This window comes from Vipera ursinii (genome assembly GCF_947247035.1).
Source record: "Vipera ursinii genome assembly, chromosome: 1".
NCBI classification, from domain to species: domain Eukaryota; kingdom Metazoa; phylum Chordata; class Lepidosauria; order Squamata; family Viperidae; genus Vipera; species Vipera ursinii.
This window is the reverse complement of record NC_139512.1, coordinates 86,656,420-86,800,598: the sequence shown is the minus strand read 5'-3', so window position 1 is coordinate 86,800,598 and position 144,179 is coordinate 86,656,420. Positions and strand designations below refer to the sequence as shown.

The following is a 144,179-nucleotide window of genomic DNA, read 5'->3' as shown; positions in this document are numbered from 1 at the left end:
TTCAAAATATTACAGCAACTTTTGGGGGCAATAATTAGCACATAAAAGAAATGTCCTTACTCTCTTTCCTCAGTACTGTACTGTTAATAATATTTAATAAAAATAGTACTGTGCAGTTATTTTATTATCTACTATATGTAATAATAATAATAATGAAGTTGGAAGGGATCTTGGAGATCATCTAGTCCAACCCCCTGCTCAGGCAGGGAACCTTATACCATTTCAGACAAACGGCTGTCCAGTCTCTTCTTAAAAACTTCCAGTGTTGGAGCATTCACAGCTTCAGGAGGCAGGTTGTTCCACTGATTAATTGTTCTAATTGTAAGAAAATTTCTCCTTAGTTCTAGGTTGCTTCTCTCTTTGGTTAGTTTCCATGTAGAGCATGGGTGTCAAACTCACCACGTCACGTGACATGTCACAAGGTATCACGACTGTTTTTGCATTGCCGGCAATGGGGTGGGCACGGCTTTGGTATGATGAAACCGGCCCGCAGGCCGGCAGTTTGACACCCCTGATGTAGAGTCTTAGTAAGGTATATCGTATTTTTAAAAAATAATATATGAAATTTATTTTGTGAGATTTGGGTGACTATGGCTTGCTATCTAATCTGTAATTTTCCTTGAACATGAACACTGTGAAATTTGCTGCTGAATGGAATTCTGCAAAAGCAAGATACAAGTAAAAAAAATAACAAAATAGCAATTTCCTTTTGCTCCAGACAGCTACATTTCTTTTCACTCTATCAAGTACTGCAGCATACCTAACCAGGCCAAATACAGAATTGGGATATGATTTTCCACAGCAATGATAAATTTGGCTAATACTAATCATGTTAGACTTACTTTTTTTTTAATGTCTTGGCATCTTGCGTGAACCCTGAATTGGCAAATTCAGTAACCATATTGAATGTTTTGTGTGAACAAAGCCACAAAGAAACAACTTATCATTTTCATCTTCTGTTTTGGAAAAAAAACTGTTAATCATTTTGTGTGCCCTATTAATTCTTCAGAAATCTGAGTAATGGCGTGGTAAAGGTACTTGGAAAAGAGCTGTCTTGTGGCAAAGCCATGGCAAATTTTATCCTGTAACCCTATAATGTTAAGCCACATCTTTTTCCTCTCTTGGAAGCTGAAGTCTTAAAACCAAAGAAACATACATGTTGAGGTCACAACTCTACCTAGATATTACAGGAAAAATTCATTACATGGTGAAGACTGTAGTGAGCACTATATCCACTCCAATAGCAAATGAAAGTCAAGAGTGGTTTCCCGTTGATGAAAACCACTTCTACTTGTACAAAGTGAGTCATCCAATTTTTGTTGCCAGTTTGAATTAAAGGAATGTTTTGGTTCTATTCCTGGGAGAAGATTGATTAGGATCAACAATGAGACATTTCAGTATCATGTAACTGTTCGACAATAAGTAACTTCGGTACTTTTTAAAGTACCATGACACAGCCAAGTCTTGCCAGAGGTCAACAATCTCACCCTGAGATTTTGCAGAATGTTATATGAGAATGACAACATCCTGTAAGATTTGATATTAGCAAATCGGTGTAAGATTTGCTGCTTATTTAGATCACTTTAATGTTTAAAATTTAAATTTGATATTTCACAGACATAATTTGAGGATATCATGGGATCCTTGATACCCATGAGTGATATGCCACTAAACTATGCCCATATATATGATACAGAGGGCTAAAGAAGAGAACCTGATTTTTGCCTACTGTTGTTCAGATACAAGTACTTCCACTAGTACAAATGATATTTATAAAGGCATACAATGAGACTGTATCAGCCAATATATCATCTTATTAGGAAGAGAAGAAGAACTACTAAAACAACCAAGACAATCAAGCCAACATTACTCAGTACCATTGAAACACCATGATTGCTGAGTTGCTTCCTGTACCAAATACGTAATAATAAATTACTTAGTGCAGGTTCGCATCCCACCAGGCTCAAGGTTGACTCAGCCTTCCATCCTTCCGAGGTAGGTAAAATGAGGACCCAGATTGTTGGGGGCAATTAAGCTGACTTTGTAATAATGCCGCTTGGGGGGGTGTGTGAAAGCCCTAACAAGCAGGCATATACATAGAATGAAGGCTACTGCTAAGTTTGTAAAGCCGCCCTGAGTCTTCGGAGAAGGGTGGGATATAAATGGAATTAAAATTAAATTAAAAATTAAAATTAAAATTAAACTATGCAGTTCAACGCAGTTTAAATCACTGAAATATCTACGGAAAAAGATGGAGGTTCATAAAATTAATTGAACAAAAAATTATACAGGCACAAACTAATTTTTTTGCACCTTTTCTATAATCTTTCACAATCTGCCATGGCCATATAGTGACCTCACTACGATGTGGCACATGAGACTGCATCAGTCACATCAAGTTATGCCCTGCTGCGACAGTATGACATAACCAAGTGCAAATAAGGACAATGGGAACAAACCTCTGAGGCAGAAAAAGTGCGGTCTTTCTTTTTCTCTTACAGTCTCTTTGTATTACAGTTTTCAGTTTTGTGACTACATCAACACCCCTGAAGATTAATCTCAGGCCATGCATGAGCAGAAATAGGAAGTAGTTCACAGACAAGCTTCAAGGCTCTCTCCTTATATCCTTCCACAGCAAAGAAATAAACGTAGTTGCAAAAACTCCTTTAAAACTTTCATTACCAATAGAGAATGAGAAGAAAATTCTAATTTTCAAAGAAAACTTTCTTCTTCTATCAAAACACAACAATGTAATGCCACAGTTCTCTTAATTAGTATTAGATTTTTATATTACTATCATCAGCTTAAAATATTTGTGAAGATCCAATAGCTTTTTCTGTTTTATCCATATCCAAACATGTGGAGCAATGAGGGGGGGGGGAAACATTGTCCCAAGATCAAAAGCTGAACTTGAAGGATAAATCAGAATTCCAAACTATCTTTCCCAATTAAATATGACACTCAACCTGCTATATCATGTTTATTTTAAATATGGTTTTAATATGAAAACCTTAAGACTAGAAAAATCCTGCAAACATCTAAAGATTAAACATAAATTATCTATACACTGAACAAGATTGATAGAAATTTCACTGTTACAATATGCCTACACGATCCTTATTATAGTGACTGAATGCTTTCATGTAGTACACCCATAAGTGCCAGGTAATTTTGCTTAGACTCACAGCTGATCCTTGCCTGGAGCTAAGCACTGAAGACCCAATACAGGTGGTACAAAACAACATGAAACCAGCTCCCTAGTCACTCCTTGGCTGATAATATCCTAATCCAGCTACTGAGATACTTAGGGAAGTTAAGCATGCAATTAGATTTTTGCAGGAGCAAGAGCTGGTAATTATACTAGCAAACACTGCCTATTACACCCAAGCTGCATAACACCTTTTCCCTGTATAGAGAAGGCTGCATACAAGGTCTCACTTTCTGGGTCTAGGCCTAGAATCTTAACCAACCGCTAATACAGGGATCCCCTGAAGCATGAAACCAGCCACAGAAATTATACTCCAAACTATTTCTGACTGGAATTCTAATTCCAATGCTAAGACAGAAACAAAATGCACATCATTCCAACATAAATTGTGTCGAGAAAAGATGTAGATTTTACACTCAGTTTTTTATGAAGTACAAAACCCAGCATGAAAACGAGGGATGGAAGGAGACAGATTTTTTTAAGCATGGATGTTTTAAAGCAGGAATGGAGTGGAGTGGATCGATTTCAGTCTTGGGTGATCTATTCCATCATCAACACCAACGTCCCAGAATCCCTGTATTTATGTATTTATATCGTAGGAAGCAAGAACTGCATACAAGATTTCTTAACAGCTGAAATACAAAACCAGCCTGCAATGGCTGCTCCTGGTTATGTATCCTTGCTGTGTTAAGAATTTTAGAACATAAAGACCCAGTTGGATCAGATTGAGCTCACATTTGGCCAGTATTCTTTACAAGGGTCCCAGCATCCACCAGGTACAGTACTAAGAGATCCACAGTAACAACGAAAGACTACATTTTACTTCCTGCTCAGCAGCAATTCCCCGCCCCCCCCCAGAACCATTATTTAGCGGAATGTATTCAAAAAGATGTATTCAGGCTTCCTTACTGACTGTGCCGCAAATGCAAATTCTGTCTCAATTTACAGGATCGAGTATCAGTTAAAGGGTTGCGGTGTTCTCCTCGCACATTCAAAACTGGCAAGCAAACTTTGAAAAAGACCCGGCATCGATGGCTTCAGCAGCTACTTGCAGATCCGATTTCCCAGCATTAAGACCCGTTTTCCATTTGCGCTCATTTACCTCTCGTCTCCACGAGGCCCTGATCTCCCCTTCACCTTGGACCGGAAGGCAAAAAAAAACAAACCTGAAAGAGTTCACGGTTTAAAAACAAACAAACCAACAAAAAAAGGAAGAAACACCACCCAAACCGCGGAGGGCAAGGAGGAGAGGATGCCTCTGCAATCGCTGCTGCTGCTGCTGTTAATGATGCACCGTTCGGTCTGCTGGCGTGAAGCACCCGACACCTCCCGAGCGGCCGCCCGCACCATCTATTCTCGTCAGCTTTGGCTGGCTGACGAGTCTCAATGGGAAGCTCCGCTCAGCTGGTCCTCCCAGGCGAGGCGGCTGCTGATGCCCTTTTCACGCAGGGAGCAGCAGCAGCAGCCCCAGCTGAGGAATAGCAGGCAGCCGGGAACGGCGTCTACCTCTCCTCCCGCCCGCCCGCCCGCCTCCTCCTCCTCCTCTTCTCCCTCCCTCTCGCCTCCTCCTCCTCCTCCTCCTCCTCCTCCTCCTCTTCTCCCTCCCTCTCGCCTCCTCCTCCTCCTCCTCTTCTCCCTCCCTCTCGCCTCCTCCTCCTCCTCCTCCTCTTCTCCCTCTCGCCTCCTCCTCCTCCTCCTCCTCCTCCTCTTCTCCCTCCCTCTCGCCTCCTCCTCCTCCTCGTCCTCCTCCTCCTCTTCTCCCTCCCTCTCGCCTCCTCCTCCTCCTCCTCCTCTCGCCTCCTCCTCCTCCTCCTCCTCCTCTTCTCCCTCTCGCCTCCTCCTCCTCCTCCTCCTCCTCTTCTCCCTCCCTCTCACCTCCTCCTCCTCCTCCTCCTCTTCTCCCTCTCGCCTCCTCCTCCTCCTCCTCTTCTCCCTCCCTCTCGCCTCCTCCTCCTCGTCGTCCTCCTCCTCTTCTCCCTCCCTCTCGCCTCCTCCTCTCGCCTCCTCCTCCTCCTCCTCCTCCTCTTCTCCCTCTCGCCTCCTCCTCCTCCTCCTCCTCCTCCTCTTCTCCCTCCCTCTCGCCTCCTCCTCCTCCTCGTCCTCCTCCTCTTCTCCCTCCCTCTCGCCTCCTCCTCCTCCTCCTCCTCCTCCTCCTCCTCCTCCTCCTCTTCTTCTCCCGCCCTCCTCGAGCGCACGACTGCAAGCACCCGGGTCCCTTCGGGGCCCTTGGGGCTACTTCAGCCTCAGCGCCCTTTGCCTTCCCTCCTTCGCCAGGTGAGGGAAAGCCGCAGCCCTCTCCCCAGCCTCTCCCCCAGCCCGGCGCTTTTATCTCCCCGCGGGATAGAGAGGGCGCCCCGGGAGAGCCGCCCAGAGCAGGTCTTCGAGCGTCAACTCTTGCCCCGCGCTCTCGGGGCCGCCGACCAGCCGCGCCTCAAGGAGCGCGCCGGCAGCCTTTCCTCTCTCTCTCTCTCCCCTCCCCCGACTCCGCTCTTTTCTTTGCCGGCCAGCCAAGGCTCCAAAACTTTCCGCCTTCTTCCGCCAAAGCAGGGGTCTTCAAACTTGGCCCTTTTATGACTTGTGGACTTCAACTCCCAGAATTCCTCAGCCAGGTATGCTGACTGAGGAATTCTGGGAGTTGAAGTCCACAAGTCATAAAAGGGCCAAGTTTGAAGAGCCCTGAGCCAAAGCCTCTTTCTGACTCCGCAACTCGGGCGGCTGCAAGCGGCGTCTCACCTGCCCTTCCGGGCGCGCGCCCCTCCAGAGCGGCAGCCGGTCCCGCTTTGACCTGCCGCTGCGCCTTGAGCACCCCAGGGCTCTCCATAACCCCGGGGTCGCGGAGGGACGCCGTCCTTGAATCCCAGCTACCCGAGGAGGAGGGGGGGCGGGGGAGAAGGGCGCGGGGGGGGGCGGCTCTTCCAGAACTGAGGCTGCTCTTGGCTCTTCCCGGTTGCCTTAGCAACCGGCCAGCCAACCAGCCCAACCCTCCGGGCGCGCACGTGCCCGCGACGGCGGCCAATCGTGCTGGGGTCGCGCGCGCCCCCCCCCCCTCTGCGGAGCTTCGAAGGAGTAGTCCCTTTCCAAGTGTGGGACTGGGGGTGGGGGGTTGGGCCTCGAGCGCCGGCTGGCCTCGAGGGTGGGGGAGAAGTAGAGAGTTTGGGGCAGAGTTCGAACGGTTACGCGTGTCGGCCTCGGGGAAGAGACAAGGCGGCGGGAAAAGAAAGTTGCTCTTTCCCGGGAAGCTCGGATCGTCAGAATCCGGATTCCTGCTACTAATCCGGATCGTCAGAATCCTCGGATTCCTGCTACTAATAATAAACCTTTATTGTCAAAGTACAACATGTGTACATTGAGATTAGCTGAGCCTCCCCCCCTGCTCTCTCCCCCCCCCAACACACAGTGACAACAAACCCTCCATCCTACCACACCATGTGAACCAACTACACCACACACCGGCCTCCCAAGTCAATTCTGCATAAGTTCACAGAGATTATATCCCGTTCAAAAGCCTAACAGCCCACGGATAAAAGCTGTTTTTCAGCCTGTTGGTACGGCTGGCTATACTCCTATATCTCCTACCGGATGGTAGGAGAGTAAAGAGATACCGTCCAGGCCGCAGGGGTCTTCAAACTTGGCCCTTTTATGACTTGTGGACTTCAACTCCCAGAATTCCTCAGTCAGCATACCTGGATGAGGAATTCTGGGAGTTGAAGTCCACAAGTCATAAAAGGGCCAAGTTTGAAGACCCTTGGTCCAGGGTGTGAGTCATCCCTGCTAATAAAAAAAAGCAGGAAAAAGGGGGGGAAAGTTTGACGGCGTTCTGGGAAAGCTAACGAGCGCAACGACCTCGCTGTGGCTTTTGTCCACAGTCACCTGTTAAAGGGTGGTTAGGATGACGCTGCACGGACGAACGAAAAAAAAGGGTTTGCATGAAATATGAGGAGCCTGAGAAGAAGAGGAGTATCCTCCTGCACGGGCAGCGATCTCTTTCTGCAGAAGGGGAAGGGGAAAACGTGCTTGACCCGACCTTCTTACACGAAACCCGGGGTAGCCAATCCGGACCCAAACTGCAGTAAGCCGTCGGGAAGCTACCGCGGAGTTACAGCGCCCCTCTGTGGAATGAAAATCTACTATGGTACAAAGAGAAAGGAATTAAAAGACCCGGTCCAGTCGAAATTAACTCCTGTTTACCTTGGTGTAAACCTTGGTGTGGTCTTGGTAGCAGTAGAGAAGTCGTTTTCCACCCTCTTCTTTCTTCCAGGAGTTTTTTTTCCCCGACCCCTCTCCCTTCCCCCGCAGCCTACAGTCCTTAGATTGACAAGTCACTTTTCCATACAAGTACCAATTAGACACAACTCAGCTTGTCTTTATTTTTGCCCTTGAATTTTCTTGAATCATGTCCAATTCTCGGAGATTGCCTGGACTAGTCCCGGCAGTCTATTTGGCAAAGTTTTTCAGAAGTGGTTTGCCATCGCTTCCTCCTTCCAAGTCACTGACAGAAAGTGACTGGCCCAAAGTCACCTAAATAGGCTTTATGCCCAGGATGGGACCAGAATGTAGCCTTTCCTTTCTAACCAGATAAACTATAAAACACCAAACTGGCTTATCTTGTTTAGGTGCATACAATATTACTTGGGTGTTACCCCACAAAGGAAGTTCAAACCTGATTGTTGATTATTCTGCTGTTCCTGGAGATATTGTGGCTTAGTCTAGCTAGCTGTTCATTGACACTTGTGGCTGACCCATTAGAAAATTAAGTCATCTATGAAAATCGGGAAACTTTCTGTGTGACATTCTTTCAGGTATATTTCCCATCACAAGATTAATTGAATTGCAGAATAGGAAGGAATTATATGCATGCCCTCGGTAACCAATCCCTTGAAAACAAAATACAGCACCTTAGGCTTGTTATCCAATATGGCCACTATTTGTAATTTTATCAACCTCAGCACCCTGTAGTAGCTAGAGTATTGAGCCTGTGCCCAGAAAACCAAATTAATTAAAATAAAATCTGTTAAGCAAATCACTGAGCTCAGCTTGCTCCCAACATTAATATACAAATAAAAAAAATAGTCCATGTAAACCAGCCAGAACTCTTTGGAAGATATAGGAAGAAATTAGAATTATTGTTAAATACTACTGGAAGCAGAGAGGCAAGCCATAAAAAACTGTGGACATTGTTAAAGAAGGTTTGATGTAGAGCCAGTTTGGTGTAGTGGTTGAGGTGCTGGTCTAGAAACCAGGAGACTATGCGTCTCTAACCTAGCCGTAGGCATGAAAAATCTGGTGGCTGACTTTGGGCCAGTCACTCTGTCTCAGCCCAACTCATCTCATAGAGTTGTTGTGGGGAAAATAGAAGAAGGAAGGAGTGTTGGTATAATTACCACCTTGAGTTGTATATGAAAAGCAAATCCTGGACTGCTTCACAGTTGGCTGTTGTGCTGTTTAAAACAATATTGCTGTTTGGAGGATGTGTAGAGCAAGGCTTTTCAACCAGTGGTAAGGGTACCACCTGTGGTACATTGGCAGCTGGCAGGTGGTACGTGACCATCCTAGAAAAGTGGTAGCAGGGGAGGGGAATGAGCTGAATGGATGGCAGCACCACACAAGCCTGAGCGAGAGATGGCTGGAGCTGCAGCGCTGTCAGGGGTCAGCAGAAGCACCAGGATCAGCGCCAGGCTCCACCTGATCCCGGTGCTTCTGCTGAGCCCTGAAGAAGCACCGATCAGCTGGAATGTTGCAGCATCTCCAGGGTCTTGTGATTTACATTCAGATGCTTGGCAACTGATTCATATTTATGACGGTCACAGTGTCCCAGGGTCATGTGAAGTGACCAAAACCTGCTGCAACCATCCATCAGATGGGGGGGAATAAAAACCAAGCACCCCACCCCCGTTGCCAATCCTCAACAGAAATGCTCACAACAATGAAAACCTCGGACAGGAGGAAGAGCACTGCCGGGTGGGCAGGCAGGTGTCTTGCTCGGTTGTGGCTTGGGTGGCATTTTTTCAGTGCCATTGTAACTTCAAACAGTCACTAAGCGAACTGTTGTAAGTCAAGGACTACCTGTACTTCATCACTTCCCCCCCCCCTTTTTTTGGGTCATCATGTTTTTGACACCTTCCTAAGTGACTGGTGGTACTTGGATATTGCCATATCCTAAAAGTGGTACAATGAGTGATAAGGTTGAAAAGCCCTGGTGTAGAGTAATGTTAGAGAATAATCTACCTTTCCATTTTCTATTATAGTATATTTAGAAAGAAGTTATACATGGCCACAGGAAGAGTGAAACAAGACCAAATTGCCCTCTGTTTGTCAGGTTCAGGCTAGCATCAAGTGCAAAGTTTGATTAGATGGCCTTCAAGACCACTCTAATTCTAAGATTCTAGAGATATGCTTCACTCTGCAAGGCATTGTGTTAAATCTAATTAAAATGTGTTCCATGATATCTAAGAAACAGCACATATGCTCTTCTCAAAACACAGGACATAGAAGTATAACCTTGAAATACTGTGTATACAGAATTTAATCCTATTTTAAACAGTTCCCCAGCGAGAGAGTGAGTATTCCCTTTTGTTCCTTTGCTTCTTACCTAATAATTGAATTATATATCCACAGTTTCTCCGAGATTCCCTGAATTCAGACGAAAAATGGAATAGAATGAAAGGCAATAATTGACCACATCCAGAAGATCAGTCCATGCCATATATCACTATGCCCAAGATGCCACTGAGATGAGGTTCCTGAAGCGAGGGAACAATTTGCCTACAATGCCAATCAAACTGCTTAATTACAGGTAGTTCTCAACTTACAACCATAATTGGGATTGTAATTTACATTGCTAAGCAAGGTGGTTGTTAATTGAGTCACACTCGATTTTACGACCTTTTCTGCTAAAATTATTAAGTGAATCACTGTTGTTAAATGAATCATGTGATCATCCAGCAAATCCGCTTCCCCCATTAGCTTTGCCTGTCGGAAGCCAGCTGGGAAGGTTGCAAATGGTATTCACATGTCCTCAGGGCCTGCAGCCATTGTAAATACATGCCAATTGCTAAGCGCCCACATTTTGATTACATGACTGTGGGGAAGTTGTGATGGTCGTGGGAGGACCAGTCGCAAATCACTTTTTTCAGTGCCATTTTAGCTTTGAACAGTCATTATTTTAATTTTTGTATTTCATGGTTTTAACTGCCCTGTATACCGCCCTGAGTCCTACGGGAATAGGGCGGTATACAAATTCAATAAATAAAAATAAAATAAATAAATTACATGAACAGTTGTAAGTGGAAGTCTACCTGTATAAGTATTTTATGCAGCAACCATGTGATACATCAGGGCTCCTCAACCTAGGCAACTTTAAGACTTGTGGACTTCAACTCCCAGAATTCTGAGAGTCCAAGTCCACAAGTCTTAAAGTTGCCAAAATTCTTACCATTTTCAACAGCTGTCTTTCTGATTATCTTTTTTGATAAGAGTTGAGGTTTCATGTTTCCGTTCTTTCATGCCCCTGAGATTTTCTCACTACCATTCTTGCTCAAAGAGGCCAACATATAATGTACTCCAACAACCATTTAGAAATCAACAAAATATTTTTATTTCCCCACTTCTTTCAAGCAAAAACCTGCCTCTGGCAGCAAAAATAATTGAACTGAATTTCTCTTCTGTAGATGAGGAACTTTATCTGTGGGGGGGCGTGTTTGTGTGTAAGAAAGCTCTGCAGACAAATACGCACAAACCTGTATGACCTCTGAAAGCATGTCCTACACTTGTGTAGCCCTCAGAGAACAAAAGATTTCTCTTTTTTGATATAGTGGCTAAAGTTATATTCAGACTTGATATAATTCAATCCCACCAGCTGAATGGGACATCTGGGGCCAACCATTAACTATCAGAATGCCACCATGTATCATAACGTATATTATGAACATAAAATGGAAGCAAAAAAAGAAATAAAATCTCCATTACTGAGTTCTATGAAGGAAGCATAATTTGCAAATGTTACAAATTACTTTGGAAGGAAGTCTGCTCAAAAGCGCAAACAGATATCTTATTCCAGAGATGTGTGGATGTTTTAATGCATGCAATTCTGCTTATTAATACATTGTTTGCTTTAAAGGTTAAGCATTAAGGCACTCCATTACAGATCAATAATGGGTAATGTAACTCCATTAGCCCTTGCTGACATCTCCAGTTAGTCAGATTGGATTGGGTTTACAGATGTTAACTTCTACCATTTTAACACATGATTTTTAGAACAAATTCCTTTGGAGTCTTCTTAATTTAGAAGTGTGAGGATATAATAATCAACATCTTGGTTGCTGAATCGACAATTTTACAAACTAATAGCTGTTGTGATTTGTGTGAAATCATATCTTTGGTTATAGACTTCTCTTCCCAAATGTGAAACAGGTTTTTTGTCAAAATTAAGCTGATAAAAGAATAACAAGGCTACATACAAGGTGTTTCTTCTCATCTGTAGCTTCACCAGGCAAATCATCCCTGAGCATCAGAGCGGAAAAGAAGGAAATGACAGCAAGAATATGTCATTGTGCTAGACCTTTTTCAAATTGCTTTGGGTGATAAAATTAACATGGACTGAGAAAGAGAAATAACACTGCATTTTACCCATGCCTGCCCATTCTTCAAAGCTGGAGCTATGTCTCTAGCCGTGGAAGCAGCGAACATCACATTGAAATTCCTATTGCAGCAGAAACCACGTAGCTGTACTGAGGGTTACTACTGGGAAATGTCTGTACACAAGTTCCCACCAACACTGTCATCTTTAGTAGTCTAGCTCTTAGAAGGGTTCTGCCTTGTTATTGTTCTGTACCAGCCTGCTACCGGCCCTGCAGAAAAAGCAGGGACAACCCCTTTACAAGCTGCAAGAGGCTGGAATAAAGCCTGCCAAATTTATTAACATAAAACAGACACCAACCATGAAACAGGAGCTATGAAACAGGAACTATTCAAGCAGTTGCCTTCAGCAAACCAGCCCTCCCACACATTCCCCTTTTATACAGTTCAGGGCGTGGCTTCTCTCTGCCTCCTTCCGAGGTGCCCCATTGCCTTCCTCTGTTTACTCCTGATTGACTGCCTCCTGCGTCGGGCGTCCTTGAACAGGGCCAGCTGTGGGTCATCTTCATCCACGCTGTCAGGCTCACACAGCTGGGTCTCCGTTGTGACCAGGTGGGAGGGGCCTGGCTGAGGGCTCTGCGGAGCCTCAAGGCCATCATCAGCAAGCTCTTCAACACCCCCCTCCTCCTCCTCTGAGTCGTCCGACCCAACTGCCGAACCCACAGGCTGACCCTGAATCACAACAGTTATCTACAATTCAACTGCACCAGCAAGGCTTTTTACCTGTGCATTTCATCCATCTCAGTCTAGCTCAGATATGGTTGATGTGTCTTCTGATATGCCCGCCATCATACCACCCAAAACATTCTGGGAAGAACATCTCCCTTCCCAGCAGTCTGTGGCACTCACTAACACTAGCAAGAAAAACTGGATGTTTTAATTCTCTCCCCCCACTTAATATAACTTCATTGTCAGAGGGTACAATTCACAGGAGAAACAATGGAAAGGATGGGGAATCCCATTTTGTGGAAGACAACTCTGCTCTCTTCTCGTCCTCTGTTCCACGTGCCCTTAGGATGCATCTCTCTCCTCTTCCTCACTTCCTCCATATACTGCATAGATCAAAAACAAAACCACCATGAAAGTATCATGCCTACTCTTGCTCCCACTTCATGCAATGGTAGGAATGATCTTCATTCACAGTGACTGCTGCTGCTTTTTTTTCCCCTGTCTTGTGGCTATCTCTACAGAAGCACATACAAGAATGGACAGCAGGAAGCCGATACACTGGTGTTGAAAGGAGCTAATGGGAGATTGGAACACTCCACTGACCTCATCAATGCAAAAGGCTTTGCTAAAGCACCGCCCACCAAACAAATAGATAGAGTTGTGTTGGCAGAAGAAAGAAAGCACCACTTCTACATTGGTTCAGATAAATTCCAAATAAGCTGCCTGGGCTTTGACTTGGAGATGCAAAAAAAGGATACAGCACATGCTAGTAGGCCACTTTCAGACTAAAAGTAGGAGATGTGTATATGACTAGCATTGCTAAACGCATCTCTCAAACACTGTCTTAACTGATCGATTGCTTTAGTGCTTTTATTGTATGTTGCTATGAGAGGAGTAACAAAGTTTAGAAATAAATCAATTAAACAATATCTAACACAGATCTTATGTAAATCAATTATAAAACTGTCTCAAATGTTACAAAATTAACATTTGTGAAGTAATTCTAGCAGTCCACAAAAATTTGCATGCAATGGGATGTTTAGCTTTCTGTTTTCCCAATCTGCTGGTATATAAATTCCATGTGGTGCAAAGTCAGATGGAGAGTGCTGAAAGTCATAGTAGTCTGTAAGGATACAGCTGAGTTTTTGAGTAATGAAGGCAATTCAGTGAACTTCCTGCCCTTGTCATCGTTGTCATCATTGAATCTGACCTTTTTCAAATAAAATCTGATATATGGAGAAAGATAAAATTAGAATATAAGTCGAAACCTAATTAATCTGAAGGTGACAAGAACTGGCCTGCTAATACTCCAGGTGTTTTTGCTTTGTTTTGTTTTAATATGCGACCAAGTATTAAATAAACATCATAATTAGCAAAGTCATTTAAGACTCCATATATTATCTGAAGAATTTGAATCATTTAACTTGGGACAAGTTCTCCTTTGATCTTCAGACTCTGTAAGCCAGCATTTCCTGAGGGGTTTACTGAGACTTTTTAGGTCAGTCTGAGAGTTCTCTCCCCCGGCCCCACACCCCAAGAGCTATCGTAGCTGCAGAACATAAAAGTTATAAACTAAAACAGTTTGACAGACAATATATTATCAGATAGCCAGATTCAGATTTGGGCAAGATTTTGCCACAATGCCTACTAAAATTACATTAGATCAAAAGGTTATAACTTCCAGACTCAGCTAGGAGATAGATACAGTATATTGTACGTTTAACAGCATTTGGACTTTAAAAAAAATCTTAACTTTGAATGAAAGGCTTCACTCTGCTGTATACCTGAATCTTTTGTTGTTGGGAACTGTGAAGAAAAAAGGTCTCCTGATAGTCAACATTGAAAGGAGGGTTTGCTGGGGATGTGCATCACCCAAGAGGAAAGTCTAAAATGGAAGCAACTTATTTCAGAAAAATTTGGACTACTGCTGAAATTAGGTGGGGGTTTTTTTTCTTCTCAAGTAGTCCAAACAAAACAGTCTTGGAACAAGTGGTGTGGGGAGCTATTCATTTTGGCTTTTACGCCCAATCTGAATCATTGTTGAATTTGCCAAAGGCTAGATCTATATAAGGGGCGCGGTGGCTCAGTGGGTTAGGACGCTAAGCTTGTGGATCAGAAGGTTGGCAGTTTGGCGGGTCAAATCCCGAGTGCCGCGTAGCAGAGTGAGTGCCTGTTACTTGTCCCAGCTTCTGCCAACCTAGCAGTTTGAAAACACGTAAAAATGCAAGTAGAAAAATAGGGACCACTACGGTGGGAAGGTAACAGCGTTCTGTGCGCCTTTGGTGTCTAGTCATGCCAGCCACATGACCACGGAGACATCCTCGGATAAGCGCTGGCTCTTCAGCTTTGAAACGGAGATGAGCACCGGCCCCTAGAGTCAGAAACGACTAGCACGCATGTGCGGGGGAACCTTTACCTTTACCTTTAGATCTATATAAAATGAAAATAGGATGACTATCCTCAATCTCTTCCTCTCTCTATGATCAAGCTCTGAATTGTGTTGTCTCTTTTCTCCCTCCCCCCCTCACCCAGTCCACTTAGAATGTGATTCCTCCTTCCTGGGAAACTGCTGCATTACTGTAGTTCATCACACTAATTCTCTCTTCCTAGATACAATCTATTGTAGAGAGGAAGAGATGGCTTGCACTTGCTTTCTTCTGGGAAGTTTTTTTTCAGCTACCTCATTTAATCTACACCTGGAATTTCCTTGTGGTCTTCCATCCAGTCACATGCTGCTCAAGGTTCATAAGTGTTCATCTCTATTGTGACTTTATGGAAATAAAGCCCCCTTATTTGACCTCCTTTTCTTTCTTTTTTGATCCTTTTCTCTCTGCCTCACTTGAACTCTCTAGAAACAAAATTCCCAAAATTGCTAGCCAGCACAAAGGATTCTCACTCTGTACATGAAAGAGTGGGGGTTGGTTATTAGGGAGGGCTTTAGAAGCACAATGATCTGCTTTCTGAGTGCTGGAATGAAAAAATGGATCTTAGGCCATATTGTGCTAATCTGGTTATTTTGACCAGGCTCTGCTTTGCTTTGGCTGCAGTTCACACAACAAGATGAATTAAAAACTATAGTTCCTAAATCTCAGTGTCTGGCTTCACACAATGTATTAAGCCAAAAGCAAATGAATCCCTTTATAGTTTAGCACAATGTTTCTGAGCCCAGCCAAGAGGGAGGATGATCCAGACACCCAATTTTCTTGAGTGATCTGTACACTAGGTTTTGAGATGCTTTCCCACTCTGTTTCAGCATGCACTCACATGTCCAAACTTTCTTCAACTGGAGGAACACATGTTCAGGATTCTCAAGATAGGAGGCACAAGCCTAACAGTACCAGTATAGATACTGTACTCTAGTCTAGAGGAGGACAGAGATGGCCTTTGAAAAGATAGAGACAATTAGTGAAACATGGACTTAGCCAGTGGTGGGATTCAGCTGGTTCGCACCACTTCAGCAGAACCGATAGCTATTTTTTTGTTGCCCAGGCCCAAAATGGACTTCCGGAAACAGCATCCACACAGAGAACCAGTTGTTCACATATTTAAATCCCATCACTGGACTTAGCCCAGGAAAACAAATAATGCATGAGAAAGAAACTCAAAATGCCCCCTCCCCTTGTTATAAGAGGGAGGGAGGCTAAACACTGTCTTTCAGGATTCACTTAGTATAGTGTACATCAAGGGAAATCTATCATTTCTTATGAACTGTTTCCTGATCTGACTCACTTCAAGGGCTGATTTCAATCTTGGATGGACAGTATTTCCCATTCCTTCCCATGTATACCAAATGGAATAATATTTATTTCTCATGCTTTCTTGTTTGCCTGAGCTATGCTCATGTTTTACTATATGTATGATATGTAAAACATGAGCTTATTTTATCCCATATATTCTCCAAGGTCATCTCTATGCTCGTCTATATCAACTCTTCACATATCCGCTGAATCCTCTGGTTTACTTCTTTTTAACACTGCATCATTTCCTTTTCCTGGGTCCTGGCAATCTCTCTCTCTCTCTCTCTCTCTGTGTGTGTGTGTGTGTGTGTGTGTGTGTGTGTGTGTGTGTGTGTGTGTTTCTCATTGATGAATGTATTGCTAGCAGGCTCCACTTTTTATGTTTACAGATTTTAAATAGACTCAAAATCCAGAAACAAAGGCTTTTCTAAGGTCCTGTTCTGTACCAGCCTGCTACCGGCCCTGCAGAAAAGGCAGGGACAACCCCTTTACAAGAAGGCAAGAGGCTGGAACTAAGCCTGCCAAATTTATTAACATAAAACAGCAAACAGAGCAAAGAGAGCAAACACGAACCATGAAACAGGAGCTATTCAAACGGTTGCCTTCAGCAAACCAGCCCTCCCACGCATTCCCCTTTTAAACAGTTCAGGGCGTGGCTTCTCTCTGCCTCCTTCCGAGGTGCCCCATTACCTTCCTCTGTTTACTCCTGATTGACTGCCTCCTGCGTCGGGCGTCCTTGAACAGGGCCAGCTGTGGGTCATCTTCATCCACGCTGTCAGGCTCACACAGCTGGGTCTGCGTCATGACCAGATGGGAGGGGCCTAGCTGAGGGCTCTGTGGAGCCTCAATATTATTCTCAGCAAGCTCTCCAACACCCCCCTCCTCCACCTCTGAATCGTCCGACCCATCTGCCGAACCCACAGGCTGACCCTGAATCACAAGAGGTCCTTATGTGAATCCAAGTAATAAATCGCTTAATAAAACTTGTTTAAAAAAATTGAAATTGGCTTATTGTTAGCTGCGAAGTCGTGTCCGACTCATCGCGACCCTATGGACAACGTTCCTCTAGGCCTTCCTGTCCTCTACCAACTTCTGGAGTCCATTTAAGCTCACGCCTACTGCTTCAGTGACTCCATCCAGCCACCTCATTCTCTGTCGTCCCTTTCTTCTCTTGCCCTCAATCTTTCCCAGCATTAGGCTCTTCTCCAGTGAGTCCTTCCTTCTCATAAGGTGGCCAAACTTCAGGATCTGGCCTTCTAAAGAGCAGTCAGGTTTGATCTCCTTTAGGACTGACCGGTTTGATCGCCTTGCAGTCCAAGGGACTCGCAGGAGTCTTCTCCAGCACCAGAGTTCAAAGGCCTCAATTTTTTGGTGCTCAGCCTTTCTTACGGCTCAGCTTTCACAGCCATACATTGCAACTGGGAAAGCCATAGCCTTGACTGTGCACACTTTTGTTAGCAGGGTGATATCTCTGCTTTTTAGTGTGCTGTCTAGATTTGCCATTCTACATGCTGTTTGTGGGTCTCCCTATTCTAAGAAATAAATAATAATGGAATAACAGAGTTAGAAGGGACCTTGAAGGAGGAGACCCTTATACCATTCTAGACAAGTAGCTATCCAGTCTCTTTTTAAAAGCCTCAGTGATGGAGCACCTGCAACTTCTGAAGGCAAGCTGTTCCAGTGGTTATTCTCAATGTTAGGAAATTTCTCCTTAGTTCTAGTGCTTAGTGCTTCTCTTCTTGATTAGTTTCCATTCATTGTTTCTTGTCCTGCTTTCTGGTGCTTTGGAAAATAGGTTGACCCCTTCTTCAGTGTTCCAATATTTAAGGGGAAGCCCCTCAAATATTGGAACACTGCTATCATGTCACTCCTAGTCCTTCTTTGCACTAGATTAGACATACCCAATTCTTGCAACCGTTTTTCATATATTTTAGTTTCCAGCCCCTTAATCATCTTTGTTCCCCTTTTCTGCACTCTTTGCAGAGTCTCAATATCTTTTTTATAATATGGTACCCAGAACTGAATGCAGTATTCTGTTTTGGTCACCATATTATAAAAAATATGTCGAGACTCTGGAAAGTACTTTAGAAGGATTTTAAATGGTGATGGAAAAAAACTGTAGAAAATCTGTTCTGGAAGAGAAGCTATCTTCATCTCTGGGCATTTTTATTTTTATTTTTTTGGTCATAACTTCATTCAACTCTCTGATCTCCTTTCATAAAATTCTCAAAAGTGAATTAAATACCATCTCTTCTACCATTATCTCGGTCCATTGGGTAATAATTCTCCCTCGAGTTGTGGAGATTGCACTACTATATGCTCTTGGGCTCTCGGTCACAGTGGGCTGCCCTCCTAATAGGCTTCTGTGTTTCTATCAGGAAAAGAACATGGAAAGGAAAGAGAATATATTCTATAGTCTCAGCATCAAAGCCCCAAAGCCTCAGACCAGGGAAATCAGCTGGAGGAAATAGGGATAATGGTTCCCACAATTTACTGGATCAAATGGAAAGGATAAGTGGTTTCTACTTGCATTTTCAGTCTTCAAAAATCCAGCATTCAAATATTATTACTGGCATTTTTGAGGACTAATGGAATTGCGCCAGGGTGATTATTGTTCTATTGTAGCAGGTTCACCCCAAACCAAAATATGTTGACTCTTCGCAAGAATGAGATTAGAATTTTTTTCATAGTAAGAGAAAGAACTAATCTGACCATGCTTCTTTTGTTTTGTTGTTTTACAAAATGAATTTTGGCAAGCAAAATATTCTCTAGGCATTTTTCCCATTAGGATCATGATTGAATGGTATGCATAAAAGAGTGGATTATTATTATTATTATTATTATTATTATTATTATTATTATTATTATTATGCAAAGAATTAATTACCCCCAGACATCGGATAGGAGTGAGGTATAATTCTGTAAGCGAATATTGTTTGTGCCAGTGGCATTATGTCTTCAAGAAGTAAGACATTGCTGCCTGATATCAGAAGCCATAAAATAAGTTAAAAATGAGGAAAATTCCAGCCCTTCTGAGTTTTTCCTCCTTCACTGCAAACAGCATTAATGTTTCCCTTTGAAGTTCCATTTGTCACAGTTCCACTTAGCTGTTTAGTCACACTTGCACTTTTTTTTGTCAACTTCAGGACTAAAATATGCACTCCTGTATCTGTGCTTTATCACATTTTTTCATATGTAATTAGGCCTCTCTGGATGCACAGGGATTTTTTTTCAGTATCAGAAGTCAAATTTATATAAAACAGAAGTAATGGCTTTCTTGTGATGGGTCCTCCTCTTTGGCCTTACCTTTCCCAAATCAAATGGTGCAAAATGATATTTTAATCAATATTTACACCCTACGCTCAAAATTTGTAGGTATGAACCAAGGATTTTTCTGCATTTCACTTCTCTTTGGCTTGTATTCTTTGGGTAAAACAGCTTCAGGAATTTGGTTTTCAGCCCTTTCCCTATATTGGCCAGAGTGGTGGTAAACTATTCTCTCCTAGTCGCTGTTGACCCAGATTCAAATTGCTAGATTACTGTATATTATTATGGCTGGTCACGTAGTCAGCTGCATGAGGGTGAAGGTTTGTTCTCCAAGACTGAGGGATGGTTTCCAAACGTTTCGTTACCAGGCTAGGTAACATCTTCAGCGGTGTTTAGTGGATGTTTGTGTCCATGTTCTACTTACTAGGGCAATTCGTAAATAAACCTCCCTTGCTTATCAATGACAGACACTCACAGATTCAAAACTTTAATATACACATTAGACAACTACAACATTACACTACTTTTCAACATAATCGCCATTCAAATTAAGGCACTTATCATAACATCTTACAAGGTTTGAAATTCCTTAGTAGTAGTCGCTCAGCACCAAATCTGGGCTATGGGGGGGGGTTGTGATCAAAAACATCCCAACAGAACTGTTACAAAAGTTCTTGGGTGCATCTTGTGGTGTGCAGGTGAGCATTATTGTGAACCAACACCAAACTGGAACTCAGCATGCCCCAACGCTTGTTACAGATGCCTCATCTGAATTTTCGTAACGTTTCAAAGTAGACTTCTGAACTGATGGTCGAACCATGCTCCATGAACTTCACTAGCAGTACTCCTTTGGCATCTTCACATTTGGTAGGATTTTCTATGGCACCATTTCAATGTGGTGCTGGTTCACGATAATGCTCACCTGCACACCATTAGACACACCCAAGAACTTTTGAAGCAGTTCCGTTGGGATGTTTTTGATCACACAAACCCATAGCCCAGATTTGGTGCTGAGTGATTAGTACTACGGAATTTCTGACCTTGTAAGACTTTACGGCAAGTGCCTCAATTTGAGTGGCGATTATGTTGAAAAGTAATGTAATGTTGTAGTTTTCTAATGTGTATAATAAAAGTTCTGTATCTGCGAGTGTCTGTCATTGATAACCAAATGGAGGTTTATTTCCAAATTGCCCTCGTATATAAGGACTTCAAGTGTGGGAGTGTCAAGTGAGGGTCTTGTGATAGGCCAGGTGTCAGTCATCAGAGAGAGGCTTGTGATGGGGAGGTACTTCAGGTCAGAGTCACTGGAGGGTATGAATTAGGTCAGGAGTGAGTCATTAGTGAGAGGCTGGTAATGGGTCTTGTGATGGGGAGATTATGTCAGGTCAGGATCATTGGAAGGTGAACTGTGAAGAGTGCAAGTTGCATGCACCAAGTTGTCCCATTCCGCAACACAAAATGGCCATTGCAGGTAGAGAGAGAAGAGGGAACAGGATGTGTGTCCCCTGCCAGAACATGTACCAGCCAACTGCTACAGAGCAGAGGAAGTGGAGTAGGGCCAGTTGAAGTGACCGTGGAGTGGAGGTGGTGGATGTTGCAACTCCTATAACTTTGGGGACTGGTCATAAGTCTCTTTGTTTGTATGGGTATTGAAAGTCCAGAACTATTTGTAGGCATACAAATGAATGTTCCATATACATTTTACAATTACAGTATTTTAAAATCCATGCAGTACAGTATAAAGCTATAAAATTAGCACAGTGTTTTTGTTTGTTTGTTTTTAAAAAAAAGACTTGAGAAAATCAATTATCTTGACTTGGCACAAGACAATTTCCATATACAGTACACATCACAATGTGTTTTCTTTGCCATCTGTTCCTCGGAGTACAAAACAATAGAAAAACATTTTAATTCTTACATGAGAAGGAACACACTTTTAAGAAACATAGAAACATAGCTATAGTTTGGGCTTTCTTCCAGTGCCTTTGTTTGAATTTTAATTTATCTCCCTCCTTGGTGCTATTCTGTAAGCAACTTAATTTCTCTGTCTTGTATTAGTTTTTCTAACTTACTTCCTTCCTCCCTTCCTTCCTTCCTCCCTCCCTCCCTCCCTTTATTTCCAGTTGGTTTTCTGTCTTTCTTTTGATTTTTACTCTGTTAAAACCAGCAACTGTTATTACTGAATACTTTAACTTTACATTATTTGAGGAACATTAATTCAAAATATCAGGCAAGTTATAGTATATTAGTAGGGCCGACTGTATTTGTCTATATTGAAGTAGACTACTAAGCAGAAACACAACACTTCTTTCTCCTAAATTAAATTGTTTTGGCTATAATAGGATTTGTATCTGCCAGTAACTACAAATTACAGCAAGAATATCTATTTCAAAAGCTGTAGTTGATTACAAAAGATAAGATGGATACGAAGAGAAAACATTCAGCTCACTTCAGATGCACCTAGGGAAATAATACCGAAAGTGACAAACCCAATAGATTGCCATTGAGAATAGTAAGCAGCATCAATTATTAAGTACAATCCAGCAGTTAAGGTTCTCTTTGCTATGCATGAACATAGTACCGTACTTGAAGTGAGTTGTTGGCAAAAGTATCACTTTTGATTATTTTTTTTAGATTAAAAGAAATTAAGCTGGTGGGTTTGATGATGTCTCTCTCACCTCTGAAAGAGCAATTTTATTTAAGAGTCTGATAGCATTTTTTCTAACAAATTTTATTACAAACCTTAAACCTTTGTGATAATCTGCAGCAGATTATCAAACAGCACAATCCATCTTTGGAATTATCATCAAGGCTTTTATATATTTTGTTGACAAACTTTATATTTATGGGATTATCTGACATTAGAATTATATAAGAGTAACATTTCATGCCTCAGATAATGAGGGTTCTCCGATCCAGGAAAACAGTCCATAAAGAGACGGCAGTGGCTAAGTGATGCCAGATTATCAAAAGATTCATACTCCAGGCTGCAAATAGTTACTCTAAGTCACTACAACTTTTTCTTGGCCAGTTAATAGTTTTTCATTCTAGGATTATAGACAAGGTAACAGATTACTGCCTATCCAGCTAGTTCTTATTCACTAGCCAGTTTTTCCCAGCCTGGTGGTCTCCAGATGTGTTGGGGCTAAAAATCTAATTATCTTTAGCCTGTATGGACATTGGTGAAGAAGAATGTTTATAGGTCAGTACACAGCAAGTGTTGTGTAGTGAGTTCTTTGGAGGCAGTAAGTGAGACGAGAGGTTGCAAACAGAAACATTGCTTTATTGACGCAAACAGGAACAGAACTGAAACAGAGGCTTCTGTGCAGCTACTTATATGGTTGGCCACTAGGCGGCGGCCAATAGGTTGAAAGGAACCCAGCCCCAAATCATCCAGTGATCTTCTTGGAGACAGCAAGTCTGGCTTAGTCACTGACCATTACACAGACACAACCATTGAGCAACCTGAAGCAGCATTCAAACAGACCCGTGAACGTTCAAATAAAATCCCAATACATTACAGAAAGGATGACTAGGAAAGAGTACTGCTTGCTTCTCCTCACCACCATCCCTGAATGTCTGGGCAAAATTCTGCCTGTATTTGCCCACCTATTGTACAAAGCAAGAACAAGCTTCTCCACTTATTCAAAATTAGAAGTTTTGCATCTTTTTTTCCCCCAACCAAATGTTCACTTTCCACTTTCACAAATCTAGATCCACTCTCACTTTTATCATGAAAAAATGTTTGTATGATGTAATTGAAGTCTTGAAGCAAAACCATGTGTCACAATTTCATTTTCTTCATTAGATACTAGAGTTAAGCACAAAGCCTATATACTGAATCCTAGAGTTCCTTGTCTGCATGCAGATGTTTCATTACCCGATTAGATAACATCATCAGTGCTGCTAAGTGTGGGGTTTGCTCCCTGGTTTTATACAGTAGATTGCCCTGCCACTCTTGGTGGAGGTGTTGGTGTTTCTCATTGGTAGTCCCTTGATTAGGAAATTGTTTTCTGGTTAATTATTTGTCTGGTGTTATTACTTGCTTATCTGGATGGTGGCTGCTGAAGAGATGTATTCTGGTCTTTTTGTTTCCTTCTTGGCTTTCTTATTGTCGCTTTTGAATGTTAAATGTGGTTTACCTGTGTCTATTGAGGACTGAGTTATCTGAATGCCAACCTTCAAAGAATTCCCTAGTGTTTTTGGATTTAGCTTGGTTAGGATGCTCACAGTTGCCCGGCTGATACTATGATCGTGGGTATGTCCATGTGTTGTAAGATTAAGGAGTTTTCATCATGTCTTCTGACTGCTAGTTGGTGTCTATATATGGAGTCTGCTATTCGTTCTGCCTGTCTGTTCTACACAGTGGCTGTTACAGTCCTTACACTGTACATTGCAGATTTCTTCCTGAGCCACTGGATGCTTTGACTTATTAAGATGTGTTGGAGAACTTTAGCTGATTTGTGTGCTATGGTGCTGCCATGTGGTTGCAACAATCTGTTGGTTGTTTCTGAGATGCTTTGATTGTATGGAAGTCTTATCCTTTTCATAGTTTGTACTGGGTTGAGTGGACAGGCACTTTTAGATAAAGTTGCATGGGTAACCATTTTATTGGAAGATGGTGTATAGCAGTCAGTCTCCTTTTTCTGGTGTTCTGGTTTGCTGAAGTGTGTTTGTGCTGTTGGAATAATGTTCTTACTCCGTTCCTCTTTTGGGAGAGTGGGTTGTTACTTAGGTACTGGAACACTTGGTTAGTATGGGTTGTTTTTCAATATGGTTGCTTTGCAAAGATAGATTCATATAATTAAAATGGTGTTGGCAATTCATTTTTGTTAATCTGGGTTATCTATTCTTGAAGAATTAGAAAAATGTAAATATCCTAGGACTAAATATTGTTCAACAAAAAGGCTCGAATATATTGAGAAATATTGTATAAAAATTATATATTTTTCAGTGCATAGCACCCAACAGACATATAAGAAGAATTATATTACAGAATAATAGGCTAGAATGAATTTTTAACATTCTACCATTATAAAGAGCAATGTTATTCCTTCCAAAGTGAAATGATTTATGTTATTAATATTAAATTTAATATGAAAAGATCCCTGTACTATCTATAAATGCTAACCAACTTTTAGAGTTATTGGATATAAAATGGCTAAATTATAATGCATAAAGTATTTTGGCTCAAACTACTATAGGCCTTTGTTTCTGAACCTTTTTCCCCCCTTATAAAAACATTCCTTTAAGTTATTTCTCCAGGGTGTGAAATGTCTTCAAGAAATCAAATATTTCACACATAAGTTGAAATGGTTCCTTATTATCCCTTATCACTTCTTCAGTTTTGTCAGTATGTTATATTTTATACAAAATGCTAAAGTGGTAACTGGGATGCTTCCAGACAGATGACTACAGTACCAATCAAATAACATTTCATTCTGTCTTTCCTTTTTAACATTTTTCACTGGTAATAATAATGATTGGAAGCATTGGAAGAAAATAAAGAAAGGAAAATTACAATGTCAGAGCTACCTACAAAATTCCCTAAAAGTCCTGCTGCAATTTTATTATGATTGTTGAGGCAAGATAATCATTGAGTAAAAACCCCAAACTGACCATCACTGCAGTCTACGAGCCTAAGAAAATAGCCAGGCAATACTGATTCACCTCTTTTGATATCTTAGCTGTAGCATAAAAGGAGATGTGTCAAAGCAGGTAAAGACAGGGATGTAACACAAGACATGCTTAAAGATCCTCACCCTAGACAAAAAGAGTTGGTGGTAATTCTGCCACTTTCTTTCTATTGCTGTCCAGATTTGGGGGCGGCGGGGGGGGGACATTCGATACAGCAAGGGCAATTCAAGACACTCCACTGCTGGAGGGCAATGACAAGATGTTTCTCTTATTCCTGGTGCAGAACTGATTTGGATTGCCAGATGAAACTTCCTTCAAGTATTTTTCCATCTTCCCACCAACATTGCCTGTGCCAGTAATCAGACATCCTGACGATCTTCTAAAGCAGATCCTTAATGATAGACAGGATCTCATTTAACAAAGGCAGCCAACATGGCTATAGTTACAGATATGCCATTCCAAATTGTTCAGAGAGTTATAAAGAAGACTTGTGCTTTTCTTTTGAACTGTGCTCAAGAAAAAAAAAAAGCTGCCAGTGCAGTTTAATGAAACATAACTAAGTGCCAGAAAAGTGTTCAAGTATCAGCTCAGCAAGAATTTGTGCGCCAGTGAAATAAAAGGCAATAATTTCTGACAATAGCCATACAGATCATAATCAGCAGTTCCTCTTCTTTTCTGGTACTCAAAATACTGTTTTTCTCAGTGAATTTCCTCAAAATAACCTGTTAGATACTGGGTTCGTTGCATTGATTGACAAGACAAGGCGAGTGAGTTCAGCAAAGATCATTGTTTATTTGGTTGCAGGAACTGAACTGAGAAAAAAGGGCTGCGAATGCAGCAATTTATACCCTGGCCTCTAGGTGGCAGCCAATAGGTTTAAAGCAACCTACTGCCACCCTAGAGGCAGCCAGTGGTGGTGCTGGAGACGGGTTGTCTGAGGAGCTGGGAGCTGTTAGCCAGAATCCCTGCTTGAGCAACCTTCCAGCAACTAACCCCATGTGATATTCCTTTAGCAAGACAAAGCCCAATACAGAGCCTTGGTGGAGCAGTGGGCTAATGCCTCCTTAAGTAACACCAGCTGCCTGCAATTAGTGCAGGTTCGCATCCCACCAGGCTCAAGGTTGACTCAGCCTTCCATCCTTCCGAGGTAGGTAAAATGAGGACCCAGATTGTTGGGGGCAATAAGCTGACTTTGTAAAAATGCTGCTTGGGGGGGCCCGAAAGCCCTAATAAGCAGGTATATACATAGAATAAAGGCTATTGCTAAGCACATTGTGCTTTAGATTGTAAGCCGCCCTGAGTCTTCGGAGAAGGGTGGGATATAAATGGGATTAAAAAAAAACAAAACATTACACCCCTCCCCCGTAGAATGAACACATATTATAACAACAAAGAGAATGATTACAGAAATTACAAGTTTTACAGAGGTACAACAGTAACGTGCAATGTACACATTTTTCTATACTAGCTAATACAGAGACTCTCTTGGCTAGCAGCACATTAATGATACATACAACATTATAGCTCAGTTATTTCAGAACAAAATCTTGTAGATATGCAGGAGGCTTGCGAACCCTTGTGGATTGCCTGGGAGAGTCAGGCACTCCCTGGCCTACCAGATTGCCTGCCAGCCTGGGTAGACCAGGGTCCACAAGTTCAAGCGAGTCAGGCTGACTCAGAATTCTTTGGCTGGCCCTTTCAGGTCGGCCCACCCCAGAGTCCAATTGCTCTGCCAAGTTAGCACAGCGGCTGTAGTGTTCTGGTTGGCTTTTTCCATCAGGGGCCCCATGTTGCACTCCTGGGCTTTTCCTCTCTATAGCCACCTCCCCGTTGCTCTGACTGCTTGGGACCTCAGAGCCTATGGATTGATCGGCCTGGCTGCCGGTTTGCGGTCCGTGGATGGGACCTGGGATGAAGACCTCGCTTTGTGGCCATTCTGGAAAACACTTTCTAAGCTGATCGATATGGTGATGGACGACTCGCCCACCCTCTAGGCCCACTTCGTAAGAGAGAGGGCCCAATGTTTTGGTGATTTTCCCTGGCACCCACAAGTTCCCATGCCCGTAGTTCCTGGCCCACACCCCGTCACCCACTTGCAACCCCCTCAGGGGTTTTGGGTGAGAGGCCTCAGCTGCCACCCGGTCTGGGTGCAACCTGTCCAGTTTCATGATTAGTCACCTCCCCCAGCGCAGCTCTGCTGGGCTCTTTCCCGTTGCCGTCCATGGCATGGAATGTTGGCAGAGCAAAAAGTCAGCCAGTCTATGTTGCCAGTCACCGGTCACTATGCATTTCAATGATTCTTTCATGGTGTGAACCATTCATTCGGCTTGACCATTACTAGATGGGTGAAATGGAGCCAATGTCGCATGCCTAGTGAGGTTTGCCCTCAGAAAAGCCTGAAATTCTGCTGCAGTAAATTGGGCCCCGTTATCGGACACTACGACATCCAGTAGCCTGTGCATTGCAAAGAGTTTCCTAAGCACCTGGATGGTCCTAGCAGTAGTCATATTTGTGATTGGTATACCTTCCAGCCATTTACAGTGGCTGTCGACCACAATAAGAAAAAGCTGTCCCTGAAAGGGCCCAGCAAAGTCTATATGAATACTTGACCAGGGTGTGTGTGTCTCCTCCCACCTGTGGACTGGCGCATGCGGCATTTCAGGCCTAGATTGCTGGCACGTGTAACACCCATGAACTTGGGCCTCAATGGCTTTATCTAATCCTGGCCACCATAAATAGCTTCATGCCAAAACTTTCATGCGAACAATACCCAGATGACCTTCATGAAGCAATCGCAATACCCTGTCCCTTAATGAGGTGGGAACAATGACCCTGTTCCCCCAAAGAATACAACCCTTATGAGCTAAGAGCTCATGTCTCCTTGTGAAGTAGCTCTGGAACTCAGGACCCAGGCTTTTCTCTAGCCACCCCATGTGGACCCAAGATAGCACTCAGTTTAGAGTCTTGTCTGCTGCTGTTTCTGCGGCTATGTCCCCTGCGTGGAGGGGGAACTCTGGCAAGTCCTGAATGGACAAAACACGGACCGCTGGGGCCGGATCTGGCTCTATTTGAGGCAGAGGAAGCCTGCTCAGGCCATCTGCATGGCCCATATCCTTGCCGGGTTTGTGAATTAGCTTAAAGCTGTAAGCCGATAAAAAAACAGACCATCTTACCATTCTAGGAGATAAGATGGGTGTCTGTCTGTCTGTAGTGAATAACTCCAATAGCAGTTTATGGTCTGTGAAGACCGTGAAGTCCCTGCCATATAAGTAGTCATGGAATTTTTTTTACTCCAGCTACTATGGCCAATGCCTCCTTGTCAATTTGTGCGTAATTACGCTCTGCGGAGGACAGTATCCTGGAATAAAAGGCAATCAGAACTTGAGTTCCATCATTCTCCAAGTGAATTAGGACAGCCCCCACCCCGTATGGGGATACGCCACACACTAGGCATACCGGCATTGATTCCTTGAAATGAGTGATCGTGGAACTGACTGACAGAAGAGCCTTCAGTTCCTGAAAACATTTTTCTTGAACACTAGTCCACTTCCACGCAGTATTTTTGTCCAAGAGCTGGTGTAACGGCTCTGTCACTGCAGCCTTGTTAGGAAGGAACGCATGGTAAAAATTTATGAGGCCTAGGAATGCCTGAAGCTCTCCCTTCGTTTTGGGGCTGGGTGCCATCTGAATGGCTTTAACCTTTGACTCAGCAGGGTGGATGCCATTGGCACCTATACGGAACCCCAAGAACTCAGTTGAGGGGACTCTAATACTACACTTATTCTTTTTAAGCTTGAGGCCTGCTTCACACAGCCTTTGAAGGATGGCTCTGAGCCTCCTTGCTAGTACCTCAGTGAACTCACTGGAGATGATCATGTCATCAAAATAGGGGCAAACCCCCAGAATGACCTTAAGCGTCCGCTCCATGATGCCTTGAAAAATGCCAGGGGCTATGCTGACCCCAAAATGCAGGCGTTTCACTAAAAACACCCCCCTGTGGGTCACAATTGTCTGTGCTGCAGCTGTGGCCTCATCAACAGGAAGTTGTTGGTAGGCGTGAGCCAAATCTAATTTTGCAAAAATTGTACCCCCTTGCAAGGACGCCAGGATGTGGCTTACTACTGGTACCAGGTATGCGTGCTGTTTGAGTGCACGATTAATTGTGCATTTGTAATCAGCACAGATTCTGACCTCCCCATTGGGCTTTAGTGGTGTTACGATTGGGGTCTCCCACTCACCCCATCTACTGGCTGCAGTACTCCCTGTTCTACAAGTTTATCTAACTCAGCATCTATTTTGTGTTTAAGAGCAAATGGCACTCAATGAGGTTTAATCCTGACTGGCATTACAGTAGGATCTAGTTTAAATGTTATTGGTGGGCCTGTGTACGTCCCCAGGGCTGAGTCAAACATTTCTGCGAATTCCTCGCATACTGTCGCTAGACTCGCGACTTGCATCTGGTTGATTCCAATTACTTGGATGCCTAGTGCATCAAACCAGTCGAGCCTGATCAGGCTCATTCGCTGACCCCCTACTACGACAACGTCCAGGTGCCCAGAAAACCCCTTAAATTTAACAGCTAGTGTGGCCTCATCCTTGACTGTGACTCTGGCATTCTGGAAATCAGTTAGTATAATGTCAGATGGCCTCAGCTTTGCCCATCTCTTGCTGCGGTTGCAGACGAAATTAAATGTCTCAAGTGAAATAATGGATACGGCAGAGCCCATGTCCAGCTCCATCTTGCAGGCGACCCTTGCAGCTCCACCTGAAGTTTAAACTTCAGCTTAATAGGGCAGCGAGCTCCCATGCGGCAAATGCTTCTGCGGCTGGAGCAAAACCCTATGCTATAATGTCCCGGGGCCCCGGTACCTCTCCTAGTCAGGATGTCCAACTGGGGATTCAATGGCCAGTCCCTCTGGCGACCTCTGCAGATGGACGCGATGTGGCCAGTCTTTCCACAGGCCCAGCATGAGCTGTCTGGAACCTACAGTCCATGCATTGGTGGCGGTCACCATACCCTGGGCAACTAAGGAAGGGATCTGCCTTGTAAGTCGCCCCTTGTTGCTTGTCACTGTGACACTGTTGGTCATTGTGACTTTGTAGCTTGTCAACTTCTGTGTTGACTTCGGGGTCTTCTACGTGTTTGGCGTCCTCGTGGTGGACGGCTTCCTCATGCTGTGCTGTTTTGGTGGGCCACATGGCTCGTACAGCCCTGCCGGCAGCTTCGTCTGCCACCATCTCTTTCAGCGCATCTGGAAACGACAGACTCTTTGGCGAAGAGTTTTTGCTGTAACTCTCGATTCCAGAGACCGCAGACAAGCCGGTCTTGTAGCCTCTCCTCCATGTCGGAGAACTGGCACAGGCGTGCTGCCTGCCTCAACGCTGTAATGAATTCAGATGCTGTTTCACCTGGTTGCTGAACTCTCTGTTCAAATGCATGGCACCAAGCGATTACCGATAGCTTGGGCTGGAAGTGGTTTCCGAGCCTTTTCTTCAAGTCCGTGAGCTTTACTGACTTCAATGGCGTTGGCACAAACAAGTTCTCCAGGATGTCAAACGTGGCTGGGCTGCACATACAGAGGAGCGTAGCGGCCTTCAGACCATCCTCGGCAACTTGATTCATGCGTAGATAGTTCTCAAACCTGGATAGATACAAAGACCATCTTTCCGGGTGAGCTATGTCAAATTCTTCCAGCTTTCTGACCTTTGCTATTTCTGCTGGTCTTCACGGCTGGGGCTCGTTGTCTTCTTGTCCTGCTTCTCCGTTGCCCAGGGACAGTTCCTCTGGGCGCGTGGTCGCTAGCGTGGCTGTGCTAGACCGACCATAGGGGGGAATTGCTTTTCCCGCCAGGCGAGTTCTGCCTCTCCCCTAGTGACTCTTCAGCTCAGTTGGAGGAGCAGGATCCCATCCTCGTCGCCAGTGTTAGATACTGGGTTTTTTGCATTGATTGACGAGACGAGTGAGTTCAGCAAAGATCATTGTTTATTTGTTTGCAGGAACTGAACTGAGAAACCGGGCTGCAAATGCAGCAATTTATACCCTGGCCTCTAGGCGGCGGCCAATAGGTTTAAAGCAACCTATTGCTGCTTGTGCAACCTTCCAGCAATTAACCCCACATGATATTCCTTTAGCAAGACAAAGCCCAATACATTACATAACCCACAATGGAGAACTGGGGTCATGGAATCAACGATCTAAAAGGAAGATGTTTTGGAGTCTTTTGATTGGGTTTGGAGAATAATGCCAGAAATCAAAGTTAAATATTTATTCTCCGTGCTGCATAACCCAACTAACATTATATTCACTTAATGCTTGCTTCATCAATTAATGCCACTTTCAAATTATCCTCCACCATTCTTCTATATATATATATATTTATGCCTTTGAGTCAGTCTCCTGACTATTCCCTGCAATTTTCTTGACAAGATTTCAGAATTGGTTTGCCATTGCGTCCTTCCTAGGGCTGAAAGAGAGTGACCAGTCCATGATCACCCAGTTGGCTTTGTGCCTTAGGAAGAATTAGAACTCACAGTCTCTGGTTTTCTAGCTTGTTTCTAGCCAGCTAGTAGTCTAGAAACACCCATTAAAGAATTCCAGTGGTTTGGCACTGAACTATTGGATGTAAATAAAAATTGAACAGCAGAATATTTTAAGTTTGCGTCAATGAGACCAATCTGTTATTAAAATTAGCTCATTATACATTTGTGCAGCCATTAATTCCATTGACAGAATTACATAGCAGTTAGGCACCAAGAAGCAGTCATTTCCCAAATACATGAGTGAAATGAACTTCAGGAAGGCTCAGTGGTGGGATTCAGCATGTTCGCACCACTGTGGCAGAACCGGTAGCTAATTTTTTGTTGCCCAGGCCCAGAATGGACTTCTGGAAGCAGCACCCACACAGAGAACTGGTTGTTCACATATTTGAATCCCATCACTGGGAAGGTTGATTCCATCATTAAACTTTACAGGAGAGTGACCCAACATCTGAGAGTGGTGGAAGTTTTATCTGATTGTATTGAAAATCTGAATACTGTATTTATTTTGAAAACTACTGCATGAATTCAGTACACACACAAAAATCCATTACTATGCTTAAAGAGGCATCATCATCAGTTCAGAATGCATATGTTATAATTATAACTCTAAATATTAAAAAAAAAAGCTGTAACCTGACTTGGGTTTTAGCCTCCCCCTTTCCCAATTTTCTCTAGGCAAAATTTAAAGATAGCTAGGGAGAAGCAGGATTCAGAGATTTTGAAGTTAGTGTTCTGTACCAGCCTGCTACCGGCCCTGCAGAAAAGGCAGGGACAACCCCTTTTATAAGAAAGCAAGAGGCTGGAATTACGCCTGCCAAATTTATTGCTACAAAAACAAATAGAACAAGACACAAACCAAGAAACAGGAGCTTTTCAAGCGGTTGCCTTCAGCAAACCAGCCCTCCCACGCATTCCCCCTTAAATACAGTTCAGGGCGTGGCTTCTCTCTGCCTCCTTCTGAGGAGCCCCATTGCCTTCCTCTGTTTACTCCTGATTGACTGCCTCCTGCGTCGGGCGTCCTTGAACAGGGCCAGCTGTGGGTCATCTTCATCCACGCTGTCAGGCTCACACAGCTGGGTCTGCGTCGTGACCAGATGAGAGGGGCCTGGCTGAGGACTCTCATCAAGCTCTTCAACACCCCCCTCCTCCTCCTCCTCTGAGTCATCCGACCCAACTGCCGAACCCACAGGCTGACCCTGAATCACAACAGTTAGTTGCATTTAAAATGGTATGACAAGTTGCTGTTTTAAAGTAACATATATAAATGTGGTTGCTTTATCTTTGGATTCACAGATACCCTCTTTGGCTGGTTGCATATAGCGGAAGAGTGAAAGTATCAAAAAAGAGTTGGATGAGAAAGATTGTTGAGCCTATTAACCTGAGAAGTCTCTTGGAAATAATCTAACAGCAGGGAGTAGGAAATCTTTTTTTAAAAAAATAATCAGTGAAGCAAAAAAAAAAACACCTCTTGACCAAGCTATTTCCATTTAAACAAAGACCCAACTGAAGGGGAGGAGAGAGAAAGAGAAAGAGAAAAAGAAACAGTTTGTCTTTAATGTTAATATTCTTCTGATCTTTTCAGAGTTGTATTTTTAATGCCATCTTTTTTCCCCATTGCTCTAAGAAATTCCTATCATGAAAGGAGCTGATCTGATTTAGATTTTCATTCCTGCAAACAGTATCCGATAATGTACTTTCAGCCCCATAAACCTTCACGATTAAAATTGGTTCATTGTAATGTTTTATGCACCACTGTTTCCTACTCCATCTAATTTCATCTAATGTACAGCAAGAAACACATTTTTATATTCTTGAAATTGTCCCAATAGCCTCACCTGCTTACAAAATGCTGCTCACATTATGTGGCAGTCCTAATGGTCTCTCATGTTATTCAAACTCCTATAAAATCTTTGTTCTCTCATTGTCTTGAAACACAATCCAAGCACACACTGGATTTATAGAGAATCCAGTCCCTGATGCCTTCAAGCCTTCAGAGACAGGCATTCATTGATACAAAAAGAAGCCCTGTTCCCAGTGTGCCGGCTGGTATATATGTCTGGCAGACCTGAACTTCCTAATAATATTGTTATATATTGGATTAAAGTGAACTGTTGCAGCCGATACCATCAGGTGGCGCTGTACCGAAACTGCTGTAGCAAGGATCAGCTTTCGGCGGAAAATCTGAGGTTTGAAGGTGTACCTGGCCAGGTATATAAGGGGCACAGGTAAACCCGATTTCCCAGTACAGTTTCTACCACCAATAAAGAGCTGCATGCTGTACTCCTCTGCCTGGCGTTGTTCCTGCGTTCCAGAACCCAGTACACAATAGTGGCGACAAAGGTGGGATCCTGCATCACCGGAGGAGCTGAAAGTCACTAGGGGACGGCATCACTCACTGGAGGAAAGAGGCATCTTTCCCCCCCCCTCCACCTTTCGAAGACCGGCTAGTCACCACACTAGTGGCCACATCCGTGAAGCAGGACTCAAGGACGCCCGATGCAGAGATGGCGAAGATCGGCCAGCCCCGAGAGTTCGACATCCGACACCCTGAATGTTGGGAATCGCACCTGGGACAGGTTGAACTCTACCTATGAGCCAACCAGATTGCAGAAGACAGTCTGAAAACAGAGACCCTGCTCTGCATCAGCGGGTCTGCCATCTACAATCTGGCCATAGGCCTGTGCTCACTGGCTACCCTCGAGAGCATCTCTTACCGCGACCTCGTTGAGAAGCTGAACAGACACTTCAAGCCCCAAATGTCCAAGCTGGCCTGGCGGTTCCAGTTCACCCAACGGGTTCAGTAACCGGGTAAATCGGCGGCGGATTTCATTGGGGCCTTGCAGCAGGCCACCCGCCTCTGCAAGTTCTCCAACCTAGACAGGAGGCTGCGCGACAGGCTCGGTATGAATGGCTGCTGGAATTGGTTATGTATAGTTTAATGAAAAAGGATGCGGTAGCGTAGTGGGTTAGGACGCTGAGCTTGTCGATCAGAAGGTCAGCAGTTTGGCGGGTCGAATCCCAAGTGCCGCATAACAGAGTGAGCGCCTGTTACTCGTCCCAGCTTCTGCCAACTTAGCAGTTCGAAAGCACGTAAAAAATGCAAGTAGAAAAATAGGGACCACTACGGTGGGAAGGTAACAGCGTTCCGTGCGCCTTTGGTGTCTAGTCATGCCAGCCACATGACCATGGAGACATCCTCGGACAAGCGCTGGCTCTTCGGCTTTGAAACGGAGATGAGCACCGGTCCCTAAAGTTGGAAATGACTAGCACGCATGTGTGGGGAAACCTTTACGTTTACCTTTACCTTTAGTTTAATGAAGAGAAGGACTAGGGGTGACATGATAGCAGTGTTCCAATATCTCAGGAGCTGCCACAAAGAAGAGGGAGTCAAGCTATTCTCCAAAGCACCTGAAGGCAGGACAAGAAGAAGCAACGGATGGAAACTAATCAAGGAGAGAAGCAACCTAGAACTAAGGAGAAACTTTCTGACAGTTAGAACAATTAACCAGTGGAACAACCTGCCTCCAGAAGCTGTGAATTCTCCAACACTGGAAGTTTTTTAAGAAGAGTTAGGACATCCATTTGTCTGAAATGGTATAGGGTTTCCTGCCTGAGCAGGGGGTTGGACCAGATGACCTCCAAGGTCCCTTCCAACTTTACTATTATTATGACTTTCTGGAGGTCATTCCCTGTCTAAAAATGGACACAAATTGAGGTGCAAACATCTCATGTTCATGGTTGCCATCCACTCAATCAGTAAAAGCTACAAGTCCAGGAAAATCCAGTTGCAGAGTAGTCCCAAATGGAGAAATGTTACCTTGTCCAGGACAACAGATGGAGAATTTCCAAAACCAGGGGATCCAAAAATCTTCTCAGTAGGCACAAATACAATTGCACACTAAATAATTCAGAGAATACATATCCATAGAACCTAAAACCAGGAGGGTGTTCCTCTAGATAGATATTAAGGATAAATATGATCCCAAAGGTTAATGTTCTGAGATAGCTCTAAGTGCATGGAAATAGGTGCTTTGAACAAAAGTGCCTCTTCATACATAACTGCAGTGTCACTAACATAAAGCTTTAATCTTTTCACCTGTTCTTATGCCCTATTATAAAACTGGTGTCAAGTGGGAAAATGCAAGTAGATGAATCTTCACTGACTTGGAAAATATTCAGCTTCTTCTGTGTAAAAGTGTAACAGCAGAAGTTTTATTGTCAACGATCTTATCCAATCCATCAGTTTGTTGCTACTTTGACAGCCTTTTAAGGAAATGGATTGTGAAATGAGATCTCACTTTTAATAAACTAGGAGTGCATTTTCCTATCCAAAATGCAGTTTCAGTACTCGCAGAAAAGAAAGAGGAAAGTGCCATGGGCAAAATTGGTTGCTTCTTTAACTTCCTTTATTTTGTCACAGAACTGCCTTAAAGGTGATTAACATACCACTTGTTGAAATCGGTAACCTGGCTACTGCTAGCACTCATTGGGGCCTTTAAAACCAGCCTTCCCAATGCACTTCAAGAATGTTGGACTGCCATGTTGGCTAGGAATATTGGGAACAGAAATCCAGCACAACCCAGTGGAGGAGGCCTGGTTTAAAGATAATACTATCAGGGTTCTAGCTAACAAAATTAGAGATTTAAGGAATCAAAAGTGGCATGTTCCTCACTGGCTTTGCTAGATACAAATTAGAAAACCAGTTGAATTATAAACTACTGTAGGAGGTTTTTCGTTTCTTAAAGCACCTGAAGACAGGACAAGAAACAATGCTGCTCAAGCAGGGGGCTGGACTAGAAGACCTCTAATGTCCCTTCCAGCTCTATTCTATTCTATTCTATTCTATTCTATTCTATTCTATTCTATTCTATTCTATTCTATTCTATTCTATTCTATTCTCAATGGATAGAAACTAATCAAGAGGAGAAGCAACCTAGAAATAAGGAGAAATATCCTAACAATGAGAACAATCAACCAGAGGAATGGTTTGCCTTCAGAAGTTGTGGATGCTCTGTTACTGGAGGCTTTTAAGAACAGATTAGACAACGACTTGTTGGAAATGGCATAGGGTCTCCTGCATTAATGTGGGGGTGGGGGGTGGGGGGTTAGACTAGAAGACCTGCAAGGTCCCTTCCAGCTCTATCATTCTGTTATTCTTAACAGGGAGAATATATCTTGTATACGATCGTTTGCTTTCCTCTACCCCAATACTTTTTGTAGCATGGATCTTTATTTTTAAGTTGCCAATGATCACCCAACACAGAAATGTAGAGATTCAAGACTGAAATGAGTTTTGGAAACTTCACTCCTCTCCTCTCTTTTTAAGATTTACACAGTCAGTTCTTTAAAAACATCCAAAGTCAAAACAGGAATAATCTACCCAAAACTCCCCAGATATGGTGTCCTCCAAATGTGTTGTATGACTACAAAAAATATACTACTCAGCATAACAGCAAAAATTCAGGGATCTCTCATACCAATTAAGAGGCCACTAGATGCTAACAGGCTGGTCTTCGGAAAAACATCCAAGCAAGCGCATTCTTTTTTAAAAAAATCTTATTTCTAAGTTTATTTGCAATATTTTGGTTTTCTATGCTTTGCTTTTATTGTGTATATTGTCCAGAATCACGATAAGTGGTGATCAGCAGCTATACAAATATGATAAATAAATAAATAAAATCTATATTATTTCAGCAATATTGTATTTTATGTGCTAATATGTAAGGATTCTGAAACTATCTATTATTGACTTGAATATGGTCAGTTGATAACTGAGAAAAGACATATCAGAATGGCTGCTACATTTGATCTAGTGGGATCAGAATCACAACAAAGGTTTTAGCTTCCTTTTTACTTCCCTTAGCTTATGTTAAGAAGCTTTTGTTTCTCTTTGAATGCACCTTACTTCAATCCAAAATACAAATATTTCCAACCGCCATATTTCCTCTAAGTAATCTTGCTGAAAAGCTCATTTTGGAAATGCTATTTTTTCCCCTGCTGCTATGTTATAAATAGAGATTAATTTCTTGGCAACAAATCTTAACTGAAGATAGTGGCCCCATGTATTTTGCTACTTCTGCTTTTCAAATTACATTATTGATCCTAAATAGAAAACCAGCTGTTTCTCCCTCTGTAATTTTAAAATAAAAGATTAGATTATTATTGACTCTGAACAAGTGTTTATCTTGTTCTGCCACTGCCTGATTGCCAGACAAAATGATTTGGAAAGAGCGGGAGGATTTTCAGTAAACATTGCATAAGCTGTGTGATTATCTCCAAAGTGATAGGCTGCCAGTTTTAATTTACCATCAAACATTTTCCTTAGCTTTGCTCAGTTTGAACTTCAACAACTCAATAAGTTATTGAATAATAAGATAGAGATTAAAAGTTCTTTTACAAGATATCTGATCTTCAACAATAACATTTCCAGATCCAATCCTGGTTTTACTGAAACCAGTAGCAGAATGAACTCATTTAAAATCCAGCTCTCATTCTTTCCAAACATTAAAGTATATCTAAAAATCTGACAGCAGTCTACTTCCTAACTCTACTGACTGATCCATTATTTTGTTTTCTTAACTAATCATGATAGTTCAGATGCTTTGGGTAAAATACAAAAGGAGGGGTTCGCCACAGTCAAGAATCTGCCTTTTCAACAGTTCTGGAGAAAGGTAGGAACTCCAAGAGGTATGCTTACAAATACAGGTAGTCTTCAACTTATGATAGTTCATTTAGTGACCATTCAAAGTTACAGCACCACCAAAAACAAGTGACTTACAACTGTTTTCCACACTTACGACCTGTGCAACATCCCCCTGGTCACATGATCAAAATTTGGATGCTTGGCAACTGTCACATATTTGTGACAATTGCAGTGTCCTGGGATCACATGCGCCCCTTTTGCAACCTTCTGACAAGCAAAGTCAATGGGGAAGCCAGATTCCCTTAACGTGTTACTAATTTAACAACTGTAGTGATTCACTTAACAACGGTGGCAGGAAAGATCATAACATGGGGCAAAATTCACTTAACTGTTGGGAGCCCTGCTCTACTGCTTGGAGTGTATCAAGCACCATTGTTACATGTGTGAATTCCCAGCCATGCAAAAGAGTCACATTACATTGTAAAGAAATGGACATTGTGACAGAATTGGTTCAGGGCAGAAAAACGTGACACATGAATCACTGGTAGAACCTTCACATAAAACTCAGTCTGATGAAAAAAAAGGTTGTGAAACTGATGACCAAGGAAAGTGAAAGTTTTTTGTTATTTCAAGCAGATGTTTCCAATAATAACCGATGCCATGATCAAGAAAGGCATTTTTGTTGGTCCACAGATGAGATACATCTAGGATGTCAAACTGGCAGCCTGTGGGCCAGATGAATCACACACAGGCCACGCCCACCCCAGCTCCGTAAAGGGGAAAAATGTTGGGATACGTCACGATTGGCCACGTGACGCGATCGAGTTTGACACCCGTGAGATATGCCATCAATGACAAGCGGATTGAAGATCTGCCAGTGGGCAATCACCTGGAAAGCATGCAAGGATGTCACTGAAAATTTTCTTGGCAACTACAGAGCATCAAACTCCATTCAGCTGACTGACAAACGTCTTATAGCACACAAGACCATGAAGTGCAACATGTCACTGAAGATTCATTTTCTGCTTTCACATTTTGTAACATATACTTCTGTTAAGCTGTGAGTTGAGATTTCTTAGAAGGCAGTTCTTCATTCCAGGTAATGTATCCAGAGCAGAAGGCCAATGAAGAGATTCAGCTGCAGGATTTGGAACAATTCCCAAATAAAGCAGATGCTGATCCAACATTTCTGAGCTTAGCCAAACCCATATATTCTAAATGGAATCAGGCACTTGTCAGGGTCTGGCTTCAAGGATGAGATTGCTGGCAATTTGATTTAAAGCCTTGTACAAAAGACTTTTGAACAGTTTCAAGTGATGCTTAGGAGTCCCAATTGTAGCTCAGGGTTGAGCTGCGGAATCCTTAGTGTTCTCAGAGCTTGGCTGTTTGCTTGCAGACATTTTATTACCCAATAAGTAACATCATCAGTGCTTAGAGGACTCCGTGATAATACATTGTGATGTGTCTCAATTGTTACTATTCTGAGAGTTCAAAGCCTATTAACATGATATATATGTATTCTATATAGTAATGTTTATCTTTTTTCCTAATACTTGCACACTACTTAGGGCAGCTCACAGCTAGTGCATTCAGTTAAAAAATATAATAAAGGCAGATGCTTTTAATAAAACACACCCTTTTGTCTTTTAGCGCAGCAAAAACCTGCCAAAATAAAAATGTCTTTACTAACTAATGAAGGAGAATATTTGTAGCTCAGGTTTGGAAAGAGGGGTCTTTACTAACCAGCTGAAGCTGAACTAAGAGGGATTCATCCATATTTCAAAAGGCAAAACTGGCACTGTTCTAAAAAGTGGGAGCAATAAACCTTCACAATTGATTTGTGAAAAGGCATCTCTGGATAGAAGCTATTAAGAACCCCAAAGATAATACTTCAGGCTTTCAATCAAGTCCAACAGTAAACCAGCAACCAATATCAACATTGCATACAAAACGTATAGAACAATTAATTGTCATTTGCTGCCTTCTGGACTTGTTGAAGCTTCCAATGGCTCTCAGAAATATCCACATAGTGGATGCTTTGCCTCCTCTTATTCTTGATCTGGCTGATTTCCAATCTTATTATTATAATGTTAAGTCTTACTGATTCAGACACTATGAAAGCTATCGGTCAAAGAGCTGCTAAAACATCCAAGATCATAACAGAAAGGACTTTTCTTACAAAAATTTAAGTTATATTTGCATTTTCCCTTCTGCTGTTTCTCACTTCTACAAAAAGAGACAAAATGATGTTTCCCAAGAAGCCTAGATTTTGTTTAATAGAACAAAAATCACCCGGGGTTTTGCTCTTTTCAAGTTTAAGATCATAATCTGAGTAGACATTGCTAACTGACAATCATGACAACTAAGTATATTAGTGGGATATGCTCTCAGATTTCCCAAGGGTGACTGGGACAGTGAGAAGCTCAGTGATTAACATATTGTATGAAGTAATTTCATGCTCATAGGAGATCTATTGGGCAGGTTTATGAACCAAGTTATTTATGATCAGATATGAACTGCTGTGTTCCAGACTGGGATTCCAGGAAGAAGTATACCTGACTGCTTCTTCAAAGAGATCATGCCTGAGCATGGAATGTTATCTAATCCAGATTCTGGTTAGCTTTTATCTGTATCCAAGGCTCTAAAGTTTTAACACTCCCAGCCAGCATTCAGTTTTTCTTCTAAGAAGCTGCTCTTTGGGTCTGTGGAATACTTTTATGTTCCACAGGGAATGAAAGCAGGATTCGCATTAGAAAGAACAATGCTTCTCTTCAAGGCTTTTCAGCAGCAGATGTTGCTGTGTAAACTACTTCAAATGAAATTTGAGCCTAAGCAGGGCAAGCCCTTGCTTCTTTCTTATTTAGTTGTGCCCACAACTGCTATGCACTAGTGTTCACAACTCATGATTCAGCGAGTAACTCACTATGCACTATCAAAAACGTGGACCACTGCTAAATCTGGCAGGCCTGTAATATGTCTTCTGGGCCTCATTACTAATACTGTATGTCCACATTCCTGTACACCTGATAACAATTTTGCTGGGCATTTCCCTGCCCTGTACCAGGAGATGATATGGAATCAAACTTTAATGCAAATAAAGACCAAGGGAGCAGGTGAAGTGCTGAGCTGCTCTAAGCTGGGAACCGGGAAGAAGCTTGAAGCTTGAATATCACTATTCTCTCAACCATCTCAGGATAAGGAATATAAGAGATATACAGCATTTGGATGTTGCTGGATCAGTTGCAAAGTCTCAATCACAAAGAAACCACCAGTAAGGTAATAAGATCTGTTTGGCCCCAATCAAGTATAAATGCCTGCTAAAATTTCATAGTTTTGTTCCATTCCTGTTAATCTTCTTCCTTCCCTGGTTATGTCTGTCTTATTATTTAGACCATTTATTTAGCCAAGGGAGGCTAATACAAAAAGAATAAAGCAGTTGTTCCATTTGTCTCTCCCTTTGTTGCTATGAAATGCTTTGGGCAGAAATATTCCTTTGAAAAATAGAGCCCTGCCAGTATGTGAAGCATACCAAGGTATACCACCATAACTGTGCTTGCATTCAGATCCGTTTAACTGAGTACAGGGCTGACTACATGATGCAACGATATAATGCAGAATAGCCTTCTATGTACTGTAGCAAAAATTAATGTGCTAAAGTCAAGTGCTAAAGTCAAGAGCTAAAGTCAAGCAGTCTTGATAGTCAACAGGAAGAAGGTTCTCCTTTTTTTGATATATGGTGTTCCAGAAAGGCAACATATCCCCTTTCCTTAAGTTTCACAATGAAATCCTAGTTTTTATTTGCAAAGATGCATTGTGCTGTTTGCAGAGCAAATGGCCCTTGAAAAGATGTCAGCATGATGACTGACACAATCTATTATACTTCGTACTGTGTACATAGTATGTCGAGTGTCTCTCCGCCCCTTGTCATTTTTATGGACATCTCTCTATTCTAGTTAAACCAATGTTGGTGCCTTTAAGGGGAAACTGTAGTAATCTTCTCAGAATGCAATATACCCAATTGACAAGCCTGGGGAAAAGGCTAGATGTAAATTTATACTAAGAGGGATGTGGTGGCTCAGTGGGTTAGGACACTGAGCTTGTCGATCAGATGGTCGGCAGTTTGGCGGGTCGAATCCTGAGTGCCGCATAACAGAAGTGAGCGCCTGTTACTCGTCCCAGCTTCTGCCAACCTAGCAGTTCAAAAGCATGTAAAAATGCAAGTAGAAAAATAGGGACCACTACGGTGGGAAGGTAACAGTGTTCCGTGCGCCTTTGGCATCTAGTCATGCCGACCACATGACCACAGAGACGTCCTCAGATAAGCGCTGGCTCTTTGGCTTTGAAACGGAGATGAGCACCGGTCCCTAGAGTCAGAAATGACTAGCACGCATGTGCGGGGGAAACTTTACCTTTACCTTTTTAAATTTATACTGAAAGAGAGATATAACCATAATTTTTCAGCTGCTGAAGTTTTTCTACTACAGAAGCATTAAAAGAATGTTTTTCTTTTTTGCATGGCAGTACAATCCTAATGCCGTTACTTTTTGGGTAACCAGTATTATCTAAATGCAGAGAAAGAATAAGAAATAGTTAAGTTAAAGAAATTAAAGGTGTGAGATAAAAAGTAAATTAATTATAAATAAATCTAATTTATAGGTAGTCCTTGACTTATGACCACAATTGCTAAGCAATGCAGTTGTTAAGTGAATTGTGGCTGGTTTTTATGACCTTTTTGCCATGGTTGCTAAGAAATAATTGCAGTTAAGTAAATCATGTGGCCATTAAGTGAATCCATTTTTCCCCATTGACTACACTTGTTGGAAGATAGCTGGAAAGTTGCACATTTTATTTATTTTATTTATTTTAATTCCATTTATATCCCGCCCTTCTCCGAAGACTCAGGGCGGCTTACAAGCTTAGCAGTAGCCTTCATTCTATGTATATGCCTGCTTGTTAGGGCTTTCACACACACACCCAAGCGGCATTATTACAAAGTCAGCTTAATTGCCCCCAACAATCTGGGTCCTCATTTTACCTACCTCGGAAGGATGGAAGGCTGAGTCAACCTTGAGCCTGGTGGGATGCGAACCTGCATTAATTGCAGGCAGCTGGTGTTACTTAAGGAGGCATCAGCCCACTGCTCCACTGCTCCACCAAGGCTCTTGGTAATGGCAATCACATGACCTCGGGACAGTGCAGCTATCCTGAATACAAGTTGGTTGCCAAGCGTCCAAATTTTCATCATATGATCATGGGGGTTATAAGTCACATTTTTAAATGATGCTGTAACTTCAAATAGTCACTAAACCAATGGTTGTTAAATCAAGGAATACCTATACTTAATTTGTATTGATTACTCGTTTTTATAGGCATTCACATCACCCATTCATTCTTGACTCTACCCATGTTTTATCGCACATAACTTCTTAACTATCTCATTCTCATTGAGTTTAGCTTAATTTTTTTTTATTGAAAAGTTTTAAGATACAATTTTCCTTTAAAAAACCCCCCTTCCCCCTCCCTCCTCCCCCCCTACCTCCCCCCCTCCCCCCCTCCCTCCTCCCCCCCCTCCCTCCCCCCCTCCCCCCCTCCCCCCCACCACTTCCCAGAGCTAAATACAAGGTATATATAAAAAAAAGCAAACATAAACAACCATATACTAACAACTATAAATTCTAAAATCCATCACTCTCTAGCTTATATAGGATAAAACAAACCTTAGCAATATTAAATATATATAAAAAACTAAAATAAAAAAAGAAACACTCTCTAGCTTATATAGGATAAAACAAACCTTAATAGTATTAAATATATATTAAAAACAAAAAAAAGGAAAAAAAAACCCCAAGATAGAAAGAGAAAAAGAAAAAGAAAAAAAAGGAAAAAAGAGTTATTCAAATACTACATAATACTTCCCAACCCTATACTTATCCTAAATAGACTCCATCCATTTTGTCCATTCCATGATATAACGTTCTTACAGATAATCTTTCAAATTAACCAAAATCTTCACCACCTCAACCAAATCAGAAAACTTTAAAGTCAACTCTTCTATAATCGGCCGTTCCTCTTCCAGTGCCACATCTATAATTATTCCAAACAAAAAAAAAAAAAATTTGCGAACAAAACTTTAACCTCCATTTGAGAATCTTCTGTATATTCCACCAAACTTTAATCCAAAAAACCTCACCCTTTCCACAAAACCACCACATATAAAAATATATTGCGTCTACACCCAAACCTTTTCCCACCTCCCATACTTGACTATAAATACGTCATAGAAATTCCATAGACTTCTGCAAATTCTGCTATTTTCTCTTCTTAGATCGTTTTGCAGCAGCACGCGTCACCCTCTGTTCTATAGGATCATCCAACGAGGTTATATCTTGATCTCCTCCAACACCGTTGTCTTCTATCTGACCATCTTCAGCCTCTTGATGCACTCCTTCTCCAGATCCCTTTTCAGCTTCCAGAAGTGTTAATGGCGTTGCATTTAAAACATTATTGTAGAAATCACGCGCTTGCATCACAGTAACCAGACGGTACCTTTTACCTTCGTGCGTCACCATCAACCCAACTGGGATCTCCCATCTGAACCTTATATCTCGTTGCTTGAGCTCTTGCACAAGAAATGTAAAATCCTTCCTTCTCCTTAAAATCTTTGGAGGAATTTCTTTTAAGACCAAAACTTCTTGATTAGCAATCACAACTTTAGTATCATAAGCAGCTCGTATAACTTCATCTCTAGTTTCCCTTTTTGCAAAATATACCACCACATCTCTAGGCAACTTTCTCTGTCCAGCAATCCATGAATTCACACGAAACACTTTATCCATGCCTCCTTTTATTTCAGATGCTGGCTGTTTCAATACTACTTCGAAAGCCTCAGAAACCAGCTGCTTTAGATCTTCCTTAATATTCTCCTTTAAGCCTCTAATTCTAATGGCAAACTGCATCTGGTAATATTGAGCAAGACTCAGTTCCTTTTCCATTTTATCTTCATTCTCCAATACTTTTGCTTCTAATATAGCATTCTTTTGAGTCAAATCTTCTAGCTTTTCCTCCAATTCTTCCACACAACGAGCCACTTTACACACTGAAGACAAGATGTCTACCTTCATCACTCTAAACTTCTGTTCCATCCTCTCCTCCATTCTCTCCTCCAATTTCTCCAATTTCTCCTCCATCTGTGCAAATCTATCATTAATTGATTCCAAAATTACCTGGGTGTGTTTTTCAAGAGCATCTTGTAAGTCCTTTGATGTCAATACATCAGGAGGATGCAGCGCCTGCAGTAATGATTGTTGCACCGGCGAAGTTCCAGCACTCCGAAGAGTTTTAGGGGGTGGTTTAGCCGCCATCTTTTACCAATTGTGACGCACTTTCACTTCAGATTTATAATCCAAAAAAGTCCATCAAGCTGGAGAGTAAAATATAATAATCCTCTTCACCTTTTCCTCTTGTATCGCTCTGCCTGCTCCTTTAATCCATAGTCATTCCTTCAGGCAGGGGTGGTCGCAGACGCCTGGCTCTGCTCCAAGAAATCAGGAGCAGAGGCGCTGGCCAGCTGGGAGCAGCCCAGGCTACGGGGGAGTTCAATCCTTCAGCCGCCCAAGCCATAAGCTCAGGCGGCCCTGGAGAACTCTACCCCTACCTGGGAGCTCACCCCCTCCTCTTCTCCCGAGGAGGGGGCTTCAAATTCGCCCGAACAGCTGATCGGCGCTGTTTCGGGCGAAAATAACTCAGCTGAGCCGCGGGCAGCCCGGAGAGGCTGTCTTCGGCGCCGCGCTGCCACCGGAAGTCGAGTTTAGCTTAATTTTATATTGATCATGCCCAGGTCACTTCCTTATAAGAATATAGGAAGTAGCATGCTGTAATCCACAGCTTTTTTTTTCTTTTCAAAATACGTTCATTTTTTGGATCAGACCACATTCTAACCCACTTTCTATTTTTAGTAAACATTATACCAACATACAGAAAATTATCTACTTGCTATACCTTCTCACCATTTAAATACAATTTGCAATCATTCATTCCATTTCCAAAGACCCAACTGCCTTCTCTTTGATGCATTCCTTTTCAGATGCATACCACTCATTGCATCATATAATCTTTCTAACATTCACTGCAAATCATTTTGGTTTTCAGCAAACAACACAGAATTATCTGCATACAAAAATACACACACATTCATGCCCCCAACAGATATATAAGCATTCCTTAGGGAGTTATTCCTAAATACATTAAACAATAAGGAAATTCAAGTTTCTTTTTTTCTAACTTTCCTGCTGCATGCTGAATTTTTAATTTGCCATTCCATTTATCCTATGCAAACTTTCCTTCTTTTGCATAATAATCTTGCTGCTTGCAGCAACCAGCTTTCATTGTTATATGCACATAATACAATCCATAATTCAGGCTTCTTTATTTTATTAGAAACTTTCCCTAAAGCTATAAACATATTTTTTTCTCATATTCATGTGTTACTCAAGGACACATTGAAGGGCCAAAATCTAATCAACACAGGAAGCTGTGCTACGTTCCCCCCCCAATGCTCTTTTGTTACACTATTTCAGCACATTATTACTTAGCCTATGATGAGAACATGACAGAAGAAAAGTAAATGTATACACACAATCCACATAATTATATACAAAACTTCTACGTGGGTGCGGCAGTGACCTCATAACTGGATGTGTAATTCAGCTATCTAGGCGATTGCCTCTGGTGTTGCTTCATGCAGATCTTCTAAGGAACCAGACAATGTATGTCATGGGCAGTCTTGCACAATATGTTTAATAGTTTGCATATCAGCAGTATAATCACAACAAAGGGAATCTTTTCATCCCCACTGATAAAGAGCAGAGACCTTTCTTCCAGCATCAAACCTAAATCTCATTAATTTCAACTAGATTGAGTGAGGCAGGTTAAAACCAGGTGGTTTGGTAGAGGGATCACTAATGGTCAGGCCACAAGGAGTTACCTTGGACCATTCCTCTTTCCAGGCATTCTCAGAGTTAAACTGAGTAGATGTTAAGCTGTTTTCCATGCTGACCTAGGGGATTTCAATCTTGTGATGGATTATCCATTGTCCTGATGAATTGGGAGGGCCTGTTGTTCAGTCTCCTTGACCAAAACACTCACTTCACTTTTTTTATTGAGTCACAGCCTAACAACTTTCCGAAGAGATCTATTTTTTCTAGCAAAACATCATCATCAGATTTTTGCTCTATACAATATCAATCTCCAGCATAGAAATATTCCATAGAACAGAGCATAATGAAGGTACCATGATTATTGGCTTCAGATGGTTCATGAATTTTTAGAGCTATTCTTCCTGTTTAATCAGTTGATGTGCAACAAATCCAGAGACTGTAATTAGTACAAAATGTAGAAGCAAGGGTGATAGGAGTCCAGCCAAGTGATTGCTTTGCACCTGCTCTCTCTATATCTCAGTCTCAATTCAAGGCAGTAATTCTTACTTCACACTTCCTGATTCAGTTCAGATGCATTTCTTTCCCTCAAATCAACTGACCCTCATGCCTTCATGCATTTTTTAAATCCACTTTGCCTCAGTGAGCAGAAGAGGGGGATGAATAATTAGGCACTTTCTTCAGCAGTGTCCTTAATAGAAGAGTCTGTTTAAATATGTATTTTTAATTGGAATTGATATTCTTGCTTGATTCTGAAACTTGAACTACAGTCTTAGTGACAATAGCTATTGATACCTTTATTTTAATTGCTTCAGAGGATTCTGGAAAGTTAACACAGATATGTAATTTTCAAATTTGAAATGGCTCATTCTTTCCAGAAAAGAGCAACAAAGATGATCAGGGGACTAGATGCTAAAACATATAAGGAATGGTTGCTGGAATTCGTTATGTCTAGTTTAATGAAGAGAAAGACTAGGGGTGACATCATAGCAGTGTTCCAATATTTCAGGGGTTGCCACAAAGAAGAGGGAGTCAAGCTCATCTCCACAGCACTTAAAAGCAGGACAAGAAGCAATGGATGGAAACTAATCAAGGAGAGAAGCAACCTAGAACCAAGAAGAAATTTCCTGACTGTTAGAACAATTAATCAGTGGAACAACTTGACTCCAGAAGTTCTGAATTCTCCAACACTGGACGTTTTTAAGAAGAGATTGGACAACCATTAGTCTGAAATGGTATAGGGTTTCCTGCCTGGGAAGGGCGTTGGACTAGAAGACCTCCAAGGTACCTTCCAAGTCTGTTATTCTATTCTATTCTATTCTATTCTATTCTATTCTATTCTATTCTATTCTATTCTATTCTATTCTATTCTATTCTATTCTATTCTATTCTATTCTATTCATGGTAATATATTATTTCACATATTTCAAAATATGGTAATCCAGATCTATTAAATTTAGTCCCTCTGGCTCATTTTGCTGGATGGAACCCAGGACAACTTTGGAATAGTATTTAATAGTAATAATGTTGTTTGGTAATCTGCCCAATTTTATTAAGCTTCCAGGAGGACTAGAACCTGAGTCTCCCCATCCCTAGTCCATCTTAACCCCTGCATCACATTGACTCCGTTCCAAATTGTTGCTCTGCTAAAAGTATTAAGGACACTATTGGCTATTTTCAGGTAACATAACTGTTTCCTCAGTTCAGATGTTATTCCAGAAAAAATTTCTTAATCATGTATACCCAGTCTAATAGGAAACCTCAGCAGCTGCTGTTATTCCTTGCCACTTTAACATTGGGGTGGGGGGGATTAAAGAAAATAAAAGAAATCCTATGATGCCTCAGTCGAATGAACAAAAGCAGAGGAGACTTATTTACCTCATCCCTTTCGTCTCATTGTTCATTTTATTCATTTATAACAATTTATATGGCCACCTAACTCACCATTATAACTCATGACAACAAACAGAAATCAAAATACTATGTCTATTTTGTCATCCAAATATGATTGTCCCAAAAATGCTTTTTCAAGAGGCAACTGGACTTTCTTGTTTTTCTTTGATGACATTTCGCTTCTCATTCAAGAAGCTTCTAGAGCTCTGACTGGATGGTGGGGACTGGAAGGAGAGCTAGCAATATAAATCCTTCCATTCCCCACATCTAATCAGCTGAAGAAGCTTCTTGGATGGGAAGCAAAACGTCTTCAAAGAAAAACAAGAAAGTCCAGTTGTCTCCTGAAAAAAACATCTTTGGTACAATGTATTTTCTTTTTTAAAAAAATGTTCTTAACCAACTGATACCGCATGACTCCCCAAACACCATCCACTAATAGCATAGGCTTAATTACTGTCCTGGGTCCCCAGCAAGATCTTCAAAACTTTATGAAAGGTGAAACTAACTGAACCTCAGGTAGTATAGTATTCCACAGGGCAAGGACAGCTATGAAAAAGGCATGCTTCCTGGTCCCACTTGATGACAATCCCTAATACAGGTAGTCCTCAATTTATGATCAGTCACTTAATGACTGATCAAAGTTATGAAAGTCCCCCCCAAAGTTATTTACAATCCAGTTCCAGAATTCTAACAGCAGCACATATATACTGTAGTCACGTGACTGCATTTTAGGTACTTGGCAACCAGCTCACCTTTACAGCAGGTTGTAGTGTTCTTGGTCACATGACCATGATTTATGATGTTTTTAATTTTTAATTTTTTTAATTTTAATCCCATTTATATCCCGCCCTTCTCCAAAGACTCATGGCAGCTTACAATTTAAAGCACAAATCAATGTGCTTAGCAATAGCCTTCATTCTATGTATATGCCTGCTTATTAGGGCTTTCGCCCCCCCAAGCAGCATTATTACAAAGTCAGCTTATTGCCCCCAACAATCTGGGTCCTCATTTTACCTACCTCGGAAGGATGGAAGGCTGAGTCAACCTTGAGCCTGGTGGGACGCGAACCTGCACTAATTGCAGGCAGCTGGTGTTACTTAAGGAGGCATTAGCCCACTGCTCCACCAAGGCTCAATTTTTTGCCAGTTTGCAATCTTTTCACCCAGTTTCTAGCCAAAAATACCCATAGGAATACATTGATTCACTTAACTGCAGAAAACCTCCTAAGGTTAGACCTGTCGTATGACTATCATGACTTATGATGGAAATTCCAGGGTCCATTACAGTCATAAGTCAAGGACTATCTATAAACGGACCTGGAGCATGGCCCTCCTGCCCGGCCTAATGGGACAGGTAGAAATAATGGGAATAAGGTGGTCCTTCAAATATGCCTCTTATGACTTAAACAGGAAAATGGAAAATGGAAAGATGGAGCTCTTAAAATGATCTTATATTTTGCAGGGCAATTCTGAGAGCAAAGTGGAGACTAGCCTTTAACTCTATTCATGAATCTGTTAGGGAGATGAGTTTAATCTGTGGCTAATCTACTTACTGTTTACAAATCATTCTAACCTCACCCATGATCCAGTCAAGCATATGAACAAAGATTACTGAATCATGCATTCTATTAAAATATGACAACATGAGCCCATCTTTGGTAATTAATGTTTAATTAACTCAACAAATATGTATGAGAAAATAGGCATCATTTTGCTTGTGATCCTCAGTAACAACAGTGGTATCATTGACCCCTTTTTCATAGTGGTAGCAGAGGATATAAACAGTAATTAGTCAAAAGGTGTGGATGGTTTGTAGGCATTTAATGTGGGATGCTATGGGTAATGCCATGAGAGGACCACCTAGTTAATTTAATTTCTCTCAAATTACTGAACCATGCATTTGAATTCAGATGAACAAGGATGGGTGTTGCAGAACTTCACTTTCTTCCTTCTACCCAACTGTGCTACATTCATAACTGATCAAGGAAAGTCTTCACACATATACTGTTTCAGTTAGCCTGTAATGCTGTTATTCTTAACATACTAATGTTAAGAAACTTAATTTCTTCAAACATTTAATATGACCCACGCAATCTTACTTTTCATATTAAATGGCCCATAAACCTGAAGTTATGCTTTAGGTTCTATTCAGTTTTAACATGTACAATTTTTTCAAAGGAGCAACCAGGCATTAGATTTAAGAGAAGGCAGGATATTTGAAGATAAATGAAAGCATGAAATGCTAAAAATGAAGAACAATGAAAATCTGCTTTCAGACTAGAAAAAAAGCAGACAAGAAAAAAAGACACTATTGAGCACTGCTATAGCTGTATACCACAAAGTGCTTTCTAGGAGGCTACAGAGGGAAATCTGAAATATTTTCTGGAACACTTAAATCCACAATGCAATTCTTCAAAAAACCTCAAATTGTGTTCCATGAAGAATAACACTGTTTATATCAAACGCAAGCGACATTCCTTACCATAACTCAAGCAAAGCAACAAATCCAACTTGGAATCTAGCCATTAATATTGGTAATAAAGTTATTTGCATTCGGAGAAATCCCTCTTCGTGTTTATTTTGGCTCTGGGGCATTCAACCATTTATGAGATATGGTAATTGTTTTCTGAGGCCGGCAATAACCTTTTCAGAATTATTAGGCTATGGAAGTCAGTTTAGAAGGGACTATCAGAATATTAATGGCAATGGGAGCTGGAGGGAACTGGCAGTTGCGGCTAAAAGGCCAATGTTTCACTGGTCACAAGACAAAGTGTGTATTTTGGAATTTCCCTCTCTCTTTGATTGAGACTTTGGACAGTGATTGCCTGGGGTCAGGAGTGGACTGGAGATCCTATGGCAGTTGGACCGAATGGTATTCATGGCTGTTGGCTACTCGTGGGAAAAGATCTGGAGTAGCTAAGACTACCTTTATGAACTGTTTGTTAGAAGGAATGGGCCAAGTGGGATTGGGCCTTTCTTTCACTGAAGACAGGAGAGAGACGGATAGACTGAAATCGATCTCATGAGGGGTGAACTCCCCTAATCACCAGGGTGAGAATGAGATGCTTGAGGGGGAGGGAGTTGAAAGGAGTGAGTTAGGAAGGTGGTCAGTTTGGCGGAGGGGGAGGAAAAGCACCCCTAACTAGGTCTATGTTTCTATATCTTTGTTGGTTCGGTGATGAGTGCTAGATTATTCCTTTGCATTGGGGGAGGAGGGTGAGAGCAGGGAGGCAAGGCTGAGTGGTGAAAAGGGGTGGGGGAGAGGGCAGGGAAAGCATTATGCTGATGACAGCCATGGGCATATATGATAGGAGACTTGGGGCAGACCTGTCTCAGAGAAAGTGGCTTGGCATTTTAAGATCGATACCACATTCTGGGCCATCTTGTGTTCAGTCCTAAGACCTGGTTTCCAGAGTTTCAGTGGTTCTGGACTCTGTCTGTTGCTGCTGAATGACAGATCATATGCAACAAAGCCTCCCTCATCTACATCTTAATTATGGATGAGGATGCTGACCTGCCCTATATCACTAAAAACTATTTGGGTACAGAGGGAAGGGGGTCCCCCTCTATGAAATGTGCCCTCTGAGGTTTCAAGTGTGGCATCAACCATGACTCCAAGGCAGGGTTGGGAATGTACTATATGGCTGTTCTCATCCATGAGTGCCTGGTGGCTACTAGGGGCCCTGTTCCTGACATCCCTTTTTGTCAGGATGGATTATAGGGATCAGTGCCTCCCCCATCCCAGATGATATTTCAGCTTTGATTATGGACAGGGTGGAGGGAGTTGCTATGCAATTTCATGGTTCCTTCTCAAGGAACAGATGGCAGCTGGGGCTGCGGGTGGAGTGGCGAACTTTGCACAGACAATTGCGCCCTTTCCTGGATTGAGAAGTCTTGCTCACAGTCACGTATCATTTTTAATCACTTCCCATTTGGATTATTGCAATATGCTTTACACAGGGCTACCCTTCAAGACCACCTGGAAGTTACCATTGGTCAAGAATGTTGCATGAACTACACTGGCTCCCAGTTTCCTTCCAAGTGCAATTCAAGGTGTTGGTCATTAGGGCCAAGGTATCTGCAGGACCACTTCTAAGGACATGTACCCATCCATTCCACCTGATCAGATAACATGGATAGGCTCCCTATGAGAACCTATGAGATTAGGGGTTACAACTGAGATCTTACTATAACAAGTACGAAAGTATTAAGTTTTTCCAACAGCTTCTCAGTGTCTTATCATTGTTCCGATCCCCAGTGAGACAAAATGAGATGACAACTTGCAAGTGATTATGTGAGTGCTAGATCACGATTAAGATACATACTCTCATATATTCCATTGTAAGAAAATGGGGATTATGTTCACAAAGTTTTATTCATCTATATTTCTAAATGACTCCTCTCTCTCAGTTCCTTGGTGGATTGCTCAATTCTGTACTCAATATATGGCTCAATACCGCCCCCTACAGGATCTGGTAAGTATATCCCATACTAGGAAACATTCTTCCTTTTCACACAATGCCTCTCATATCTAGCCAGAATCTTCATCATATCATTGTAGGGTTTTAGGAAGCAGAGTTTGCATAGAAAGCACTTTTGATTTGCTGACTTTGACATCAGAGACGGAATGTAAAGGACTGGGCAAAATAATCAGCTTCCATAACAAGGTGCCTTTTCCTTGTTTCAGAGAAACAAAGAAACCAGACACTAAGATTTTTCTTACACTACTCTCTCCAGAATGAATTCTGCACATGTCCTCAAGCAGACAGTGTGAATCTATGTGGACTTTCTTAATTTTATTTGGAATTCTGTTTGAATGTTGCCTTCTTATGCTCCTCCTGTTCCTGAAATTAGCAGTTAGCAGCACAAAACAACTCAGAAGTGATGTTTTGATTATGTATTACTAGCGTTCAAAATAAAATGAAAAATCTGTCATCTTGTAATTCCAACCACTATCATTTGATTCTGCACAGGCTAGTTTTACCAGTTTTATTTCCTATCGGTTGAGATTATGTGAGATGTACATATGGCCTATAGTGCAGAACAGCAAAGGTTGTCTTGCTTTGTTGTTTATGCCAACTGTTTAGCATTCTCTCAGCATTGTTCTAGCTGTGTGCATTAACTTTTAATTAGGATTCCTGCTTTGTTTGAAGAAATGTAATTATTAACCCCTGGAAGTATTTATTTAGGAATCCAGATCTTCCATCTCTTTACTATACTTTCCAGCATAAACAAGAAGCTCTGAGCCAAATTATTTTGATTTACAAATTATGTAGTAATTAAAAGCAAATACCCGAAATTGAAAGGATGAAACCTGCTCTTTCTACAAGACAGTTTGTGATTTAATGTTATCCATGCTCTTGAATAAAACGTGAGATGCTTTCCAAACCTTGAATGGATTGTATACTCACCCTCTGTATTACACAGTGCCACCTATTGGCTGCTTCTGTTTTATACAGTATTTGCTTTTGGTGTCTTTCAGAGCTGTGGATAACTCCGATGGCCACTAAACTACCTTGAAGCTGTCTTGGATTTGTTAAGGCAAGAGGGTTAAGTAACAGCCAGGCTTTTTTTGTCATAGAATGCCCAGAACGGAGTTCTGGCACCTTTTTTGGATGGAACCTTGTAGGGTAGGCAAGGCAGGTTGTATGACATATGTGAGTTCCGGCACCTTTTTTTTTTTTTTACAAAAAAAGCACTGAGTAAGAGATTCAGAGTGAGCGCCTGTTACTCGTCCCAACTTCTGCCAACCTAGCAGTTTGAAAACACGTAAAAATGCAAGTAGAAAAATAGGGACCACTACGGTGGGAAGGTAACAGCGTTCCGTGCACCTTTGGCGTCTAGTCATGCTGGCCACATGACCTTCGGCTTTGAAACGGAGATGAGCACCGGCCCCTAGAGTTGGAAACAACTAGCACGCATGTGCGGGGGAACCTTTACCTTTAAGAGATTCTGTAGCATGCAGAGTTTAAGATCTAAAACAAGGTGACACCCAAATCAATAGTGATAAGATTCTGAAAGGGAATTTGATGTGTCAGAGATAAATGAAGATAAGCTCAACAAATCCTAGAGTTAATGAGTTCATATAAGAGAGTCAGTCCAATGGTTTTTACGTTAGGACAGTATTTGTGTCTTTAAATAAATTGTTGTATGAATTACAAAATCATACACAGGTAAACTATAGCAGCATTAATAGTTTTACAGAGTTCAGTTTGGTTTCCAAAGTGCTGTATGACATTACCTCTGAAGATTGTTGCTCTTGCTCATTTCAATACATGATGCCTATTTAAATATAGATGCCATTCAAATATATACAGAGTGAGATTTGTCTCTTTCTTAATTAGCTACAAAAAATTAGGTAAAAGCAGTTCTAATTTTTAGGGGAAAGGATTTAGAATGCAAAAGAAACTCTGAACAGAGCAAGTAGGACAGGTATTTCCTGTAAAGCAACATGTCAAAAAATAAATAAATACAAGTCTACTTTTTCACCAAACACTAGATGTATTACTTTACAATAAGCCAACAGGCATTTTGCTATCTCAGATCATATACTGAATCATCTCAAAGACCATGCCTGTAATGATGTCTTTCTCCTTTATGCTCTGGAAATTGCCTTTGGCAAACAGTAGTTAGGGTTGAATCACATTACTACCTTCACATGTATTCCCTAGGTCAGGGGTCAGCAACCTGAAACAGTGAAAGAGCCACTCGGAACTGGTTCCCTCACAAAAGGAAAAACTGGGAGCCGCAAAAAATGTGTGCACATGCGCGTACATGCGTGCATGCGCAGAACAGGGTTTGACTGAAGAGTGGAGCCAAGGCGAGATATGCACTTACCCTGCATATTTGAATTGATTGGTTGAACTTTTTTAGTCCCACTTTTTTTTTTGAACTGCACATGGCAGAGGACTGGGAGCCGCAGGAGACGGCTGAAAGAGCCGCATGCGGCTCCGGAGCCGTGGGTTGCAGACCTGTGCCCTAGGTCAATTCACAACACAGGCATAACTTTATGGTGTACATGCCATTCTTGGTTCTTCTGATCAGACAAAGCTCTGCTTCTTCAGCTAACAAAATCATGTGTCAGTTTTCTTTTTCCTCTTCAAAGTATTTACATATATTTAAATGTTATAGCAACAACTAATTTATTTCTTGCTGTCAGTCAACACTTGAAAAAAAATTCTACAAGAAATGTAGAATAACAGAAACCGAAGGGACTGCCTATTTCTAATCAAACATTGTCAAAAAGTTATGAAATCAGGCAACTGGCAGCTCACTTTTAACACTTTTAATTATATCACCCGATAGGGAACACAGATTTGGTATCTGCTCCCCTAGAGCAGTAAAGGAAAGCTTAGCTGCATAAAGGTATCCACTATAACTGCAGGCTTCCCTAAAGAGAAGCAAGCACAGTTTTTCCGTGGTAAAAGCTACTGTGTTTTCTAGAATGCAAAGTTCAAAGTTGTAGCCACAATGAGCATTCATGCCAGCTATAGAGTGTTGAAGGAGTAGCCCTCCACAGAGTTGGGAAGCAGCAGGTCGGGAAACATCCAGTTAGAATTCAGCAACTGGTAACAGTTTCCCAATTACGGATAGTCTTCAATTTTCAACAGTTCGTTTACTGACTGTTCGGAGTTACAACAGCACTGAAAAAAGTGACTTATAACCGTTTTTCACACTCACGTCTGTTCCAGCATTTCCATGGTCATGTGGGGAATAAAAATTCAACTCCAAGGGTGTTGGAAAACAAAATAAGTTTTACTGAAGTGTTTGCAAAGGCTGGTGGATCTCTTGGTAATTGCAAATCCCAGAGACCACACTTGAATCAATTTCAGCCTAAACTTTTATAACCTGTCCCGTAGAATTATACCACATCCTTCCTCTTCAAGCCCAGTGGATAGGTCTGAATTAGTCACATGCTTTCTCATCGCTTAGCAACCAGACCCTCCAATTATTAGTTCAAAAGCCCCTTTTGTTCCTGTCTTATCTCCCTTTCCTTGTCTGTGGCATGATTTGTAACATCCAGCTAACTCAGGGTGGAGCTTATCTACAAGGTGAGCCTGTCAACCTAAACTGGATAATTGCAGTTAAAAAGGATTTATATCTTCCCTTGTTTATCTATAAGAATGCCTGCTTTTCATCTAGAAGCTATATATGCAACAAAGTTTATGCCTCGGTTAAACATGGCTGCACTTTGGTTCATAGTTATACTTTAAAATTCTAACTCTAGGCAGTAAAGAATAAACCTTAGATAAATTGAATAATATGTTATTCATAAACTATATGCTATTCTACAATAGTGTGCACTATTCTAAAAATATGCTTTAAGTCAGTGTATATAGTTCCTCTCTATTCCTCCAGCTTACTACATCTCCTTTCCTAAAAGTACCTTAGCTAAGTGCCTCTACGTGCCTATTCTTTAAGCAGAAATGGAAAATTACAATATGTACATTTATTGTGTACCTCACAGTCACATGATCAAAATTTGGACACTTGGCGACTGACTCATATTTATGACAATTGCAATGTCAAGGGGTCATGTGATCACCTTTTGTGACCTTTTGACAAGCAAAGTCAATGGGGAAGCCATTGACCAACTTAACAACAATAGGTATTCACTTAACCAGTGTGGCAAGAAACGGTGTAAAATCGAGCAAAACTCACTTAACAACTGTCTCAGTTAGCAACAGATATTTTTGGTTTAGTTGTGGTCCTAAATCAAGGACTACCTGTACTTGCCTCTGCTACCTCCAAAATTTTAGTTTGAGGGAGAAAAAACCTTGCTGGTTTAATTTTGCTAATTACACTGTTTTGAAGTAAATAAAAACAAACAAAGGGAAAAATGATCCACTGTTTACAGTCACAGAATTTTTAGCTAGGAGGGTTAAAAATTGTAATTACTCATTAACGTTTTAACTGTTTACTTCTTTTGGAATGCTGATGTATAATATTAAACAATGGTGCCAGATTTGGTGTATGAGCAGCCAAAGTCCAAACAAAATCTTGGGCTTATATATTTTCTTTCCCTTCTTGGATGCTACAGCAACAGAAAGAAAAAGACAGGATGGTTCCTGGTTTGCTTTAGGCAGACACTCCTTAAATTCTAAGCAATTGCTTAAATAAGCCCGCTACAATCACTGAGTTATCTGGTTAGCAAATTATAATATCTTAACTTCCAATCCTTGTTTGAATGTAATGACAAACTGGGCATTTTATTCTACTTACACAGAAAAAGATATAGAAACATAACACTCCAATCTGTTGTTTTGCAAGGTTCCCTTCTACTTGAACTGAGGCATTAAAGTATAGTTTGATTTCACATGTAAATGTTGCTATCATTTCACTGTATTTTACCTTGGTGCGTGCAAGCATTAACTGTTATGATAAAAGCAGCTATCCTAATAATCATCATGTTTTTACAATATTAGATAGCATTTTACTCCACCCAATTTTGACTGGTCAAATATTTAACTTATAAATACTTCAGACATTAATGCTTTTGAATAATATAAAAGCTAACACTGTCTCTATTAACAAAAAAAAAAATCCTAATAACAATTTTGCAATAGTATTGAAGTTCTCATATTCCCCTTTCTTATTTTCTTAAGATTATGCATTTAGCTAAACTCAGAAGACTTTGGCATACATACTCTATGTTAGACCATATAAGAATTACAATTGTTAGATGCAGAGTCTACTTTTTTTAAGGGTTTCTGAATGGAGGTGCTTCTTTCATTTCATTTCTTATAGAACAGGGGTGTCAAACTGCCGGCCCACGGGCCGGTTGCATCATATAGAGGCTGCACCCACCCCAACTCCGGCAACGCAAAAGAAGTTGCGATACGTCGAGACACGTCACGAGACACGGCAAGTTTGACACCGTGTTATAGAATAATATATGGGACTTCATCCCCACCCCCAAGATAGGGACAACACCTCACATCTAGGGTTTCCCAACTACTTAAGACTTGGCTTTGGTCTCACGCTTGGATTGATGTGTTTATGGGGCCCCTGTTTGATTGTTTTAGGCTGGGCTACCAAGGATTGCATATTGTTTATAGTTTTTATGGTTTGTATTTGTATTTGTAGCTGTCTCCCTTAGCTACTATAGAACACCAGCTCTCTCTTGTTTTCTGGTAGCTTGGAGGAGTTTTCTTGGAAATAATACAGGTAGTCCTCGACTTAACAAAGGTTTGTTTAGTGATTGTGATCACAAGTACTGTATGCAGGTGAGTTGCTGTGATCACAAGTACTGTATGCAGTGTGTTATGTATTTACGTGTTAATGTAACGTTAAACATACTTAATATATAAACCAACGGAGCTGAGGTAAACCGCGGCAGCTTTTAACAGCTGTCAAAAGCTGCCGGAGAGAACTACGCAGGCGCTAACCGACTGTCAAAGTCGCCGGCTACAGCGCACGTGCCACCAAATGACAGCTCCGAGCTGTCAAACCAGCCTGACTCCGATTGGCGGAAGCGAACGAAGCGGGAAGCCGGCACAGCCCCGATTGGTCAGACGTCTGACAGCTGCAAGTATAAATAGAGCGATGTTCTTCTGTTTGTTTGCCTGGTTCTTAATAAAGTTAAGTTTGCTTAACTTTGCTGTCCTGCCTGCTCCTTCAAAGCACTGGTGACGAGGATGGGATTCCTGCTTGTGTAGCTGAAGTCACCGCCTAAGGGGAGAAGAGATTTTTTTCCCTTAGCCCGAGCTAGTCACTCGCTGAAGTCACTAACTGGAAGCATAGCTTCCACAACAACGCAAGCAGCACCCACGACCGGACAGCATGACGAACCACGGCCATATTCGCGAGTTTAACACTCGCCACCCAGAATGCTGGGAATCACACCTAGGCCAGGTAGAAGGGTACCTGGTGGTTAAGAAGATAACCGACGATCGGGCCAAAGCAGCTGCCCTCCTCTGGCTCAGCGGGCCAGCCGTTTACGATGCCGCTGTGGGACTTTTCAGTCCAGAACCCATCGCAACGATTTCCTACGCAGAACTCACCGAGGGACTGAGCAAACACTTCATGCCCACGAAGTCAGAGCTGTTCTGGAGAGTGAATTTTGCCCGACGCGTACAACTTCCTGACGAACCCGCTAATGACTTCATAACCCGGGTCAGACACGCTGCACGGCGGTGTCGGTTCCCCGACTTGGAGGACCGGATCCGTGACCAAATCATCATCGGGCTTAAAGACGAGCGCCTGCGGAGGAAACTGATTGCCAAACCCGCTCTAACGCTGGCAGAAGTGGCCATGGAAGTCATCGCCTATGAAGACAGCCACGGCGACAACCCCTGACCCCCTGATAGCGTACTCAGTGGGTCCGTGCACCAGGAGGACAGCACCTTCAGCGGGCCAGAGGACGACGACATCTCTACGGACATCGATGCCGTTCAGTGGCGATTCGAGAGACTCAAGTCCCAGCGCAACAACCGAGGGGGCCCTTCCAACAACAACAAGAGCGCTAGCTACCAGCCTAGCAGAGCCAAATGTGCCAGCTGCAGTGGAAGCCACCCGAGGGCATCGTGCCGGTTCCGCAGTGCCAAATGCCACGGATGCGGAAAAACAGGTCACCTCAAAGCCGTGTGCCGGAGCCGGAGCCGAGAAAACCTACATGAATTGGAGGTGACGTCTGCAGGTACGAACCGACCCATACCCAGGGAAAAACAAAAATTTAAACCCCTAGTACAAAATGTTAAGGGAAAAGCAAGGGAAAATACGGTCCACAGCATCCTTAAGCCCAAAGTCAAGGTGGACGTCCTAATCCACGGAGTCCCTTGTGAGATGGAAGTTGACTCAGGGTCCTCCGTCTCTCTCATTTCTTGGCAAACTTACAAGAACATTTGTAGCCGCAGCCGGCAATAACCTGCCTTACATCCCACTAAACTCCGCCTAGCGGATTTTAAAAAAACGCCCATTAAGCTAAGGGGAAAAGCCTCAGTCCCAACGGAGTTTAGACAATTTAAGGGACCCCTTACTATACTAGTCACCCAAGAAAACAGGACCAGCCTGCTTGGGCTGGACTGGTTCGAGGCACTAGGGATAGCACTTACAGGCATCAACGCCACTCAGCTGTCAAACTTAGACTCCGTCTGCCTTCAATTTGCGGACATTTTTGACGGCTTGCTAGGGAAATATACAGGACCCCCGGTGTCACTAAAACTGAACCCTAATGTAATGCCCATAAGAATCAAGGCTAGGAGAGTCCCCTTGGCTTTGAGAGAAAAAATAGAAAACGAACTAGACCGGCTAGTCAAATTGGGAGTTTTAGAACCAGTCGAAGGGGCCGAATGGGAAACACCCATAGTGACCCCAATCAAGCCCAATGGCCAAATCAGACTATGCGCTGATTATAAAGCTACCCTGAACCGTGCATTAAATGCCCATGCTTACCCGGTCCCGGCTGTCAAAGACATCCTCGCGGCCATTAAGTCAGGCGCCATTTTCGCTAAATTAGACTTGGCGCAGGCGTACTTACAACTGCCTGTCACCCCTGACACCGCCCTAGCACAGACAATTGTCACGCACAAGGGAGCCTTCAAAATTAACCGCCTTCAATTCGGCATCTCTGCAGCCCCAGGGATCTTTCAGGAAATCATGGAAAAAACACTAAAGGGAATCCCTGGGGTCTGCCCATATTTTGACAACATTCTAATTGCAGGGGAATCCGAAAGGGACTTAGCAACCAAGCTGGCAAATGTGCTCCTTAGGTTCAGAACAGCAGGGCTCAAATTAAGGCGAGACAAATGCTCCATAGGGGTACCCTCAGCGGAATTCCTAGGGTTCAAAATTGATGCAAAAGGGATTCACCCCACTGAGTCTAAGATAAAAGCCATCAAAACAGCACCTATCCCAAAGAATAAACAGGAACTGCAAGCCTTTCTGGGGTTAGTTAATTTCTACCATACCTTCCTGCCACACAAAGCCTCAATTGCAGAACCCCTCCATAGGCTTTTAGATAAGGGCAACCCCTGGTCTTGGTCTCCACAGCACGATGAAAGTTTCAGACTTCTAAAAAACTTATTGACCAGCAACGCCACGGTGGCACTGTTCAACGAACAGCTACCCCTGTGTTTGGCATGTGATGCTTCTCCCTACGGCATAGGAGCGGTCCTAAGTCACTTAACCAGGGAAGGAACCCAAACTCCTATAGCGTTCTATTCCAGAACGCTGTCAAAACCTGAGCACAATTACGCTCAAATCGATAAAGAGGCTTTAGCCATAGTGGCCAGCGTGAAAAAGTTTCACGACTACCTCTATGGTCGCCAATTTACCATTTTTACGGATCATAAGCCCCTGTTAGGGATTTTCACAGTAAATAAACAAACGCCCCAAATATTATCTCCCCGCATCCTCAGATGGTCCACCTTCTTGTCAGCCTATTCTTTCACATTAGAACACAAACCAGGGAAAAGCATGGGTCACGCAGATGGGCTTAGCAGGCTACCCCTACCCAGACCCCGCACCAGCTGGAAAAATTCTAGCTATATCCGAACTGCCAGAATGCCCATTATCAGTTAGGGACATTTCTGCAGCCACAGCTGCGGACAAAATCTTGGGCAGAGTCTTAGGCTACGTCACTTCAGGGTGGCAAACCACACCCCCAGGGCCAGAATTCCAGCCCTACTTTCTAAAACAAAAAGAATTATCCTCCCACCAGGGATGCTTATTATGGGGCAGCAGGGTAATAATACCTGAAAAACACAGATTGAAAGTCCTAGAAAGCCTCCACGAAGGTCACCCGGGAACTGTCAAAATGAAAGCTTTAGCCAGAAGCTACGTCTGGTGGCCTGGCCTCGACAAGCAAATAGAAACACATGTGGCTGGGTGTTACCCCTGCCAACTTGTCAGAGCAGCTCAGCCCCAAGCTCCCATACACAGATGGGAAACAACAAAAACACCCTGGTCCCGCGTCCATTTAGACTTCGCAGGTCCCTTCCAAGGACAAATGTTCCTAATAGTCGTAGATAGTTATTCTAAGTGGTTAGAGGTGGCCCCAGTCACAAGCACAACCTCAGCAGCCACAATACAAGTTTTAAGGGGGTTGTTTGCCACACATGGGCTTCCGGGTTGTGTTAGTCGCCGATAACGGCCCCCAATTTACTTCCCACGAATTCCAGAGTTTCACAACGGCGAACTCTATTAGGCACACCACCACGGCTCCGTTTCACCCCTCGACGAACGGCTTGGCTGAGGTGATGGTGAAATCAACCAAAGAGGCACTGCGGAAAATCATCACCGCAGACTTGCTCAATTTCTATTAGCGCAACACACCACCCCCTGCACGACCACCGGGAAGTCCCCGGCAGAACTCCGCTGGGGCAAACGACTTACGACCAGATTGGACCGTTTACATCCAGACAGAACCCCAGCAGACCCAGAACTCCCCCTCCGGCACAGGACTCTCAGTACCGGGCAAGCCGTCTGGGCTAGGAACTACGGAGGCGGCAATAAGTGGACACAGGGGGTCATCATAGAACAGACGGGGCCCCTATCATACATCATCGACATCGGGAACAACACACCTCCGTAGACACATCGACCAGTTACGGCAACGCAGCCCACAAAATATGGGGGAAAGGGGGAACTACGAAATGTTATCAGAACCCCCCCCCCGCAAACACTGTCACACCAACCCCCCCGGAACAAATGTCACCACAGCAAAACCCCGCACAGAATGACTTCCTCCCACAACACGAAAGAAACTCAGAAACGACGGAGCCAAACCCCTTGCCCCCCGAGCCAGACTCTAATAGAAGCAATACACCTGAGGGCAAGGAACGACCAGAGGAGACACCCCCCCGACGCTCCGAAAGAATAAAAAGACCCCCTGCCTACTTGGAAGACTTCAAATGGGGAAACCCAAAAAAGAAACAGTTGGAGAAATGTCAACTCAATCAGAGGGAGGGGTAAGGGGTGTTATGTATTTACATGTTAATGTAACATTAAACATACTTAATATATAAACCAACGGGGCTGAGGTAAACCGCGGCAGCTTTTGACAGCTGTCAAAAGCTGCCGGAGAGAACTACGCAGGCGCTAACCGACTGACAGCTCTCGGCTGTCAAAGTCGCCGGCTACAGCGCACGCGCCACCAAATGACAGCTCCGAGCTGTCAAACCAGCCTGACTCCGATTGGCGGAAGCGAACGAAGCGGGAAGCCGGCACAGCCCCGATTGGTCAGACGTCTGACAGCTGCAAGTATAAATAGAGTGATGTTCTTCTGTTTGTTTGCCTGGTTCTTAATAAAGTTAAGTTTGCTTAACTTTGCTGTCCTGCCTGCTCCTTCAAAGCACAGTGAGTTGCTGTTGCTTGTTTCTAGCTTTTAGCTTTCAGCCTTAGAATTTTCTGGCAGTTTCTTGTCCAAGTAGTAACTGATCTTGGTTAACTTTTTTCAAGATCACCAAAAAGCTGCCATCTACCATAAACAACTGTGCTGTATCCTAAAAATCTAAACCCCGGCTTTCCACAATGAATTGCATTGAACTTTTCAATATACTGAAACATTTATCAATGCTTTCTTCTTTCTTCAATGGATTCTTAACGGTACATAATCAGTCCCACACAAGACAATACCTATCACTAAAAAGACCTTACAACCATTAACTTCTAACTGATTATTTCAATAATACAGCCATAAAAGCCCATAGGTATTCAAGAAAACAATTTCTATGCTTAAAAAAACAGTTTATAAAGCAAAGGGGGAAAAATTGACCTTAAAATTAACTCAGGTTTTTTCAGATAAACTAGTTTTTGTGGTAATACTTTCCAGTAATTTCTTTTACTGGGAGTAAGCTAATACAAACATGCTCCAAAGGATGACGCCTTTCTTTAGTGTGCACAGTTTTACATACATGTATTTTTTAATTAAAATCACAAAGGTGAGGCTGCAATCCTATTTTGGGAAGCGAATTTGAGAATATGATTATTGGGGAAACAAAACATTTACTTCTAGAAAATTCCCATTCAGTGGGACTTAACCAGAAAAAAAAGACATGAAGATCTTCACTAGATTACTTTCAGGAGCTGCCAAGCTATTTATGAAATATTACATGAAATTATGGAAATTGTCCTTTAGTAGGCTCCATTGAACACAGAGATTTATTACGAAACTGAGATTTATTACCAAATAAACATGTATAAGCTTACATTTCTATTCACATTTATTATAGAGTAAGCTGCATTAAACTCAGCAAAACATATTCTGAAGGAAAAATTTCAGTTTATGGCCCAGCACCATCTAAACCATAGTAAACCAAATGCCAGAGCATGTTTGAAGAATGATCTATCATGCAGTTTACGTATATATTCTCACTAGCAATACACTTCAATTACATCAGATCAGTCTATCCTATTAAATACTTATATTCAAACACAAGATATTCACTTCTGCCTTGAAAGAGGCAGTGGTGAGGCCACTCCTCAAGAAGCCCACCCTGGATTCGGCGATTTTGAATAACTATCGTCCTGTCTCCAACCTTCACTTTTTGGCGAAGGTTGTTGAGAGTGTGGTAGTGCATCAGCTTCCTCTGTTCCTGGAGGAAACTGATTATCTTGACCCGTACCAATTGGGTTTCAGACCTGGGCATAGCACAGAGACGGCATTGGTCGCACTGGTGAATGATCTCTGGCGGGCTCGGGACAGGGGTTGTTCCTCTATCCTAGTCCTATTAGACCTCTCAGCAGCTTTTGATACCATCGACCATGGTATCCTACTGCGGCGTCTCAGGGAGCTGGGAGTGGGAGGCACCGTTTTACAGTGGTTCTCCTCCTACCTCCTGGGCCGCTCGCAGTCGGTGTTGATGGGAGGACAGAGGTCCACCCCGAGATCTCTCGTTTGTGGAGTCCCTCAGGGGTCGGTCCTCTCTCCCCTCTTGTTCAACATCTACATGAAGCCGCTGGGTGAGCTCATTCGTGGTTTCGGGGTGGGGTATCACCAGTACGCTGATGATACCCAACTTTTTCTTTCCACCCCGACCCAACCCAGTGATGCCCTCACTGTGATGTCCTGTTGCCTGGAGGCGGTCCGGGTTTGGATGGGGAGAAACAGGCTTCGTCTCAATCCTGACAAGACTGAGTGGCTGTTCATACCGGCATCTTGGGCTGACCAGCCTTCTCCATCATTAACAATAGGGGATGAGGTATTACCCCCCGTTGATAGGGCTCGCAACTTGGGAGTCCTCCTGGATTCACGGCTCAGTTTGGAAGATCATATAGGATCCGTGACCAGGGGGGCTTTTGCCCAGATTCGCCTGGTGCGCCAGTTGCATCCCTATCTGGACCGAGATGCTCTACGTACAGTCACTCATGTGCTCGTGACCTCCCGGTTAGACTACTGCAATGCCCTCTACATGGGGCTGCCCTTGAGGACCACCCAAAGGCTTCAACTGGTGCAGAATTCAGCCACGTGAGTTTTGATGGGAGCTTCCCGATACTCCAGTGTAACACTTCTCCGTGAGCTGCATTGGCTTCCGGTTGCCCTCTGGGTGAGATTCAAGGTGCTGGTAATGACCTATAAAGCCCTAAATGGCTTGGGTCCGGACTATCTAAGGGAACACCTGCTGCTGGCATCATCTCCCATCGTCCTGTGTGCCCCCACAGGGAGGGCCTTCTCAGGGTACCGCTGGTTAATGAATGCCGGCAGGTTATTCCCAGGGGAAGGGCATTCTCTGTGGGTGCGCCTGCCCTATGGAACCAACTACCCACAGAACTTAGGACTGCCCCCGACCTTCGCTCATTTCACCGGGACCTGAAAACTTGGCTCTTCGATCTGTTTGGTCCAGACTGTGGGGTTGTTAATTTAACTGGGTTTTAGATTTACTCTTGGGGCTTGAATTTAATTTAATTGTTTTATTTGTTTTTAATTTTTTGTATTTATGGTTTTAACTGCCCTGTAAACCGCCCTGAGTCCTACGGGAATAGGGCGGTATACAAATCCAATAAAATAAATAAATAAATAAATAAAAATAAATAAATTTCTTTACTGTATCATTTTACACATATGTAGTACTGTTTAAGTGGACTCATTTGAGTTTTACAGGATTTCTAAGTAAATAAATGTATTTAACAATTTAAAAATGATAAAGATATAATACCGAAGCAATTGTGATACCTGTGTACATTACAAACATTAATAATTTGTTGAACTGAAACAATCAGTATAAACCAAATCACCCAGTGATTGTTAGAACTAAGAATGCCAGATAAGTGCGGTTATATCTTGTTGGAATCGCTTGAGAACAAAGCAGATTGATTTGCACAGCTAAGGAAAACAGCATTTCAAAATCTAATAACTATCAATTTCCTTTCTTCCTTAAACATGATACTGGATTCTCTGGCTTTGAAATCAGGTATTTGAGGAGTATTATCCTTTCTTAAGGATAAGTTGGGTCTAGCAAACAGTCTCTGCTAGTGTGGCTTACTAGCCGGCCTAGAGAGGGGAGGGAAAATGCCTCTTCCCTCTGGCGTGTGCTGCCGACCACTCGTTGACATCAGCTCTTAATCAGCGAAGCAGGATCCCATCCTTGTTGCCACTGTTAAGTCGTGGGCTCTTGGGTGCAGGAAGGAAGACACGAGGCTGAGTGCAAAATAACACATACTTTATTCTTGCTAGAACTGTACTGGAACTTGGGCTGCAACCAGCCACAATATATAGTCTAGCCCCTAGGCAGCAGCCAATGGGTTTGAACCCACTCTTGCCGCCTGGGGCTAGCCAATTGCAGGACCAGAGACAGCTAGTCTGGGTTGCTGGAGAGCCGTTAGCTGCTCCAGCAACGCACGTGGTGTAACACCACAAGCCCAATACATAACACAATACATCCTGGAAAAGTGTGAATATCTAAATTCAGTTTGTGAAAAATAAAATCCTGAGGTGGTTCTCCTTCCAAAACATCTTCTAGAGAGGGGAAGGAATCTGCCATCCCCATATGATAGAAATTCATATTAAATTTTCTATACATTTTTATTTGGATGATTGTTTTTGTTTAGTATCTTTATGCTGTGTTGATAGATAGACGAGTTTGCCAAATGCCTCTCTGGTGCATTAAAAGGAAAGCAAGAACAAAGTTGTTTGCATTGATAGACTACTACTTTATTGTTTTCTTTTCCCTTTCTTCATTTATATTCTTTGCTCCAGAGATTAAACATGAATGATAAGGTTAACTCATTTTATCAGCATAACAGACCAGAGATAAATCAGGATTATGATTAGCCCAAGGTTATGGATTTACAATTGATAGTGTTATATATACACTATACACACACACACACACACATACACACACACACAAACCAAGAATGAAAAGTGTAGCGTTTGGCACATTTATCTTATTTCTATGCCTCTCCTCTATTCAGTTCAAAAACTATGGAACATAACAGTAAATAAATTCCACAAGAACAGCAGACACACACACATACACACACACACACATACACACACACACAAAGCAAGAATCAAAAGTGTAGCGTTTGGCACACTTTATCTTATTTCTATGCCTCTCCTCTATTCAGTTCAAAAACTATGAAACATAACAGTAAATAAATTCCACAAGAACAGCAGACACACACACACACACAAACCAAGAATCAAAAGTGTAGGTTTGGCACACTTTATCTTATTTCTATGCCTCTCCTCTATTCAGTTCAAAAACTATGGAACATAACAGTAAATAAATTCCACAAGAACAGCAGAACAGAAAATCTTCACTTGTTGCGAGCTCCAATTCTCTTTGGGGAAGGAACAATGTTACTTGGACCAACATTTTCTTCCTTTTAAAAAGAAACGAAATCAGTGACAGACGCTGAGGACTCTTCTTAAGGAAAACCTGCCTTTTACTCTGCTCTGCAAGAAAGCAGATGAAGCGCTTCGGCCGTACTTGTTTAGTCAGATTCACACATCCTCGGTATTGAGCCTTTAACCGGCCAACCCGGAAGACCGAGGGAAGCAAAAGACACCCAAAGCTACACGAAACGACGTTTTTAAGCGCTACCGAACGAATTCTCAATTTTCTTCCCGCTCCCCCCCCCCACATTTCCCTCCCAGTCCAAGAGAAAAAAACACTTGATTGGCCAAGAGGGGAAACCTTCTGAGGATCTGATTGGTTGGAAACTTTTATTTCTCTCCCTCGCCGTATTGTACTCTTCTGCCTGATGAATTCAAATCGCTCCTGGGACGGGAGGGAAGAAAGTTGAAAGAAGGGCGCGCGGTTTCGTCTGAATGGTGGCAGCTCTGCCTTTAAAGCTTTCGCATCTGGGTGCAAGGCAAATGGAGAAGGCGGAAGGGAGCCAATACAGTAGGGCACTGTACAGTACAATAATCCTGGTGGCGCCAAATGTTTAAACGGAGCGGCGAGATGCCTCCGCCCCACCCCCTTCTCTCAAGAGCCAATCGGAAACGAGATGGCGAAGAATGGGGAGGAGCCCGGTCCGAATGATGGAGCGCGGGGAGAATTCTCAAGTTGGAAGCGAAGGAGGAAGTTTGGTGGCCGGTGTCGAGGGCTGCTCGTCCGAAGTAGGTGAGTGGGCTCCAGGGAAAGGGGACGGTACTGCAGCAGAAGATTGCTGGGCATGGCTGGCACCGAAGTCGCCTCGGCCAGATGGGCGCCGGACCAGTTTGATAAAATAAAATTAAAAACCGTTCCTGGAAGCCTGGAGAAAAGTTGGGTTTATTCGAAGCAACGTAGGAAGCAGCGAGAACAGAAATTGTAATCTTTTTTTAAAAAAAAAATCTTTATTAAATTTGAGAAAGAAACAATAAAATATAGCCGAAGGGAAGGGAACAACAAGGACAACTAAAAAAGTGACCCCCAAAAAACCTCGGTATCTGTTAGAGAGGCACATTTGAAGGACTTGTTTTAGCTACTGCACTGGACTGTCGTGATTTTTGTTACTGTAGTCTCGACCAACGAACGTGCCTAGGTAGGAATTATAAAAAAAAGCGCAACCACAAACGTCTCTCAGTGTGACACTGCTCGTCCTTGAGTGTCGTGAACATGAATGTAAAGCTGCACTGTGCCAGATGTAGCATCGCTGGAAATGTTTGTCTTATTATAAACCCTGTAGTCTTTATTGTATTGTTAGGCTACTTGTCATACAACACTCAAGGCAACTTCTCTTTTACAAAAACAGACCCTTGTAAAATTTGTCTTGAAAGGCAATATAAGGTCTGTCAAATTAAATTTAGTTCCTCCTATGCTACACTTACAATCCTGTTTTGTACTTTTGTGGGATTGCCACTTCTATCCATTCCCTCACATCTTCTACGAAACATGGGAAAAATGATAAATACTGCTCAAAAGACAAAGTGGCCAAACACTGCTGTTTGAGAACGTTGCATTTTCTTCTAGAAAATAATTGCTTTTATTTAGTTCCCCCTTGCACTAATACTTTTCAGCGGAAGCAACATTATGCAAAGCATAGAAAATCTTCTCTATTGTGAATATCATAAATAAAGCCCATAAATATTAACATCTACCTTCCATTATGGCTATGGTAAAATAAGTTTTTTACACAATGCTTTTCAGTAAGCCTGTGAAGGATAGTTCAGGACATTGCTCAGAGTCACTTTGTGTGAGATGGGCAACAATAAAAAGTAGATTGTAGTAGAAATATCAGAAAGAGATGCCAGCCTTTATTATGCCGATAACAAAACATTCTGAAGTAGCAGTAAGGACAGTACTGGTCTAAAAATGTTGATACTCTTAGTGAATTTAAATCCAGATTTCTCTCCAATTCTAATTTCTTCATTAAAAGTTCATGTGTTAACTAATTTCTTTTTTCTTTCAGAATGCTAAAAATCATATCCCAGCATATAAGCCAACATAATGTGTAATTAAACAAATGTATATAAAGCTGAAGCTAATAGTGGCAATATGAATAAAGAGAACAAGGTAATTTATCTAAGCCCTTTCAAACTATCTTTTGTCATCTCTTATATCTTATATTCAAATTATAGGCCAATGTTGTTTGCAAATTGCAGTGTAAGAATACCTGAAGCAACCCCAGGGTCATTCATTGTTATGTTTTAGATATCCTGTGTTTTGATGGAGCAATATGGCTATATGTCACTCTTGACATAAAAGAAGGAGATAAGAAAATAGCTTACTAGGGACAAACATTTTTCCTTGCCTATCTGATGTTGTCCTCTTACGTCTTTTTTTTTTTGCCATTGGCTATTTTAAGACAATTTTACAGCAATTGTGTGCACTGTCAAGTATAATATGCTTCAAAGTTGCAGTACTGTCAGTTTCTCTTATGAAAAAAGGAAGTTACACTCTATCTATATGTGCACAGAAATCAAGGCAGGGTGTTTTTTTATAGACATTGAGAAACTGTACCTCTCCCCTCAAGTCATGCTTGGTTGTCTCATCCCAGGCAGTGTTTCTGGGACAAATGTGCAAAGAATGACAGATATAAATGCCAAGAATATATAATCCCAGCAGGGTCACTCAACGCGTGAAGGTCACACAGCTGTCTAGCTAAAGCAAGTAGGCATCTGTATTAAGTGGCTGCTTGGTTGGATGAGATGGCGTGCTTCAGTTCTTCTTCTCTTAATGCTTGTTGTCCAGCTGGATCTCAGAGGTGTGCCTTCTCCATTGCTGCCTAGGCCATTTGGAATAGCCTCTGTGATTCTCAGAGCCCCTATCTTTTTAGCCTTTCAGAAAGTAATTAAGAGCAGGCTTCTTCCCCACCCCCAAATCATTGGAGTAGTTTGGGATGGGTCAACAGAGTTGATGGGATGTTAGAAAAATATCCTTTCTAAGAGTAATTTTGCTGTTTTAGGGGTTTTGTTGTGAGCTGCCTAGGATTATTTTATATAACATAGCAATACACTTAGACTTATATAAAGCCCTCTCTAAGCAGTTTTACAGAGTCAGCATATTGCCCTCAACAATCTGAGCCTTCATTTTACCGACCTCAGAAAGATGGAAGCCTGAGTCAATCTTGAGCCGGTGAGAATCGAACTGCTGGCAACTGGCAGTCAGCAGAAGTAGCCTGCAGTACTGCATTTTAACCACTACGCTACCACGGCTTTTATAGACACCTATATAAGTTGTATAAATTAATATAGAAATAAAACATTCCTGTATTTTACCAAGTAAGGTATTTGAATAGAAAAAAAAATAACAAGATAGTGCTGGATGACAGGCCTCTTAAGTGGCACACAATCTGTGAGTGAGAAAAGCTGAGAATCTTTTAGAATACTAATGTGTTCATGGCGTGGTTAGATTGAAGCCTTTGGAATATCTAGCTGATATATATATATATATACAGTGTATATGTGTGTGTGTGTATATATATATATATCACATTATATATATATCACATATATTACATATATATATATATATATATATATATATATATATATGTGTGTGTGTGTGTGTGTGTGTGTGTGTGTGTGTGTGTATGTATGTGTGTATATATATATATATGATGTATTATGTGATTTATATGTGAGATATATATATCACATAATACATATATACATCAGATAGATAGATAGATATAGATATATCCATTTTCTATACCATAGAACTCAATATTGTTTGATTGAAATATTTAATAAATATAATAACTATGCTACAATAGTCTTTGCAATATATGTAATAACAGTGAGGAAAAGAGTGACATCAGTAATTTCTGCCTTAATTAATTTAAATGTTTCAAAGAGTTACATTGAAGTATAATATTTTATTATCTTCTGCTGGCCTCTGCAACATTGTTTAGCCAATTGAACTGAATGATGTCAAATATTCCAAATTGGTCCCATGCCTCTAAGAAACACTGTGCTACTGTTCAGACAAAGGATGAATATAGAAACACCATGTCCTTTTGTAACAGTTTATATAACTGCACTATATCAGTATACTAACTAATTCATTATCATTCTAAAAAATATAAAACATTACATTTTCAACAGAAGTACCCTGTAATTTGTTTTGCATTTCCCTATAGAACACTGAGGGACGTGGTGGCTCAGTGGGTTAGGACGCTAAGCTTGTCGATCAGAAGGTCGGCAGTTTGATGGGTCAAATCCCGAGTGCCGCGTAACAGAGTGAGCGCCTGTTACTCGTCCCAGCTTCTGCCAACCTAGCAGTTCGAAAGCACGTAAAAATGCAAGTAGAAAAATAGGGACCACTATGGTGAGAAGGTAACAGCGTTCCGTGCGCCTTTGGTGTCTAGTCATGCCGGCCACATGACCACGGAGATGTCCTTGGACAAGCGCTGGCTCTTTGGCTTTGAAACAGAGATGAGCACCGGCCCCTAGAGTCAGAAACAACTAGCACGCATGTGCGGGGGAACCTGTACCTTTATAGAACACTGGCTGCATTCATGTATAACATTAATCCAGGAATGTTTACAATAGGGTATGCAGTGAAAAGCTAGGTCCCATTGGGACTGTTTGTATATTATTTTAAGCCAAGAAAACTTGATTAAAAATATCTTTGATTCTTGTATCATCTTTGGGCATTAATCGTTCTGATAAATGCTCAGGGTGAAAAAGAAAATAGGCTAGGTGTTTTAAATAAAAATGTGTTTTGTAAAATCCAGCAGAAATAAGTATCAGTTTTGGCCAAAAATACAGTAAGGTCAGTTTTGGCAACAAGGGTGTTTTTAAATATTACGATCAGGCTTTGAGTCAACATTTTAATGCTCAGTATTGTTCCATTTTTGAGTCACACTTTTTTCTTTCTTGGCTCAGGAAAATCAGTGTTTTGAAGTGCGTGAAAGCCCAGTCAAAACACCTCTAAAACAAAAAGCTGCCCCCAATTGGCTTTTGGCAGAGATCCAGCCTGCTGCTTCTGACCATCTGACAACACCACCAAAGCCCAATGAAAGTACTCCTGGCGATCCATGGACCCCAACCGCTAACCTTAAAATGCTGATTAGTGCAGCTAGTCCTGAGATTAGAAATCGAGAACAGGAAAAAAAATGGTCCGATAATAAAAGTGAAAGCCTTGAGGTAAAACATTTTTATTGTTTCATTTTGCCATACTTGTAGTAGTCATTGCTTCAACAATGAGATGAGTGGCATGTAAATTAAGTAAATAAATAAATGTAAAAACAAGACTAAATTATATATGTATTTTGAATGTACATTGCTTGACATTGTATTAATTCAATTATCCTCTGTGAGAGCTTTCCCTCCCCTTTCTCTCTGCAGGATCATTTGTCAGGAGAAGAATATGAAAAGTCTCAACCAAGCCGTAAAGAGAAAAGCCTTGGATTGCTGTGTCATAAATTCTTAGCTCGCTATTCCAGTTACCCCAATTTTTCTAAAAACAATGAAATATGTCTTGATCAGGTAGCAGAAGACCTAAGTAAGTTTGAGCATTGTGTCATCTTTTTTTTTCTGGGCAAATCTTATGGCTACTAAAAGGTGTGTATGGATGTGCAAAATTTATCAATTCAAGAATTAAAAATTCTACTCCTCTCCATATTTGCAGAATCTCTCCAGCTATGCTGTTCTGGAGTAATTTACAGTTTTTGAACATAAATCCTCCGAATTGGCAGCAACTGGAGTAGTCCTAAACAAGGTTATTTTGTTCATAGCACCATGTCTGGAGTTTCTCAAACCCCTTTTGGTTTGGAGGATTTACATTCCAAATATCTATTTTTTATTCTTTAGACTTATTTCAAATGGTAATAATGTTACTGTGTTTTGTATTATTTGTTTGTTCATCTTCTATTGCAGCCCATCTCAGTCAATGACTCAGGAAGGCTTACAGTTCATAAAATACATTATAATTAATTAAAATCTTTTAAACGAATAAAAACAGTAAAAAAAAAACATTAAAAACATCCAATTCAAGATACACAAGAGCAAGGTATTTGGCCTGTTAGCAATATAGCCAGGGCTTTGGCACATTCAGCTTGGGAACAGAGCCGGGTTATACATTATACATGCTTAGTGCTAGAAATACATTGCTTGTTTTAATTAACATATAAATCTCTAAAATATATCTCCCTAAAGAATTATCACTTGCTAAATGCAGAGTTGTGAAAAGATAATTGGCTTTTCAAACCACAAAACAGCTAGATGTTTTGTTCTCTGATATCTTTAAAAGGTCAATAATCATTTTTCCCCTTTCAACTTATTTTTATGCATATTAAAAAGGCCCAAGATACAAGAGTTTTGGAAACTAGTGTACATCAATAAATTTTGTAAAAACCACATAACTAGAAAGTATCAAACTAAACACATTAAAAAAATCTTCCTAGAAAATCTAGAACAGGGGTCCCAAATTCTTCAACATTGATTCTTTTGTGAAGTTTCAAATTATTCCTTAACCACCAAATATTTGTTATATGAGAATAATAAATACTATCTTAACAAATAGTGCTATGAAAAATAATAAAATAGGGACAACTCAAGGCTACCCTCGTTGGGGGCTGTCAATCCTCCCAGGTAAACAGATAGGAAACACAACCAGATGAATTAATTCTATTTTATTATAAAGCTGCACTAACAGATTCTTGCAAGTCTGAAAGTACAAACTTTCCACCATCACTTTTAACCACCTGATCAATTAGAACAGGGCCTTCCTAAATTTCTTTCTCTGACCATTAATCCATTGGGGGCCTCTCCTTCTCTTATCTAGTTTCCTAAGCAGCATCTTTTCTCATCCCTTGAGGTCATCCATACAGTCCATTACAGCAGCTGATCGCCCAACCCTGGGTAACACTGTTTTACCACTAGCCATCTTCAGGACTAGAGACTAGTATGGACCTCTTAGAGACTCTAAAAGATTAATTGACCCCCTAAAGGTAAAGGTTCCCCCGCACATGCGTGCTAGTCGTTTCCAACTCTAGGGGCCGGTGCTCATCTCTGTTTCAAAGCCGAAGAGCCAGCGCTTGTCCGAGGACGTCTCCGTGGTCATGTGGCTGGCATGACTAGACACCAAAGGCGCACGGAACGCTGTTACCTTCCCACCATAGTGTTCACTATTTTTCTACTTGCATTTTTACGTGCTTTCGAACTGCTAGGTTGGCAGAAGCTGGGACGAGTAACAGGCGCTCACTCTGTTACGTGGCACTCAGGATTCGACCCGCCAAACTGCCGACCTTCTGATCGACAAGCTCACCTTCATAACCCACTGAGCCACCGCGTCCCTCTTGAATTGACCCCTATCGATCTTCTATTATTTATCAACCACCTATTAACCTGCCCACCCCCATACAGATTCCCTTTTGACTGCTAACTATCAAACCTTTAGATAATTCCATTGACACTTGGGGATAATATTTGCTGGTTTGAGGAACTCTGATTTTTTTCGGGGGCGGGTTTACAGAGATATCTTTAAAAGCATATTATTTTATAGCCCAATTTATCAATCCCATCTGGGTGGTTTTAAAGAGACTTATGTTTATATTAACGGAACAAGATAGAAGCTACTGGGAGCCAATAAAACACTATTCATGTATTCTAGCAGTCAAGAAAAAAATGTTTTCAGGCTTCGATAATCAATGTATAAAGATCAATTATGTATCACCTCCTTTGCTTCCTCAAAAATAACTTACATTCAAATTGTTAATAATATTTATGGTTATATTTTATATGACCTTTTTACAACCCTGTAATCCCTTGATTCGGGGGGAGTGTCGGGATGATTGGCTGGAGCTGAGTGTTTACTGGCTGGATGCCAGTTCATAGAGGATAGTTTTTCTCTGCACTCTAGGAAAGAAACATCTGCTGCTACCTTTGATTATATTTTTCTATAATTGACGTCCTGTCATTAATTTTGACTGTTAAAGTATTTCAATCCATGCTTTAGGAAACTGATAAGATTGAAAAAGAAACTGTAAAATAATTTGTGATGTTTTTCCATCGTTACAGATATTGAGCGCAGGCGAATCTATGACATAATGAATGTATTAGAAAGTCTTCACATGGTGAGCCGATTTGCCAAAAACAGGTATTCCTGGCATGGGCGTCATAATCTTAAAAAAACACTGCAGGCTTTGAAAAAAGTAGCTGAGGAAAGCAAGTACTTGGAGCAAATCGAACTGACTAAAAAAGAAAAAAATGGGCAAGAGGATGGAAATATTGAATGGATGGCAAAGCACACTAGGTCAAATTATCACACAGATTTTGTGGAACTTCCTGGGATGGAACTTCAAGCAGGTAATTCTAGGAAAGGCATGTTTATAGATGGAGATGTCCTATGATTCCATTTGCTAAAATGCAGGAGTATAATCCTTTAGTTAGATTAACTATTTTTAAAAGCAGTTTTAACACCAGTGCTTAGAAAAATGGAAGATTGAAAAACTAATCTAAAAGACATTAACCTTCTCTCTGAGCCTTTTTCTAAAATCACATCTGGAATGGTGTGTGATATCATACCAGAATCAGCTAGGAATGGAATTGGAGATAAATATTGTAAAATCTATAAATAATCTGGCTGGAAAAAAATGCAGATAATCGTCCTTTAGTAACCACGCTTGGGTTTGTTAACCAAAGTGGTTGCTAACTGAACAGTCATCTGACCACAGCTGCTTTTGACTTTACTTCAGCTTTCCTTTGCTTTAAAGCCTCTGAAGGATATGAGCCCAGAAGGTGGGGAAAGTTTCTGAAACTTGACTCTTGAGGAAGCTGAGTAAAAGAGGAAATCTTATACCCTTTTTTCCTATTCCCCATTTTTTGGAATGCTCATTCTGACCCTGTGATAATTAATAACAAAGGAATTGATATTTGTGTTTACATTCATTGGAGGAGAAGAGATTACAAGAGAGTAAGTAGGTACACAGTAGAGGAAAAAAACATCAAAAGGAATGCACTAACACCAGAAGTTTCCCTAATGTGCCCGTTGTAAGCAGCTTAGTAAGCAAACAAAAGCCTTTACTGTGAAACTGATTAGAGTCTTGTCAATATCAGGCAGCAGTGCCAGAGAGCCTGAGGTTTCTAATCAGCTAAGTTCACAGAGCTAAGCTTGTTAACTTGTGGTTACTACTTTGTAGGGATGCACTATGCTGTGAAGAAAAGCAGCTAGGAAGAGAGCCTATTTAGGCATTTTTCTCTCTCTCTCTGAGGGGGTCATAAAGACAGGTATTGATCACAAAGTTATTTTTTTTATCGCCATCATAAATGCAAATGGTCACTATCTGAGGCAGTCTCAAAATGTGTACCTGTACATAATTTATTGATGCAAATATCAACAATTGATAAACTAAAACCTATCCAGTAATTAACCAAAATCAGATCCTAGTGAAATATGCCATTTTCCAATTACTAGGTGATTTGGATTTACTTCTATATTTGGTTGTTGTCTCTTTTCTTTGTACAGCTTCAGTAAATAGTCGCAAAGACAAGTCTTTAAGAGTGATGAGCCAGAAATTTGTAATGTTGTTTCTTGTGTCATATCCCCAAGTTGTGAGCCTTGAAGTTGCTGCTAAAAGTTTGATTGGCGAGGACCATTGTGAATCACTGGATAAAAGCAAGTTTAAAAGTAAGTGGTAAAAAGTCCTGTCTTGTGTGCCTGATTTAGTTTACATGATGAAAAAAGTTACGTTGAGCCATAAACTTATAAAAATTAACTTCCTTGCCTACCAGGAAGTTAACTGACCCCATTGCTACCAGAATTTTGTTGTGAAATTTCAATGGCAGGGTGCTAACAGGGTGTATACTGTATGCATTATGTACTGCCATGGTAAAACTGCATATGGATGATGGCAACATATGGATTGTGGACTGCTATGATAAACCATGGTTTTACATGAAACAGTGGCTGCATCCTCACAACATGATTAGGTTAAAAAAAACCAAACTATATTATGAGAATGTGTGACTACAGTCAATGTGATGAGAGTAATTGCACTGCTCAGAAAGCCTTCATCTTAAAAGTGCATCTCTCTTTGGGGTTTAAATTATCCATTATTATCTCTTAAGAAATCTTTTCTTACAGACTGGATGAAACCCTAATAAAAATTGCCTGGAAAATCTAATGTTCATTTTACTGCAGCCACCTGCTCCCATCTATTCAGCTTGTTTGCCCATCATGCTCTTTTTTTTCAAGCAGCAGAAATGATACTAAACCATCCCATCTTTGTGATAGACTGCTAGGATAATTGACCAAAATCTCAGTGACAACACTCCATAGCACTTCTGACATAACTGCTCAGGCCACCGTAACAAGCATTTGATTGGTTATTGACGTTGCTTCCCTTAGCTTTAAAGAAGAAAGCTTTCCCACAGTACTTTTATTGCTCTGCTCTGTTCTTTTTGATTCCTGGTTTTTAAAAACTTTCAGTCCTCCTCTTAATTTTCACTGAATAAAACAAAAATGTTGCATGCCTCTGTTGCTGTAAAAGGCATCCAAATCATTATAACGTGAATTGAGAATGTTCTTTCAAAGGCCATTCCTGGGAAGAAGGTTTAGGATCCATATTTCTATAACCTGCATTGAATAATTTTAATTCTCTGTTTTAAATTAGAATAATAATTGTAATTCTGTTTCCAAATCACTGCATTAAATATTTCTCCAAAGGGGGAAAAAAAGCAATTGTGTTTTAAGAATACTAAATATGGGGTTTGGTAGAATGCAAAATGTTGACTGTCCACCCTGGCCTGTTTATATGCCTTGTGTCAAAGATCCCTCAAACTGAAATGTTCCTGTTGTATCTACATTTAGAACAACATAGCAGGAAGGGGAGGAAAGACTCTAGCGTTAACAATTTTGAATTTCTGTTTTTATATTTTTCATTAGCTTTTTAACTTATTTCAGCTAAAATTCGAAGGCTGTATGATATTGCTAATGTTCTCAGTAGCCTTGAGCTCATCAAGAAGGTTCACATTGTAGAAGAGAAGGGCCGCAGACCAGCATTTAAATGGATAGGACCAAATGTTTTTTCTGATATTAAAGGTAGGTGCATTATTACTTTTGAACAACTAATATTAACTTCTGCTCACTTATGCTACTCCCAATCAATAAAAACCATATCAGAGTTAAGATGGTTAATTTCTCCTTGGGGGTCACTATATTAACATAATATATCAGCATGCATATTCATAATTAGAGGACTAATTACTCATTTTAACATAAATATTTAGAAGTGATAACTGTCAAAACCAAGAATATAAAAATAGTATATTAATGTTAGAATTCTCTGTAGATTGCATCATAGATACCCAGCCAAAATTGGATGCAATGCCACTTGCTGTGGAAGATAAATCTTTTAAAGAACGTTGTTCTAAGAATCTATTCCCTAATAATAGCAAACAATTTTTCACACGGCATCCATCTTTGATAAAACCGGCAAAGAGTAAAGAAAATGATCCGAGAAAGAGTCATTCGGCTCCAGGAAGCCCTGTCAAAAAACATTCAGGTATGTAGGATACAAAATGTTTCATATAGTTCTGGAAAAAAATATTAAAATAAGGAATGGTGGTATTTGTTCATAATTTCTTTCTGTAGAATACAAAACGTGTAAATATGGTTCATAAGCAGAGGATGTTATCTCCAAATCTGTTTTTTTGTTTTTGAGCAGTTTTTCTGACTACAGGTAGTCCTTGACTTACAACAGTTCATTTAGTGACTGTTTGAAATTACAACATCATTGAAAAATGTGACTTATGACCGTTTTTCATAGTTACAACCTTTACGGCATCCCCATGAACATGTGATCAAAATTCAGATGCTTGGCAATTGGTTCATTGGAATAGAATAAACCTGGAAGGGACCTTGGAGGTCTTCTAGTCCAGCCCCCTGCTCAAGCAGGAGAACCTGACAAGTGACTGTCCAGTCTCTTCTTAAAAACCTCCAGTGATGGAGCACCCACAACTTCTGAAGGCAAGCTGTTCCACCAGTTAATTGTCCTCACTGTTAGGAAGTTTCTCCTTAATTCCAGGTTGCTTCTCTCTTTGATCAGTTTCCAACTATTGTTTCTTGTCCTGTCCTGTGGTGCTTTGGTGAATAGTTTGACCCCCTCTTCTTTGTGGCAGCCCCTCTAATACTGGAATACTGCTATCATGTCACCCCTCTTCTTCATATACTTTAGTCTCCAGGCCTTTGATCATCTTAGTTGCTCTTCTCTGAACTTTTTCCAAGGTATCAACATCTTTTTTGTGATAAGGTGACCAAAATTGGCTGCAGTATTACAGGTTTGTGGTCTTACTAGGGTTTTATAAAGCGGTACTAATACTTTGCGTGATCTTGATTCTATGCCTCTGTTTATACAACCCAGGATTGTATTAGCTTTTTTTGCTGCTGCTGCACACTGCTGGCTCATAGTCAAGTGATCGTCCACTAGGACTCCAACTCTCACAGTTAAGTGTTTTTAAGCCAGGTCTCGCCCAATCTGTACTTAAACATATTCATGACTTTTGCTGAATACCGGGGTCATGAGATCCCCTTTTGCAACCTTCTGACAAGCAAAATCAATGGGGAAGCCAGATTCACTCAACAACCAGGTTACTAACTTATCAACTGCAGCGATTCACTTAACAAGTGTGGCAAGAAAAGTTGTAAAATGGGGCAAAATTCACTTAACAACAGAAATTTGGGGCTCAATTGTGATTGTAACTCAAGGACTACCTGTACTTGTTTTATAAGAATGAAATATATTTGTGTGTGTGTGTGTGTGTGTGTGTGTGTGTGTGTGTGTGTGTGTGTGTGTGTGTTCCACTTGGAGGTTTGCTTTAGGTAGATAAAATAAATTGATAAGGAGATACATATAACATCTCTCTCTGTCATCTTATCTCTTCATGGAACAAGCTGTGTCAAGGATACTAATTTAGATCATAAGGAAAGGCTATAAGCCAAAACCATGTAAGTACCATCAATGATGGACTTTAGAAGGAGGTTCAGTTGGATCTAAATCTTAAATAATATGTAAGTTAAATGCTTCTGTTTCTTTTCTTATAAAGACTCAAATCGTTCAACTTTTCCAAGCAAGATGGCTCAACTTGCAGCAATATGCAAGCAACAATTAGATGAACAATCAAGGTATATTTCTGCACAAGGCATGGTGGTTGCTAATTAATGTAATAAACTAAACTATCTGTTGAAATCAGCAGTTTATAGCTGCTGTTTATACCAGTGGTGACGAACCTATGGCACGGGTGCCAGAGGCGGCACTCGGAGCCCTCTCTGTGGGCACCCACGCCATGCCCTGGAGGTGGCAACCAGCCGCCTGCTAACGTGGCCGGATGCATCCCAGCACGGCTGGTTTCCCTCCCCCCCATCCCGTCCTTCCTGGCCTCGCATGCTCTCCTTTTCCCAGGCACGACCCACTGCATCGCCTCCTCAGCTGTCATCTGGCCATCCAGCTCAGAGGCGGCTTCTTTGAACTGCTGGCGACGGGCTGCGGAGCCCCAGAGTGTGCCGGTTGAGGGGCCGGCAGGCTGTGGCTACTGAGGGACACCATCAGTCCCCATGCGCTCACAGGCTTCTGTGTGCAAGGGCCGATGGTGTCAGGCAGCAGCCACCCCAGTCCTTGCCTTGCCCCATGGCAATGGCACCCCCACCCTGCCTCGCCTCACCCTGCAGGACAAGCCTCCTGCCTACCACCCCACCTGCCAGAGACCCCCTGGGTATTCTACATCCCTGCCCACCCCCCACAGGTGTCCCTCCCCACGAGCAACATTGAGGTGACCACGCCCACCTTCACCACACCCACCCAATCTGCCATGAGCACCACAGCCATGCCCACCCAGTAGGCCACGCCCACCTGGCACCCAGCAATAAATAAGTGGGTTTGGGGTTGCAGTTTGGGCACTCGGTCTCTAAAAGGTTCTCCATCACTGGTTTATACCAACAGTTAACATCATTATGACATAGTAATATCACCACAGCTTCTAAAATCTGAAGTCTATTGACTTTTTTTACTTACTATTTACTTTTACTTACACTTCATAATGTAGTTATTGTAAATATTAGAAATATATAAATATATAGGGGGTGTTATTTTCCAGAAGGTTTTATTGTCTTGTGCTGCCTATCAGGAGAGAAAATTTGGATTAAAGACTTAACACTGAACTCATTTTTTTAGGGAATGTGAAAAGGTAAAAAAGAAATTGGAAGAGACTTCGCCTTCTGAAGCTCGTCGGAAGCCCAAAGCAGTCTTGTTACCTTCTCAAGCTGCAATCTTATCCCCGACCCTCAACTCAATACGTCCCCCTGTCCTTTCTACTCTGCCATATGCAGCATATCTGAATCCGTCCCAAATACAGGTAGTGACCACATATCCAAGTTACATGGTATATCCAGTTTCTACTACTAATGTGACCAAAATTAAGACTCCTGTGGAAACTCTCACTGAAACATTTACGAAAGACAGTTTTAATGATTGGAAAAAAGCTGAAGAGCTGCAACTCTGGCTAACTAAGGAACCCTGTGGAACAACAGATGATTTGATATCTGGGAAATGTTTTAAAAGATCTAACCTTCTACTAGAGGATGGTCCAATTAAAAAATGTAAGAGTGAAAAGACGGAACTTCAAGATTCACTGCTGGTAAGTGTGTCTTTAGGTGTAATTGTTCCAGGTGTTAAATAATTTTCTGTTGCAGAAAAACCTAAGAACATTTCACAAGTCATTCTTAAATTACATAGGATACTACAGAAAGCCCAGGAGAAAGTATTTAATAAACGCGGCTACTCCAATGCCTTTCCTGTGCATTCATTTTTCTTACCCATGAAAGCAGCTTTTTTTAGCGATAAAGCAACCAAAATATTATATATTTAAAACATACCAAAGCTCTCTAAAGCAGAATTCTAAATTCCTATATATTTCAGGGTAAGTCTGTTAAAGATAAAAATCACCAGGGTGCTGTAACTTCTCATGTCAATCAGGAAGTCTTAATTTCACCAGTCACTAAGCAAAATTAAACAGAGAATAAACAGAGAAAAGAAATTCAGTTGTAAACAGGAGGAGCAAGGAGATACTTTTAAATACGATCAACTCAGCAGGGCACAGAAAATGCCTCCAGGATTTGCAGCTCCTCTACCAAAGGCACGTTCCCTGTCAGACATTACACAGTTATATCTTCTCCTGAAAGGCTCAGGAGTTTAATAATACTCATTCAAAAGATGTTTTTCTTTTCATACTAAAGTATGAAAGTATCTTCAAGATCAGTGCAGGAGGTAGCAATGATAGCAACCACAGATACAGGCCCATTTTTGTTCTTTAGTTTTATACCGTATTAAGGTTTAGTTTTATACCGTATCAAGGTTGACTCAGCCTTCCATCCTTCCGAGGTAGGTAAAATGAGGACCCAGATTGTTGGGGGCAATAAGCTGACTTTGTAATAATGCCGCTTGGGGTGTGTGTGTGAAAGCCCTAATAAGCAGGCATATACATAGAATGAAGGCTACTGCTAAGTTTGTAAGTCGCCCTGAGTCTTCGGAGAAGGGCGGGATATAAATGGAATTAAAATTAAATTAAATTAAATTACATGCAGACTATGGTTACATCTTGTTGGAAAGCTAGTTTGCTCTAGTGATTAAGGCACCAGGTTAGAAACCAGGAGGCTATGAGTTCTGTAGTCCTATTACCTCTCTTATGTTTCCTCAGGATATCAAGGTCCCCGGTGACGTTGCTGTGTCCGGTAAGGAGGAAACAGAGTTTTTTTCAGTGGAAAAGAAATCCTACAGTTCTTCCAATCTAGGTAAGTTATATGTTGACCATGCCACAGGATTATTCAAAGTTAATTCATTTTGACATCTTCTATCAGTGGTTAAGGAATACAGGGATTTAACAATGAAACCAGATAAAATGACTATATACTGTATGAAGTTTCTGGCTGCATAGAGGTTGGGTCAATAGCTCTTAAACCCATTGCTTCTTCATGCTTAATTGCCACCTTCTCCAAACTCACAGTAGCTGGTGGAACTAAACTGCTTTTTGCGTATTAATACAGGTTGCATGGCATAAAGTACGTTCCCTTGTAATAGTGTGTTCTCTCTCTTCTTTGCTATAGGTCAGATTCCAGTGACATCTAATTTCCCTACTTTTCAAACACCTCTTAACCTAATGCTACCGCCACCTTCTGTAGCAACCACATCCTCAGGGAATGGTGCTGTTGCGTCAGTCCAGGTTAACCCTACCCCGCCTCAGAGCACCTTAGTTCTGAACATTATGCTACAACAGTTAGGAATGATGCCAGCCAATGTACAGATGTCTGCAGATCACCTACATCGATCTGCTTTCATCTGTCAAGGAGCAGAACATGTTAGCCCTGTCCCAGTAAGTGTAGGATTGCAGCAAGCGACTGTATCGCAGAATGTCTTACTAAGGGATTACCGAGATTTACATGAAGAATTGGTTCCAACTGTTCCTCAGGAGGTAAGAAGATTCTTTTAAAAAAATATTAAGTAATTGGGGCTCTGCCAATCCTTTCAAAGAGGCACAGAAGTGCATACTAGAGCATTCCTTGAGCTTTTAACTGGCTGGTCATCTGTTTTGGCTCTTAGAATGTGAAATACTTGCCTAAGCAAAAATATCTGATTAACAAGTACGTATATAAAACACATTAGAATCCTAAGAAAAGCAGCAAGAGGACCATTGAAAAAACTGAATATTGTAACTGCTTTGCATTTTTCTAATTGGTAGCCTGCACAGTACTTGCATTGCTTAAGCCTCTAATAAGAAGCAGCCTAACATACTGCAATCTGAACTCTAAATAAATATTTCTCATTGTATATCAATGATAACAAGTATATATTGTACATTACAGAAATACTTTTTAAAAGTGCCTAAATATCCCATATATACTTGTGTATAAGCCCATAGGTTGTCTCATATTCAGTTATATTTGATTTTATAATGGAATTTGGAAAAAAATATAAATTATTCCTTATACTTTTGCCAAATTTTAAAATATTTTACTAGCTTTAAGAGAAACAAAACCACTATATTCTTATTAAGACATTTTTAGAATTAAATATGGTTTTTAGACTTAAGTTGACATACAAAAATTCTGTTATTAGTTGAAGGGGATATTAGGAATAATAGAAATTAATAATGGAACTAAATATATGAATGTATTCTACTGAGGCTCATAATAAAAAATACACATGTATACTTTTTAAAATGCTTTTCCTTTTATTAAGTTGTAGTGTGTATAAGACTAAACATTATTCTGAAGGGCATTTATTCCCTTGCAATAACATAAAGTTGCTAGACCAATGTAGGAGAGACTTCCACAAAACTTTCCAATTCTGGAGCTTACCTGAGGCTTTTTCTTTCAGTGAGCTAGCATTGATCCTAGAAATTGCAGCCTAATGCAATTGATAAAATAACTGTACATTGTACTACTAATACTTGGCTGTGTTCTGATCCAACTGAAATTTATCAACTGTCCTTAAAAGCAGCTCTGCATAAAATCCTTTGCTATATCTAATCTGTATGACATCAGTGTATGACTTGCAGAGAATAATTCTTAGCTTTTCACAAAGAGGGAAAGGTGATTAGACCCAGATAATACTTAGACACCTTAGACCAGCATCTCCAGCCTTTCTGGCTTTGCAGACCAGCGGAGGGAGGACGAGAGGGAATGGTTCCATGTGAGCAGCTGGCGAGTGCCTGCTCAGCTCCATTTGCACAAGTGGCTGGCAAATGGAGCTGTGTGCATGCTCACCCATGTGCAAGTGGAGTTTGCATGTGCATGCTCACACGCCACTTCTGTGGCCTGGTTCCGAATGGGCAGCAAACCTATAGTGGGCTGTGGCCCAGGGGTTGGGGACTCCTACCTTAGACAACGTGATATCTAGTGGAACTGGTAGCTGTGACATTGGTTCTTCAATTGTAACTCCTTCCAAGCCTTGTTGTTACCTATCCAGAACATTTCATTTAGGTCAAATATTAGCATACTGTATATGTATCCAAGAAACACTTTTAAAATTCTACATCTCCCTGTGGTGAAAAGCAAAGATATAGCAGCATGCTGATTAATTGTGTACCATCAAGTCCCAGGTAGAATGATCTGCATACTAACAATAATAAACTAAATATGTCTCTTATTTATTTCATGCTAAAGAACTTAAGTTTCTTTAGCTGGTTAGCTTACAAATATCATTTTCCCCCCTTTCATCTAGACCAGTGTTCCTGTGACATTCAAAGATTCTAAGAAAGGCAATGAAACGTCAAGTGATCGAAGCCTAGATCCTGGCTCTCATTGATCCTCTTGTGAATCAGAAGGAATTTTCCCAAAACATTGCTAATTCTAAAGAAAATCAAAAGAACATACGTTTTCTCAAAGAAAATACTGTATCCCCACCTGCAACAAATATAATTGCAATACTTTGTTTCTGTCACATTAAAATTGTTCTTTGAAATTATTTTTAGGCATAGGGATGTGTTTTTTTCCCCATGCTAGATTTTGTTTTACTTTTATCTACAGTCATTTATTGAGCTACTCTTTTTTTGAATGAAGGATATCATTCATCAATATTTTTTAAAAAGTCATTTAGAATTTCATTGGCTATCTAACTATAACTTTATGAAATATAAAGCTAATAATACACAAAGAGTACATTCCAAGTACCAAGCCTAGACTGTTTTTAAAAATATAGAAGCTCTAGTTCTAAATGCCACAGTAATTCTTTGTTGTAAGTCTTGATATTTTATCATGTCAATGTAAATTAAATGCAATATATAATTTAATGTTTATTTAATTTATTTTAAATTAATAATTGGAATTATTTTTTTAAGTTTCTATGATAAATGTTCAAATGATTTCATAATCAATATCTTATGTCTTGTTTGTTGCAATACTCCCCAAATTTTGTTTCTAAATACAAATATTGTAAGTTCAGCCTGAAATCTCTAGGGTTTGAGTAGTCAGAGGTGGTTTGGGACAATTCTATGGATGATTGGTTAACTATCCTTTGGGCTTTTTTCCAACATGTTTTAAGTAGTTGGAAGTCAAGAGTATGCAATACCTTTATAAATTATTTCTCTGTTTTATTTCATGAAATCTTGCTTCTTTAACTCCTGGAAATTATCTTTATTGTGAATAGAAAAAATACAGTAATTGCTGTTTGTTGTTATATTACTGCAAAATCAGCCTCAGCAAATTATCTTTATTGTGTATAGAAAAAATACAGTAATTGCTGTTTGTTGTTATATTACTGCAAAATCAGCCTCAGCAAATTATCTTTATTGTGTATAGAAAAAATACAGTAATTGTTGTTTGTTGTTATATTACTGCAAAATCAGCCTCAGATCAAAAAGTATTTCCTTGAAAGTTACTATTCTGGTTCTGGCTCCTAAACAGAAATGTACCTGCAATTTCTTCCTTATTGGTATTGTATGACTTTTGAAATATGTACTTCAGTCTTGATTTATATCCTGCTGCCTATCATGCAAGTTACATTATTAGTTATCTACTTTGGTTGAGTTCTTTTATGAAGCTATATGATCTTGTGACTGATGAAGTCATTTCTGGGACTGATGAAGTCATTTTTGATATGCTTCTTTCAATCATTGGTATGATATGTGTAGTCTGCATGTTTGATTAACTCAACTGCATCTGGCACTTTCTATCATTTTTTAAAGTCAGTCTGTATTTCCACTTAGGACTATAGTATAGATGACATTATTTAGGTACTTATCTATTTTACTTGGGAAAAAGATGTATGCAATAGCATTCTGGTGAATCTTGCTGTAATATATTGATCACTTGCATAGTGCATGTTTGCCAGCTGAAATGTTATAGCTGATGCAATTAAATACGGGTTTGAAAAATATGATATGAAAAATTGTCACATACTCACATATTCCTAGATAAATAAAACATTTAAAGAAGTCTTTTATATATCACTAGACATCTTTTGAGTTCCTTAAATTATAACTTAATTGTACATAGTTGTATGATTGCTATTCTTTGCTGCAATTTTTCATACTTGGGTTTAGGAACTCAATGAGCTTGTTTTGGAGTAGATATATATGACATTATTGCACTAAAAATTACCTTTAAACATACATTTATAAGAAAAGAATAGATGCGTGATCCTTAATAAGTCTATCAGATATAATATTCTGTTTATGGGGAGGCCACGAAAAGACATTAATTCTCTCACTTGAATTCCCTAGCAGTTGGTAGTCAGATCACTTCTAGAGGCAATATATAACCAATATGATCAAGGCTAGTGTCATCCTCCTTGAATATCTGTAGGAGATGACCAATCTGAGCCTGGGGAAGGGGTCAAGTGTGTTATTAGTCTCAAGGCACTTTGTGCTCACAAGAGATCGAAGTCCAGCCCACCTTGCACTCCATTGACTTCTACTGCCAATTTGCTTTGAACATTAGTAGTTCAGATTCTTGTAGTGAGCTTTAGCACGCAATAACTATTTGTTTGAACTGATTTCCTACATTTGACAATATCTGCCTTCTTTCATTGTTCCTAGCATGGTAGTCAACATGAGTAAATATGAACTAAGGGAGACTTAATGATTATTCCTACTATTCAAATATCCCTGCAGATGCTTATTAATAGCTCACTGAACTATCCAATTTATTTTGGAATTGGACTATGTACTATATATTATTTTATTGATAAGGTTGCATGACTAATTCAATAAACTACTACTTTTAGGAACCACTCTGGGTCCTAGAGTGAAGGGCTAGAGCAGGGGTAGTCAACCTAAAACACTCAAAGAGCCACTTGGACCCATTTCCCACCGAAAAGAAAACACCGGGAACCGCAAAACCCTTTTAACATCTAAAATGAAGATAACACTGCATATATTGTTTTTTTTACCTTTATGCTATGTATAAAAAAACCATAGTGTGCTGCATTTATGAAATCAATGAACTGCTACAAAGAAAACAAATTTTTATTTCTGCGTGCAACAAAAGCATTTTGAACTCCAAAAAAACAGACGCTGGGTCGAAGGTTACTTTCAAATAAAAAACTCAAATATCTATTTGAGTCCTCTTCGTAGTTATGAAATAAAAAGCCGGTGCAAACTATAAAAACTACAAATAGAAAAATAGAAAAGAAGAAAATTGTGGGGGGAAAGAAAAGAACAGGAGAAAGAGGGGGAAAAAACCTTTCTCCATCCCAACAGGTAAAAACAATTTTAGTAGCTTATCTACCATCTTTAAATACAGCTTAATTGTCCCCATACCTCACCTCTTAATTAAAAAAAAACCATCAGAATGTTCATTAAATGTTCTTTACTAAAAGTCCAGTAAAGACAACCACATATATTCATATTTTCTCTCTCTCCCTCCCTTCCTTTCTTCCTCTCTGTCTCCCTCCCTCTCTCTTTCTGTCCTTGGTCTGCCAGTCCTCTTCCCCCACTCTGTTTGTGTGTTGTGTGTTGTGTGACAGAGAGACGTACTTGCGCTTCCCTTCTCTCCCTCTTCCCCCCACTCTCCCTCTCCGATCTGCTCACCTGGCAAGCTGGCTTCATGCTGTTCTTGTACAAGCTGATACACATTCTTATTGGGCTGGCTCTCTTCCTGCTTCCTGTGGAGCAGGAGCCCCGCTCAATAAGCTTGTCAGCTTCTCAAAGGACAGCGTGAGTTACACACACAGAGAGAGAGAAGGGAAGAGCAAGTGCCTCTGTCTTTATCTCTCTCTGCAAACTGGGAGCCGCAGGAGCAGGCTGAAAGAACCGCATGTGGCTCCAGAGCCGCGGGTTGCTGACACGTGGACTAGAGAGAAGTTCCCTGAAGATGGGCTCCAGCACGAGTCAAAAAACTCAGTCCCAGTGACCAACCCAGATTGGATCCTGCAACATTATCCTGGGCCACGTACATTCACCTTCATTCGTACTACATTTAGTTTAGGCTTAATTTATTTCATTGGTCGGCAAGATGGTGTTCTCCAGATGTTTTGTACTTGCCTCACACTATTTGTCATGCTGGCTGGAGCTGATGGGAATTAAAGGGTATTAGGTTGCCTCACCTGTTTTAATTGGTCATTGTAATAAACATTTATGCTAGCTCTACATAGGTTCTTTTTTTTAACTTTGTCTCCAAGAAGAAACAAATGGAAAACAACCCCCGCCCTCACCCTCCCCAGCCTTTAATTAAGCAGAGAAGTGACAACAGTATGTGATACGATGAGCATCATCTCTGGGTATAAAAAATGATCAAGGTGATAACAGATTTTTTTTCCTATTCAGTTGGGGGGTGTTGGGTGACAAGTTTCTACAAGGTCTTCATATAATGATAGTATACCATAGTTTCAGTTCCTATGCAACCCACATTTTCCATAGCTGAGTGGGTCTGTCTGTAACTGAGTTGCATTTTATTTTTAAGGATTCAATTATAATTGATACAACCCAGCACAGGCCTTGGGTCCTATTGATTCATTTGGTTTCTTTTTGTCTAAACAACTGCAGTTGGAAGCATTGACTGTAATATGAGGGGCCCACATTGTTCTGTTACTCGCTCATAACCGATCTTCAAGGCTTTGTCACAAGTTATTTTAAGCTACCTGATAGCAGTAACATTGCTCACATACCCCTGTCCCAACTTACACAGCCCGCCTCTCCTGGAAAATATTTAAAGTCAGCTGGATCTTGGCTTGGTCTCTTCAAAAAGATAAAGAAGACAAGAAAATACATACATTTCCTTCTTGTAAGTATTGCTGGGGGAAAAAAGGGTACTGTCTGCTATGGTTTAGTGAGGGGAGAAATAGATTGCTAGAATTTGTTTACTACTGTTGCAATTATTTTTTGCCAAATCTGGGAATTTGGAATTTACATTTCCACCCACCCCTAAAAAAAACTAGTGTAGTGTCTTGCTTGTAAGTTCATTTAAGACTGCAGTCTGGGATTCTTTTAACGAATAGAATATATTTTCACAATTAGTAAAAACCAGGACAACTCAACTAGCTTGGTCTAGTGTTTAAAGCACCAGACTAGAAACCAAGAGAATATGAATTCTTGTCCTGCCTTAGGCATGAAACCTGGCTGTGAAGGTTTGGGCTGGTTCCTCCCTTGCAGTCCAACTTACCTCACAGGGCTGTTGTGGGGAAAACAGGAGGAAAGAAGATTGGACACTAAAACAGATGAATGGTTGCAGGAACTGGGAATGTCTATTCTAACAAAGAGAAGGCTAGGGGGTGACATGATAGCAGTCTTCTAAAGGCAGGACAAGACATAATGGATGGAAACTTATCAAAGAGAGATTCAGCCTAGAACTTAAGGGGAAATTTTATATATATATATATATATATATATATATATATATATATATATATATATATATATATATATATATATATATATATATATATATATATATGTTTTCTGAGGTTTTCGCGGGTGTTTGTATGTGGATCTTTGGTCATTCAGGTTTTCCCCGCGTAGAATTGAAGGTGTAGGAGCCGAATGCAAGCTTCAGGTAGTTTTTGTGCATCTCTGAAGTAAGAGAAGATGTAAAATCTCCAAAACATTTTAGCTACTGCCATTCTGGGAAAACAGTTCTCCTGTAATCATAAAAAGTACCATTGTGTTGTGAAACACTGAATTCTATTTGTAGTCATTGCAACTCTTTCTGAGGAAGGAAAATCAAAGCTACATGCCTTGAATTATATTCTACTGAAATCAGTTGAATGCTTGGATTCTCCTATGCAGCTTTTAGACAAACCAATAAAGATACTCCAGTTTCAAGGTTACTGAACAAAATCAAAGGTTTATTGTAGGACAGATTAAGAGGAAGGTATTTCTCCATTCACTTTTATTATGTAGAACAGTTCTTTTATTTTTTTCTAGGCAAAATTTTAATCAACAGATGGTGTCTAGCTATTTTGGGGGAGACGGTTTTCATGTATGGAGATGATATTTAATATGCAGGGTTGCTTCCATGATCTTTAAGTTCTTGCATGTTTTTTTCCTTTGGTTGAATTGTGTTCTGCTAGCCCTATATGATAAGGGGCTACATTCCTCCCACCAAATTCAGGCTTAAAGGTTGGGGGTGATTTTTGATACAGATGTACCCTTGGAACCACAAGTGTTTTCTACAACCCAAAGTTTTTTTTTCCACATTCTTGGCAGATTAGAGCAGCAGGTACAACCCAGAAGTGAAGAGAGAAAAACATTTACTTTTAATTTTATTGACCCGTGTGTAAATGGACTGATTGAACTGACCATCGTCATATATTCTGTGGGTAGTTGGGAAAAATAGATTGCCAAGTATTGTCAGGCAAAAGTAATGTTGATTATGACAAAGTAAGGTACACACATATTTGACTAAACAAACCCTGTGCCAAAATTTAACACAGGTAAATACAGGAAGGCAATATGTGGTTACTTTCCATAACTTGTATTTAACTCTGCCTCACAATATTTCCTCTTATACTTTAAATTGGGAAACTGGTAATGTAACTCATTTCTGTATTATTCTTAGGCATTATACTTTTCTCTCTAGCTCCCTTTTTCTGTGACATCAAGATGGCAATTTTTAGGAGCAAAGTGCTCGGTGAATCTCAATGCAATTTCTGTTATCTTGGACTTGGTTAAAAAAAATCTTAATAGTGTTTTGGCGCATTGTCAGTTAGATAAGCTATCTCTGAGGGGAAAGCTATAATAAGAAAGTGATTGGCTTGCCAAGAGAGTTAAAAGATGGACTGAGCCAGAAGTTCAGAGTAACCCAACTGATCATAATGTAACGGACTAAGGCTAGAAAATATGACTCACCAAGACATCAAGAAAGCAGTATGAGCAATTCAGCTCCTTTCTGTGGTACATCTGAAATAAAGGACAAGGGAAAGGTCACTGCTATATTTTGAATGTTATATTTGCTTGCTGCAGCCTACCAGCTGACATCATTATTGTCCAACGGAATTTTTTTCTGTGTGGATTTACTGACAGTATCACTCACCTAACTTAGAAAAGCAGAGGCGAAGAGCATTGGATCACCTTTTTCCTCCAATGAATCATGGAACATTTGGGATGCAACATGGATGACCATTCAAATAGCATTTGAGTTTATTTGTATTTCTCCCAAACAGGATGGGACACTAAAATTTAAAAACTGGAACCAGTATCTTGGTGTCTTAGTATCTTAACTAGAGTTAATACTGTTAATGTTTTGGGTATGTTATTAGCTTCCCATATGTTAGTAATGTTCTGAACCAGCCCTCTTCCGGCCTTATAATAAGGCAAACCCCTATTCTAACAGAAGAGACTGGAGAGCGTCCAAGGCTGAAAAGCGTCTGCCAAGATTTATTAGTCAATTAACAGAACAAGAAACAAAAACACAGGAACTTGAATCCTCAAGCGGAAGGGTTGCTTTCAGCAACCAGCCCCTCCCCAAACACTCCTTTTATTTAGAGTTCAGGGCGTGGTCTCCCTGTGCCTCCTCCCGAGGAGTCCCACAGCCTTTCTTTGTTTGTTCCTGCTCGACTGCCTCCTGCGTCGGGCGTCCTTGAACAGGGCCAGCTGTGGGTCATCATCCTCCGCACTATCGGGCTCACGCAGCTGAGAAGAGGTCCCCGGCTGAGGGCTCTGCAAAGCCTCCAAGCCATCATCAGCCGGTTCGTCTTCCACACCCTCCTCCTCCCCCTCATCTGAGTCATCCGATACATCTGAACCGGCTGCCGGACCTACCGGCTGGCCCTGAGTCATAACAAGTAATGGCCAACGTTATTTTTTCAGCTCCTTTTTTGTGCAATTTGGAAAATCTGTAGCGTATTAATCCTATTTCATACCATGGTGAGAGGAAAAGTGGAGACCTCTTTCCTTTGAACTGAATGACATTTTCTAATTTTATTTGGCTCAAACTACTCAATTGCCCAGAGTCTAGAATAAAAGGAAAAAATTGTTCCATCTCACCTTTGTCACTGACGATGTGCTCAAAAAAGTGAAGTAATAAAAGCAAAACAGGAGCTCTGGGGATAGAATATACCAAGCTGTCACATTGGACTTTATTAAAAGGCTAACCTAATTGGAAGAGCTTGATGGTTTTCAGATGATTAAGTGAATATTTATTTATTTATTTATTTATTTATTTATTTATTTATTTATTTATTTATTTCGATTTATATACTGCCCTTTTCCCGAGGGACTCAGGGCAGTTTACAGGGCAAATTAAAACAGTACAATATATACAGGTTAAAATTAAATTAAATTAAATAGCCCCAAAATAATTAAAAATTAAAACCTTAACCCAAAACCCTCAGTCCAGGCCGGCAAGCTCGAATAGCCAAGTTTTTAGGTCCCGGCGAAACGAGCGAAGGTCAGGGGCCATCCGGAGTTCCACAGGCAGCTGATTCCAAAGGGCAGGCGTGCCCACCGAGAATGCTCTCCCCCTGGGGGCCACCCAGCTGGCACTCCCTGACTGGCAGCACCCTGAGGAGGCCCTCCCTGTGGGAGCGCACACGACGATGGGAAGTTGATGCTGGCAGCAGGTGCTCCTGAAGATAGTCCAGACCCATGCCATTTAGGGCTCTATAGGTCATCATCAGCACCTTGAATCTCACCCAGAGGGCAACTGGAAGCCAATGCAGCTCGCGAAGAAGAGGCGTTACATGGGAGTATCGGGAAACCCCCATCACAGGACGATAGTTGTTCAAAACAGCTGGATCCAGGACAGGCTTCTTGAGGAGGGGCCTCACCACCGCCTCCTTCAAGGCGGCAGGGAAGCTACTCTCCCTCAAGGAAGCAGTTATTACTGCATGGATCCAGCCTCGTGTCCCCTCCCGAGCTGCATACACCAGCCAGGAGGGGCACAGGTCCAACAAACACATGGTGGAACTCAGCCTCCCCATGATCCTGTCCACCTCTTCTGGAGTCACAGGATCAAATTCATCCCAGATAATATTTCTAAGACCGCTCATCTCCCCCCTGTCTGACTCTGCCCAGTCAGAGTCCAGACCGGCCCAGATCTGAGCGATTTTATCCGTCAGATGCTGACTAAACTCCTTGACCCACCCCTGCAAGGGTTCCTCCCTCACCTCCTGATTAAGGAGGGAGCGAGTGACCCTAAACAGGGCGGCCAGGCGATTATCTGCAGAAGCGATGAGGGCAGCAAAGTAGTTAGACTTCGCCGCCTCCATTGCAATGAGATAAGACCTCGTTGAGGTTCTTAACCACAATCAATCAGATTCGGACTGGCTGGATCTCCAACAGCTCTCCAGACCCCGTCTCCGGCGCTTCATCTCCCGGAGCTCCACAGAAAACCATGGAGCCCAACGGGATCTGTGCCGGGTCAGGGGTCACAAGGGTACAACACGGTCGAGCGCCTCGGTGGCCGCCCGTTCCCAGGCATCCACCAAGGCATCGGCCGGGCTGTGAGTGAGGGAGATAGGTATAGACCCATTCGCCGTCTGGAACCATTCCGGATCCATTAGGCGCCTGAGGCGGAACCACCTGGTTGGCTCCGCAGCCCAGCGGCGAGGGGCGGCAAAGTGAAAGACCAACCGCAGGAGATAATGATCTGTCCATGACAGGGGGACAATAGTTGGTGAACCCCCTCCCAGATCATCAAACCACTGTCCAGATAAGAAGACAAGGTCGAGTGTGTGACCCCCTCCATGAGTCGGACCCTGAATTACTTGGGTCAGGTCCATGGCCGTCATAGAGGCCATGAACTCCCAAGCCAACTCTGATGACCCCCTCAGGAAAGGCAGGTTAAAGTCCCCCAGAACTATAAGTCTGGGAAACTCAACTGCCAATCCTGAGAGGGCGTCAAGAAGCTCGGGCAGGGATGTTTAATTAATGATATACAATTGTGCTTTTCAGAGAAAACGTCAAGTTAGTGTAATAAAAAAATGTCACAACTGTAAAATCTGTACAATATTGGAATAGACTTTTCTACAGAAGTTGTGGCTTCTTCATCTGCAGATAAGAGTCTGGATGGGCATTCCAAGTATGATCCCTAACCTATCTGCTTTAAGAAGTTGAGAATGCTGCATTTCCTTCATAAATTTGTTGCTGCCCTTGGAATTATTATTAAAAAGAAGGAAAGGAAAGAGCAATGCAACAAAAATAATTTCAAACTGATTCAAACGATGAAGCATTGTCTTAAGCCCATTGCTTTCTTATTCTCAGTTCTACACACAGCAAGTGCAGCCAAGTTAAATATATTCCCCTCACCTCATCCTTTTATCTCTTCTGCATTCTTCTCCCTTTTGATCCACCTCCAACCTCTTAGACTTTTAATCTCTGACAACAAACATTTGATGAGATAGGAGACTCTTTAGATAGGCAGTAATTAAAGCACGTACATTATCATGCTCAGAAATTCTCATATGAAATATTTGGACCAAGAACCTTTAGCACAAAGATACCTTTAGCTTATCAGAACTATCACTGAACAATTTATTAACCATTTGAAGCCAGATCCAGATCCACCCCAACTCTTTCTTTACATATGTATCTGCTTTCCACAGCTGTTCATAGCAACTCCTCTTTTGTGCTGCTATGTTTCTAGGACAGGCAACATTTGCTTTCTAAAGTCTGTGATGCCATTCTTAGTTTCTTGTGTGAACAAGCTTTGAATGCCAAGGCTAAACTTTTGTCATACCACATGGCAAAGCTCGAATTTTCAAAGGGAGGAAATTTACACATTCACTTGTGGAATCTGAAAGGATGTGCCTCTGCAATGCATTGTTACTACATCCTGCTTTTTCAACAACTCAGAGAGACCTGGGAGCATGAGAGGGATTTCTTTTTAACTTTGGTTGCTGAGCAACAACACAAGTGAGCTAAAACAAAATAGCACAGGGAAATAAGAGAGGAGACGCTGAGCTAAAGAAAGAAAAGAGTCACACTTTAAATATATAGCAGTAGAGAACAAAGCCAAATGTGTTAAGGGAGAGCAATCCCAAGCTGCAACATGACTATCCTTTCCCTCATTTTGTTATTCTTGAGCTTGTTCTTATTTTTATTAAATGCACATGATGAAAAAAAAATTGATTGATATTTGAAGGGAAAGCAAATGCTTTTTCTTTCTCTTGAACTGAAATGAGTATTTCCTGCTCAGAAGGAAAATGCTTTCATGGTAATTTAATTAAAATGGGACACAGCTAGTTATTGCTCAGCATAGGAATAATTCCTAGATGTTTTGAGTAGCTTGAAGGAAGGAAGGGCTTCTACTGCAAGATGTGGGCAGAACCTGTCACATGTTTGGTAACTTTCACAATCTTTGAGGATTTTTATCAGCTATCTTTCATCCACTTTTTACTTTTCAGACTTGGCCCTTCATAAAAGGCCATAAATTCTTGACCTTGTGATGCATTTCAATTCCCATAATTTAAATTTGTCAACCAAACCAGAGTCAAGGCCTATATTTTTATGGGAACCATCCTAGGCATGCCATAGCTGGACTACAGCAAAGAGAGAGAAAAAATTCTTTTTCTCCATCATCTAATGGTTGTCTGAATGTTCGCAGCGCAGATATGGTAGTCCCAACTAAGAGTTCCATTATGACACAGCTGGATAGCTCACATAGCATCATGTTAAAATGTTTTAGTATAGCACCCTGGAGGACTAATTTCTTCTAATTATGCTTTATTTATTTCTGGATTTAAAGGTGACAACTCAAGCCAATTGACAATTTCAAGGATGCCAAATTGGGGAGGTGGAGCCAAATGTGGTGCATGTGACAAAACAGTCTACCATGCTGAGGAAATTCAGTGTAATGGACGGAGTTTTCATAAGACCTGTTTCCTATGCAGTAAGTTCATCTATGTTTTTTCTTTCATCAGATAGTTGTAGATTGTTATTCCTCATTGTAATTCCTGGAATAATAGTTAATATTCTTTATTTCTGCCTACCAAAAGAACAGCTAAAAATAATTATTGTACTCAAATGCCATATTCATGAATGAATAAATAATAAATAATAAATCAATCCTTGGTTCTTATAAAGTTTTCAGAAACCTATTTTATAGTGCTTGAGATAAAATCTTTTATAGAGCCATAAGATCAATCAAGTGGATTAACTCACAGAGCATTAAGTCATAATATTAGCAATAGCAATAGAACTTAGAATTATGTACCGCTTCATAGTGCTTTATAGCACTTTCTAAGTGGTTTACAGAGTCAGGATATTGCCCTCAACAATCTAAGTCTTCATTTTACCGACATCGGAAGGATTATGGTTTGTTAAATAAGCCATAATAGGTGATCTTGCATAAAGTTAACTATAAATACCTTTATTGACTACTATTTTTAGGACCATAAAACAAGCCAGAATTAATTGCTCAGAGTCATTGATTGACATGGATAACTACAGAAATTGAATAAACATAAATAAGCAAACAAAAAGTAAATTTTAAAAAATGAAGCAATATTATGACATAACATAATGTGTGAATCCAATTGTAGCATGGGAAAGAGCCTTCAATGTACTCTGGTCCAATTCTCCACTAATATAGAACATCCATTGGTACCGGTATGATTTCCCAGAAGCCTTGATTAGCAACTCTTTGCTTAAAATCCTCTGGGGGAAAAATATGTAACATATATGTGATAGTTAAACCGCCATACTTCCAGTGCCTTCTATCTGCTGACATCTCTGTTTTGTTTATGACTATTGCCATGTTGGATAACATAACAATTCACTCTGGGAAAAACAAGCTTGTATTCACTACTTCTAGTCAGTTCAAGCTCTACACTGTAACTATGTAAGATCTGGGATGAGTCCTCCAGAGCTTCGCTGAAAATTTACATCAAACACTAATTTTAATATGACAAAAGAAAAGTATTCATTTATTTAACTTACATGCTGCCCATCTTGCCTAGAGGTGTCTTGAGGCAGCTTACAAATATTATTAGATGCATGGATATAAACATCTTACATGTATTTAATTTAGATTTTCAATACCGTTAATATGGTTTTTGTCCCTGTCATCCTCATTTTAAAGACCAATGTATGTCTTGCCATAAGAAAGATTGCATATTATACTGATAGAAAATAAATGTTATTTTCATTCATGGGTCTGACAATTACTTAAATGTCTGTATCCATGTTAAGAGTAGGTTTTGACTATTGAAAAATTGATCAGTGTTTTTGGAGAGTGCAGGAATGAAGGAGAATAAGGAGACTGAATAAGGAACACTGACAGATATTATATGAATCCAGATGTTGCATAACAAATAAAAATGAGCAATTGGAGAACAGGGTAGAATTGATAAAAGAATAATTTAGCAAGCCTAAGAAGGGCTGATGGTAGGGGAGCAGAACCTGTACTGTATTCTTTCCGATCTTTGTTGAAAAGTGGGCATTTTCTTTAATGTTCAACACAACTTCTCCTTTCATATAATTGAAACTGACATCCTAGTGCAGTGATGGCGAACCTATTAGAGACCGAGTGCCCAAACTGCAACCCAAAACCCACTTATGTATCGTAGGGTGCTGGGTGGGCATGGCCCATTGGGTGGGTGTGGCCCATTGGGTGGGCATGGCCCATTGGATGGACGTGGCTGCGGTGGTAATGGCAGACTGGGTGGGACTAAAAAGTTCAATGAATCAATTCCAAAATTGCAAGATCTTTTTTTTCCCACAAGAAGTTGAAATTGATTGGTTGAACTTTTTTTTTTTTTTGCACACGGCATCGGATGCCTAATGCGAAAAGGTTTTATAAAACTCAGCTGAAGGCCTAGGACTGGGGCGATGGTGCGCGTGCCCATAGAGAAGGCTCTGTGTGCCACCTGTGGCCCAGGTGCCATAGGTTCGCCACCACGGTCCTAGTGGCAACAAGGAATAATGGATTTAAAGTACAAGAGAGTTGATTTATGATGAAACATTAGGAAATGCTTCCTGTCTCTTAAGTCCCTGATCAGTAATTGATTTCTCCAAAAAAAATGGTTTATCTATTGTTCACACCCAGTGGATGAATATCTTCTCCTCTGAGTTGAAAACTGAGAGCTACAGTAGACAGCATCCCTTTCTCTCTGTTTACAAGAAATGAGAAAATAAGTCTTTTATACAATGGCTTTTAATGTGCAACATTAGGCTTTATTGTAGAGAGTTTTAGACTGCAGCTGCATCCTAATTATCTGGGAGTTAAATTCTTATTAAACTCAATAAACCACATTTCTGTATAAAAGGCATCAATGTTGTTGCTGCTTGGTTGGTTGCATTACATGTTTACATTAATTCCTCTAGCAAATGTTTGTGAGCTAGTTTGTTCTTTAAATTGTTATATGATTTTGTGGTGTTCACAGCAGCTTGATGTATAATTAGTAGGAAAGTCATATAAATAATAAATTGCCTTTAGTTACTAATTTTGTGGAACAAAGCTGGCAGAAGACACAGCCTCTCCTGTGGGTGTGGGTGGGTGGGGGGAATCCACCCCTTATGATGTGACTTGCTGTCATTAACACCTCTGATTTGTCCAAGTCAGTTTTGACTTAAAGGACATCTGTGGTGGCTGTATGGCTCAATCACAATTTGTCATCTTCAAACTTTCTGACACATGAGTCTTCTCAGCCAGCAAGGGTTTGGGGCCATCTGTTGCAGCACAGACCCTCTATTCCAAAGACACCAGAAATAGAAGCACTTTATCTGCTGCTGGAGCCATTCTTTAACAATTCACAGAGCAAACATCATTATCTTTTCTTCCCAGATGAGAATGCAAAATAGTCAAGGAAATTCACAAAATCACAGAACATTATTTCTTTAGAGGACTCGATTTTATCTGTTCCGATTTACTTCAATAATCAACTTTTATTTGTGATCTGAATGCACTGGAGAAAATTTATTTGTAACGTCTACGAATATCTGCCTTTCTGTCCTTAGGATAAATATGAAACATTTGCAATGGCCTTTGTTGATTTCTTAAGCAAATAATGTTTATAGTGATATAGCTAGCAATATTATTGCAATATAGTCAGAATAAATCTTATTTTTGTCACATGGGGGTAGTGGCGGAATTCAGAAAAGCATTACTTCCTACAATTGTGACCCAGACATAGCCTGCGAATACACATTGCCAAAATACAAATAAAGCTTAATTTGCATTAGACTTCAAAGGATCTATGAGTATTCAAAGCACTTCACATAATCTTAGGGAACTTTGTAACGGTGCTTTATAAGGTCAGCATTCTTTGTGACCTTCACTTCAAAGCTGGGTAGACAAACCTGGTTTGTGGCTAGAGAGGGATATTTAAGAGAAGCTGTCCCATGCATAATCTTCATTATAATACCACACTTCCTCAAAATGCATTTTCACTGGGGAAATGTTCTCAAATTGTGTGACATAAACTTAATTTGCCTGAGTTATGTAGCAGATCCGGGTCCACTGGGCACCCAGATTTGGTTTCCTTTGGAGAAAAGTATCACTAGAGATTTATTAGCATTTCTGTAATGCTACTTTAGTTATAAATTTATGTGCAGCTAGGCATGGCTTAAAGTTGCAACAGAGCACTCAGGTGCATAGGACCAGTTCTCCAGAAAGAGACCTTAAGACTTTCTGAACTCAAAGCTTGCTATCCTTGTTGCCATCAATAAATTCTAGTTTTTATTCTGCCTTTGTATGTTGCCCTTCTCGTGGGCTGTGATGGTGAGGAAAACAGACACGTGTTTTCCATCCTAGTTTTCTGGACCCATGACTATTTCTCATTTCTCTAAGAGTAGATGCAACTAGTTTCTATTGGATTTGATTGTTAGGAAACTTTTAGTATTCTCATTTTCAAACAACCTACAATGCAGAACAGTAAAGTACAGGTGCCTCTGTTTGCAGTTCAGGACCATAATGTGTGTTTTCATCTTTCTTTCTCAGTGGGTTGCCGAAAAGCTCTGGACAGCACAACAGTGGCAGCTCATGAATCTGAGATCTACTGCAAAACATGTTATGGGAGGAAATATGGTCCCAAAGGAATTGGCTACGGGCAAGGTGCTGGTTGTCTCAGCACGGACACAGGAGATCATCTGGGGCTGGATCTACAGCAGCAGTGAGTGAAATTCTGGGTTGTTTTATAATTATAGCTGTGGTTGCATCCAGTCATGTTGCTCAGTTTCCATAACAACATGCTTGAGAAATAGTTATCTGGATGTTTTTCTTTAATTGATACAATCTATTTTCCTAAAACCATTTTAACGAGACATAGTCCTTCAGGAGTATTACTTTACAACGATTACATATTCTATTGGGCAATTGTGCTACCACAGAGAAAGAATATTTCTTTTACATGGCACCAGGAAATGAAGTCTTATTTACAATCATTTTAAGTTTTGTAAAAAAAAATGAGTAGAATCTAAATATTAGCTCTCTGAACTGGAGGCCAAGCCCTCCTGACCTCTAGGAGCTCTGCATAGATGAATATTGCATTACACAGTGAATGGAATATTATTATTTATTTATGATTTCTACCCACCTTTACTTTGTATGATTCAAATTTAAATTTGAATTAAATAAGCCCTCTCTTTAAATTTTCCCCACAATAAATTTTCCCCTGATTTCTTTGTCCGGTCACATTATTCTGAAGTTTCCCTCATTCTTATAGCAGCCCCAGTACAATTTGCTAATAACTTTCCCTCTAGGGTACAGTGACCCTATTAATTATAAATTGCAATCCTTTATTTCCAGAAGCCCTCCTTTATATTTAATTATTTTTCAAAAACTAACTTTTGTCCTTTATTTCAGTCATTTAACTTTTACAATACAAATGGTGCCCCTTGACACTCAGTCTTTCATGCAATTCTTGGGGGTGTCTAGCAGTGTGCGGGCAAGCATTATCATGAACTGACACCACACCAGAAGTCAGTATGCCCTGATGCTTGTTATAGATGGCTCGTCTGAGTTTTCATAACGTTTCACAGTAGACTTCTGAATTGATGGTCAAACCATGCCCCATGAACTTCACTAGCAGTACTCCTTTGGCATCTTCACATTTGGTGGGATTTTCTATGGCACCACTTGTGGTGTGGTGTTGGTTCATGATAATGCTCACCCGCACACTGCTAGACGCAACCAAGAACTTTTGAAGCAGTTCCGTTGGGATGTTTTTGATCACACACACACACACACACACACACACACACACACACACACACACACCAGTAGCTCAGATTTGGCACTGAGCAACGACTACTAAGGGATTTCAAACCTTGTAAGACATTATGACAAGTGCCTTAATTTGAATGGCGATTATGTCAAAAAGTAATGTATTGTTGTAGTTTTCTAATGTTTTATAATAAAAGTTCTGTCAATGACAACCAAACAGTGGTTTATTTCCGAATTGTCCTCGTATCTTAATATGGGACTCCTTTGGTGCCTATTCCTTCATTGGAAAAACTTACAAGCCACAAAGCAATGTGCATTTATAGATGTGATCCACACATTCCATTGGTTCTTTGTTCAATTGTTTGTTTTCCAGGATTTTTTTTTACTGCTTAGTTTGGTATTACTCCTGGCAATAAAACTAATACACACTACAAATTGTACACCACACATCAACCATTTACATCTTGAATGTCTCATTAAAGAGAATATTTGTAGCTCAGGGTTGAAAGGAAGGGTCCTTGGTGCTCTCTGAGCTTGGCTGTTTTTTTGCAGATATTTCATTACCCAAACTAGTTAATATCATCATTGCTAGCAAGCTAACAACCGAGTTCAGAGAGTACCAAGGACCCCTCACCTTGAATGTCTGTTAGAAAGAAAATGATTTTTACCAGTTTGTGGGAACTTAACATGGAAGGCACTTGTAAGGGCAAGGCATTCCAGAGCATAGGGTCCAATATGTTTTTGGCCCATGATTCTTTTTATTTAGAAAGGGATATGAGAGAGACCAGGGATATTAAGCAGGGCAGTTCTTCTTAAAGAATCGCTCTTTATTTTTAACAACCTTGGTTCTTTTCATGTATGTAGGTGTGCTGTCTAAATACAGATTCTAAGAGATCAATTGGGGTAGTCCAGTCAGAAAAACCTCCCCTACTGTAAGTGGATTGGGGAGAGAACTGGCATGGTGGGGATGGACTAGAGACAACAGAATTCAAATATGGAACCTCTGGCAATAATTTCTTGCATTGGATTCTGTTTAGGAGATCAGGTTAATCTAAAATCATCTGCTCCAAAAACATTTGTGCAAGGATATTCAGATTTCTATACTGCATTTTTTTAAGTCTGAGCAATGATATCAATGGGAGACAATATATGTAGCTCAGGGTTGAGCTGAGCTCAGAGACTAGTTCTCAACTCAGAGAACATCAAGGACTCTAAGCAATGAAAAATGCAAAGGACAAGGAGATTGTAGCCTATCTCAGGAAAGGAATTTAGAACAATATTTGCTGGGTGGAGTGGGGTTGGAAAAGGCTTAAAAAGATTTCCATGAACTACAACAGCGTATTGTTCCTCCTGCTGTCGAACGTTGACACAGACTAAACAATAGTGTGAATTACACAACTATAGAATTATAATAGACAAAGCTGTGGATGTTTATCACTATTTTTTTATCAAAATGGCAAATCTGAAGGTTTAATCGTCATTTCTTTTGTAATCTGCAATAACCATAATACTACATGGTACTGAATTATCCTTATTATAGTTTATTTTATTTTGCCAGGTATCTTTGCTTTTGAATTGTGCCTTTGATGTCTCTAATTCCTTTACATGTTATCTGTGTTAAATGTGTACCTATGGTTCATTGGCAGAACCTACAAAAATCTGTATCAAAATACATTTATTCTTCTTCAAAACAGCATACTCTTTGCGATTTTGTTGCCCACACCTTTCTAGCCATTAAGAATTGTTACTTTTATATTTCTATTATTCTTCAGGCTTATCAGGATTTCTCAGAGGAATAGATCTTCGATTCTGCTATGAACTATGGTCAGCATGAAATCAGCAATTGTGGTTTAAATAAATTCTTCAGAATGTATAGTTCTCTTGTTACATTGCTGATATTGACTGGCTCTATTAAAAGTATAAATCTTCCCTCCCTCCCTCTCTCTCATTTGATCCATTGTTAGGTCAGATATTCCTAAATTTAGTTGATCTCTGAGACAAAAATGTTAATACATGCTAAACTTTCTTGCCACCAGCTCACCAAAGCCAGGTCGTCCTTCTACCCCTACCAACCCTTCAAAATTTGCCAAAAAGTTTGGAGATGTAGAAAAATGTCCTCGTTGTGGAAAGTCAGTATATGCTGCAGAGAAGATAATAGGAGGAGGAAAGGTAAGAAATCTATTAGATATGTTACAGTACACAGACAGTATTAAAACACTTTAGCTGACAGCTATCACAACTCAAGAAGAATTAACTAAGAGTTAATTGCTTCATGTTCTCACATGTGCATTAGATACCAGATTAATATTCCAAGCCTATACAACTAAAGGGAAGCCATAAATTGATATGCCAAGGATTATGCTGCCAAAAGACACTTCTTATATATTCCACATTTTAAAATGACACTAATTTTGCAGTTGATAGTCCAGTTCTGATCTGTATGAGGCAACAATAATTATTACTATGATTTTCATATCTATTCAGCATAAATGTACTATCTGAAGTCCAGATTAGCTTGTGAAAGGTAATTTAAGGCCAGATAATCCTTTTCTTAATCTATTGATGGACTGCCAAATATAAACCTTGCTGTGCAAATACTTTATGTGAGTTATTTTATTTTTTTGTCTTCGGTTTCAGCCTTGGCACAAGACCTGCTTCCGATGTGCTATTTGTGGAAAAAGTCTAGAATCTACAAATGTTACAGACAAAGATGGAGAGATTTATTGCAAAGGCAAGTGTAGTACATAAAATATTTCAGAGAAGCTTATTAGCATGCAATTAGGCTATACATGTTGGATTTAGACCCAAAAAGATATTCAAAGAAGTATCATCTAAAACTTGATTCTTTCAAAGATCATGGAGAAGGATACATCCACACATCAGTGATAGATTCATCATTTTCATCCCAAATTCAATGGAGAACAGGTCTGGTGAAGTGATTAAGACATCAGGCTAGAAACTGGAGGACTATGAGTTCTAGTTCTGTCTTAGGCTCAAAGCCAGTTGTGTGACCTTGGGCCATTCACTACTTTCAGCCCCAGGAAGGAGGCATGAACCTTTCCAAATTCTTGCCAAGAAAACTGAAGGGACTAGTCACCTGGAGTCAACACTGACTTGAAGACAAAAACAAACAAACAAAAAACCTAATGTTTAATTTCACTTTTTTTGCTTATAACAACAAAAAAATATATGGAAAAAATGCTGGTTGTTTGAAATTACATTCAAATTTTCAAAGAATTTTACTGCCCTAAAAAAAGAAAGAACTATGAGTAAAAAAAGCAGATAAACATCCAACTTCTCCCTCATTAATTTTTTTATCTTCCCCCCCCCCATCTCAGTACTGTACCTTTCTCCATGCTCCTTAAGCAATGTAATGTTTCCAGTATTAGCTTGAGCCTCATTATGAGTTGAAAAAGGGCAGTGACTTGTTTATGGCTTACCTTGTTGTGTGAACCCAACCAAATTTGGTCTGATCAAGAAATAATGGTGAAGCAAATCACAGTGCGGTACGATGTATCACAGCAGACAAGCCTTTGGTTATGCTAGTAATCATGCTAGCAAAAAATGAAATAATGATCATGTTGTAGTTAACCCATGAAGCTCCATGTGTGATAAATATTTGCTTTCCTGAAGTTGTTTTTTTTAAAGTAAAGCTATAAAAATTCAGGTAGAAGCAGAGATAGAGTTCCCCAAGGCTGCTTGCTGTCTTCCTGTGGTCATCTACAGTACATTTTTGTAGAGCAGATCTGATGGCCCTGTCTGCATGTGAAATGTTGTACTAAGTTATTATGACTGCTTTAAATTGCTGCACTTTTAATATAAATAACAAGAAATAATGAAGTCTAAATCAGTACCAGTCAAGTAGGGAAGTGACTAAATGGAAACAAGGGGTAAATAAAGGAGCAATATGGAGTTATTTGGGTTGTATGTATTTAGGCTTATTTCAACATGGTACTGTTCCCAAAGCTTTATAGAAAAGTTGGATTTATGAATGTATTTTATGTTGACATGCTTATGAGAATAGCTAAATCTATCATTCCTTTGTTTTACAGTTTGCTATGCAAAGAATTTTGGCCCTAAAGGAATTGGATTTGGTGGCCTCACTCAAGTGGAGAAGATGGAATAAGATGCCATGCTAAGATCTCATTTAGGCCTATCTAAATAAGTAACAATGAAAAATTTAATTTTTTACACAGTGGTTACAACATGATGTGGGAAATCATTTTTGAAAAATAGCATTTCATTCCTAAGCAAGAGAACCCCAGAACATTGAGATGTGGACTGTTCATAAATAATTTTTGAATCAAAATTCTGGTTATTTTATCAAGATAATTGCACAGACAATCCTGACACTGTTATTTTTAGAGTTGTGCTAATTAAGCAAAACTCAATTCCTTATCATACATCATATGAAACATCAACCAAGTGAAGATGGAACATGAAATATAGGCAAGTCTACCAGCAAGTATAATCTCTGTATTATTTTTTTAATTTTAATCCTCTCAAAACTTTGTTGTCTTTTTTGGGAAAAGCTGATTGGTTTTTCCATCTTTAAGCATATTTTACTGAAGACAGGACTACTTATAAATGTGCTGTGATGCATAAAAGATAGAAATGTAATCAAACTGTGAGCACTAAGACAAATATTTCATTCATCATTTCTCAAATTACTTTTAACACAGTACTCTTATTGTAATTTCACTTAAACTTTGCACTCAATCAAAAATACAGTTGTAATCTGCATGTTATTCTGTTCCACTCTGGCATGAAGTTCAGGATGCACCAGACTTGCACTGCATATCAAATTTACTGAAAAACATCTTGTGCAATAGTCACACATCAAAAAAAAATCATAGTCAATCTTATTTTATCTGTTTTTAAATGCATTAGATCAACTCAAAAAAAAAGTATGACATTACTGCATGTATTGTTCAGTGTCAGTGACTGTTATATTTTCCTTTAAATATTTAAAGCCAGTAATACATTAAAGTTTTAACTGAAATGTGAGCATAAATATGTCAAATCTAAACAGGCTTAATGTAGGTTAGGGGTGTGCAGTGCTTTGGATACTATTTCTAAAAGGTGCTTCAAAGACCATGAGATTTCCAACATAGGACCCGACTGCAATACTTTATAAAGCAGTTACATTTTTCCCACGGTAGATCACAAGCCACTTTGAGGAATTTGATCGAAGCACTGCATAGCTATACATCAACAGAGAAGTATAATAACTTGCTATGAATTATAAATTAGGTTTCCTATAATAGCATATTTTGATATTTCAAACCATCTTTATTTTCTTTACCGAGTGTAAATTTTGAAGGCTGAAAATAAATGAATCATAGATAGATTTTCTTGCTTTATTTAAAAAATAATCTTTTCTGCAAGCTGAAGAAGTTTAGCATTTCACAACTGTATTTATTCCAAATCCAAGTATTTGAAGGTATTATACATGAGCCATGGTTGCCATTGCATTTCCAATTTGCTTCAGTTTAACCATGTAAACTTTATTTTTTTCTGAAATAGCAATCAGATACATAGCAAATAACAAAATAATTTGTAATATACTTTACAATATTCTAAATATCTCTTTTGAAAACATCCAGTAAATTCCATGCAGTCGATTGCAGATTTTTGCCTTCACACTGGATGAATGTGTCGATCTTTTGCCAAATTAAATATTAAAGTGTACTGTTTAGTCCAATCAATTATGTTGGGCTTGAGAATCCCAAAGCATCTACACTGAAAGAAGTCTGCAATGTTCTGGAAGAATCCAAGACTAGAAAAGAAAAAAAAGTCACACAGACTGAAAGTAACCTTCATATTATATTAAAAAAAACATTTCTCACTGGCTGTATATCAATATCATGGAAGTATCCAAGAACTATTGATAAGTTTACAAATGAATTGCTTTCAAGCAAGTAAGGTGCTTGTTAGAATTTGTATACTAATGTATACTCATCATTCCCCATTGTTTGGATCAGTGACACACTTGGAATATGAGAAAACACTTGTGGCTTGGTGATTTCCTAACAGAATGCCATGACAAAAAGTGAATTTCCTATTTACAATATTTTAAAAATCACTTTTTTCAATAAGCAGTTTTTTGAAATTATGAAACAAAGTAGAAATAAGTTTTGAGTTCCAAAGCACTGAAAATGCTTTAAAAAAAGAGATACCTTTCTATTCTGACACTGAACTCACAGAATTTCTAAACTTTGTGTCTCTCGGTCCTCTGGAAGGCAGCCCCTCCCACCTGGGAATCTGTATATTAGTCTGGGAACATGTGATATTCCATCACATTCCTCCCAAATCTGCATTTTGGTTGAAAACAGAAGAACATGTGACATGTAACAGTGACTAGGGTTCCATGCATTAATTACATTTGAAAGGGAGTGTATGCACGCCAATTATCTTTTTACGACTGAATATTTTGTTAATTCTGTAGAAATGTTGCCTCATTCTCCTCTATATACACAGAATATCTTAAACTCAGTCTGCAAACAATTGCCCTGAGCACTTTATTATTGATGTGTAAGATATACAGCAGCTTTTTATTGGGTTTAATGGTGGTGGTTGCATATTTTAAAGCAATTATTTTTTTTAAGCAAACCAACTTTAACAACTATGATTACTTCAAGCAAAAGCGGTTATTGGATGGGATGCTTTTAGTGATACTTTCCAAAATGACTTACTTATATGGAGTCTTCCTAAGTGAAATAGGATGTTTGGAATATTTACTCTGCTTCCGGAGTGTAGTCCTTTCGTGGGAAGTCAATCCGAGAAATGCAATCTGAAAATGAAAGGGTTAAAAGGGAAAAGACTACATGAATGCCAATTAATATATTAATAATATATTGACAAAATGAAATGTCAAACGTACTTGATACCATTTTTTTTCCTTTTTAAATAAGCAAAAGAACAATGCACTGATAAATGAAAAAAACAGAGGAACCACCCTAATAAATCAATCTGTTAATAGAAGTCAAAAATATAAATAAATTGAAGTCTGTATCTGAAAGACTATATAATGCAATTCATTCTTCAGTGACAATGCACTGCAATTGTATTGGGACAAGAACTTTCTCTAAGCTAGGCTCCAATTCAAAATCCAAAATAAGCTGATAGAAATGGCTTTTGGGGTATTTTCGTGTCCTGATATTTTTTACACATACGCACAAACATTTATATATATATATAGCCACACAGACATACGCACATATGTTTAAATGTATATATAAATAAATGTTTTTATGGATGTGTGTGTGCGTTTGTGTGAATAAACCATGTATTATTTATTTCTTTTTATCCTAATGACAAATTATTCCATTAAATCATTAATACCTTGGTAGCAAAATTAGTGCATTTGTTTTGTTGTTTTCAAGTTTGGTTTTTAGGAAAAAAAACCACTGTGTGGTTACCAAAATTTATGTTTATCTGTTAGTTCTTGGCGGAGTAAATATAAAACAGCATGAAAAAAGATATCCTACATATAAAATTACTGTCTTTAATAATCAGTTTTGTGCAGAAAGACATTCTTTTTGGTTTTGGATTTTTTTTAAAAGAAAGAAATTACATAGTGGGTGAATTCTTGGCAACTGTATGACAGTAGAATACAGTAGTCATAGGTCTACTATGCCAGCTGGGAATTCTGGGAGTTGAAGTCCACACATCTTGAAGTTGCTGAAGTTGAAAAATACTGGCCTAGTTCTGTGTAAATTCTATGCAAAAAACCCAACACAGGTAGAATTCTACACTGTCAAGGAAAATTCATACTATTCTGCTATTTCTGTATTGTTTGATATTCTATAATAGAATATATGAGGGGTGGGGGAGAAAGAAAGCAGCCTAATTGTCTTATGTTGTGAAAGCTTCAGAAGCTTTTCTCAATATATACTTCTTGACTAAAAACAAGCAGAGAGATAAATATCCTGGACAGCCAAAGTACCACCCTCTGTTGGCTGCAGAACAAATAAAGAAGGCAGCATAATGCTCCTAGTCACCTAATCCCAGAGGTTTTAGAGGTGTTAGCATAGAAAAATTAGACATAGCTGCCCAACAAAGCAGTTTTCAATTGAGAGTTAAACACTACACAGGAGAGGATAAATTCTTCATACCATATTTTTGGAAGCTTGATGACAAGATAGACAGACAGATGAAGTTCCTTCAGGAGGACTTGCTTTTCTCAGGAGCAAATCTTTGCCACATATTAGAATTAAACTGACAGTCAAACCATACAACATTAATTTATCTATAGCAGAAAAATCCTAAATCTAGAATTGGTGCTGTTAGGAACAAGCAATCATTTCAAGAGGATATTTTGTAAACTGAGGATAAACTGTGCCAAACTGATATATTAAGGAAGAATATTACTCCCTTTTTTGTTTTACTTACACACAAACAAAACTAAGAACATTAAGAAATATAATGGACAAGGCTATGGTTGATCAGACTTGGACACTTTATGGTAGATATCCCTAGTGAAATCCTAAATAGCAAATGGAAAACATATTTTCTGATTTACAGTCAGACCTATTAAGTAGTAGACTAAACTAAGAAACCAATTTACATATAGGGCAGGACTACTCTTATTGTAACTACTAACCAAATTTTTTTAATCTGAATGCTCTTCCTCCATCCCTACTTTATTTTCTCAAATGAGTTTCTTGGAACAGTTCAAGTTCCGCCTGTTTGACTGTTGTTTTGGAGGCAATTTTTCTTCCTGTCTTTTAAGCCCATTCCATGTGATCTCTTCATTTGTTGATGCAGTCCTGATCATTACCAATTCATCGATATCATGATTCAATATGCACAAAATTAGTAATTCTGAAATATTAATTAAAAGTGATACAGTGTAGGCTATTGAGTAAATAACACTCAGTGCAATGCTTTAAAGAAATATACATAAAAAAGTGTACCTGGTAAATCTGAAGAATTAGCCATAACACAGCCCACGAAGTGTGAAAAATTATGAGTGTGAAAACATATAACACCCAAGGAGAACAAGATACGATCTGTGTGAAAGACATCCAAGCTCCATCTTTCTGGTAAGTTGTTGTACAACGTTCTGACCAATCTAAGAGAAGTAATTTTAAGTTTAAATAAAAGTTTACTTAAAAAAACCCATGGTGAACGGTGTTTTTACTTACAACTTTTCGATCCTATTTTGACTAATTAAACAATCCTCAAATGGATTATTTATACTATCCATAAGTACTACATGTGTATTGATATATTTAACTAACAGGAAGACTAGCTTACTCTAATAATAAATATAAGCAGCAGTCATAGGATCAAAGAACTATTTAGCAAAATTCTCTGAAATGCAAACCACATTCACTAGAGATAAGGTTCTACATGCACAATGTAGCCTAATGAAAGAGTGTAGTTGTCAACTTACAGCTCGAATATCCAAATAAATCCAGGATTACTTTCGTTGCTGAAAAACTCACTGGTTTATTGAATAAATGGCATGATATAGGCACATAGCTGCCAATCTTTTACTCGAGTTCAGTAGTTGTACTGTGTTCCCCCAAAAATAAGACCGGGTCTTTTTTTGCCTCCAAAAGAGGCACCAGGTCTTATTTTTGGGGTAGGCCTTACCTCACCTCCGGCACCTACAGCCCCACCCAGCCAGTCCACTTCTTCTGGGGCTGATGTTCTATAGCTGTATTCGGGCCTGCATTTTGCAGTCAGGTCTTTCCAGAAGTCCTAAGCAGCCGAGTACCGAGCTATAGATTCAATCCGTAGCTTGGTGTTCGGCTGCTGACATTTTGCAAAACTGAGCTATGGATTGAATCCATAGCTTGGTTCTTGGCTGCACAGGACTTCCGGAAAGCCCTATGACTGAGAAATGTAGGCCTGGCTGCAGAATAGGCCTAAGAAGAAGTGGGCCGGCAAGAAGAGGCCTGGCTGCAAGGTAAGTGGGTGCAGGACGGGTGGGGCAGCTCCACCCCCCCATCCCCGCCCTAGCTTGATTTTTAGGTTTGTGCCTTGCCCCAAAACAAGCGCTTATTTGGGGGGGGAGTAGGGCTTATATTAGGCCCACCCCCAAAAATCAAGGTAGGACTTATTTTTGGTGTAGACCTTACTTTCGGGAAAACACGGTATATTCATTTGACTTATATATAAAAAAATCTTATGTGTGCACTTGGGCCCAAACCTGCTATTTATAAATAGAAGGGCATATTGCATACATAGTTCTTGCTGCCAGCCCTTCATATTTTCCAGAAGGATGCTACTTTTTTAACAATTTAGAATGTTGAACAATACTGTTGTTGAAATACATATTAGACTTACTAGAAGATCAACACATCACATTTTCTCTCTAAGCAATGAAATAACAATTAGAAATACATACATATAATAGTTCCATGTATGGCCCAAATATTAACCAAGATCAAGAAAAAGAGGAACAGGATGAAATAGCCATGGTTGCCTACACCTGGATCAAAGAGAATGGTTAAAAGTTTGTTAATATAAAATTCACAGAATAATTATTCTATCTAAAAATGGTATAGAATATTTCTGGGTATCTATGGTACTCTCCCAACATATTATACATGGGTAATATAGGGCAGGGGTGGGTAACCTTTTCTTTTTTATGACTTTTTTATGCGTGGCTGGTTCAGGAATTCTGGGAGTTGAAGTCCACAAGTCATAAGAGAGCCAAGGTTCACCACCTCTGGTATAAAAAATTAAATAGGCTTGGTATACAGGTAGTCCTCAACTTCTGACCACAATTAAGCCCTAAATTTCTATTGCTAAGCGAGACAATTGTTAAGTTTACGTTTACGTTTTATTTAATTTGTATACCGCCCTTCTCCCTAGGGACTCAGGGCGGTTCACAGGGCATATAAATAACAATACAATACAATACAAAAGTTAAAAAAAAGATTAAATCAGTGCCCAGTTAAAAACAATAATACTATTCTAAAACAACAATTTAAAACCCAACTCCCCCATCAGGCCAGACCAGCTAATTCAAATAAATGGGTCTTCAGGCCACAACGGAAAGTTCGGAGGTGTGATGCCATCCGGAGCTCCACCGGCAGTTGGTTCCACAAAGCCGGGGCACCCACAGAGAAGGCTCTCCCCCTGGGGGCCGCCAGTCGGCATTCCCTGACCGGAGGCACCCTGAGGAGGCCCTCTCTGTGGGAACGCACAGGGCGGAGGGGAGTTGACGCCGGCAGCAGGTGGTCCCCGAGGTAACCCGGACCCATGCCATGTAGGGACTTAAAGATCATAACCAAGACCTTGAACCTCACCCGGAAGACAACTGGTAACCAATGCAGCTCGCGGAGCAAAGGTGTAACATGGGAGTACCGGGAAACTCCCAAGACAACTCTCGCGGCCACATTCTGTACCAGTTGGAGCCTCCGAGTGGTCTTCAAGGGAAGCCCCATGTAGAGAGCATTACAGTAGTCAAGGCGAGAGGTCACGAGCGCATGAGTGACCGTGCACAGGGCATCCCGGTCCAGATAGGGCCGCAACTGGCGCACCAGGCGAACCTGGGCGAAAGCCCCCCTAGTCACGGCCACCACATGATCTTCCAGGGTAAGCCGTGAATCTAGGAGGACTCCCAAGTTGCGAGCCCTATCCACGGGGGGTAAGAGCTCACCCCCCACAGAAAGAGATGGAACATTTTGAATGTCCCGGGATGCCGGAATGCACAGCCACTCAGTCTTGTCAGGGTTGAGTTGAAGTCTGTTCCTCCCCATCCAGACCCGAACCGCCTCCAGGCAACGGGACATCACAGCGAGGTCATCACTGGGGTGGTTTGGGGTCGAAAAGAAAAGTTGGGTATCATCGGCATATTGATGATACCCAACTCCAAGTGAGTTTTCCCCATTTTACAATCTCTCTTGCCATAGTTGTTAAGTGAATCACTGCAATTTTTAAGTTAGTCACATGGTTGCAAAAGTGAATCTGGCTTCTCCATGGACTTTGCTTGTCGGAAGGTCACAAAAGGTGATCATATGACCCTGGGACACTGCAACCGTCACAAATATGAATCAGTTGCCCATGTCTGAATTTTGATCACATGATCATGGGGATGCTGCAACAGTCATGGAAAAATTGATCATGTAACTTTTTCCACTGCCACTGTAACTTTGAATGGTCACTAAGTGAATTGTCGTAAGTTGAGGACTACCTATATTTCAAAGCTCATCTAAACTACAACAAAAATAACAAAACCAAAACATGCAATGCAGTCCTACACTTGACACTCCAAAGGAAGCCTGTCTTCAGTAAGTTTAATCAGAATTATTTTAAACTGAGGTCTTTAATCATGTACCAACTCTGCTAACACTATCTAATGTTGTACATTGCCAAGCTGGGCACTTTGTCAGCATCTCTTCACACAACACTCAACTACTAGAGCTTTTTCTATGTGATCTATTAATGGCTGCCCTTTTAAGACTTCAGAAATATTCCTGGCACAAACCCCCAAGAAAGGAATCATAGTTGTGCTAAAATAAACTCACCTATGCATCGTCCAATCCAAATGCAATGTTGATCATATCTAGCTACACACGAATTGCAAGTATGGCAATGCATAGATCTTAGAGGTTTCTTAATCTAATTAAAAATACACAGAAAAAAGATTATGCACATCTCAATGAATGTATTAGTAAATGTTCTATATTGCATTTCAAATATTAGACTGTTATCATAAATTGAAGTTCACCCTAGAAAAATGGCTGCTTACAATATGAGCCACAGTTCCATTTTTAATCATTGTTTGGATCCAAAGAGGCCTCCACCCATATCCATACTTCACGTCTTAGTGGCTGGGCAGCTTTCCATTCAGATCATGTATTCTGAAAGCTTCTTCCAAAAACCCTGAAATTAGCTGATTACCGTATTTTTCGGACCATAAGACACACCTGACCATAAGACGCACCCAGTTTTTAGAGCAGGAAAACAAGAAAAAAAATATTATGAACTAAATAGTACCGGTATACTAAAACAGGGCTTTTCAACCTTTTCATCCATTGTACCACTTTTAGGACAAGGCAATGTCCGAGTACCACCAGTCACCCAGCAAGGTGTCAAAAACTTGACACCGCCCACCAAAAAAGGAAAAAAATGATAAAGTACAGGTAGTCCTCGACTTACGATTCACTTAGTAACTGTTCAAAGTTACGACGGCACTCTCTTTCTCTCCCTCTCTCCCCCTCCCTCTTTCTCTCTCTTTCTCTCCCTATATTTCTCTCTTTCTCTCTCTTTCTCTCTCTTTCTCTCCCTATATTTCTCTTTCCCTCTATTTCTCCCTTTCTCTCCCTCTATTTTCCTCCCTTTCTTTCTCCTTCTCTATCTCCCTCTCCTTTTTCTCTTTCCCTCTATTTCTCCCTTTCTATCTCTCTCCATCTCCCTCCCTTTCTTTCTCCTTGTCTCTCTCTCCCTTTCTCTCTCCCTCTCTTTCCCTCTCTCTCTCCCTCTATTTCTCTCCCTTTCTTTCTCCTTCTCTCTCTCCCTTTCTCTTCCTCCCTATTTCTTTCTCCTTCTCTCTCCCTCTCTTTCTCTCCCCCCCTCTCTCTTTCTCTCCCTCCCTCTCCCATTGTCCCTTCCTTCTTTCCTTCCTTCCTTTCTTCCTTCCCTCCGTCTTTGTCCTTCCCTCTCCGCGTTAGAGCAGTACCCGCGGAGGCGGCCCTGCGGCCCGGCTTTCTCTTGCAGAAAGCAAGCTGAAACAGAGCGAGGGAGATTGCCAGGAACGCGAGATCGGCGTTTCTCAGCACATGCTGATTCATGTTCCTGGCAATCTCCCTTGCTTTCCACTTGCGGAGGTTGGGGCTGGCCATACGGATCACCTTCGTACCATAAGACGCACCTTCCTTTTCCCAACTTTTTTTGGGGGAAAAGTGAGTCTTATGGAACCAAAAATACGGTACATTTAGCCTGGGTCAGAAATGGTTTGTTGACATAACATTTATTGACATTATGGAGTGTCACTGTACTTTTAATGGGACAAGTGTTTTGATGGACAAATATATTTTACAGATTGCTATGAATTAGAATGAGTATCAACAAAGGTATGATATAGTAAGGCCGTGGTGGCGAACCTATGGCATGGGTGCCACAGGTGGCATGCAGAACCCTCTCTGTGGGCACGTATGCCGTCGCCCCAGTCCTAGGCCTTCAGCTGGGTTTTATAAAACTTTTTTGCTTTAGGCCTCCGCCGCTGTGTGCAAAAATAAAAAAAGAATCAATCAATCAATTTCAACTTCTCTCAGGAAAAAAAGATCTCAAAAAGTTGGGATTGACTGAACTTTTTAGTCCCATCCAGTCTGTTGTTACCTCAGCCACGCCCACCCAATGGGCCACGCCCACCCAATGGGCCACGCCTACCCAGCACCCAATGATACATAAGTGGGTTTTGGGTTGCAGTTTGGACACTCGGTCTCTAAAAGGTTTGCCATTACTGCAGTAAGGCAACAAGGAGTATGTTCAAATTATGGAACACGCTATAAACAGTCAATCCCAAAGTAAAATTATAACCTTTAAAAAATAGGTTTTCTTATTTCAGTTGTGCCCTGAGGAGCTACCAGGATGGAATTTGAATTTTGTAAAGTTCAATTTTGTAAATGAAAGAAAATTAAGTCCTTCTCATGGAGGCTGAATATGAAGGTTATTATTAAGGCTGCATTTAGACTATGTTTAACCACTTTTTTTGTCACTGATTACTGAGAATAAACTTTGTTTTTACTCTTAGCAAAACAAAAAAATTCTGCAGGAGAGTTAAAATGGCATATATTTTCATCCCCTTCCCCATTGTTATCAACATTTAAGGTGACCTGAAGGGATCTTTGGATACTGATGCTGCTTTCATCAATTGATGCTACTTGAAATATGGCAGGACTGGTCCTAAAAAACAATGCATTATGTTTGAAAGAACCACGGTAGGAAGGAAGTGTATTACACTCAATCTTCATTAGTGAAACTGGCTTTACTGTTCATGATGTAGCAACCTCACTAAGGGCAATTCCATATCACGCTTTCACCAGTAGATTTTTTAAAAACAAAATAAGTAAATTGAAGTGGGCCAGTCCTAACAAGGAGAAATCTTTTCAGTAGTGATGAGCCACTGCTACCCATATTCCTTTTAAAATTTTACTATTTGCAGAGAGAAAAGCTCCAAAAATGGGTTCTAAAATACAGATAGTTAGACGTTAGTATTCAGCAAAATATAATTGCACATCCTCTAAGGAATGGCCAGAATGAAATTAGGCTCTCCAGAAAGAACTAATCTGTAAATATCTTTCCTGTAAACATCTGACTGGCTACTAATAGGGTGTCAGACCAGATAATTTTTATATTTTGTTTTGATATTATAGTACACTATACTCAAGTTTAAACCAAAGTGTAAAAATGCAAAAAATAACTTAAAGAAACACGCCTCTCTTAAAAAAAATCAAATTATTTTAAGGCATTACTAGTCAACTTACAAGGCAGGATGTGCAGAATGTTCTGAAGTCCAAAGAGCCAGATTCTCCAAGGTTAATAATATTCTGAAAGACAGATTAGGTTTTGCAACATATTTATATCTCAATGCTTCAGGGTATCATAACTTGACCTACAAACTATTAACAGACTTCATGTATTTCTACAACACAACAATTGCAGGGAGGTGATGACAGTTAAGATGGGATTGAGAATGTTGTCCATTTCAAACCATAAATAATACAGTACTCTAACTGAAAATAGTTTTTTTAAAAAAATGATTAATATGAAAATATATTTTAGGGAACTGGGAAGGCATAACAGGGCTCACAAAATTTATATTAAATAGACTTAGGTTAATAAATATACATAATTCTTTTTTTTAAAAAAAATCCTTTCCTAAGCTAGTATCCTCCAGTACCCTTCAGTATGGGGATTACTGAAAATACTGGGTTGTTTTATAATATTTTTCAGCCGAGGAGTGATTATGACATTTATGGTACCCAACCTCAAATACAAATCATTTTTCTTTACTCTTACACTCCAATAGTCCATTTCTTCTATGTAGCAAGTAAATAATCATTGACCTGCTTATATATAATTTATCCCACTGCAAATCTAGGTCCCAGGAATGCACGGTTCGTATCTTATTTATGAATGTAAGGCTATACATAAGCTTGTAAGCCGCCTTGAGTCTTCGGAGAAGGGCGGGATATAAATGGAATTAAAATAAATAAAAATAAAATAAATATACACATAGCACAAACACCCCCCTCCACATACACACACACCAACCACTAAGTAATATGTAAGCATGTTTGTATTCAGGAAACATGATATAAAATTAACAGTCTTGGCGGACAGGGAAAACAAGCGTCTGAAGAGAAGAAAAAAAATCCTTTCCTATTGCTCCCTTCTGAAAATTCTCTGTATAGGGGAGGAATGGGTGGATTTGCACTTCAGGGCAGTGTTTTATCTTCATTCCTATACCAAATGGAATGATATTTTGTTGTTAGCTGCAAAGTCGTGTCCGACCCATCGTGACCCTATGGACCTTCCTGTCCTCTACCATCCTCTGGAGTCCATTGCCTACTGCTTCAGTGACTCCATCCAGCCACCTCATTCTCTGTCGTCCCCTTCTTCTATTGCCCTCAATCTTTCCCAGCATCAGGCTCTTCTCCAGTGAGTCCTTCCTTCTCATTAGGTGGCCAAAGTCAGTCCTAGAGGAGATCAACCCTGACTGCTCTTTAGAAGGCCAGATCCTAAAGCTAAAACTCAAATACTTTGGAATGATATTACTACTATTAAAAAACTCAAACAGTGTTCTCCTTCCTTGCAGTCCCAAATTTGACACTTGTGTAAATTTTGTACTTCTTGGAGGACAAGGAACAAACTTTCCTCCCTCTGAGCTATTCAAGGTATGTTTCTACCTAGTTCCCAATTACTACCTTGCCCTGCTTTTGTTTTCACATTCATAAATTCAGCAACATTTGAAAGACTGATGTCAATAAACATTCTATCCAGATATTTCCAGCCACAAAAACATGCTATCGCTATTTTGTCACTGGAGCTTATTCCGTCGAACAATTGGGGAAAAGCCTACATATCACTTCAGAAACTCAAACCAGGCTGTCCTCGCTTAACGACACTGAACTTACAATGGCACTGAACAAGTGGTACTTCTGATCGATCTTTGAAGTTCTGGCTGTTGCAGCATCCAGGCGCTCAACAACTGGCTCAGAATGACAACCCGGAAGTCACATGATCACCATTTGCAACCTTCATTGCTGGCTTCTGACAAGCAAAGGCAATGGGGAGGCTAAGAGGGGACTGCAAATAGCAATCACATGATGTCATGCTTAATGGCAACTGGAAGAATCAAAATTGCCACTGCTAAGTCATGGAATATTGTGTTTTACGACTGTGTTGCACTACGATGGAAATTCCAGTCTCAATTACCGTCGCTAACCGAGGACTACTTGTACAAGCAAAAGCAAAGCATAGTTTAAGGCTTCCAATACAGTACACTGCCCAGTTACATTAACGGCCTTCTCTCCCACATCATAATGAGTCTCCATACTATGGCTTGGCTTTGTTCCTTTATATTTGAAGTACCGACTTTTCTCTGCTTCCAGAGTACAGGTAGTCCTCGACTTACAACAGTTCATTTAGTGACTGTTCAAAGTTACAATGACACTGAAAAATGTGACTGGTGACCCGTTTTTCACACTTATGACTGTTGCAGCTTCCCCATGATCGTATGGTCAAAATTCAGATGCTTGGCACTGATTCATATTTATGACAGTGGCAGTGTCCCGAAGTCATGTGATCACTTTTTGCGACCTTCTCACAAGCAAAGTCAATATGGAAGCCAGATTCACTTAATTACTAATTATGGATTACTAATTTATCAATTGCAGTGATTCACTTAACAACTGAGGCAAGAAAGGTCGTAAAATGGGGCAAAACACACTTAACAAATGTCTCACTTAATAACAGAAATTTTGGGCTCAATTGTGATTGTAAGTTGAGGACCACCTGTAACACTTTTCTAAGTTCGTCTCACTGGCAATACTTGATTAATTTTAAAGAAAACATAGCAAATGCTGAAATATTGCTTTTCGTTATTGTTATATTGTAATTACTTGAAAAGAACTACTGAATGTGTGAAAATACCTTTTTAATCTCTTCTTCTGTACTTGTAATAAATCCAGGATCGGTTCTGAAAGTTTTGTAAAAATAATAGATAAGGCCCACCATGCCAAAAAAGAAAGGAAGATGTGAAGCTGTATCTGGAAAATGTGGCCTCTAGTTAAGGACTCTGTTTCCATAATTCACATATCAAAGTGCATAAACAGCCCTCCAAGCTATACTTCAAAGTTAAATACAACAAAAACAACATGGCAGGAAGAAGCAATAAACAAATTATAATGCATGTTTTAAAAAGCTTTTAAATTTACAAGAACCCTAGTTAGCACATTTCATTGCTCATTTGATCAAAAATACCGTAGCAACCTGAACAAGCCAAGGAGGTGTGCAGGAGCAAAGCAGATAAAATATCTCAAAAATTAGGAATAGTACAATAAGGCACCAATAGATAACAGACACAAGTTTTGTCACCCATCATGAAATTGTCTTACAGCTGCCAAATGCCTTTTGGTTTTGATAGATTTTTGTACTGACTCTCATTTTATGAAAATTGGAATAGCAATCCTGGTTTTCCTTGGAGGGAGGGAAATATGATTATGCAAGAAAACAAAGTGTGTGTCAAGTATTAGTGTGCCAATTCCAGGCTCTTGTAATGAAGGGGCCCTTGGGAGAATCTATCAAATCCACAGCTGATGTATGACTAAAATATCTTAGTTTGAGACATAATTGTTCAGCCACAGGAAAACAAATCTTAGGTTATTTAATATGTGGCATTAAAAAAAGTTCAAAGAAAATGTGTTATCTAAAAGTTACCTATTTCCTCAGAACCCCTTTACTTCTTTATATAATATGATTCAAATGATTTTTCAGAAGATACATAAAACCTACTATGATTGATAGCTTAGTCAGTAGGGTGAATATCAAACAACATAGTAAATGCAATTTTGTGAAAGGATGTTTAAAAGTCATAAAGCAGAAGCCGTGACTGCAAAATTACCAGATATCTTTCTCAAGAGCTAAGTAGATTTATGTTCCTTTGGCAGTTGGAATATGCCCAAATATTTCTCACGAACTAATTCATAAAAAACTATTAATAAGATCTCATTAAAAAGCACGTTAAAAGAGAAATTCTCTTTGGAGATGGTAATTAACAGTAAAATACTGTTTAACAGAACAAATTAAATCCACTTTAAAACAATAATTATTTTGATTCTATTATATTTTTAATATTAAACATGATTTTTATAAACTGGATTGGATAAAAGACAAGAAACTGTACTGTATAGAAGGTACAGTACAATATTTCATATTATTCATATTTTTTCTATTTTAATTTGAATTGAAAACTTAAATTGTTTTAGTATTTTTTCATACTACATATTTTAATATGCCCATGTTATGTTGTACACCAGTGAATATTGTATAAAAACTGAGTAAATAAACTACACAAAGAATTTGACTTACAAAACACAACTCTGCACCAAATTTGAAGGCAAAGAGAACATCTTGTTCTAAGGCCAAAAAGAAATCTTGCCTTGAAAAGTAGCTGGATTATACTATCCAGAAACTTTAGGGCAGGGGCTCCCAACCCCCGGTCCGTGTCAGAAACTGGTCCGCGCAAACCAGTGAAGACCCATCTGCGGGATGCAAGCAGCATGCAAACCTACACCCCCTCCGGTCCGTGGAAAAAACTCTCCGGTGCCCAAAAGGTTGGGGACCTCTGCTTTAGGGAAATGCATCTTCAAGTTGAGAAGTACTGTAATGTTGCTTGCTGTCTGCTAAAGGCTATTTTTTTTTAAAAAAAATGCACAGATAACATAGCACAATGATCTGTGGTTCAGGTACCAGCGTTTTTTTTTAATCTCCTTGCTACTGATAATCATCTGCATTTTGTAACAATGAATTGTCCATGGTTTTTCCTTCTCACCAGCAGAAAAGGATACTGTCAAAAAACTGGATGTGTTTTCTAGATTTGTTGGCGGTAATCTAGAAAAATACTCAATACAAACAGAAGTTTTACAGTACTGAATGAACCCCTCAGGCATGTTAATGTTGGTAATACTGGGCCTAAATCATAGACCCAGATCTGAGAAGGAAACTTTCAATGACCTCCAAATAGCCACCATGCTAATAAAATGTTCCACCAACCAGTGAAACAATGGCATCTACCCCACTCCATTTTAAAATTCAGTGCACTTTTCTGTCTAGGTATCTTATCAGAAAAATGCATACTTTTAAAGTTGTAGTTTCCCAGTAACCAGTTTAGCAATTACGGGGTGATGAGACAGAAGAGAAGGAAGGAGAAGCCGCAAAAGCTGCACAGTAGCAAAGGGAAAAGATTAGGATGGGGCAATGACATGTAGTGTGGGATAACATTGATGGAAAAGTGGCAGAGGCTGCATGGGGAAACAACAATCAAGACACTACTAACAGCCAGCCAGTAGGACAGACATGCCATTTTAAAAAGTCTACTTCTTTTTAGTTTATCCAGATCGCTGGCCATTAATAATAATATTTTTTTTAGCAACTCATTTTTTTCTTAGCAAATATGTTGAAGGTTTCATGGCAGCTTATAGTATAATGTTACAATTTATTTCCAGTGAACTTCCTTATAAAAATCAACACACACACACACACACACACGTACACTTTAAAGAAATTCTTCATTCTGTACTATTGTTTCAGCAAAGGATATTAGGCAGGAAACAGATGAAACAGGTCCATAATATCCAAAAGATGGAACTAATCAAAAACGCTACTGGGAAATATTTTACTGTGTTGAATCCTATGAAGAACCTAAATGGAACATTGAAAAGTATTTAATTTATTTAGCACATTTATATCCACCTATCTTTGGCATATATAGGCTATCACCTAATTTTACACCCACAAGAAAACTCTATGAAATAAATTAAGCCGAGAAAGAGTTGCTGGCGTAAATTTACCCACTATTAGACACAAACATGTCAAGCAGCGTTTACAAATGTTCAGCACATGAACCTCTCAGATGAATTAATACATTTATCCAAACGTATTTCTGCAATAGCTACAATATCGCATGTAAAAATTTAGAAAAAAAATACCTATGTTTACGTAAATTCAAAAATCTTGGTTTCGGATAAAAAAATGAAAGTAGAACACAAAAGGAAAGAGAATACATAAACTCAGATTTATTTGCATGCGGGATTTTTTTTTTTGAAACTCCAATGGATGCATGCACTCTTAGAGAGACGTATTTGATCATTGTCGTAGTATATTTACCCCATATGATATAAATAATTTCATAATTGTAACATCTAAAATAGGGATTTCATACATTTTCCATATGGAAGTGATTTCTGTTTAGAAAACACAATGTATGAAAAGGATCTTGGACAATACCTTGGAAGCTAAACTGTTGCTATGATGACTTAAGACATAATGTTTTTAACTAAGCATTTTCGCCGGAACCTCGAACTTCTAAGAACATTTGTTATAAAAGGATGGTGTTTTTGCCTACAGTGATTTACTTTTCTGATCACCAGAAGATGGACTTGGTGGAAAAGGGAGCTGGACTTCGAAAGGTTAAACCTCCTCTTTCAGCTGAAAGGCAGTTTCCTGTCCTCATAGAGGAAACTTACCTTCAATTGCATATATTGACTTTAGCTGGTTGTGTTTTAACTTCTCCTTTACTTTACATTCTATTGTCATAACAAAAAGTTGCATTTGGAAGACGCGTGAAAATGGAAAAACATTCTGTACCAGTACAATGAATTAATGTGCATGTTGACTCTTGAGGCACTTGGCTACATCTTAATGTTCTTTTCATTCTCAGCATCTTCTGTTGACCAGAAAGTATTTTATTTTAAGTCTAGCTACTGTTCTTGGTTACCAGAGATGAAACTGACAGGAAAGAGACTTATAAGCCACAAGTAACTGGCAGAAATTGTAAGGACATTAAAATGTTGTTGCCCATACTGAGCATGACACCAGTGAGGTAAATTACAAACGTAAGTTTCTGTCATAATGCTCAAGAGTGTTTTTTTTGTGATTATAGCAGCATACAAAATTGATAAGAAAATAAAGATTATGTAGCAACCTTTAGATGACGGGGTCATTTAACTCCACTTTCCCTATGTACATCCATGCCGACCGAACAGAGTGAGGTCAGTGTAAAAGGTTATAGCACTTTTTGGGACACAATGCAGTGCAAAATCTGCATTTGCAAAATCAGCAGGCACTCAGCACCTTACAAAAATCATACCAGTAGCTACCATATCCTCAGTTAATCAGGAGGAAAACATGTCTGCTCTGGATTTTAAGGCAGAAAAGCCAATTTGGGGGGGGAGGCAATTTCAAAGGGCCTCTTGGAGAAAAAGAGCAAAGCCATCTGTTTGCCATCTGAAGCAGGTGCCGAGGCCAGCCTTGTGGGAAGTGAAGCAATTTCTCAAGAGCTTTGCAGGACCATCGGGGAAGGGAAGCCTGGCCTTCCTTGCCCAGCTCCAGATGGGAGTAGTTTTCCCGGAGTTTAGCGTCCTTCCTTTCCTCCCTTCTGCCGGGAGAAAAGAGGCAGAAAGCGGGGCTGCCATTTCCAGAAGGAAGAAGGGAGATGCTGGCTGATGTAGGGCGGCAAGATAGTGCGCGCAAGAAAGTGTGGCGGCAATGACGGAGGGCCGGTGGACAGATACCAGGCCTGATGGAGGGAGGTGGCAGGGGAGGCTTGCGCAGATTTATCATAATCGGTTCGCCGAACTCAACAAAAAATTACGTATAGGTTCTGCCGAACCGGTGCAAACTGCCTGAATCCCAATGCTGCCCTCACCTCTTGCAGAATGTGTTGTGACATAGGGAGAAAAAAGCAGCATTTTGCTAGCTGTGAGAAGGCAATGCATTCTCAAACCACCCAGTAGATGCAGGATGGGAAACTTATCTTGCCTGTTTCCTGTTTAGGAGAAACAAACTATTGGGTTTGTGCTCTTTCAGCTGTCCATTCTCTCTCCTTGCTTGTCTTCTTGTGGATATTGTCTAGAATTTCTGGAAGTTCTACATAGTTGGGACCCCAAGGTGCCCACTCTGTCAAGGGGTGGAGGGGAGGTGGAATTTTGATAGGTTTTCAGTTTTGTGTTGCATGAAGGCTCAAACATGGCACCGTCACTTGCCTCTTCCATGTTCTGTCCCCTCAGGTTCTTCAGTCAATGTTCTCCTCCATTTTCTAGGTCATTCTCCTAATTTAGCTTGTGGCTCTCCTGAAGGTGGCTTCCTGCTGGCATGCTGATTAGCTGGTATATGGTTGCCAAGGAGATGCTTTTGTGTGGAGAGAACTAATGGAAAACTATTGCTTCCCTGAGAAGGCAGTATACAAGACTGAAAGGAAGGTGTTTCCTCCATGGGACAGGAAAAAATGTGAAGCTCAGTCTTAACTCTATCCTTCCCTGCTGCTTTCATCTCCAGGAACCAAGAAAAGAATATACTACATGCTGCAGAAATAACTATAAGAAAACTAGATATGCCTACCTTGCAAAGAAAGACAGAGTAACCAATATGAAGATCAGCAAGCTTCCTTTCAACAGCCATGAGTCAGAATTTAAGCTTGCTACATATCCTATTGTCCATATCAATAGCAACGATGAGCCAAACAATAGCAAAAACTAAATAAAATTAAATTTAAAAAAACTTCATTACAAAATGAGAAAAATTGAGCAAAAATATAATGCATGGAAAGGGGAAAAAAGCCTCAGACCTCCCAAATTTACATAGTAGCCTCATATATAAGTCTGAAAACAAATGTCTTCTGTTAAATGTGATATTTCATTTTGGTTCTGTCTCTGAACTAACTGCTGTCCTCTATCCATATTATTATTGTTAGTCGCACTGCCAGCCAGATGTTCAGCCTGAATTTGGTAGCACTTATCAACTCCTTCCCTAGGAGCTGGAATAGTTGTTGTTTGATGGTGTTGGCACAAGATGCAAGCTGTTCTAAATAAAGATGTCTATGCAATTGACAGTGATTTTGTCAATGCCGGTGGTATTGGTGCTCCAGAAGTTTTGGGATTGCATCTGGAGCACTACTTGAACACCATCGCAATTAACAAAATCACAATAAATCAATTATTATTGAAGTTTTAAAAACATGCAAAATATAATTTAATCAATTTATTAATATAAAGACCTACAAATATTTAACAAATCTATGTAACTAAGCTTGTTAAATTATTTTGTTATCTCCTTGATCTAGTTCCTAAATACCTCAAAACACCTCTCCCTATCTACTTTAAACATAAATACATATTTCAAAAAATGTGGAATGAAAAAGGCAGTGGCAAAAGCACTAGTTGAGTAGTAATTCATATAATGCCCAAATGAAATAGAAACAGAACAGGCTGGTTTTGCAGCAAAATCAATAGATTTAAGGATATTTCCTATTTTTTCTTTGTTACTACCGAAAGGGAAAGAGATAGAATTACTGCTGCAAGGAAATTAAGTAAAACCCTTCTCACAGCAGTTTTGGATATATTGGCTATCAATTCTTTACACTCCACAAAAACTCTTTTCCTCATCTGTCTTTATTCTTTGCTTTCCTCATTTATATTCTGCCAAATTTTTTTATAGTGACTCTATCAGGAGATTCTAAGGCTATTTTTTTGTGAATTGCTACCATTTCTATCTGAAATATCTTTTTTGGTAGTAGTAAAATTTAATATGGTCAATAATATACTCAGCAACAATTTTTGTCTAGAAAACTGCATTTCATTATTTGTTTCAATTTATGGTACCTCATTTTTTTCCAGAAACCGAAGAAACATTGATGTTCTTCTAATTCTAATTTTTTCTTCTTCGTCAAGTATGTGAATAATTATGCGATTTTTCGTTTGAAGAGCAAGGTCAAGTGGTCTTTGTCCCTTAGGTGAAAACAACAGTATTTTTTTTAAAAAAACAATATAAATAGAAAACAGATCTTTTGGGCTGCTTCATTTGAAAATCCTACCTTATTACTACGAAACTTGAATAAGCATAATGTTGCATATATATTGCATAGTGAGAAACCTATCCCAATGTTTAACATCTGGAGTTGGAAGAATAAATAAAATGTTGATACTCAAATGCATTAATAACATGATGAGCTATTGTAACATAATCACCTGTCATGTACAATCACAGCTTCCCAAGTTGAAATTAATTTGTATATTCTAGAAAGTACATTTTGTAACAAAATAAAGATCAACAGAGATATAAACTTTATTTATTCTAAAGATGTTAGAAATTACCCTGATTTAATTAAACAATTTATTTTGTCTGAAATAGTATAGGGTTTCCTGCCTGAGCAGGATGTTGGACTAAATGACCTCCAAGGTCCCTTCCAACATCATCATCATCATCATCATCATCATTATTATTATTATTATTATTATTATTATTATTATTATTATTATTATTATTATTGGCACAGTCAGCCAGATGTTCAGACTGGATTTGGCATTTTTGTCTACCTATCGAGTCCTTACCAAGGACCTGGGATAGGCAGATGTGGATGTTTGATGGTATTACAGATATCGTCGCAGGATGGAAGCAGTTCCTAGTAAGGCCGCCTTTTGCAATTGACTAATGGCGAATTTGTCAATGCCAATGGTGTTCAAGTGGTGCTCCAGTTGTTTTGGGATTGCACCCAAGGCACCTACTACTAACTACTAACTACTACTACTACTACTACTACTTCAGACAAATGGCTGTCCAAATGACTTCTGGAGGCAGGCTGTTTCACTGATTAATTGTTCTAACTGTCAGAAAATAATACCTTGGCATTTTTGATATCCAGACTGGATCCAGCTTCTAGCAATACATCTACAGCATTAACGTTTCCTGCTATAACAGCCCAATGCAAAGCAGTGTTCTTTTCTATATTGTCTACAGCGTTGACAATTGGATTAAACTTTACTAGAAAATTAGTAGGTTCCCGCCTTGGTGAAAATAAAAATGTACAAATTAGAAGAGCAAAGATATTACAACTTTTAATAAGACAATATTTACATAATTTCTTTCTATACTGTAGTAACAAACCTGCAGTACTGATCCTGAAGACAAAATACAAGAGTAATAATTGCATATTAATAGGTTGAAAGGACTGTAAAAGTGTATTGGGACATGAATAGAGAACGCATACAAAAGAACGAATGTTGCAAAATGAGGAGAGAAAGAATTTACATAAGGAGGAAAACAAAGTTAAAAGAATGTGGTGAAAGAGAACAAGGAATGGGTAAGACTTAAAGAGGCATGGAAAATGCAGAGCAATGTTGATAGAAATTAAAAGTCTGCATTATAAGTGGGTGAAAAGAGTTATTATTTATTTATTTATTTATTTATTTAATTTGTATACCGCCCTTCTCCCGAAGGACTCAGGGCGGTGAACAGGGCAATACATAATAAAAACAAGATAAAAATAAAATAAGTTCTTTAGTAGTATGAATGGGATTAAAAATGAAAGGGCTAAAATTACTTGGAATGAAACTGAAATGAGGAGCTGTTGGGAGGAACATTTGAAATCTACACAGCAGTAGTAACAATATATCAAAGAGCAGACCTGAAATAAATGCCATACATGCTAGCATCCCCCCCAAAAAATACCCATGAAAGAAATGAAACAATAAATGTCGTGAGAATGTTGAATAATGGTAAGACTGCAGATGTAAACAGAGCAATTAAAGAAATGTTAAATATGTGTGGTTTGCTTGTGGAATAATTTACAACTTGTTTAACATGCATGTTAAGATTGTTATCTGTTTCTAATGACCGGAAGAATGTTGTTATGGTTCATTATAAAAAAAGGGGAAAAAAGACAAAGAATAAATGGACAGTTACTTACAGGATTTAGTTAAGGATACCAGGGAAGATATTTGGCAGAGAATTCTGATTGCAAAGGTACAAGAGGTGATAATGAAAACAACCTGGAAAATGTAATCCTGCCAGGGAGAAAGCAGGCCAGATTTTGCTCTGCAGCAAGATAGTGAGAATATGTGAATGTAAGAAAGTTGGCACAGTTTACATTTACAGATTATGGAGAATGATGTAAATAGGCTTGAATCACGGACTGTGTTGTGTGAATGTAGAGTTAAAGACTGGTTGTGGTATGCAGTAATAACAAAGCAATTTGAAGGAAGTAAAGCATTTATAAAATGACTAGAGTGCTTAGCAAATGATTCAATAAAGTAGTTCAATATTATAATATTCTAGGATGAGGTAGGAGAATGGTTTTACACTGTAAACTTTGTCCTACAAAGATGTTTCCAAAACTCTAAATTTCATCCAAAAATATGAAAACTAAACAAGAAAAAAATAACAAGAAATTTGAATTAAGCTATCAAAATGAAATAAAAATAGATTCTTTCCTCAATGTCATACTATTGTAGCTCAGTTATGTATTGTATAAAACTTTTTTTCCAGGGATTAAACCGATGAGAACAACTGCTTTGGTAACAAATAATGTAACTTGTTTTGCCTTCCTGAAAGTAATACTATCTTTTGTGTATTCTCCCCTTAGACATTCTCACTGAATTGAGCAGTAGCAATCATTACTCACCCAATTACTTTGTGGGCTGACAGCATAAGAGGGGTATATCCATTGAGGTCAGTAGTATCTACACTCTAAATATGACAAAATATTAACATTTCAGGAAATGGAATTAACCACCCAACCAGAAACTGAAGCCATAAACCCATGCAATGAATTCAATTAATGTCCTGCGTTTCAAGAACAATCTGTAATTTAGTAGTACTTTCATTATGGCCCAGGTGCCTTGCAGTTTATTTTAATATAGGCCCATAACATAGAACTTTGCAGGATTTTAAAGAGTCAACTTTTAAAAATATTTTTCAGTATTACAATATTGGCTGACATTCCCAATATTTCAATATGAATCTGCCCATATAAGATCTTTGATAGAGATCCTCCTGAGGATCCTGTCTCCTAAGGCCAGGGTCCCCAACCCAAAACCATTCTGCCCCCCTCCCTCAGGTCCCTGGTGTCAAAAAGATTGGGGACTGCTGCCTAAGGAGTTTGGTGATCTCACAAGAGAGATTCCTTAATGCTGGCATTCCTCCTGTGGAATACCTTCTCTGTGAATATTCTACTACTATAGTATCCCAGGGTCACGTGAACCTATGACAAAATTAAGTCAGTGGGCAAGTCAGATTCACTTAACAACCGTGTTGCTAACTTAATGCCTGCTACATGATTAATTACAGCACTGTATAAAGTCACATACCTGACCCTTTGATATGAGGTAAGCTATGATAGGCATGTGTTGAAAAAGCACAGCTAAATGCAGGCTGCTGTATCCTTCTCCATCAATAAGAGTTGGATCCGCTCCATATTTTAACAACAATATGGCCATAGATAAATGCCCTTGCCTAGAAAAAGAGAGCACGTTTAATTTTAAAACATTTTCTTATCGAGACAAAATAACATTATTTCTAATGGAAAAGAAATACTAATACATGTCAACGGGGGGGGGGGGCTTTAAATTTCAGAATTTATATTTAAACTTCAGAGTGAGAGTGAAAGTTAACAAAAGCAAAAATATCCTAATTATGGAACAATGGTAACCAAAATATGTGTGAGCTAATATAAATCAGGGCTTTTCAACCTTTTCATCCATTGTACCACTCATCCGAGTACCACCAGTCACCTAGCAAGCTGTCAAAAACTTGATGACAAAAAAAAGAGGAAAAAAGTGATGAAGTACAGGTAGTCCTTGACTTACAACAGTTCCCTTAGGGACTGTTCGAAGTTACAATGGCACTGAAAAAAATTGCCCCCGAAGCTACAGCCGAGCAAGACGCCTGCCTCCCCACCCTTCGGCGCTCTTTGTCCTATCTGAGGTTTTCATTGTTGTGAGGATTTCTGTTCAGGATTGGTAGCGGGGGTGGGGTGGGGGGGGTGTTTGGTTTTTATCCCCCCCCCCCTCTGCTGGGTGGTTGCAGCAGGTTTTGGTCATTTCACATGACCCTGGGACACTGTGACCGTCATAAATATAAATCAGTTGCCAAGCATCTGAATGTAAATCACAAGACCCTGGAGATGCTGCAACATTCCACCTGATCGGCACTTCTTCTGGGCTCAGCAGAAGCACTAGTATTAGCGCCAAGCTCCACCTGGAGCCTGACTGGTGCTTCCACTGAGCCCTGACAGCCCCGAAGAACCGCTGATCCTGGCGTTTCCACTGAGCTCTGACAGCCCTGCAGCTCCAGCCGTCTCTCGCTCAGGCTTGTGCGGTGCTGCCACCAGTTCAGCTCATTCCCCTGCCCCGCTACCACTTTTCTAGGATGGTCGGGTACCACCTGCCAGGTGCCAATGTACCACAGGTGGTACCCGTACCACTAGTTGAAAAGCCCTGATATAAATGATTAAATATAGAATTAAAAAACATTTAAGAAAAAAAGGAAAGTAATGTTATGGAACAAACACATAAGAAATTGATTCAGCTCTAAATTTGTCACAGTTTTTTAAGGGTCAGCCGAAAACTAGTAATAGCCAAGTGCAAATCCCAGCTAAAAGGAGGTATATGTGTGTGCAAGGCAAAAAATGTTGCCTCTATTGTTCGTTAGACGTTCATTCCAGCCATTCTGAGTAAGATCCAGATGAGGGCTGATCACATCTGGCTGAGGCAGAGCCGGAGGAGTCTTAAGGGATAAATAGTGGAAAAGTATTAGGATCTCACATCATCCCCTGCATTCTGCGCATGAACCCACCTCCCACTCTTCCTCTGCTACCCACTACTGTATCCGCCCCTCCACTGGCTTTTATCGCTAACATTTCCTCGCTTAGAACAATATGCTGGTGCATACAGGTGACCTACGTATGGACAAAACACATATGCTCCCATATAGCTAAGCATATTGTGCTTTAGATTGTAAGCCGCCCTGAGTCTTCGGAGAAGGGCAGGATATAAATGGGATTAAAATAAATAAATAAAAATATGACCCCAAGAGACTGCAACCTTTATTTATGTCACGAGTCAGTTGCCAAGCATCTGAATTTTCATCACATAACCCTGGAGATGCTGCAACAGCTGTGTGAAAAATGGACATAAGTCACTTTTTTCAGTGCCATTGTAACTCTGGTCACTAAGTGAATTGTTGTAAGTCGAGGACTACCTGCATAGTGAGTCACACATAAAGCCTGAGAGATCATTCCAACTAACAAACTATCATTCCAACTCACATAAAAATCATTTGTTCAGCAACCACTTGAACTTACAACAGTAGTGAACAAATGGTAGTTATCACTGGTCTTAAGAGTTCCAGCCTTTGCAGCATTCCTGTGATTAAAATTCGGGCACTTGGCAGCCTATCCGCACAAACTTCAACTCCACCCATGCGCCTATCAGCCCCATCTCTGCCCTCCACTCTGCCACAAAACACTGCTGCTCCCTGCCATCCCCAGCCCAGTATCTTCTTTCTCCTGCTACTGGCCCATGATCCAGGAGCTGGGCAAGGGTGTAGCCAGGGGATGCATGCAGTGAGTACAGCAAAATGGCTGATTCTCATCTGCCAAAGAGAGCTTGCTGGGTCCAGCTGGGGAGGAGGCAGCAAAGGTGGTGGCAGAATTGGACAAAGCGGAATGATGAGGGCAGGCTTCAGCAAGAACGTGCTTGCTCTTGCTCCAGCTTTCCTCCTGCAAAGGGCCAACAGCTTCTAGCACACTGAAGTCCACAGACAGGTTTTCCAGGAGCGCTTCTGGCATGTGTTCTGAAGCGCACATTAAAAGTTGTCCTGGAGGGCTGGCTTGCAGGATTCAGTGAGGCGTGGAGGCAAGTCTAGCACCAACAAAACCTACCCTCAGACCCTCAGCTTATTGTTGACTCTAGCGATAGAAATTCTGATCTCAATTAGGATCATTAAGCAAAGACTATCTGTAGTCAGTATGGAAGATAGGAACATGGGAAGATGTTTGGCTTGCAAGATGTCAGCACGAAACCTCTCAGAACATCGACTAGGTTTTCCTGATGTTCACTCTGTCTTATGTCAGTCTTCTTAACAACTGAATGGCTTCTATTTCCCAGCCCCATTTTTTGTATGCAGAAGGACAGGACTCTAGGTTGACGTAAAATCCCACTTAAGCAAGTCTTTGGCTGTGAGATGAAAGATGCAAAGTCACTGTCACAAAATCAAAACTTCAGTTTGCCCTAATGTATCACAATACTACACAGGCAACTGTAAGCATTTCAATAATCAAAAGAAGGATTTGCTTCAAACCTAATTGCCCAATGAAGTGGGGTTGAATTTAAATCTCCTCCTAGTTGATCGACTACTGCACCTTTGGAGATAAAATACCTGTGTGATAACAAAGGAAAATTGGTTTATAAATACATGATGAATTAACACAGGGTCAAACTGCACTGTTAACATCTAAGAAAATCCTTTTATATAAGACATATACAGATAACCCTCACCTACCGTTTTGTTTAGCAGCCGTCTGAAGTTATAACAATGCAACCATTGTTTACAACCGCCGCACTGTCCTGCACTCACATGACTGCCATTTGCATGCTTCCCAACTGGCTTGCAACAAGCAAAGTTAATGGAGAATCTGGAAGTAAAATCATGCTGCGCTCATATGATTTTGTGTTTAGTGATTATGAAGTTGTCAGTCCCAACTGTGGTCACTGTGAGGACTACCTGTATATTACGTTTGATTGAATGCTTCTTCTGAAAGTGGATTATTCCCTGGCTTTTCATGCACAATATTTTTAGAAATAAAGTTATTTAATATTTAATAATATAGCATACATTCTTAGAAAGCAGCTTTGTCTGCAGTTCAATCAAAAATCCCTTTATTATTAAATATGGGTACAGATAATTGAGAAATATTTAAAAAGTCACAAAATAATTTTGACAAATCTATCAACACAGGAGTCTTAATAAATTATACAGTGGTACCCTAGTACTCAACTGCTTTAAAACTCATCGAATTTGGTACTCGACTCATTTTGATGCAAAAATGTTGTCCCAGTACTCGTTGTTTTTTGATACTTGCCATGTTGCAATAGGAAGAGGGGGACGGCCATAGAGAATGGACAGAAAGTCGGCCATTTGGGAAGTCACTGACATAAGAAAAGGGGCAGACAGAAAGTTCTTCCCAGCCTAAAGAAAGAGTCATGTGGTAAGTCATGTGGTTTGGTACTTCCATAACCAATTAATGGCAAGTACTGCAGTAACACTGTATAGTTCAAAAACAGGAATAAACAAATACCAACAGACAAGTACAAAAAAAATCTATTATAAACTACTGAGTTAGTTTTTTTTCCTTCTCTTTTAGCAGAAGTCCTCTATATACAGTATATCATTCTTGTGAGCTTATACTAAATCCTCTAGGTTTAAAGTGATTTTTCTCAAATAACATAATTCTACTGCTGGAAACAGCCCTTCTATGAAAAGATGGTTTCCCAAAGCAGAAAATGTTTTCCATCCTACCATTTTAGTTTAGTCATTTATAGTATTGATGGTAAAGATCCAAAATATTTAAAATTATGAAATGAGCTTTATATATTTCTTCACTTCTAAATCTAGACAAATTGGAATCCTAACTCTTAAAAAAATTAATGGATTTCCTTCTGTTTAACTTGCTTTCACTGAAAAGGATGACAGTCTTTCCATTTGGGAAAAGTTGATGGGCCTCTCTTTTTAACCAAAGAAGCAAGTTTATCATCATTATTTCCAAATAGTGGGCAACTTTGCACTCAATTTTCATATTGGACCATCACCATCAGCATCATCAATTAAACTTGTATGTTGACAGTTTACTTGATATTTAAATGATGATGTTGATGTACATTGATATACATCATCTGTATATTATTTTCTCTAACTTTTACCTTTCATTAAGTATTTAAATAAATACTTAAATTGAAAAAAAATCAGCAATATGTATTTTATTATATTTAAGATATTTATCATTAAACTACATTTATCTTTAGTTTTGAAACATTTTTGTAGCTACTGAATTCTTGACCCTGAACAGAGCATTTGTTTCCCACCTATGCAAAAGGCCTTCAAGTTTCTCCCTTCTCTATTACAAACATTTATAAGTATATTTGTAAATCTACAATGAAGTATAATGCTTATTGTATTGTTTGCAACAAAGCTATAAGAGGTTTAAAATTTATACTAATAAACACACTGTAATTTTTTTATTGTCACAATATTTATACAATATGGAGTTGAGTATTTCTGAAATATACAGGTAGTCCTTAAAATACAATAGCAACTACCAGTAGCAGCAGAATGTCTGTCACTAAGCGAAAAGCAGTTGTAAAATGTGAAGTCATGTTACTGAAACATTTAGCAATGGCCAACCTGGAACTCCTCATTGCCATTGTTAACTAAATCTTACCAGTTGTTAGCCAAGGACGCACCCAGCTTTGACTAGATAAGGGACTGATTTCTCTGCCTCCTCTTCAACTCCTCTTCAACTTCAATCTCTGCCCTTTTGGCTGCCTGTCCACCTGCTGCTATCAGCCTTGCCCACTACCGCTACGTTGACTGCAATGTGTGCCTTTACTGTACTTCTTTGCCTCTGTTTCTACACTAGTCAAGCCCTTCTTTTGCTCATAAAGTCTGATAAATTCATATATTGACAACTTACTTTACAAGATCCAACCTATTGTTGATTGCTGCCCAATGAAGAAGTGTCACATTTTCTTTGTCCGGCTGTCTTACATCATATCCTGCTTCTACCAATTCTTGACATCGCTCTAATAGACCAAATCTGAAATAAAAATATGAACTTGGATGGTTAGAACAAACTTTGGATGTTTATGTCTCTACTATAAGACTGGTTGGAAAATAATAATAATAATAATAATAATAATAATAATAATAATAATAATAATAATAGTAGTAGTAGTAGTAGTAGTAGTAGTAGTAGTAGTAGTAAGGGACCATGGAGGTCATCTAGTCCAACCTCCTGCTCAGGCAGGAAACCCTATACCATTTCAGACAAATGGCTGTCCAGTCTCTTCTTAAAAACTTCCAGTGTTGGAGTATTCACTGCTTCTGGAGGCAGGTTGTTCCACTGGTTAATTGTTCTAACTGTCAGAAAGTTTCTCCTTAGTTCTAGGTTGCTTCTCTCCTTGACTAGTTTCCATCCGTTGCTTCTTGTCCTGCCTTCAGGTGCTTTGGAGAATAGCTTGACTCCCTCTTCTTTGTGGTAGCCCCTGAGATATTGGAACACTGCTATCACGTCACCCCTCACCCTTCTCTTCATTAAACTACACATATCCAACTCCACCAACCATTCCTTATGTTTTAGCCTCCAGTCCCCTAATTATCTTTGTTGCTCTTCTCTGTACTCTTTCTAGAGTCTCTTCATTAAACTACACATATCCAATTCCAGCAACCATTCCTTACATGTTTTAGCCTCCAATCCCCTAATCATCTTTGTTGCTCAAAACTGGGTGCAGTATTCCAAGTGTGGCCTTACCAAGGCATTGTAAAGTGCAAGTAGCAACTGATCCTAATTAATGGTCATATCTATAAAATAGTTTCCTGCTTTATAGTTAAGATGTGGTAGAACCTGTCTGACCTTATTTGCGCTTGAAGTATTAATACTTCACCTGATCTTGATTCTATTTCTCTGTTAACGCAGCCTAGCACTATACTGGCTTTTTTGGCAGCTGCAGCACACTGCTGGCTCATATTTAAGTGTTTGTCCAGTAGGACTCCAAGATCCCTCTCACAGTCACTACTATTAAGCAAGGTACCACCTATACTATACCGGTGAATTTCAATTTTGTTAGATAGCGCCCAGTGTTCAAGTCTGACCAGATCCTTCTGTATCTTAAGCTTATCTTCTGGAATATTGGCTATTCCTGCCAGCTTGGTGTCATCTGCAAATTTGATGAGTTCCCATCTATCCCCTCATCCAAATCGTTGATGAAGAGGTTGAAGAGTACTGGGCCGAGAACAGAGTCCTGGGGCACCCCACTACACAGTTTTAGATAGTCTTGTGACAGGATACTATATCTATTATATTTATTGAGGTTTAGCATAATTATCTCTCATAACAAAATTAGCTTGGTATACTAATTAAAGGCACTGGGACACGAACCAAAAGACAATGAATCTAACCCTTGCCTTAGGCATGAAATGAGCTAAATTATTTTGCAATGATAAACCAGTTCCAAAAACGATGGCAAAGAAAATTTCATGAAGTGTCCACATACTTGTCCATTTAGTTCCAGGAATTAAAACTGTCTTGAAGGGACAAAAATAAACAAAATATCCTCATAGGCATCCAAGCCTAAAATGCTTGAGATGTACTATTGACATAATATGTTGCTTGGTTATTCCAAACAATAGCAAAACAAAAGGAAGCGAGAATCTATATTCTAACATTCAAAAGTTCCGAACAATATTCTGACATCCAGAAGTACAATTTTCAAAAATTATTCAGTATGTATAAGACATAAAGTGATTTTAGTTTTGCCTTAGTGCATCATATGAAGCAATAATTAGGCTATTCTGTGTTACTGCTCTTAATTGCCAGGAGTTCAGCAATGTACAAGTTTCAGAAGTATATTAAAATTTGTTAACAGACCACTCCAGATTTTATAAAATGAAGCTGTAGATTTTTATCTAGCAACTGATCCTAATTATTGGTCATACCTATGAAATAGTTTCCTGCTTTATATTTAAGATGTGGTAGAACCTGTCTGACCTTATTTCTGCTTGAAAGGTAATCAAGGCCAGGTCTGGTTAGTAACTGGATGGAAGAACATCAGAAAAAAACAGGCTTTTAAGCTAGAGTATGAAAATTTTAAAAAAGTTCCTAGGAAGGAAATGGCTAATTACACCTATATTATTTTGCCAAGAAAATTACATGGATGGGTCCATGAAGTCACACTGAGCTCTAGTTGAAAGAGACTTCTGCTATTTTCTTATTTGCATCTTTAAACAGCTTTAGTATTCAGATACTCAGCTAACTATTCATTTCTGTTACATGAAGGTTCTACTCTCTCTCTCTACGTGGAAAAGACTAATTTCTAGTTAGGTAACCAATTATTTTCAAAAACTGAAATTAAAATATTGATCTAACTTTTTAACATGTATAAATGAAGGTTTTAAAATTATTACTTACTTCAACTATAGGTGTGTTTATATTTCTTAGGAATACACTTTGCCATTCCAAATCATGGTTAAGATATTATATTTATACTACATCTATATAAAAACTTCATCATGGTTTACAACTGCAATGGAAGGGTTTGTGTAAAAGAACTTACCACAGGGAAATACTAACTTCTTCTCACAAAGCCCTAGAAACAGAACTTGGAATATGTGAGAAAACTTATTTTTCTACAATAAATAGACCTTTTTCCAGCTGTAGAAATCATTTAGTGTTATATTCTCCGTTAACATCCTCTTTTATATCTACACACATTCCTATAAAATATACTTTGGCTAACAACTGATTTGTATTTTATAATTGTGGTATAAGAATAAATGTGATGTTTCAAGAAACCTACTGAGTTGCTTTGACAATGTCACAATTACTGTAGTCCTCCACAAAAGGCAGCATGTCATGCTCTTTTGATAGATCTTTATCTTCATACGGATTAGGCCAAGTGTGGCCATGATGACGAAAGGGCCCATGGCTGTGACTTTGACACTGAAAATTAAAACAAATAAACAATACATTTCTTGATCCAAAATTTTTAGACCATTACAAATTGTATCCTTGCAAGTAATGAGGAAATTGCCTTTTTGTACCTTGGGACATCATTCTGTTATTAAATGACTACCATAAATACAAAAAGAGAAAAATATATCACAAAGAAAACTCCACATTCAATTATGTTCTAATGGAATATGCTTATATGTCTTTTTACAGCAATCCTGGGAAAAGATGTGAACAAAGTGTAGGGGCAGACACAGTTCCTACCTGCCTGAAAAACAGATCAGTGGGAATTCATACCTAAAAAGAGTTAACATAATGGGAGAATGGAAAGAGTAACTAGCACAAGCCCAAATTAATGGCCAATTTTACTTCACAAAAAGGGCCAACAGTATATAAAAAGTTACATGTTTTCTTCTCAACTATGGTTCTGAATAAAATCTCTTTTCTGATCCTAATGTTGCTTGTGGAAATACCCCCACTGCATCACACAAACCACCAAAGTATCAAATGATTTTGCAACTGCAACGACAACTACCACCACCAGATCCCATGCTATTTCACTAACAAAGGAATTAATTTTAGCATTGACAAATAGGAACTTGCTCAACCAGGAAACTGAATTAAAATCAGTCAATTGTCCTTTGAATGGTGTTTTTTTAAGGAACCTAAATAAATTACTCTTGGTGTGCACCTGCCTCGGGATGAAACATATAAGTGACAATTGCATGATATTAGGCCTTAACCAAAGTGAGCAATTTAGTCTTGTTTGATGCATTTATTCAGTAGTACTGAAGATGTGATGTTGAGCATCTTAATTATTTTTTACATAAGGTAGCTAACACTTTATTAGATAGTTACCGGAAATAACAAACTGCTGTCTTGAGAGAATCTCAAAATAAATAATGTGTAGGGCAGGGCAGTGATGTGACTGACAGTTTTTTAAAAAAGCTTTTACTAAATAACTTTTCCCTTCTATTAGGTAAGTCTTGTAACTAAAAAAGATAATCTTGACATCTCCATGAGAAGCATATGGGCCAACTAGTTTAATACCAGGAAATTAGTTTAGTTTAATACCAGGAAATTTTCATATCAAAGTGTGAGCCATTCTTTCCCACAGAAACACTTTTGGGGATACCTGGCTTCAAAAAAACAATTCCTTGCTACCTGAGGTAGCAAAAATCATTCATGAAAATAGTTTTTGGAAACAGCAATACAAATACTATTAAGTCAGATAATTTTCATTTTTAAAAGATAAGGCTACCTTTCATAGTTGCATTTGACATACTCCCAATCATGGGAAGAGGAAATAATCTTTTCAAACATTGCAGTTATTTTTTTAAAAGACAGATACCCTGATACCTTGTTCAACTAGATATTTGTTTTAAGATTTCAGTATGGTAATCAAAAGATCTAATAGACTTGACAGGGTCTTCGGGTCTCAATAACTGTATATAGAAAACATTCGTGTTGAAAACCCACCAATTATTTCTGCCTATGTAGTGCTGGCTTTTCTACCTGCTGATATTCTGTCAAATCCGGAAAATTTCCTGTAGACAGGAAAACTGAATCACAGCTCACCATATGGAGGCATATAGGCAGGCTAGACCCTGCATCAAGTTGGGTTTGGGACTGCATGTACAGTAGGAAGTCTTCCTTTCTGAGATCCCAAAGGGGCTTTTTCAAAAGGCAACTGGACTTTCTTTGTTGTTGCTTGAAGCCATTTTCCTTCTCATCTTCAAGCCAAAACAAAGCAAGTCCAGTTGCCTTTTGAAAAAGATGCCTTGGGGATCTCAGAAAGGAAGACTTCCAACCGCCTTTGGGACAACCATCACCTGGATGACGGAGAATTTCCATCCTGGGATGTTCGTGTTGAGTCAAGGAGACGGGGCAAGCAAGCAGTTCATCCGAGAGGGACTTCATTAATCCATAATTTATCCGGACACAAGTTGATCTCTCAAAGCACTTCTCCTCCTACATGAACTTCAGCACATTATTTTTTTTTCCTGAGACCGCCTATTGTAATCGCTCCTTTCTCATTTGGGGATTTAAACAAACTTTCCTGTGCTCAGTACATCTGCCCGGAGAGGAAGGGGGAAGGGCATAGCGAACTTGCGCCCCTCTGCTTCTATTAGTTGTAGCTGCCCACCCTGACGATCCTTCTACAAATGAAGCTGGGAGATCGGTGGCTGACCTCGACTTTGTGGGGGGGGGGGGTTAAGAACCGCGTTCAACCTTGGCCCCAGACTCTTTCGAGGATCACGTGGGAACCAGCGGGACCGAAACGCAGCGAACACCCTTGTTGTGGTTCCTGCCTGCCTGCCTTACTTCCAGGCCTCCTCTCGCGCTCAACTTCATCTCGCCTTCCCGCCATTTGCTGCTTACCTCCCGGCCGGCACCCTCCATGGTCAGCGGTCCAGAGTCGCCGCTGGCCCGGCGGTCCCAGGAGTTTCCTGGTCCGACTTCCTGGTTACGGCCAGAAACACGCCCTCGGACCCGCCCCTCGAGAGAGAAAAGGAGGGGCTCGGGCCACGCCCACTTGCAGCCGGGACTCTGAACCAGGCCCCTGGCGGCCTGGAGGTGACTTGCTTTTCTCTGCCCTTCGTTTAGTGCTGGGGTAGGCAACCTCGGCTCTTTTATGACTCGTGGACTTCAACTCCCAGAATTCCTGAGCCAGCTTGGCTGGCTCAGGAATTCTGGGAGTTGAAGTCCACGAGTCATAAAAGAGCCGAGGTTGCCTACCCCTGGTTTAGTGGAACCGTTTTGAGAGTTTCGGATAAATGCTGCCGAGGATTAAAATTGCCGTGTAATATACACAAGCTTCCCTCAGAGCTGGAAGGAGACGTGTGTAATTGTAACGAACCCTTCTTTAAAATAGCAATAAAAAGGAAGGAAGGGCTTAAATGGCCCCCCTGAGAACTTGTGGCTAACTTTGGGTGTAGAGATAGTCCCCGACTTACAACAGTTCATTTGGTGACCAGTTACAACGGCATTCAAAAAAGTGACTTGGATTAACCGAAGCTGTATCACATAAAGAAAATTTCAAAAAAGTGACTTAGATTAACCAAAGCTGTATCATATAAAGAAAATTTGTATAAAATATTTTATAGATGGCACATGACACCAGTGAGACTAGCTGAAATGTCTAAAAAATACTTCAAAAGCAGGGCTTTTTTCTCATTGAACGCTCAAAATGGAGTTCCGGTACCTTTTTTGGATGGAACCTTGTAGGGTAGGCAAGGCGGGTTGTATGACGTGTGTGAGTTCCAGCACCTTTTTCTTTCACAAAAAAAGCACTGTTTTAAAAGTTTGTTGGAAATTGCCTTGCAAAGACCAGGCACTTATTATTATATCTGGGGGACATGTCCTAAAGCAAAAAGGTTTTGGCTTAGGATACATTTATGGTTAGAGAAGATGATTAAGAAACAAATA

At 40.2% G+C, this 144,179-nt stretch overlaps 3 protein-coding genes across 7 annotated transcripts; 2 read left to right on the top strand and 1 right to left on the bottom strand.

The window, feature by feature from the left end:
- Positions 1-71,029: 71,029 nt before the first annotated feature.
- Positions 71,030-87,275, top strand: E2F8 (E2F transcription factor 8; the record flags this gene model as incomplete). The annotated part of the gene is made up of 12 exons (XM_083348495.1): positions 71,030-71,047; positions 73,864-74,124; positions 74,326-74,482; positions 76,999-77,286; positions 78,446-78,607; positions 79,883-80,020; positions 80,283-80,483; positions 82,024-82,102; positions 83,148-83,610; positions 84,679-84,763; positions 85,076-85,440; positions 87,192-87,275. The coding sequence occupies 12 exons, from the start codon at positions 71,030-71,032 to the stop codon at positions 87,273-87,275; spliced, it is 2,301 nt and encodes a 766-aa protein (XP_083204621.1).
- A 4,327-nt stretch (positions 87,276-91,602) lies between these two features.
- On the top strand, positions 91,603-109,238 carry CSRP3 (cysteine and glycine rich protein 3). Its single transcript, XM_083355481.1, has 6 exons — positions 91,603-91,690; positions 98,591-98,734; positions 102,785-102,956; positions 106,045-106,177; positions 106,646-106,745; positions 108,061-109,238. Exons 2-6 carry the CDS (start codon positions 98,623-98,625, stop codon positions 108,132-108,134), a joined length of 591 nt encoding a protein of 196 aa, XP_083211607.1. The 5' UTR covers positions 91,603-91,690; positions 98,591-98,622; the 3' UTR covers positions 108,135-109,238.
- A 116-nt stretch (positions 109,239-109,354) lies between these two features.
- On the bottom strand, positions 109,355-143,227 carry ZDHHC13 (zDHHC palmitoyltransferase 13). Of its 5 annotated transcripts, XR_014491552.1 has the most exons (18): positions 143,133-143,227; positions 140,599-140,741; positions 137,718-137,840; positions 135,329-135,406; positions 132,337-132,481; positions 131,652-131,716; positions 129,873-130,035; positions 128,854-128,979; positions 127,595-127,728; positions 124,797-124,897; positions 122,129-122,253; positions 119,458-119,520; positions 116,497-116,590; positions 114,369-114,452; positions 112,927-113,084; positions 112,614-112,834; positions 110,704-110,801; positions 109,751-109,787 (listed from the first exon to the last, which is right to left on the bottom strand). XR_014491552.1 is itself a non-coding variant. In XM_083355299.1 (17 exons), the coding sequence occupies exons 1-17, from the start codon at positions 143,151-143,153 to the stop codon at positions 109,649-109,651; spliced, it is 1,860 nt and encodes a 619-aa protein (XP_083211425.1). In that variant the 5' UTR covers positions 143,154-143,227; the 3' UTR covers positions 109,355-109,648. The 5 variants fall into 5 exon arrangements, 3 of the variants coding, with proteins under 3 accessions (XP_083211425.1, XP_083211426.1, XP_083211427.1); XM_083355299.1 differs by lacking the exon at positions 112,614-112,834 and having other exon boundaries at positions 109,355-109,787; XM_083355300.1 differs by lacking the exons at positions 112,614-112,834; positions 143,133-143,227 and adding an exon at positions 142,583-142,714 and having other exon boundaries at positions 109,355-109,787.
- Between the last annotated feature and the right edge of the window lie 952 nt (positions 143,228-144,179).

Coding starts and splice junctions, on each gene's coding strand:
- CSRP3 (XM_083355481.1), top strand. CDS start 98,623: ATGCCAAATTGGGGAGGTGGAGCCAAATGTGGTGCATGTGACAAAACA. Junction 106,178..106,645: donor AGATAATAGGAGGAGGAAAG/GTAAGAAATCTA, acceptor CTTCGGTTTCAG/CCTTGGCACAAGACCTGCTT. Junction 106,746..108,060: donor GATTTATTGCAAAGGCAAGT/GTAGTACATAAA, acceptor TTTGTTTTACAG/TTTGCTATGCAAAGAATTTT.
- ZDHHC13 (XM_083355299.1), bottom strand. CDS start 143,153: ATGGAGGGTGCCGGCCGGGAG. Junction 130,036..131,651: donor TCAGCCCACAAAGTAATTGG/GTGAGTAATGAT, acceptor ATTTTCACCAAG/GCGGGAACCTACTAATTTTC. Junction 122,254..124,796: donor TTTCATCTGTTTCCTGCCTA/ATATCCTTTGCT, acceptor ACTAGAGGCCAC/ATTTTCCAGATACAGCTTCA.